Genomic DNA, 134,786 nt, shown 5'->3' with positions numbered 1-134,786 from the left:
CCGCTTTTGCACGGTCTGTCCTAAGGGAGCGTTTGCAAAGCTGAGCTCTGCTTAGGTGCTTCCAGGTGTGGTGAGAAGGGTGCTGGAAGGACCCTGCAAAATATTAGAAGTGGATGGAAGGGATCTTCTTTTGAAGGTCAAAAGTTGAATCTCATCCAGCATAAGTCAGTTGCTGATGTCTCACAACTGTAAAGCTGTCATACATTTTCTTCGGTTTGTCCAGAAATGGCGCTGCACGCCAAGCTGCAGCATAAAGTGAACTTCAAAGCTCAGTCCTAAGCTTTTGAAAATAGGTGTGTGTAATGGAAGCATCAGCACAGCACAACAGTTGTGTCCCAGCACCCATGGTTGATACTGTGATATTGGAAGAGCCTGGAGGTGGGTGGAAGAGTGTTCTGGGGGCAATAGGGAATGGTGAAGCTGGGAGAGGTTTTCTGCAAATACATATTTGGCTTTTCAGATGCTGTAAGATGGTAAGATTTGACCAGTGGTATATTTGAATGTGGATTTTGAATATAAACATGTGGATTTCCTTTTCTGAGTAGGTAAAGGAAGAATGCAAGTCTGGTTTTGTATTTAACTAATTGTGGCTGAAAGAGTAAGTTAATAACACCGCTGTCAAGCAGGCATAGTAGGACCGTGATTTGTGCAAACTTTTGTTATCCTTTTGTTCCTTTCTTTGGATCCAATGGGCAAAAAGGCCAGTGGCAAAGCATTCTGCCACTCCACGGGGGCAATTGGTGCTGTGGCTAGAAGAAGTTAGCAGGAATACATGGGGGTGATGCTATTCAAGGTTAAGAATAACAGTCTAAATGCTAGGATGGCATAGAGCACCCAGCAGAAATATTGCACAAACTGCTCTTTCTCTATGACTTTGGAAGACTTGAGACCATGTTTCAAAATCAAATGCTGCTTCAGATTTGTGATTTTTATTAGGTTAGAATTTTGGGGCTTTTTCCATGCACTGCTGAATTGCCACTCTACCTCAGAAATCTGGCAGAGTAGAAGCACACAGCCTACACCTGTATCTGATGTGCAGGAGCTGATCTGAGACGTAGATTTGATCCTCCAGCAAACCTCTCTCCAGGTTGAGTGCAAGGCAGGAGCTGAGTGAAACAAATCCCTCTCAGCACAGCGGTGCCACTAGTGAGCGGAGTAATATTTAGTTACTGTGCCAGTTTTCCAGTTTACCAGGCCATGACAATACAGGAGACCTTAGATAACCTCAGGGCTCACAGGAGCATTGTCAGGTAGCAAAGGCTAATTGCATCTCCCAGTTTTGAAGTCATGGTCATCTCCAGTGTGGGTTCAGGAAAAAAACAGAGGCTGGTACAGTCTGTGGCAGATGAAAGAGCGACAGTCCAGGGTATGGCTTCCCAGGGCACATGGGAATTTCTCTTCTAGGAGCCTCCGGTCTAGTTTTTGTGGTGGTAAGCTCAAGGAGGAGAAATCAACTCCAGTCATTAGTCTCTGATTCCCCAAAGAAAAGATTTTCAAGATCATGCTGGAGAATTGTGCTAGAAGCAGTGGCAATGTGGTACCTACACCTCAGTGAAGGGCTGTGAGTCTTTTCCATTTTCACTTTATCCGTTTGTTTCTATTTGAACAAACCATAGGCCGTATTTGGTGTATTTCCGAAGGTCAATCTGTGTAGGGTATTTCGGCACTAACCATATTTTCTGAGTGTCTTGGAAAATTATTGTCTTTATCCTTTTGATCCACAGTGGAGGTAACAAAGTGCTGTTATCCCCATTTCATACACTGGGAAGGGATACAGCAAGTGGGTAAGCGATATTCCCAATGTCACACAGGAAGGTTGTGAAAAAACACTGATTATAATTTAGCCAAGTGTATTAATCCTTGAAATTTCTTTACTGCTCTTAAGATCAGTCCTGGATTTTAGAAGGCAAAACAAGTACCGTGGAAAATTTTAGTTATATGGAGTTGTCTCCCCTTATCTTTTCCCTAAAACTGCAAATTTTTCAAGTAACCACCTAAACATGAATGGCATTTTAGCCTTCAGCAGATCGTTTATGTTCTTTTGGAACAAAGATTAATTCCTAGTCTTAGCTATTTAGTTGCATAACACCTGCAGAATTGGCGTGGCTGTAAGTAGCTTTATGTTTGGAAAAGGTGATCCTGTAGCAGTAAGAGCAGATAAGCACATGGATGGGTGGGTGAAGTCACATCTCCCAAATTTAGCTGTTTGCAAGAATATGATTACATTCTCTCCCAAAATATGTAGTGCTTTTAGCCCACCTGAAAAGTCATCAAACCTGTGTTCATGTATGTAGTCTAAGTTGTGTTTTCCTTTGTTTTTCCACAGTGCTTAGAAACCCAGAACGTGAAGCGATGCCTTACTGTTCAGCAACCAAAACCAACACAGACTGAAAGGGCAGTTCTCACCCAGCTCACCAAGTAGCTGGTTTTGTCTGGTGTGTCCATCAACAAGAAAGCTTCTCCAGCTATTAGACAGAGGTACTTGCCTCTCAGCTGGGAGATCTGGTGCTTTCCCTTCATCTCCTCCCAGTCCCTCCCTTACCTGAACAGCACACGTTGTTAAAGCTTTTGACAATGTCTTCTGGGGAGCATCTTAAGGAAACGAGAGCAAACAGGGACATAATCCAACCTCCTGTGTCCAAGTGCTTTATGGAGGACCATGAGCTGCTGAGCCTTGCTCTAAACTTTGATACTGGGAGAAGGCTCTTGAGGTTGAGCCTACCTTGTAGGTGTCAGCTTCATTCTTGCTCCAGACCTAGTTTCTGCTCTGAGTATTAGGGCAAGTCCTGGCCTGTCTGTTGAAATAACTGAGGCTTAGCAATGCCAAGTCCGTCCCCTCTGGCTTCAGGCCGGAGGCTGAAATACACTGGCAGGTGAGCGCATCAGGGTGCAAAGAAGCCTCCACAGTGCCAGTCTTCTGACGTGAAGAGACGCTCGGTGTCAGCAGCAGCTCTGGAGGCTGATGTTTGAGCGGGGAGAGGGAAGTGGAGCCAGTTTCTCAGTCATAGCTAGCTGGTGGGCATTTCTGCCAAATCTCCCTTGGACAAATTTGTGCTAGTCCTGTCAGCACTTGCTGTGGGAAAAACCTTTCTTCCTCCACTACTAAGGACAGAAAGCTGGCAAGGAGAGCCCAGCAGCAACTTTCTTCCAAGGAGGCTGGAGGGATGCAGGGGAGATGTGAGGGTGCAGGGGAGGGAGAGCAGCATCCTCCTGCCCGCCTCCCCACAGGGGGCTGAGCTCTGGGCTGGTTCTCACCAGACCCAGGCACGACAGTACTGATAGAGGACAGTGTTGCTCCTTGAAGCAGGAAAACACAGCTCTTCACAGTGGGGTTTCTTGTCAGAAACTCTGCTGTGAAAACTCCCTGGAGTCTTGATGTAATTGTAGCTTTCCAGCAGGTTTTGCCCCGAAGAACATTATTTGGCCCATCAGCATTGGCTGGAAACTGAGCTTTCTAGTGACTCCACAATCCAGCCCTTGTCAGTCACACCACTTGGGTCCATGCATGGGACTCTTTGTGATAAACCTCATTGGAATTTGGAAACTGTTCAGCAAATTTGACCTCTACTTTGTCTTATAAATATCACAGTGTCAAGCAGCATCGCGCATGTCTTATCACTCCAAAACTGGGAGAAGGAGATGGAATTATTATGTGGTCAGCTCTGATTTTCCAAAACAATATCTTTTGAGTCAAAGGAAAAAGCTTTTTGCTTCTTGGAAAGAAAAGAGAATGTCCTCTTTTTGCCTGGGGGAAGGGGGCTCCTCTCAAACTTACTCTGATCCCTCCTGAGCATGTACTGGTCACCCCAAAGGAGCCCAAAGCATTTTCATCTTTCACAGGTAGAGCACCATGGCAGCCAGCTCCTGTGACGAAGGCGAGATGAAAGCCAGCCCCTCTCTCTGTTCTCACCACGGGAAAGGGAACGGAGGCGTCGGCAAAACCTCGGCCAAGAACAGCTCTGACCAGAGTTAAGAGCTTCTAACTTCTCTGCAAAATAGATAGAAAAGCGCAAAACAGATAGCAAAGCTTACACTGGAGCAATCCAGTGCAAACAGGGGAAAAAGCCTTTAGCGCCTGGTTGGCATCTTTTAAGAAAGCTGCTGCTTCGTGGAAGGTCAGGCGCTTCTTTTCCTTAAGAAATGTATGTGGTTCGGCAGTGCCCCCTCCCCAGCCCCTCCCTTGCAGCGCTGCCCGTGCTGTGCCCGTGCTGTGCCCGTGCTGTGCCCATGCTGTGCCCGTGCTGTGCCCGTGCTGTGCCCGTGCTGTGCCAGGCAGCAGAGAAGGACGCAGCAGCATCTCCGCCTCAGGAGCCCCACACAGCTGGCGGCCCGGCTTGCTGCCGAATCGCTGTGTGGCCCAGCCTAATTGCTTAAAGCTTTCCTTTTCCCCTCACCACGAAGGCTGGAGTGTAGTATTTATCTGCTCTGCAGAACTTTTATGAGAATTGGTACAGTTCTGTAGAATTCCTGAATAACAGGGATCACAATAGCTGCAGTGCAGCCAGGCTTCGCAAACCCCAGCGCCTGCGCTGTTTGCCTTATTTACACACCGTGTCTGCAGGCAGGAACCGTGCTCCTCTGCCTCCCACTGATCCCAGCAGCAAGTGCCCCAGCCTGCTCAACATCCAGCTGAGGTGCAACTTCAGCCTCCGCCTCCCTCCTTCTGTGTCAGCCCCAGGCTCAGAAGGGAGCCCGGACACCACTGGAAGGCAGCTGAATGTAGCTCTCTAAACCACTCAGAAACTTTGCACTACTTTATATTCCCCTGGAAATAAAAAGGAGGCACTGAGAATTTCCCTTGGGAAATTATCCACATGGAAAACCTCCTCACTTTCCTGCCGGACAGCGAGCTGGGAGAAGTCATTTGAAACAGGACGGGGAATCCCCACAGGGGGTAGATGCCCCATCCCTGGAGACATTCAAGACCAGGCTGGACGGGGCTCTGAGCAACCTAATCTAGTTGAAGATGTCCCTGCTCATTGCAGCACGGTTGGACTAGATGACCTTCAAACATCCCTTCCAACCCAAACTATTCTATGATTCCCCAAAACCTCCCTCCAGGTTTTGGCCAGCCCTGATGTACTGTGAAGCCAGCAGTGTCACGTCATATCATTCAAGATTCCTCTTACAGGCAACATTTAAGATGAAATAGTAATAGCAATGACTAATAGTAACTACAATAATAATATTGTGTTTACCTCACAGTGTTAATGTTCAGCTGAACAGTAGATGCTGCAATTGAAAACAACCAAAAAATGCTTTGTATGCAGAGGAAACCTTATGCAAGAGGTGGATGAATGCAAGATAAACTGTGGGAGCCTCTTGCTGAGGGGGCCTAGGCTGCAGTGCTCAGTGCCTGGGCAGTTGCTAGCTTTTCCTTCTTCCCTCCCCTCCAGTGTGTGCCAGTCATTTCAGTTTAGATGAAACAGTCTTTCAGAAAAAAATAGCAGCAAAGCCAAACCCAAGTATCCATTGTTTCCTCCAGCCTGTCCCTCCAAAAGCAGTTTGCTTTAGTCTGGTGAGTCAAAAGGTATTGCTCCCTTACTCATTATTCCCATTTGCATTTCTCAAGAGGAGACCTGGCAGAGAAATCGTGTGGACAAGCCCTGAAGATTGCACTGGGACTTCATTGCTCATTCTCAGGGAAGCGACGCATTAGCTCTTTGGGCTTCAGGCATGGAGACTGCTTAAATGGTTGTTGTTATTTGCTCAGGGCCAAGAGATCCCGTTGAAGGTGCCACCCTAAAGGGAACCACAATCTGAAATAACCAAGTGGAGCAAAACCAGACTGGCACACACTGCAATGGCAAGTTCCCACCACAGCACTGCGGTTAGGCAGTTAGCATGTGTTATGTTTCTGCATTGTATAGGAACATAAGCAGGTATATGTGTACAGCTTCAAAACACTAGCTATGGCCCTCTGCAGTTCCACAGAGGTTTTAGACACGTAAGACAGAAGGGTTTTGTTTCTATGAAGTTTGAAAGAAGTTTGGAGACCAGAGCAGAGAAACAAAAAAAAAAGAGGTGAGATGGATGATGAGGCATAAGGAGCAGAATCCAGTACAAGGAGAGATGTGGAAAGATACTCCCTGTGCAGGTATGAAGCAGCTGGATATCCATAAGGGAGCTGGCAGAAAGGCCAGTCACAGCCTCTCGGGCTCCACTCTGCCTGCCCTTGGTGCGTTCACTTTGTGAAAAGCCCACACCTGATAAAAATGAGCACACAACAACAGGGAAAGGATTCGGCCCAAGTCCTGACATAGTGATGGGTCCAGGTGAAACTGCTTCATAACCCTGGAAGTCATTGGCTTTCAGGTGCTGGAGCCAGTCTGAGGGGAGATGGGTAGAGACGGGATCCTTTCTTCCTTTTGGTTCCCATCAGTGAAAGCCACTGCTGGTGCAAATTAACTACTGCTGCACATTTAGAAAATGAAGCAAGGCTGCCTATAATAGTTTCAAGCTTTCTTCTAGCAACTGGCCAATATCAGCTTTGTTTAAATGTTTTCTTCACCTCTTACTCTCAACTTTGTGCCCTCTGCTTCTCAAAAAAAAAATAAAAATAAAGAAAGTGCTAAAGTCCAGGGAAGCTCTGAGCTGACTCACTTGTCTCAGAGGAAGGGATTTTACCCCAGCTGCTGCAATCCCCTGTTCCCACACCTCGTGGGTCTCTGCATTTCTGTGCAGAGCCTGTGCTCCACAAAAATGCACTGCAAGCTTTCAAAGAATGCATCTGTTTATATTACCTCTCCCTGGTCCAACATCCTGTTTGGGGAAAAATAGCTTCTATAATGAGAAGCGGAGGAAAGCGAACAAACGATTCTCCATGCGAGAGCTGAAGGTCTTCCTTTTCCCCTTAGCGGCGTCTCTGGTTTGGGGGTGGAATTTTTTATTTTGTTTTTTCCTCTTCCCCCGAATTACTGTGCAGAAAACAGCGGACAAACCGGGCCCCGGAGGGCTCCTTTGGGGCCGTTCCCCCGGGGCCGGGGGCGGGCGGGCACTAGAGGGAGCCGCCGCCACCGCCGTGATCTCCCGCCCGGGCAGGGACAGCAGCAACGGGGCTGGCCCCCGCTAGCAAAGCAACCCCAGACACTCGGATCTGGCTCCGTGGTTTCCCTTCGGATTAGCAATCGCCCCGCCCCGCCTTGCTTCGCGCCCTCCCGTCTGCATCTGCCGGGCCCCGGTACCTGCGGGGCCTCGGGCAGCCCGGGGCAGCCGGCGAGGAGGAGGAGGAGCAGGACCAGCTTTTGGCTGAAGTGAACTGCCTGAGAGAGCCCGGACAGAGCCAGGGCTGCCAAACAAACGGTTCTGAGAGGCAGCGAGCATCCAGGCACCCAGAAAAGCAAGAGGTTCCAGGCGGGAGATGATGTGAAATGCGGCAGGATTTCGAAGAGGAAAACCAGGGAGTGGCTGCGTCTCTGGAGATCACAGCAAGAACAGGCTCGCTCGAGGAGGGAGGAAGAGAGAGGAAGTGTCTTGCTGCGTACTGAAATGATAATATACAGCTAACTTTCAAGAGCCAAGCAAAGAAACGAAGTGTGTGAGAAGTCCTTTCCAGGCTGGGGCTTCAACAGTCTTTGATGAACAAATGTAAAACCTGCAAAACCATATTCCCATGGACTTTTGGCAGTGAAAAGAACAAATTAAACTTCTGCACAGATGGTACATTTCTTCTGGTGACAACAAAGCCCAGGAAAGATGGATAGCCTAAACCTTATCGCTTTCTCTCAATACCATTGACTGTTAGAACCCCAGCTTTGCAGGGTACATTTAGAAGCATGTGACTTGCCCAGTCTCACACTTCAGGGACAGGAGCCTAGGTCTCCTCCTAGCACCTCACTTTAAATAGGAGTCTTCCCTCCTATACCTTCGCCCCTTCCCATTACCAGCAGCACCATACAGAGTAGTGTGGGCAATTATCATTAGGTGAACTCACCCATGGTTCCTTGTTCACTTTTTTGGTCCAGACAGAACATAGATCCTGGGGCACAGGCACAGAGAGAGATTAGGTGGTTTAAATCTTATGCCTCGGGCCCCTCTCCAAGGAAAAGCTGTTGCTAACTTACAGCTGTCTCATGCTCTCTATGGAATGAGAGGGAAGTCCATTCAGTCTGGTGAAAATAAACCCACTATCATAGCTGGCATTCTCGTTGGTAGTCTCAGTGCAGAGGCCAAGGATTTGAGGGCTGTGACACATGAGGCAGCTCACTCCTAAAGAGCTTGATCTGGGTTGAAGCGTGTCATCAGAAAAGCATGAGGAGCCTTGTGCTCCTGCTGTCAATACAGTACTTGCCCTCTTCACACAGACTGGCTTTCCTTTTCTGTCCTGCCAGTCTGGCACAGGCGCAGGGACCTTCTACTGTACATTCACTTTAAAGGAGAAGGACACCCAGTTTCCTCTCACTAAGCTCAAGGACTCAGCCATCAATCCTGCAGCTACCCTTTTGCCATCACCATTTGCCCCTCTCCTGAAGGTTGTGTTCTATCCTTCTATCCTGTCTACTAACTGGCAGGCACCCTGTCACCTCCTCTGTCTGTTTACCCTCCCGTCTTGCTCCTCCTGAGCCTGAAGCTGAGTGCCCAGGCAGTACCCGGGTACAGTGACACACAGCTGGGCACATTCTCAAATGGATGAGCAGTGAGAAATGGGCACAGACATCATTGTGCTGATGGGCCCATGAGGAGGATTTGGGAGTCCCTGAAGACATGACTGCCCCACACTGCACCCCAGGGAAAGCCCAGGGTTCTGGGCAACAGCCACAATTTTTTGGCTCCTGATGGCAGCCGTGAAAGGACTTGAGAAACTCCCCTTGAGTTTGCTAGTGCTGCAACATCAGACATTTGAGCATCCTCTAGCAGTTGCACTTCCTTGAAGAACAGTGCTTCTGTTTTGTGAAGCACTATTGACTGCAGGGCCACAAAAATAATGCTCACATGTTTTATTTGTCGCTCTTTACATCACTTAAAATGAAGCTACTATGAGACATTGCGAAGAGGGATGTCAAATAGAGGAATTAAACTTCGTCAAACAATTGTTCAACTCACTGACTCGCCACAGGCACAGCTCTAAGAGTAAAGCAGTTGTCAGGAGCTCTTCCAGGAGCACAGCAGTGATGTGGCTGTGTACATGCTCTGCCGCTGTCAGCCTTCCCCTCCAGTTTAGGATCAAGAGCAAGTCTAAGGCTGTGCAAGATGTTATCTCAGCAAAAAGTGTTGACTGTAATAAGGCTATTTATCATACGATACGAGAAAGCAGAAACTTTCATTATAGAGGCCTAGAGGTTTTTATATTTGTTGTTTAATCAACAGGTCTGAGAGTTTATATAGACTCATCCTAAGGCATGAAATCTCTGTTGAAGTGGATTTCATAATCTTCCCAGATTAATTCATTTAATACGGTAAGCATAAGAGTAGGATGCAGTAAATGGGCCAGAAAGACTATGTAAGATAAGAAAGTACAGTGAGCAAGACAGACAGGGGATACATCACCAACAGAAATCAGAACACAAAGAAAAGCCTTCTAGAAGAGCTGTCATACGTCAAAACTGATTTGCCACCCTTATATCGCCACTGTAGTGACCTCACAACGCACAAGCTTTTCCTCATTGACCCTAATCCAACAGCCACTGCCCCTGTGGGTGAAATTAAGGAGGCAAATCACCCTGGGAATGACCTGCAGGCTTTTCAATTGAAAGAACAATCAATTAAAAAAAAAAGTTAAAAATAAAAAGTCTGCTTTGAGTCTCCAAGCTTTCCTAGGCAATTCTGGGTGGCCTGGTTTGATCTCTTCTCCCTGCATTCACTGACATAGGTGTTTTCTTGATACAACTTCCACACTCTCACTGCGAGTCCTCCTCAGAGCTAAATGTGCTATGTGCTCATTCTCCAACTTGAAAAAAAGAAATAAGAACATGGAAAAATGTAAGCAAGGGGGGCTCCAGTGAGTGCTCCAGTGAGGCCATGTGGACAGCTCAGCAGCCCCTGCAGCGGCCAGCTCCTGCACACCTTCCTCTGAAGGCTGTGGGAAGGGTTGTAAATTATATGGTGCCAAGAAAACGGGAGGCCTGCAGCTGTTTTGGGTCCTGAGGTGAGGAAGTTAAAGAATAAAAGAATTAGAGGCAGCTCTTTCACGTACGTGATTAGTGCAATGGAATGTCAGATTCGGCAAAGAAAGTTTTCTTATCAAGCTGCAGATTTATTAAATGCGTTCCAGACTTGTATTGCTTCATTCAAGTTTAACAGAGCTGTAATACTTAATATGCCCTTTAGCAATTTAATACTCTCTTGTACAAATCATTGGAAAATTTAAAATAGAAAAATATGTCCAGGCTTAACTGTAAGAAGAAGGGGAACTCTGTACAAAAACAGAGGAGAAAGAATGCATGGGTAAAGCTGAATATTACTGAATATCTTACCACATGTATTATTCTGCAGAGTTATTAGTATGTGCGCTCTCATCTGCAAGCTAAAGGAGGAACTAGCAGTAATAAATTGCAGAGCAACAGTTTTCAGCATCAGGGCTCGAGACTGGCATCACATCATGCCCACTCCTCAGGAAACACGTTTTATACATTTTTTTGCCTTCAGAGAGCACAAATGTGTGTTTCTTCTTTAAGGAAATGAAAATCAGTTGTTGGTGCTGCTTATAACAAACAGGAAATATTGCTGTCAGGCATCATACAATTGCTTGCACAATAAAGAGAGATGTAAACATTGAACTGGTACATCATTGAGACAATAAAGACAATCTTTGTTGGAGACAGAGAGAAGAGAAGCCTGTAAAATGCAAGGCTGCTGCATAATTACATGTGAACATAAACACATTCATACAAACATATTTCTGCATAAATGTTTTGGGTCTCATACCCTGTGTAAGAAAAGTTGCTTTGAGGCTCTATGTGCCCAAGGTATGCAGGAGTCTGTCCCACTTGGGATGTAAGAGGGTGTTATCTAATATTTGGCAGGCATGTGGAAAAGAAGGGAAGGGCTTTATTTTGCAGTAGTTAATTAGACTGCTTGACTTTTTGTTTTTGTGGTTTTTTGGATTTGGTTGGTTTTGGTGTCGGGGTTTTTTTGTGTGCTTTTGTTTGTCTGTTTGTTGTTTTTGTTTTGTTTGGGGGTTTTTTAGGAGTAGAGGCTCTTAAAGCAGCCTGCCCAACAGATTAGCTGCATTATATTAATAAAAGCATGCTCCTGAATCTGTAACTGCACTGCACAGGGTCGGACCAGAAGATGTGATGGTGCCTGTTGAATGCTACAGTTCATTCCCAGGGATAGAATCAAGGTGCAGGAAAGGGACAGTTACAGACGTGATGAGTGCATCCATCACGATCTAGGTGCAACTGGTACAAAACTGTATATAGGACAACACTGTATCCTGGCCACCTCTAATGACACTGAATCATTCTGTCAGTCTGTTGCTGCTGACCCAGACTGACTGCCAGGAGCCAGCGTGAGTCAATGATGCCCACAGATCACAGGGCCTTACATAGGCTGGGAAGAGCCATCTCTCCCAGGGGACAAATATACTCGGAACATAAAGGACAGCGCGATTAAAGATTTGCCAAAACTCACAAACTGAGTTAAGCAACAGCTGGGACCAGAATCTCCCCTCTCCTGCCACAGTCACACACTACCAGGCCCTGAGACATTTTTAACAATTATTGTTGCCTTCCACTGGCCACCTCAGACTAACTCTTTCCATACTATTTAAGGGCTGCAGGACTGGAAGTGACCTCCTGAATCACCAATCCCAGTCCCTTCTAATTGGAGGCAACCGCATCATATGAGCCTAGTCAGAAATGCCTCAAAGTGAGCGAGGTGGTGGGATGTGATGAGTTCATCCTTCCAAATCCCAGAAGCAACACCCAAGCAGTTGTGGCAGTGATTGTCTCTTGCTCAGACATTAAGGGAAGACTACGGTTGCCTGTTAACAAAAGGAATTTGTGCTGAAAGGTGTTTTGTTTTGCTTGTCATTTTCCTGACTTGGTTGCAGAAATGCAAGTGAGGTGGGATCTGGGTAGAGCAGCCACTCATCTCTCCCACCACGCTAAGCAGCAAGAGCACTGAGTGCTAAAAAGCAACTTGCCAGCATCTGAGACCTCAGGGAGTCCTGTTGAAGCAGGAGCTAGTACAATATATTGAGTATCAGAAAGATCTGGTGTATGGTAATGGGGCCTAATTTAGGCATGAATGTGTTAGCAATGTCTGCCTTTGAAAAGCACATATTTCATGGCCTCTGGGATACACAGAATTTATTTCCTGAGCAGGGGGAGAGGGCTTTGATTCTCCTCCATTAGCCTGTACCTCCCACTTCACTGCATGGCAGCCTCACTCTGTGCCTGCAGGAATGACAGGAGGGAGGACTTGGTCAGTTGGTGGTTCTGTCTCTGCTGGGTGCAGGTCTCAAACAGGATTTTTTTTTCTTTCTTGTCATCTGATCCACTTGGTGGAAGGCATGTGCTGTTGCATCAGCTCTCTTGTTCACTGGGGAAAACACCCTCCAGAGCATTTCTCCTACCAGCCCTTTCAGAGGCCATGAGCTAGGGAGCAGCATGGGAGCTGCACAATGTGCTTGAGGTGGGGATACGTGACCAGAAGAAAGAGGTGTGTGAGCAGAATTGCTTGGATTTTGAAGGTGGGTTAGAGACACAACTAAAACAAGAGGTATAGGGCTGTCACACCAGCCTCTCTACAGACCTTAGAGGCAGCTGGGGGCCTAGGTCACCTGGGTGCTGTTTAAAAAGTTCTCTTGGGTGTAGGCAATATATAAGGGAGTCTGAATATGGGCCAGAAGCGGGGGGGTGAGGGGAAAGGAAAGGAAAGGAAAGGAAAGGAAAGGAAAGGAAAGGAAAGGAAAGGAAAGGAAAGGAAAGGAAAGGAAAGGAAAGGAAAGGAAAGGAAAGGAAAGGAAAGGAAAGGAAAGGAAAGGAAAGGAAAGGAAAGGAAAGGAAAGGAAAGGAAAGGAAAGGAAAGGAAAGGAAAGGAAAGGAAAGGAAAGGAAAGGAAAGGAAAGGAAAAAAGGGAAAAGACTTTGGAAAGAAGGGTGTGGACGCTTGCAGCAGCTACAAAGCCAGAGCTCCTACCAAGTGTCAGATTCACCTGGGCAGAGTGAGGCCCAACAGCATCTTCCACAACAGCATGGCAGAAACAAGCAGCAGGAATTCAGGACTTCAGCCCTCCACAGAAACAATCCTCCTGCGAGGGTGTCCAAAGAAGCTGCCGAAGGACAATGGCAAACAGCTATGTGCTAAAGAACTAAAGCCTCTTAAATATCAAATAGTGGTTTATCTTGCTCCAAAATGCAGGAATGAAACTGAGTTTTGTGTCACCACTGAATTTTGACAAGCTACCAATAAAATCTACTTTGGAGAAGCTGGCATGGTTTCCATAGTTGATATCCAAAAGCTACATAGAATTATCTGCAACAACAAAGTGAGGGTGACAAGCAAAATAGATTCTGTTGTTGGGAGCAGAAAAGGGGGATCACATAGCTCAGATGGACTGAGGCAGATGATCCAAGTAGCTCAAAGGTTTTTGTAAGTCCCATTTTCAGCAAATACCTACCAGAAGAATGTATTTAAGCTGTTTTGTCAGGAAGAAGGAGGCAGATTACCTGCATTCATTGCATGGATCTTATTCATGTAGCATTAACAAGCAGCTAGTATCACTGTAGCTCAAGTACAGGTTATTTTACTCACATTTAATATTTTTAAATTAAAAGTAACACTCTTGTGAGTCCTGCTATTTAGGTTACTATAAATTAGCGTGGGCTAGGAGTCAAGATGTAGAATTTATGTACAGAAAAAGTAGTGTCAACGCTTGCAGGAAAAATGTGCAGTCCTAATGGCTCAAGAGGTCAATCATTCATAGAATCATAGAATCATCGAATGCTAGGGATTAGAAGGGACCTCAAAAGATCATCTAGTCCAATCCCCCTGCCGAAGCAGGAACGCCTAGGTGAGGTTACACAGGAACATGTCCAGGCGGGTTTTGAATGTCTCCAGAGTAGGAGACTCCACAACCCCCCTGGGCAGCCTGTTCCAGTGCTCTGTCACCCTCACTGAGAGGAAGTTTCTTCTCAAGTTTAAGTGGAACCTCTTATGTTCCAGTTTAAACCCATTACCCCTTGTCCACCATTGGTTGTCACTGAGAAGAGCCTGGCTCCATCTTCATGACACTCACCTTTTGTATATTTGTAAACATTAATGTTTACATTATGTAAACATAATGTTTACATACTCAGTCTCCTCTTCTCCAAGGTAAAGAGCCCCAGCTGCCTCAGCCTTTCCTCATAAGGGAGATGTTCCATTCCCTTAATCATCTTGGTTGCCCTATGCTGGACTCTCTCCAGCAGTTCCCTGTCATTCACGGCAAGTGGGACATAACTGATAAGTACAAGAGAAATTCAGCACATTCCCAGGCAGTTAAAGGTCTTCAGCAATTGCACTGTGCACCTAACAGTGGTACCACAACTACAACACAGAAATAGCCAATGACAGGAAAACTGGTCTTGAACAGTAAGTTAGTCACAGTCAAGTCTTTCTTTATTTTTTAACATTTTAAGTCTAAGCATAATGAAAGGGTGTTTCTTCAGTTTAGTGTTTTATATGAGAACTAATGCTGTTTTATCAGCCGTTTGTGGATACATGGACATGTGAGCGCGTGAATGTGTCCACTGAACAAAAAGGTTTCACCTGGACAGTCCATCTTTCAAGGTTGCTTTGAGGTTAGACTGTGTACCCCAGTTGGATATGAGATGCTGTACCCATGCCTTTGCCTCTAGGAACATGACACCTTTCTGTTCAGGTGCTGCATGTCGGTACTTCCCCATGATAGCTCAGCAAAAAGTTACAGCTGGCACTGACAAATTCATCAGTAGGTGTAAATGCAAAGGAGGTGGAGGCTCTATTGGCATGGTTATCCACTGATCTCCACCCTTGGATTTTGCTGATAAGGGCAAGACTTTGCCCTTCAGACTAGAATGCTCCCCAGTCCCCTGAGTGGAGTGCAGGCAAATCCACTTGGATTGTTGGACCGTGTCATGTGTTGCTCAAAAGCCTTTCACGTCTCTTGTAACAAAGTGGTGCTTAAGACAGGTAGCAAAAAAAAAATTAGAGAAGAGCAAAGAATTACGTGTGCAAGGTCTGCTGTTAGTAGCTTGGAGGTGACCGTAATACCAACAGGACTTGAGAGCTTCTGCTTTTTACAAAGAGAGTTGATTTCTGGGACTCTTTTTGATGAGCATTCAGATCCATCACAAACCATCCAGACAGATGCATTTGCTACTGAAACATCTTGAAAGAAGATGGGAGGAAAGCTGAGGAGGATGAAGATGGCAGATTGCTTATCTGATCTTGCCTCAATACAGTGTATTTTTTCTCTGTTGAAAATGAAAGCATATCACTTCTGAATGCCAGAACATTACAGCCAGTGAAATGGTAACTACTGTGATGAAGACCAACACTAGAAACATACAGTATGACCCAGAGGAAGGAGCTAATGCTGCCAGAACAGCCACCTGTGTGAAAGGCATACATCAGCTTTAACTAGCTCAGGGTTAGCAGGCTGAAACCCTGCCTATCATCTGCCTATTTCTACTCCAAGTTACCTTGCACAGCAGAGCAGCAAGGGGAAGACTGTGTTTCTGACTAAGCAGAGTGAAAACAACAGAGCATTTCACTGGCAGTGTAGAGATGCTGGTTCCAGTAGCTCCCTCCCTGCTCTGCAAATTCATTTTGAACCCACAGGAAGCTTAATAAGTGACATGGAGAGTTGAAGCATGATTCAAAAGTGAAAGGAAACATGCACAGTAAGTACCCTCCCTATGAATATTGCCTGACTTTTATCCTTATCCCATCACTGCTAGAGCTACTCTGAGTGCTGACTCTTCTTTCTTTCAAATGATTAAACCCTGTTGGGGATTGGGGGAGGAGAGGGTGGTTCAAACCACAGAGAAAGATGTGAGGCTAGAGGTCAGACAAACCAAACTGATGTTTCAACACCCAGTTCATACTGGGCTATGCTCAGTTGGACTCTGTGTTCACTGGATATTTATAAAGAATTGCCTCAGTCTTAGTCTTGTGTGCACACACACGCACAGCCCAGTGAGGCAGATCAGTCTCATTAGCCCTGTTTCGTACTGGGTTTCAGAGTCAAGGTGCGATGCCAGGCTCAGACGAGGGCAGCAAGAGGGGCCCCTGAATTAACACCCCAACTCATGGCACAGCATTCTCCAACTTGTCAGTGGTTGCTGGGACCATTGTGGAAGGTGACAGCAAGGTTATGATGGGCAAACATGCAATCAGATGAAAGATTCTTGTTTCCTTAATTCACGGTCAGCCCTCCAATGATCACTGGAAACAGGAGGGGATAAATAGAGATGCAGAAACCAAAGTATTTGCAATTTTGTGCTGAAGTAAGTTTGTAGCTTTGTGGTTTATTTTCAAGGATAGGTGTTACACTCACCGTGTTAAGCACAAAGTATCTCTAGGTTTGAGTCTGTCCTGTGGGATTAGAGTCATTGGATTTGGAGACAACCAGGCTGTTATTTGGGGAGGACAAAGAGGTGGCTCTGTCTGAATGGCACATTAAATCTTGCCAACTCTTTAGAGACCTTTCTCTAGAAGTGGAGAGCCAGAGTCCAGTACGAGTACAACCACAGCTTTAGAAAGGAAAGAAGTAGAGGTAGGTTCTGATTTTTGGCAGCATAAACCCACCTCTTTCAGGGATGCAGCAGCCTCAGACCTCACACCAGTGAGACTGAGCCTGGAATGTGTTTTTCGTTTCTTACTGAAACCAAATTTGGGCCATATTAACAAATATCTAAGGAGATGCATATGTATGTATGTCTTTAATTACTGGAGCACTATGGCCTAGAACACCAACGTGCTCAAGCACCCTGCTCCCTTAATCATTTAAAGTGCTGTGCATGCTGCTTGGATACCTCCTAACACTGTTTGCTAGATCAGATATCAAATAGGAATGCTAAACTTTGAAAGCGGGGCAGCGGTATGCCTTGGTAATTGCCCTTCTTTCTGAACAATGGAAGCCTGCTGGATAGGACAATGATTTATTAGCATTACCTCTCCTGCCTTCCCCCTTCTCCATATGCCATTCCAAGCAATTCAATCAGTAATTTTTTATCGCTATATTTTATCGTGGCATACTTATCCTAGAGGACTAACAAATCTGTGCCCCTAGGAAATTTGTATTCTCACAGTTGTTATTGGAATCCAAAATATTTTTCTACCATTGTTGTGTGGACATTTTTCTCATTCTTAGAGCCACAATGTTTTGTATTGCTGCTCTGGCTCCTATCCCCTTTACTTCCATCAATAATAAGAAATTGCTAGAAGTTAGAAGTAGTCCTGTGGCTGGGATGTGGCTTCTGAGCTCTTCGTTGCTGTGACCATTAGGACATCTTACATGTGCCAGTAAATCCAGATGTGATAGAGCAGGATTTGGACTGGAGCTGCCCACAAACGTTAACCAAATTGCAGGAGCTACTACAACAGAGGGCTGCTCCCTACCCCACAGACATCACTGCTTACGTTTCATTTCTAGCTAGTCTAGGAAATTCATCATCTTTCATCTGGTCTTTGACTTTACGTTTGCTGAGTTGCTAAAATAGTATCAGGAAAAAAAATCTCAGTGTGCACAATGATCGAAAGTCCACTGGAGCCCATGGCTGCACGTGACCTGCTCAACCTCCACTGCTGCTGCCACATGCTGCTGATTGACGCTCCAGACCAGCAGGCACTTGCCATCTCCTCAAAGCTATTGTCTCTGAATCTGGAAATAATAGCCCAGCAGGACTTCTTGGGCATGCTTGCAAGACTGAGTGACAGATCTGCTTCTAAGAATCATGAAAATTGCTGCTCTTTGTAACAGGGCAATTTTAGCCCCTTCTGCACTGCCAATGGAACTTAAAAGGCCTCATTCACACAACTGCCACTCTTCTCAAGACACTGTAATAAAACCTCCCAAACTGGAATGGAAGCAATTGACATTTGCCAAGTTCATGTGTAAATGATAGTTTTTTGTAGTGAGCCAAATAAGCCACCGGAGCAAGCTATCCAAAGAAATTTTTCAGAAATAGCTGAGTCCTGATGGAATAAGTCAAAACTAACCACCTCTTTCAACTTCAAAATCTATGAAGCTATGGTGAAACATGGCAAAGCACTCAACTCTTCTTTTACTACAAACACAATATGAAAGATACACAAGATAGACAACTACAGTCAGTCTTACTGTTAGTATATGCCAAGTCAATCTCTAATCTCTTTAAAGCTTTCCCCTTGTTGCTCCCCTTATAGATATCATGACTGCACTAACCTTGAAAAGAGGTATTTTTTTAGGGGTTGGTTGGTTGTTTCAAAGCGATGGCTGACCTGTGGGAAGCAAACTGTGTCAGAACCAACCTCTATGCTGAATAGATATATCTTTAATAACTTACTGAAAATGTGACCGATGTGCTCCAAATGGATCCTATGAAAGTTGTTACCAAGAGAAACTCATTTTATGTTTTGCAATGCAGTGAGCAATACATAAACTTTTCATGCATGGTCTGCTAATGAGTCAGTATTTTATCTTTAAAGGGGAGACGAACATATTTTTCACTTCTTTGCAGAGTGTCTTCCCCTCCCTGTGGATGATAGCTTGCAGGTAAACCACATTCTCATACAAATGGCTGAATTTGGCTCATGAGCCAGGGGTTTGATAGATGCTTTGGGATTCAGCCACAGCAGACGTGGGAGGACACTGATGTGATGCCTGTGGTGCAGTCTCTCCACAAACAGCAGCCTCTGGGTCACATCCACATGCCCGCTGCTTGACTGCCTCTGCAAGCACAGCCAGGGCTCTCCAGCTCACCCGCATGAGATGGAAGTAAAGAAATCTGATACTGAAAGTGGTCACGTTGCCTCCCTTTGCAGCCAGTCTAGATATAGCCATGTGCCTGTCATCATGTTCCTTCTTTCCATGCTTATCTTATTATTGTTTACATTGATGGACTGGCCAAAATAAAGCACCAAGCAAAGGTATGCCTGCTCATTTTTCTCCCTCCCTATTCAATGGGCCAAATTCTGCCCATAGTTCAGCAAGGAGAGGTGTCCTCACTGGGGTCTTTCCAGGACCACACTGTGCCTGGGGTCCAGCTCAGAGAGCAGCTTCTCACAAAATGAGGAAAGTGGTTGTTCCCACACCAGCTTTGCTTTGGGCTGCAATGAGAAAAATGTATCTGCACAGGCTAGAAACATTAACAGTACCAGTCTTTCCAGTGTCGTTCAAGCTTCCCGTGCCTTCATAAATATTTTTCAAAAGCAGGTTGTGTCAATGGAAAACGGCTCCTTTGTATGAGGAGGCCTGATCTCAGTTGTTTTCATGGAGCTAGGCATTCAGTCCAGTCACCTGTGCAGAGAAAAGCAGCAGAAAATACGGTTTTACGTCAAAAAGCTATTTCCTGGTAAAAATGGCATCTTCCTTGGCAAAAGCTTCTTAAAACAAACAAAAAAGGCACAATAGACAAGTTTCTCAATTCCAGCCTTGTTATAGACCAAATCTGCCAGACAGCAAGCACTGTTGGTCACACAGTAAGTGACTTTCCCTTCCTGCCTTATTCCTGCTCTGAGATTCTGCACACACTCTATGTATGTTTACGGATACAGCTCTGTGATTACTTTGGAAGTGCAAAATACTTGGCGTAAAGGATTGCGACCGAGTTTCCTTGGCTCCAACAAGTCGCCTCAGTACCTTCAGTTTTGGATAACCCAGAACAAAATTTATACTTCAAAATACCGTTCAGTTTTTCAGCAATAAAACAGTGGTCTCAGAAGTGCTCTCTGGTGCTGCCTGACTATCCAACTTCATACCTTCAGGGTTTAGGAATGAGACTGATGGAAGAATGCAAATGCACATCTGAAATTAGCATTTGGGAGGGTTTCCTGGCTTTGATTCCTGCTTTGTGGAGTCCTGTCGACCAGCCAGTTGTCTGGGCATGAGTGTCTGAGTGGTCTTGCCTGGCCATTTCAGTGTGATCCATTAGCCAGTAAGTGGGATACAATTTGCTCCTTTGGAGATGACCTTGTGCTGGGATTTAAGGTTATTTGTTGCTTTGGGTTTACTACAGGCTCTTTACTCTCAGCTACCTTGTACCTGAAATGTACATTTTGTACTGTCTCCCTTCTCCTTTCTACTACCCACACGCTCCTGCTTCTTCTGGCTCCAGCTAAACCTGCATCAGCCGACTCAAACTTCTGCTTGTCGCTGAGCTTGGGGCTGCTCAGGACTTCTGCAAGAGCTCCACACTACGTGTGCAGGGCATTGGTGAATGAAGAGTTTTGTATTGGCACATTAATTACCAAGTGGCCTGGTGCAGTACAGGAAATACAAGTCCTTTTCTTATATAAACACTTTGAGTTTGGGTTGGCTGAATACCTGGATACAAATTCTCTATGGGTTGAGATCCCTTAGGTTTATTTATCCAGTTATGTTCCTGTTTTTTAATTTAACAACTCCCCAGCTATCATCACTGTGGTAGAAAAAATATTGATATGCAAGGTACAGGAGATAATTTTATGTTCAATTTCAACAGAAACTAAGAAATCTATTCAGCCAGAAGTGTCACTGAACAGGTCTGTCTATTCACACACAAAAATGGAAGAACTATATTCTCTATTTCTTCTGCTTTCCAGAATAGGAACTTAAAACTCAGACAAAGGTAAACAGCAACTGTTTTTTAAAGCTCTCTCCTTTCTGATAAGAATATTTTGTTACAGGAAAAATGAAACCAAAAACCCAACACATAGGGAAACTGGAGGATTTATAATCAGAATACTGCTTCCTACATAGTGTCTAATTGCAACAGTATCAGAGATTTGTACACTGGAAGAAATACTGTCAACACTGAAAACAGTCTGAGCAATACTGCTTTGAGATTTTAATAACATGGAGTGTCAAATAAACAGGGTTTAGGGTAAACACAAGTATTTGTTAATTATGTCTCATTAAGCAGAAAAGAGACAGAGGCATTCCAGAGATAAAAATAAAGTATATGGGTTAAAACAGTAGAAATAAATTCGGATTGAGAAGTGTGTCCATGAAGTTAACTATTTGTCTGCCTCTCAGCCGGCCTTACTTTGTCTCTCTGCTTCTACCCTTCCTTCCATTTTGCTCTTGTTTCTAGCACAAAGCTGCAGATTGAGACTTTGGGAGGGCTGGGAAGGAGCAGATATGACTAACCGCTTTATTTAAAAAAAAGGATCTGAAGAGGTAAGATCCCCTTACAAGATAATCCTTGTCTGAAAAGTGTTTCTAACAAAAGGGTATTGTGTCCACAGAGGTAAATCTTTTGGTTTTCTTTATACTAGATAAAGATAATTAGTCACTGGACTGAAACTTGATAGTAGCCTGCCTGTAGCAGCGTGACAGTCAGTAAGGGCAAATGGAAGACGCTGCTGATGAGTCGTAGACATATTTAAAGAAAAAAATTGTTTCCTGGAACTGAGAGGAGTTGGGAGAAAAAAAGAGTAGATAAAAGAAGAATGATTAACTTAGAGACAAGTGTATTTGACAGTCATATAAAACTGATTTAGTAATTTGGTAAAACTGAAGAGAAAAAGAAAGCTTGAGTTAAAAGGAAGTAAACTAGGACCAAAATCAGATCTAAACTGATCCACACAGTTGCAACACTCACTCTCAGTTAAATTTTCAAAATTTAGTGAAATTCAGAGCACGTCATACAAGAGCCTGAATCCTCTGTTGAAAGGGATACGTTCTTCTATAGAATGACCCAGATGCCAAAACTTCAGATTGTATGAATATTTTAGCGTGTCTCAGAAAATTGTCTCCAGTCTTCAGGAGCAATATTCAAGTGAAACGAACTATGCATTAAAAAGAGAGAAAAGCTTGGAGCTTTAGGAGCATGGAAGATGTAAAAAGCAGCTGAAGACAGGTAAGAATAGGGCAGCTGTATTTCTCTGATAAGCAAAAATATGACTACTTTGGTGCAAGGAATGTTACAAAAGGGAAATAGCACCTTGATAAAGATGATAAAAGGATCAATGGTCATGTAAAAAAGATAGAGTTATTCTGTTCTTATCTGTGTTTGGAAGCCAGAATGCTAATGCACATAAGTGCCTTCTTTCACAAAAGAGGACTATATTAAACCACACCGACTCAGAATGAATATTTCGAAAATCAGCAGACCTAGAAAACTTGCAGTCAAGAGACCTACAGAGATGATGGAGAAGCTCCTGGCCTAGAAATACTCATTTTTAGTGAATCTTGAAACACCAGAAGGACACTAGAACAATGCAGAGTGTTCAGCCAACATCACAGTAGGTTACCAGCACACTTGACAGCACTGCGCTCAGTTTCCCTGACAAGGGAGGGATCCTAGGCAGCAGAAAAATGAATTGTTAATGAAATTAGATGGGAACATAGTCACTAGAAGTTTGCACCAGTTTACAACATAGCATTCCTGTAAGAAACTGATGATATGCAACGTCTGTGTGATTTCTTCCAAAGGGATTAACACAGGGCTTGAAGCCACTCCAAAGAGCTCATTAGCTGGTTCCCTTCAGATGGGCATCCACATGCAGCAGGTTATTCAATGCTGCTTAGATATGACCAGGCTGAACCAACAAGCAGTTAGATTGTAGTTTGACTACAACGTCTCAGGCATCAGTTGAGGGTCACAGGTAAGACCGAGGCAAACTCAGTCTTACCACATTGTCAAAGAACTGTTCAAGTGAGAGACAGTGACTGATCTCTGCTGTAAAAGAGGTGAAAATGTCAGAAAGGTACTTGATTTAACCTTTCAAAGCCAAGCCGGGCAATCAGTATGACTCAGAGCATGTGGGCAAGAGGCACAAGCAAAGCACCGAAGGGAGTGGGATCTCACTAGTAGCTGGAATGCAGGTCAGCTTCTGAGAGCAAATGAAAAGAAAAAAATCCCAGAATAAGAAACAGAAAATTTTACTACCCAAATCCAGTTTGAGCAGGCACGTACTTTTATCCCTGTGTACAGTATTAGGGAGATGGTTTCAATGCCCACAGTTTTAGAAGGTTGTTGAAATATTGGAAAGGGTGCAGAAAACAGCCACAAAAACTATGCAAGGTCTAGAGAAAAAGGCCATAGCGAAGACTTGGAGAACTCAGTCTGTTGAGTTTAATAAAGACTTGTAAAAGATGAGAAATGACTCAATTACGGAGGATGTTTCCCTCCTGGGGGAACATGTCATGGACTAAAGAGCTCTTAATCTAGGAGAGAAATGTGCAACAAAAGTCAATAGCTCAAAGCAGAAGCCTGGCAATTTCAAATGAGAAAACAATCAGAAATGTTTAACAGTGAGCATAAGCCTTAAAACAAATTGCCAAAGAAAGTGATCAGTTCTTCGTGTCAACCTATGGTCACATCAAAGTTCCAGGCCTTTCTAAATGACCAGCTTCTGTTAGGCAATCCACTGGGCTCCTTGTGAGAATAAGTGTCCAAAACCTAATGGCCGTTCCCAAGGACTGAAACTTACCTAGCTTAGAGAGGCTTAGGCCAGATGAGTTATTGACCTCTCTAACCCTCATTCTGTGGGTCTAAGAGGCTGGTACATGTGAGCTTAAATTTTAAAATTCTTATTTACCAGCCTTATTTGTCATCTCTCTTGTAAACAAAGACTTCCTGCAGCTTTTGCCTGTCTGTACTTGCGCCATCCCTGGAGACATCCAAGGTCAGGCTGGACAGGGCTCTGAGCAACCTGACCTAGCTGAAGATGTCCCTGCTCATTGCAGGGGGGGTGGACTAAATGACCTTTGAAGGTCCCTTCCAACCTAAACTGTTCTATGACTCTGTGGGTGGGCAAAAAACTGTCTCTGCATCTCTGGAGATGCAAACTCTCTGCTGAGTGACTGTCTCCTCATAGCTAAGTACCCTGCAATAGCAGGGGCTTTTCTTTTCTCAGACTTAACCATTTTCCTTGAAAAGGGGTAGTTCCTCTCTATGTGTCTCTCTTTTTCTCTCCTTCTCTCTTTCTCCATCTCAAGCCACAATTGCCAAGTCTCCTGGAAAATATTTTCTAGCTTCTGGAATGGATTATTATTCCTGCTCGGTGCAGATCTTCTGTGCTGTATTTCTCTGGATGGTTTTCAGAGCCTCTTGGGGCCCACTACTTCCCATGGTCTGGCAAAATCCCTGACCACCACTTGGGACCTTGATTTGTTTATTTTAGAATTTATAGTGAAAAAAAAAAAAAAAAAAGAAACCAATTGATGCCAACCATTGGAACAGAACACAAATTTAATATAGACCAAACACATTTCTGTGCACTAAAGAAAGATGTAGAATAAAGGCTTCACCCAACGTCAAATTAAATAAAGGCCAGAGTTAGAAGTTTTGTCTTGCAACACATTCTACAACTGTCCAAACTGCATGGCAAGAAGCAATAAATACTAGAGCCAAGGGCTTGGGGGTATGTGTCCTCCTGCCTGATCCCAGCAGCTAAGGCCCAGAGATGGACAGCAGGAGCATTCTGGTTCATTTCAACTATTGTGAAAATTTAACACCCTCAGGGCAGATACCAGCTCTTGTTGGGGAGTACTGGGCTGACGAGGCACTCAGCTCTAGGAAAGCTAGCGTCTTAAATAAGCACACGTGGCACAGCCCTCAAAGTAGCACCTGCCTCTCACCTAGGGCCCTACTTTTCTGATACTCTGGTTTTTTACTTCTCTCCTGCTCCGTGCAGGAGGTGGGCTGTCGGACTGTCTTACTCCGTTGTCTTTAACTTGATTTTTGCACCTCTCTCCACAGTCTTCCCAATTTGGGACATTTCTCTGCTTTGTTAAAAAACAGGAGGCAAAGTAATTGTGTCACTGAGGCATCTGGGAAAAGCTATCCTACATTCATGGTGGCGTGCACACCCAGGTTGAAAATGGCTGTTTTCCTCAACTGCCTTTCCTAAGTCCCTGGTGTTGCTGTTCACCCCAGTAGGGTTCCTGGGTTTCCAGCTCTTAGTTCCATGGCTCAGACAGTGCCAAAGCCATTGTTTTTTGTGCTGGAGATATGTGGTTTCTGTGCCAGAATTTTAAGTAAGCCATGAAAAAAATATTAACATTTTTGTGTAGACTTACGCAACTTTTTCCATGAAGACCCTAAAAAATGGCAAAAGTCTTGCCTTCTCATTAGCCATAGCAAAGTGTATGGTAAATGTGTCTTCTTAAAGGAGCAAAAGTTTGTCCAGAAAGAGCATATTTGCAGACCAGAGATGTTCTGAAGGACATCACGCATGCACCTCCCACCCAAAGACCTCTGCAGAGACCTAGCTAAGGAGACGGATATGAAATCTGCTTTCCAGGCAAACTTCGGTCTACAAGCACAGCTTCTACTGCTCTTGAGCAGTCACAAAGCATGGCTACAATGTCAATTAGGTTGGGGGAAAAGTCCTGCAAAAGGACCAAGTGACCCCTGTGTCTCAATGTGGCACCACTTTTTACCAGTAGTTATCTCTTCCATCCTGAGCAAGAACAGTTGTCATCGCCAGCCGTGCATGCAAACTCTGCGGCCTGCTGCTCTTCTCCACTGCCTCCCACCAACTGCCCCAGCAATGCTCCCCATGCTCTCCTACCAGGAAACACTATTGTACATGAGATCCCAAACACTTTATGAAGTGCTTTCAGCCTTTGCATGCGTATCAGCATTTTGTAAAACACACAGAGATGGAAACACAGATGCCAAATGCTTCAAGCACTGAGACTGATTAGTGGTTCAAGGTTTGTCCTGAGGAAATGCTTGCTTTTATAAAATTGTGGGTTGCTCTCACTTGTGTTTGAGCAGTCTTCATTGCTCAGGAGCTCAGAGGTGTCCTGTGAAATCTGCATGGACCACCATGTGTTTTTGAGGTTGATGGGTGGACATACACCCATTACAGAGACTAGCTGTACAGATGCTCAACAATTAAGCCATTAGTGGACTCCTACACACTTGTAAGGTACACAGGGCTCATGGAGTGCCTGCCAAGTTCCTCAAGTAGTAACAGTTCATGACACTCTTGAGATATCTGCCAGATGCCGACACAGTGTTCTGAAGTTCCTATTTCAGGACATAATTTTAAAAATACTTCTAGCTCGGGATTTAGATGCCAAAAAGCATTTGTGTATGAATTGTAATGCAAACCATAAACCCAACAGGAAACATCAGAGACTTCTCCTTTTGCAGATCCAATGTGACTAAGGAGTGTTAGGAAAATGTTCCTTTATTGGCAAGAAAACAAATACATTTTACTGTCCCATATGTGCAAAATGAAACAACTAATTAACATATATCTGGCAAAGAAAGAGTATTTTTACCTTCCAGCATTGCCCACACATCCCAAATAATCTATTGATTGCAACATTTATGAGTATTTCACAGGGGGGCAGATGGTGAATGCTCTGCTAAGCACCAAGTTTGGCGGACAAGGAGGCACTGCAGTTTTAGTATAATAACTGAATCAGCAATTCAGCTCAGCCTGAATTTGCTCATGTTTCTGGAGAACACATTGGGAAAGCTCAGTGGCCTAGCAAAAGCTTTAACATAGCCGCTTTCCTATCATCAGCTGGCTGGCATAAGCGCCCTCAAAGTACTAATACAATTCTTACCCTTTCAGTAGATATCAAGCAGTAGAAAAGCAATCCCAAGAAGAGACATTTGTTTGCTTTGCCTCATATAATATCTACATTTATAGATTTAAGTTCAATAAAGAAGGAGTAACTGCATGTGTATGTTGTGTGTGTTTTCAGCACATTGGCCGTTCGATACTGACTTTTGCTTTGTTTTTCTCAATTAAGATTCTGGTGGGTATGAGGAAGTGTTAAAGCAAACAAGTCATTAGGCCCATTTTTCCCAATATGTTTTTACAGGGGAAATGCAAGGACAGCAATAAGAGCGTGAACAACAGAATGCAGCTCCCATCCCTGCAGCAAGCTGTCCTCGGTGCGTGGTTTTAGCTGAGCCACACCAGCCTCTGGGCCAGAATAAAGTATGTATGTTATTTCTGGGATATTGTCAGTAGGTCTTTGTAACTGCTGAGTAGATTCAGATATCTTCTTTATCAAGTCAATGTATGTCAGTCCTCTGAGTGCAGTAATAAGCATTAATGGCCTTGATCAGCCTCAGCTAGGGCTTCCACCCACACCCATGAGCCCAGAATCCTCATTTAAGCCCAGCCTAGGGCTGTGAGTCCTTGGCTGAGCTGTGTTGGAGTACTGATGCTCTCCAGCTTGTCTATGTCTTTGTTTTGCTATAGGCCTTGTTGACCCAGACCTCAACCTGCGGATTGACATCCTGGCTAGACCTCAGCACAGCTTTGTTGTTGTGGACCTCCCCAGCCATCAATAAACTTGATCTTAACCCTAACCTACGGATTGAATTTCCAGCTTGACCTCAGACCTGTCTCATGGCCATGGTATTGTCTTTTGGTCTGGACTCTTGGCTGGTTCTGACCATCATCTCCAGGTATGTCCTTCTCACCTCATTCAGATACTGTGGAAGTACTTGGGAAGGCCACTGTTTTGGGCATCTCTCTCTTTCCCCCTTCTTCTTCCCTTGTGGTTTTCTAAGAAATTAACTTTAAGAGGCTGCTACTCTCTCAAACAAGATTTAAACTGGCTAGGGTGTTCAAGAGTACTTGGGGAAGGGGCTGAGAGGCAGATGGGCTCTGTGTAAGCCTTTGTTTCTCTGAGCTCTTGCACTATTAAGGGAGATTAAAGTGCTCCGGGAGTGGAGTCATTTTACCTCCTTCGTTGTTTAGTTCAAATTCATCCAACAAACACTGTAATGATGTATTAAGTGTATTTAAAATATTTTAAAACCACAGGTTTTTACTTTCTGTTTTCAGAACTGCTGTGCAAGATCAGCATTTTACACTGGGTTGTGATAAGAAGGAGCTTCTAAATAGCTATTAAGCTGCATGAGCATATGAGGAACTGCTCATCATTAACTTAGAGGGGATTTTTGCGATTTTGAAAGACTAGCAAGTGTAGTTAAAATCTGTCCCTCTCTTTTTCTTTTTTTGCTGTTTCTACAACAGCCTGAAGTGTAACCAGATAGTGTTTTTGAGACCTCTGTCAGCAAGCAGAGTATAGTGTGCAGGCACCAATCCTAGTATTATGGGAGCTTAGAGGCCTTTGAGTGCGGAACAAATTGGTTTTAAAAGCAATAGCAATTGCTAAAAGGATCACATTACATTAATAGATTTGAAAGCTTAAACTATAAGCAATGCAGCAGATGAGAGTCGATGATATAGATGAAGTACTTTGTGAGGTGCTGGGAGCAAGACAGGTCCTGATTATGGCATTGACAGGAGTGGGTTGTGGGGGTAGCTGACACCTCATTAAAGTCAGGGCTTTCAATCTATCGACCACTACCATGGGACTTGAAAGGGGTGCAGGAGCAGCACTATCAGTCGCAGGCTGGATGAGGGAACAAGAAGAGTCTATATCTGTATAGTCAGTAGCACTCTGCACTGACTCACCTAAATGCTGCTGTGATAAACATAATACTAATTAACTCTAAAAGGAAAAGAAAAAAAAAAAAAAAAAGATAGGACCCCTGAGTAGAGGGAACTTTAAAGAGATCTGCATAACCCTGACAAAAGAAACCAAGGCCCAGATCCCCAAAGCTGTTGAGATGTGTGTCAAATGGCTGAATAACTTTTAAGATCTCAGCCGCAGTCTGAAGAGACAGAAAAAGAACTGGCGGTCTACTTAGCTGCTGCTTGACAGGCTGCTTTTCATCCATTTTGAGAGGAAGCCTGAAAGGCTGAGCTGTCAATATTTTTCAGGATGTCCATGCTATTGGGAATTTCTTGTGCTTTTATTTGCTGTATCACAATATTCTCATTTACACATGGTATACACATCAGAAGTAACTTGAAATGCTAGATGTTTCTTTGCTTGGCTGCCTAAATACAGCAACACCTTGTCTGGCAGACTAAAGAAAAGATTAAAAGTTTTTTGGATGTAACTCCTTGCCATGATCAAATCAAGACCTTGATTTCCTCAAACACAAACTCCTCATTATGACCACACTCTAGCAGCAATGGTTTATGTCTCTAAAATAGAATAGTTATTATTAGCTAAAGCCAAAACATATTCAGTCAATCAGATTCTTGTTTGGGGATGTTATGGATGGTATGTAAAATGAAGTACTAATAATTGACAAAATAGCACAGCAATGAACTTCTATTCATAAGTTCATGCTTGCTGGTTTCTGAACTATTGTTAATGGCCATTTCTTTCTGGATGTCAAGAAGGCAGGGATGGAAAGGAAGAAAAACAAGAACTGGTAAACTAAATTTTAGTGAGCATACATATACAAGCATACATGCATGTACGTACATTATCACATGTGTTTTGTTATGGGTTGTTTGTTTTGGTTTTTTTTAACAAGTGAGATAATGCCCTGTCCATTCTAAGCATTGCTTTTCTGCTGTCCTATCTGTACAAAGGGTTCTTACAGCGTTTATAAAAAGATACAGAAGATGAAGAGTGTATAAGACCCAAGAAAATTGTACAAATCATGTGGACGCATACTGTGTGGGCAGTGTGTGCTGCCCCTTTGTGCCCTATCCACTGCCTTTAATAGTTTACAAACATCCTACTGGCCCTCAAATGGCTGTGAGGATGGTTTTGAAAACGTCAGCCAAAGATAAGCAATACAAAGGTGTCCACAGGCTGGCGGAGCAAGATCTTCAAAGATCTGAACTTTTGCTATTCATCTTAATGGCATGTTATTGCTTAAGTCATGCAGCAACGTACAGTTTAGTAAAGTTAACTATTTCATTGCTGGGTAAAACTTGCAAGGAAAAACTAGTATGATGAGTAACAGGAAGATGTCCACCAGTCTCTCTCACTGGCATCTCATTTTGGCTTCACTCTGAGCTTCATATTTGTATTATAAAGATTTGTTTGGAAACTATTTGCTCTTAAATAAGCTGATATTCTGACTGTTCTGCTGTTTACCTGACAAACTGCATTTACATCACAATTTGACACTACCGTGACCATTAAATGATTAAGTTCCCAAGGAGAGAAAGGAAAGCAAATATCAGGGTGATAATCCTGGACTATGGGAGAGCAGATTCCATTGCTTCAGGATACTGTGGGAGGCTGCCACAGAGCAGCAGAAGGATGTTCTTTTGATCTTCAAGAGCTTCCTTGGAGTACCAGAATGGCCCATTCCGATGGGCAAGGGAATGAGCAGTCCTGAGAGGGGACTGGCTTGGGAACAGGGAACTCCTGACTGAAATAAACTGCATCCTTTAAGGGTTTCTGAATTTAACAGGATGAAGCTTTGAGAAACCTGAAAGTTATCTCTCCTTCACACAACAGAGGTTGGGTGGTCCAGAGGTCCCTTCCAACCTACATTATTCTGGGTTTTACGTTTATGCTATGCCTTAATGGGTGTGTATTAAAAAGGTAAATTATTTTCAGTTAACAAATGAAAGACTCCTGACCATTGTTTGAACTGAATATGCTGCTGCCAATTAAAAATGAGAAGTCTGTCTCATATTTCTGTGGTTCTTCCTATAGTGTTGTGTCTCTGTAATTCTGCAAGTTTTGGGGCAGATTCTGTCTCTGTTCCACTAGAGGAAACAAATGTCTCTTCTCTAATTTAAAATAACACCCAGATCTTTGAAGGCAGGACATAGGTATCTGTCACACTATTGCAAGGCATCTTGAGAAAGCATGGCATTTCAATATGCTTATTTCTTGTTCCTGCTGAAATGGGTGTGTTCTTCACAACCTAAGGTGGTGTGATGGGGCTCCAAGTTGACTAGAACATTGAGGCAGACCTGCCAAGCTCTTTTTTTTTTCTTAAGTTGGGCACTCCCAAGACTGTAAAAGAGCTTTTAAACTTGAACATGAGTTTTGTTTTAATAGGAATTAGATCTTGTATCTTTTAAAACAGACTGACACAAAGCAGAAATGAAAGCGTTTGGAAACTGAATTCCTTCTTGCCCACTATGTCCTTGTAGGATTATACAGTATCTAAAAAACTCACCTGAAAAATGAAAGGGGCTGATAAGAGGGGAACTATCCAGCAAGGGCAGGGGGCAGGTTGGAGGATATAAACTGTCGAAGGAAGTTTATTTTAAGACCAACTTGGCGCTGTACATGTGTGGTGAAAGAACACCACGTCAAGAGAAGTCTCTGGCTGAGTTTCTAGGGTTGATTTCTTCATTGGTTTGTGTTGTGTTCTTTTTTTTCTCTTCAGCTTTAATGCTTAATACCATATAAATTGCACATGGCATGATGGAAGAACTGGCCCATAGAAGAGATTTTGGTGGTTGTCATAGAAGGACAGAATAATGAAAATCTTCAGAAACAGCTACAGGAGAGAAGGTAAGAAAATCTATAAGACATAGAGAAGCCTCAAACAGTGGCAGAAAGAGAAACTGAAATGGAGGAATGATTTTACCATATGATAAGAAGTTGTTTTGTAGTAACATTTTAAAAACCGTAAGAAGTTTCAATCTACATTGTACATAGACTCTTCAAGAAAGGTAAACTGCATGTAGGAAAGAAATTATTTGGTAAAAATTTGTTAACATAAGAAAGTAGTTTTGCTCATAGGTGCTTTTTCTTTTTAATGGAAAACTGCAAGAGGCACACAGATGCTTCTCAAAGACTTAATTCATTCAGTTTAATGCCATGGAATGCCACTGTTTGTCACAAGGATGTTCTAACACCTAGTTTTGGCTCTTACCTATTTTTAAGCTGGCATTACGAAACTAAACAATCAAAGACTCTAACAGTACCTATTTAAAGCAATGGTTACTAGATGGGCAGGGAGAGAAAACTATACAAATACCTTTCTCTTCTCCCACTTTTAAAAGGACTGTGTGCATAGAAAATGGTGCAGATACCGTGGCCACTCCACTCCAAGCCACAGACAGCTGTGCAAAGGAGAGCCCAGGGCCATCCCCAAGTCCACCAGCAATTACAGATCTGCGTCTGCAGAGCTCACCAGAAGAGGTGCCACACCACCAGTGGCTGTGGTGGCAAGACAAAGACCTGGTCAGGCCAGGGAGATGCTGGGTTCCTGATGGTTCATACTGGGTGGAAGGCCTGGGTGTGAAGGGAGAGCACAGTACCCAGCTGCCAGTCACAGTGGCAGCCTGGAGTCCCAGAAAGGGCAGGTATGCATGTGGGGAGCTCACAGAGCTATTCCTTAATGAGTCTGCAGATGCCGGTCTTTAGATTGGCATGAGTCAACCATTTGGTTTTTAATCTCTTCCCCTGCATGCATAGTGACTATTCATGAGAGGATTACTATGAAGTGCGCGGAAACTAAACGGCATGTTTAGGATCTCATGGCTACATGAATGAAAGTCACAGGCAAGCTTGGATAGCACAAGCAAGATGCAGCTTTGTTCGCATTTTCCAAAAAGAAACTTAAAAGACCAAATACTCAGTGTCACACTCTTACTCGCATTTATCCACACTCATAATGTAGCATCAGCACTAAAAATTTAATTGGTTTTGACAGTATGTAAGCGAAATACCTCACATGGGTGGCACTTCTTCAGGATTGCCTTGTTCTTATGGCTCAAGAAGTCAAGCAATGGGAGCAGGTGATCACATCAGCTGAGAAAGTAGAAGAGCCAGTATCTTCTGCAGATCTCATTTTTTAAAATGTTCTCAACAAGCATATGCCTGCCTGAATTTACCCTGTAAGACAATATAATACTCAGCTGTGTAACTACAGAGTTACTGCTTGCCAAGACTCCTGTAAAGCTGAAGTTTTATGTAGATCCAGGTACTTAAGGCTCACCCTCGTCTTCGGGGCACATTTTGCAATGCTTCACAGTTGAAGTTACACACATATGCTCAGCAAAACAAGATCTCTTCCACTGGGATGAGGGGAACGGGTGCATGGCAGCTAACTACCAGTCTAAAGACAGAGGAAAATGAGTCACAGTCATTAAATAGGTCGCTTCCACTTTTTGCAGAAGTCCTCTTCTAGTAGTCAGGTTAGCCTCTAAAATAAGGAACTGTCTGGGCTCAAGTTTCCTTCTGTGTTTGCTGTTTCTGCTCCAGATAAGTGGGGAAAAATAAGGGAAAAAATCCTGCATAAAAATTGGTGGGTTTAGCTGATGAATGTATGATTGTGGATTCTAGTGAAATTATTCTAACTCCCACCGATTGAACATGTGGGTTAGTTTTGTTTCATGCATCTACATAGCTTCTTTAAAAAACAACCAACCAACCAACCCTCTATAGCAGCTGCATTGGCTTCTGCTATTATTTGCTTCCCTTACCAAAAAAAAAACCACCAAACCCAAAACCTAAGCAGTTCAGTAAAAGATGAAAACCCTTTATTTATTTTTATTTCAAATCACGTCTTTGAAATGTGAGTTTCTGCTGGAAGAAGGAACACAAGCTTATCTGTAGTGAGTGGGAGGTTGTAGTATTAGATCTTCTTTCAGGAAGCCTCTTTGACCTCAAACAGAGGGTCAAAGCATTTTGGTCATCAAACTCTTCAAACAAGGCATTTCACAGCATCTGAAGATGTAGAGATAACAATGTTTTTTCAGGAAATTTCTCAGAAGAGGGAAGGGTGGTGGTGTTGTTTTGCTGTAGCAGATAGACTGCTGTCTGGAGACACTGTCCTTGCTGGAAAATTGATTATGGTTTAGTTTTGAAAGGGGGTGTTTCCTCTGCTTTTAGTTACCATATTAGGTGTTCATAAGAATAAAACCCCTCATTTCTCATGTTCCAGCTACTTCCCCGAGAGAGCTCTGTGTCACGATTTACTGAATGTGAAATAAGCTGCTGCTTCTTTTTTTCCCTCCCCCTCGAGGAAACAGTTGCTTTAGGACTGATTCTAGTAACCTGATACCACTTGATGTATTTTTGCTGGAATATAGAGCCTACATAAATTGCACCATAAGCACATTTCTTTATAATGGAAGGATCGGGAAGCTGCAGTTTGGCAGGCCATTTCATTGGTGTGCTTTTTTTAAGGTGGATTTTCCAGATGCATTTTTAACAGATGATACTGGAGATTTTTGCAAAAGGTATTAGGAATATGCAGTTGTCACTGTTTGTACAGAGCATCCCACCTGTAGGCAAAATAATACGTATTTGGAAAAGATCCTGCCTGACAGATATGGCTCTATAAGCTAAAAGGAAAACTGCTGTTATTTGTCCTTCCAAATGTGCCTAGTTATTTATTAGCAGTGTTACATAAGCCCAGAGAATCCTGCTGAAACTGAGTACAATCTTTGCACAATCTCAAATAGAGATGAAAACTTAGTCTCCACTTCCACAAAAAAATACACAGAGCAGTAAAATATGTATGCATTTTAGTAAACCAAAACATCCTTCCTTTCTGACTGGGACACAGTTGTCGATACAGGGACTTATTTAGATGCAGGATGGACAGATGTGACACTGCAGCATGGTGTGATGCAGGCAGGGGCTCTTCCAGTGCTGATGCTGAAGGCCAGAGCTTCCAGCAGGAGAGTTTCCTCCCAGCTGAGAAAAAGTTCTTATAGATTATGGCTAGAGAGCAATCAAGCAAACCATCTGGATCTGCTGCCTGCAGAGTGCATCTGGGGACTTTGCTTCCATTTGAGCGTGTTGTTCCTCCTCAATAAAATGAGCCTGTGCTCCAGAAATTTTTCTTTTAAATTGTTGCATTGGAAGTAATGTTTATTAAAGGAGCCAGAGAGAGACTGAAGTCCTTTGGCCATCCCCAGGCCATATATAGCAAGTGACGCTGTGAGAGAAGCTTCACTGGGCTGCCCTTCCAGCAGATATTTGGACCTTGCAGGGCTTCAGCTCAAGGGAAAAGGAGAAATAAATCTTCAAGGCACCTTTATTTCCTTTTTTCCCTGGGGACACTGTCAACAATGGTGCCAGGTGAACTGGACAGGTGCCCATAACACTAATGCCACAGCTGCTAACCAGATTCACCCAGGTGACAAGGCAGTGTGTCAGTGCAGCAGATCTGGCCACAGGTCCCCAAGGCCACGGGCTGTTCCTCAACTGGTGGGAGCCTTCCTATCCTCCTGCTGTCCCCAGGCACTCGGCCACCAGTACCTCCCGCACTGCAAGGGGCTGGTACTGCATGAACACTGCAGCAGCACGTCCTTTGCCTTGGGCCTTTCCAAGGCGCCATGCTGCTGATGCCTTTGCTAGGATCTCCTGACAGCTCTGAGAAAAACAATTCTTCATAAGGTCAAGACTTATTCCTGCTATCATCAGGAGCTACCTTCCCTTCCTGCATTCAAACAACAGAGTGGGAAACCCTGGTCAGCAACTTCAACACAAGAAGCACTTTTCAGAGATTTTAAAACTTGTGTTGTGTGCCCGGCACAGGCTGATGCTCTGGGGAATGCTCCAAACTATTCAGACCGTGCAACCTCTGAATAAGAGAGCTCCATTACAACCCATTAAAGGTCCCAGACCATTCAGATTTGATCACGTTGTCATTACAATATTATCTGTCCCCAAGATGCTGCACAGTAGTGTGCCTTCTGCCAGCTTGTCATCTCGCTGCGGTGCATGAACGCATGGTGCCTCTGTCTGAGCTGTTTGTCAGGCTGTGCTGCAGGGGAATTTCTCCTGATAAGGTAAACCCTCATGCTCTGCCCAGAAATGGAGCCCAGCCCTCCAGAAGGAAGGAAAGAAGGAGATTCCCACTTTATTCCTTCCACTGGAAAGAATGCTGCCCAGTGATCAGATTGAAGTAAACAGGAGATAGGAGGCTGGAATGCAATTGTTGCCTTATCAGCTCCTGGGCCCTGCCTTGGGAACCCTTTTGTCATTTGTCATTTTGTAGCATTTATTATGGGCTTACCAAGCATCAGAAAAGCTTCTGGGCTTTAGGCCTGTGCTGCTAAATTACTCGTGTGTTGATGAATGAGCACTTTAAACTTACAGCACATTGCTTCATCCATCTCCAAAACTCTTTAACAGGAATTTTACTGGGCTCCCTGGAAACTCAATGTTCATAAATTGCTTTGAGAGCCTTTCATCAAAGGCCGTAAAGGCACAAAACATATCTTCTTGTCATGTACAAACAGTGTAATAACCATAACTCCAGGTTATAATTCTACAGCCAAGTACTAGAGAGCAGCTCAAATTCACACTGCTCAGGGTTTGTCTGCCCTGGAGCGAGGTGGCTGCATCCATGATATGCTGCTACCTTTGGCCCAGGTTTCCTCTAGGTCCCGTGTAGCATAATTGTGGCCATGAAACTCTCTTTTCTTTTATGTATAACTTTTTTGAGTTCAAAGTCTCTGCTATAACCTGATCTCCTGACAAATTACTCAATGAGAAAGTCTTTCAAACACTGTCTCAGAGGCGCTTGTTCAAAGAAATGGTTACAAGAAACTAAACCATGCATCATCAGATAATAATTATTATAATTAGGTCCTATCCCTTAGGCTCATGCTTTAACTGTTCAAAAATGAGGGTATAGCCTTAAAAAGCCCTTTTTTAAATATATGTTTAGTATATGTGGCAGCGTGGTTTCCCTAGGCAAAAGACCATATCTGCTGCTTGCTAACTGCTAAGGAGGAGCTGGTCTGTGCCTGCGGGAGGGATTTCCCCAAAACTCGGCACCCAGGGATCCCAGCCCTCAGACACTGACACTTTGCATATACCTCCAGCCCTGGTGGTTGCTGCCAGTCGTCTTAGCTTGCATTTATCCATAGCCACTAGTTCTGGGATTACTTTTTAAAATATTTTGTTGGTATTTTCATAACGTGTAACAAAGAAAGGGGGTGATTTTTTGAAACACGTTTTCCAGATCATGTTCATTTGTCTCCCAAATTCTTAAGTGATGGCAGCTGAGATCACACTTCTTTTCTCACAGATGCCTACAAGGGCTAAAAAACAGACGTAAGGCAAGAGGTGTAGAGTAAGGGTGAAACGTGTCATTTCACTGTAGCTGTGCAGAAAACAGTCAGGTGCTGCAAACAGGTATTAGGGAAGCAGCACAGCTCTAAAGGGGCATGTGTTGAAAGAGCCAGGGAGGTAACACACCCACTGCAGAGGTATGAACTTATGTCAGAGAAGTCCTTCAGCCACAGGAACTCCCAAAGATCCAGTAGATTTGAAGATTTGTCACGTTTGTGTTCTAATAAAAGTGGGGAAATTAACTGGGAAGTAGTTCACTTAACTGGATTTTATTCTTTACTAGAATTTTACTCCTAGTTTTGATTGAGTTTTTGTTTTTACTGCCTTGATGTCCTCCTGTTACAAATTTAATGTTTCCTTTTTCGCTTTAGTAACCTTTTTTTGTTGGTGTGCAGGAATATGAATAAGAGTTAAGTTATCCCATAGGGACACACAAAGGAAAGACAAGGACAGAATAAAACTAGAAAGAGTGCTTTGGTAGAAAACATGGTATATCTTAAAATGTATAAGTGGCAACAGGAAAATTGGTCATGTGGGATTTTTCTGGAGAAGACCTTTCAAAGAAGGCTTAGAGACAAGCTGAAGTAGTCACCTAGAGGTGCTTTGAGATTTATGTGCTGATTGCAGCCTAGTGTGAAAGCATTCAAACAGTGTGAAGTCCATGCACAGGATCACAGAATGTTGGGGATTGGAAGGGACCTCAAAAGATCATCTAGTCCAGTCCCCCTGCTGGAGCAGGAACACCCAGATGAGGTTACACAGGAATGTGTCCAGGCGGGTTTTGAATGTCTCCAGAGAAGGAGACTCCACAACCTCCCTGGGCAGCCTGTTCCAGTGCTCTGTCACCCTCACTGGGAAGAAGTTTCTTCTCAAGTTTAAGTGGAACCTTTTGTGTTCCAGCTTGATCCCATTACCCCTTGTCCTACCATTGGTTGTCACCGAGAACAGCCTGGCTCCATCCTCATGGCACTCACCCTTTATATATCTGTAAACATTAATGAGGTCACCCCTCAGTCTCCTCTTCTCCAAGCTAAAGAGCCCCAGCTCCCTCAGCCTTTTCTCATAAGGGAGATGCTCCACTCCCTTAATCATCTTCATTGCCCTACTAGTTCAACTGGTCAGTTCCCAAGGAATAAATTATTACTGTTCTTGTTTGACATCACATGTAACAGGAATCCAACACTAACGTTTTAAAAATATGGAATAAAAAAGAGTTTAGCATTATATAGATCTCATAGCTCTAAGATGGTGCTAAAATACGTTATTTGGCTATGATAACATGTCCAAGTCTTACCTGTTTCAGATGGAACATGGTTATGGAAAACTAACTGACAAATGTTAATCAGAATGTACTAGACATTTTCCATCCTATCAATAAAACATCAGTAAAGATATTCAAACAACAGGTTACTTTCCAGACAGAATAAACAGCAAAGTATTCATGGTAGAATTTGTACTATATTGTGCAGTCTATGCTGCTGCGAAACATAGCAATTCCTTCTGATTTGTGGATGTCAGTGAGAGATCAGCATAGCTTTATTAGCAAAGGGAGAGTACATTGTTCAAATAGAGTTAGATATAAGTAAAAGACATGATGCATACATGCATACATCATAAATGCATGTAATATTTGTTCTTTCCTATTCTATGCATTCAGAATTAACTCTTTCACATACAGGGTGCAAAGATGTGAGAAGATGGGGTAATGTGGCAGATGATATTCAGTGATGAGAAATACAAACCAGGGGACACAGGGAACAAGAAAAATTAGCTACCGCTGCAGAATGGGTACTAAATTACTTACTACTCCTTGGGAAGGGGACCTTGGAATGACTGTGGCTAATTCTCTGAAAACAGTTGCATTAGACTCAGAAAGAGTGAAAAAAGTCTCTAAGAAAGGAAAGGAGAGTTAAACAGGAAACGTCATTGTTTCACCATGGAAATTTATCATCTACCTAAACTGCGGTTATTGCAGGCAGTTCTGTTCCCCTGTCTCAGAAAGAGCTGGTCAAATGAGAGAAGAGTCAAGAAAGAGAGAAGAGATGCTCAGTGGTGTGGAATGTGAGGGGCAACTAAAGAGTTTGCCATTTTTAGCTTGAAAACAGAGATAACAGTGAGGAGATGTGACAGCTGTAAAACAAAGAAGGCAGGGAAAAGGTACACAGGAAGCACTTTTTCATTACATCTTATATCAGAAAAGCTAGGTGTCATCTGAATGATCAGGCAATGGGTTTAAGTCAATACACACAGAGAAAAACTGTGCTGTGGAATTCATCCTGCAGGATGACATGGCAGCCAAAAGAATAAATTAATTTGTAAGAAAATATTAGGCAATTTATAAGGAATAGCTCAATCAAGACCTATTAATGCAACAATCTAGATGCCATCTCTGGCTCCAGAAATCCTCTATGTGATGATGGCTGGAAGCTGGAAATGTATATCAGAAAAAGGATCACCCTGTCCATACTGCTTCTGCTCCATCTCTAAGCATCCGCTATGGTCCATGATAGGAAATAGGATACTGGATCAGACCGACTGGTACAGATATTCATACTGTCCAAGGCAGCACTGATTATGTGAGCTAAGTAACACCCAACAATTGCCAACAGAAAGTGAACACCACTTATAAGAACTAAGTTTGCCAAAGAATCAGCCAGCCTTAACGTTGCATTATGTTGACCAGAAGTGTCAGCAATAATAGAATTAAACACAGAAGCCCAGGTCATGTTTTTTAGAGCCTTTACAAATAATAGTAACCTCATTCAATCAACAGAAGAGTGATTCATTGGATACCTGTTTTCCTTACCAGGTTCTTTCTTTCCTTCGGGGTTGCAGAACAAGTATAAGAAACTAATCATCAGGGTCTTTAATTTACACCAAAATTACAATGACATTATTTACAACAAGGAAAAGTTATAGCTCCACTCAAGGTGGAAACGTGAAACTTTTTAAAGCCGTTGACCTATTGCACTCGAGGAGTGAAAGCCCCACTCCAGCAGGCCGAGGCCCTCACAGGGGCCTGCTGCAAGAAAGCTCCTCAGCAAAGGAGGCTGAGGCACTTCCAGAATCAGGGTGAAAAAATAGTAGGTTTTGTTTCAGTATATCAAAGCATTTCCTACTTCCATTTCGAGAATAGATGAACTTTTGACAAATAACAAGCCATTCAGGTCCTGCATACCCCTTGATAGCCATGGAGCGAGTACTTAGCAGGGACTGTCTGTCCAGATACTTTGCCTCAGAGCAAGGGCAGCAAATGTCAGCACCTGAGGGGGTCATGACATTTTTGTAAGGCTGTGAAACAGTTAAATACATGAAGGTATTTGTATGTATTTATACACATAGAAGAATACATGCACACACACTTATGTGTTCTATATATTCAAACAGACTGCAATTTTGGAGCAGAAATTGTGCAACTGGATCTGTGCGATAGTATGCAAAATTATTCATTTTCTATGTTTCTTCAGCATTTCCATAATTTTTATTAAACATTTTTAATGAGTTCTCTCTGAACTCCTATCAAATGTTAGCATTTGCCTACAAGGGTTTGTTTCAGTAAATGAACATAACTGCGGAGTAAATTTGACTATGGTGTTGTAGAAACTTTTGTGTTTCTGTTGGTGAGTTTTCACTCTGGGGAAAAAAAAAAAAAAAGAGGCATTTTCTGTTGGAAAAGATTTCTCATATACAAATTTTTTACTAACTTTAATAAAAAGTCAAAGAAAGGAAAACATTCCTGTCTCTTGGCTCTTGCCAGCTGCTGCTGCTGCTATTTGTTTTTAGTTTGTTCCTTTATTTTTATTATTACCGACCATTTATTAGCACTGTAGTGGTGCCCAGAGCCTCCCCAGGACAATCATAACTACACTTTGCAGCATGATTTAGAAACAGACAAGTTGATACCAGTTCTCTCACCAAGACCTTGCACTCCCAGCACACAGTCAATGGACCTAAAGCCGGGGAGAGCAACACAATAAAATTGTTCTGAGCTTTGGGGTATGTATTGTGAGCAAACACAAGTGGGGGGATTTAGAACAACCGCAGGCAAAAACAGTTGGGGGGGGCTCAGATCTGCATGCTGTGGGCACTGGTATATCCATCTTTCTAAGAAGAGGAAGGGGCATTCCTCAGCCAAAAGAAAGGCTTTTGTTCATCCTCCCGGAGTGGCCAGTAACTGGATTCTGGAGAAGGCTTATCCAGCACCTTCAGACTGTGATGGCATGTCACCCCCACTCCAGGTACATGGCCCTGGGATGGCAGGACAAGGTACAGCCACTGGGATGGGAGCCTGGGTGTGTTTCTTCCGTATTGAAGGCTTCAGCAGGGGTCACCGAAGGGGGAGCACGGGGCCCTTGGTATGAGAAAGGATTTGTGAAGACAAGAGCTCATCTAGGTTTGAAGCCTAAACAAAACAAAACAAAATGAAACAAAAAAGAGAGGAGTTAGATAACGAGTTACAGCAGTGGACAAGGTTTGAAGAGTTTAGGAGGGCTTTGAGAAGGAGAGGAAGTGTGTGATCTTGTACTATTTTGAGAGCATGGAGGGTTTGAGAGAGGATTGATGGTGGAAGGAGGGAAGACATCATGTCCACTGAGGCTGGGAGAAGGGATTTCCTTGCCTACTCACTACTTCTGTGTGAGAAGGTCTAGTCACTTGGAGGGAAAATAATCTCAGATAGTACACCAGAAATTAAATTTGTGGTTTTTTTATAAATACACTGAAGTTGGAAGGAAGGTATTAAGAGGCTGCAGACACCTTCTATTAGAAGACAGTAGCTAAAAAGTGTTATAAACTTGTCGAGTGGAAGGAATGCAGGTAGAAATGTTCAGGACTGAGTAGCACAGAGGGGATCAGTGGCTTTGCAGCAAAAGAAGCTCTGGGCAGGACTGGGAGGGCTCAGCTGGTAACACCTGAACCAACAACAAGGCAAAAAAGTCAGAAGTAATCCTGGAGTAGGAGAAAATGCAGGAGTAAAGAAAATAAGGCTGTAGGGCACTGGAGTGAGACATGCCTGTCGGGATGTGGCAGGAAATAGAGCTCACTAAGCCCATCCGTCTCCCGCTATTAATAAAAGTAATTCCCCTGAAGCTAATGGAGTTGGTTTGACATTCATTACGTGAGGACAGTGAGGGGATGAAAGAAGATGATGATGATGCAAAAGAGAGCTCTGGAACATAACTCATCCCTAAACCTGCCAGATAATGTTTGGCTTGGTCCGGGCCATGCAGTCAAGGATACCAACAGCAGGAGAATAACTCCGCTACTGCCTTGGTGGTGAGGCTGAAGGCACTAAAGTGAGTTATTAACTGTAGTTTTATGTCAACAATGGCATAACATTGATCCTGCAAAGAGCTAAACTGATAATAACTGGTAAGAACTGTTTGTGGCTTGTTCAATGTAAATTAAGCCAACAATGAATAAAATATAATCAGATATGCAACAAATGCTAATTAACAAATTAGAGACAGTGAGACAATCATTGGCAAGCATGATTAGAAATGCTTAAATACTCTATTAGTTGCAGAGCAGATGTAAATTAAGTTAAATGGACAGTTTTGGTGACAGAGAAGATAAATTTAAAAAGTAGTAAAATTCACAAGCAAAACATATTCTGCAGTGGACTCAGAGGATAATACAGGCACTAGTATTGAGTTGCCATATATCAGATGTTTTGTTTATAATATCACCATGATTTCTGCCTCTTTATGATTAAAATGAAAAATAAAACATCCATGTTCAGTCCATGTAAGAAATCATATCCGCAAAACTCACTAAGACAAGACTGAAAGAGCACAGAAAGTTATCATTCTTTTTCATTCAATAATCTGGAGACACCTGCCTTGGGAAGGTATTAAATACATTATCTGCAACAACTATTTATACTGTATTAAGGATGAAATCCAAGTAAGCACAACCACTTACTGCAAGCAAGGGTAAACTGGTAAAATTTGCTTACAGTGTTTATATTAGCCTCATACCATGAAAAACACAATTTGTTGGAATAGATTTTTTTATGGTATGTTTCTTTTGGCTGTTACAAGTTGTCCTGTAACTTCGATCATGCAGATAAAGAAAAAAAGATTCTACCTGAAGTATTGCTGTTGTCACACAGTATTTGTGTTGCTGATAAACAGGAAAAAGTTTGCTCAGCCTCTTGTTGTAAGGCCATCGTGAAGCAACAAGTGGTTTCTAAAACGGAACTACGTTGCTGTAGCCTGTATTTTAAGGCTAAAATCTGAAAAATGAGGTGTGAGATAGAAGTCCTCGTGTTCACTGTCTTATCCCTTTCTGGCAGAACCAAGCCTCTGTGTGGGAGCTACAATGCTGAAGTCTGGAGATTCATACTTATCCCTCTCTGCTGGCTGCGTAGAGCTGTACCCTCTCACTATCTAAGTCAGGTTTTCATGTGACCCTTGCAAATCTATTGTCTTTCTGCTTTTCCCAAATCCAAATATTTAATTCCTAGATTATACACTCAAGGGGCATCACTCAGGGTCTTTTATAAAAACTCAAGTGAGAAAGGAGAAAGAGTTCTCTTCCTTCCGTATGACATGGCATATTCATTTTCCAGAATAATTTCTTTCTGTGTATAATTTGGTTCAAAAGAAAAAAAAAAAAAATCTTCTGAAGACAAAATGAGTGAAGGTTCCTAGTTTGAAAAATGCATTTTGTATTCTGTATTTTTGGAAGAGATTTTTATTGTGCTTCTTTCTGTTTGATTGTTTTGCTTTTGTTAGTGGAGAAGAATTCAATGGAATGAAATTAAGCCTATGAACTAGAACCAGTAATCACATTAAACATGGGAGAATTGAACTAGCAATTTCCCCCAGCTGTAGGCAGTTTGTGAACTGCCAGGCAGTAAATCCATTGCCATCTACCACAGAAAGAACTGTTGCCTGGTTTCCCTTCCCTCTGCTTTGGGATTTGCTTTGCATTCGGTAGATCGCTTCAAATCCTTGCCCACATTCAGTACGAAGGCTGCAGTCCAAGAGCAGCTGAGAGTTTCCTCCTTTGCAATCACTGAGCAGGGCCAGGCCTTTGAGTATTAAATATGCTTCAGGGGACAGGCACAAAGAAGTGATCAGGTGCTGGGGAGCCTCCTGTGCTGCAGAACTCAGAAAATAGGTCAGCTGTCCTTCAGCTGCTTTGCAAAAAAAAAAAGGGGGGGGGGGGAAGGAACAAACTTGTTTTTCTTTACTTCCTATCAACATTGTTCCAAACCCGAGGTGGGGGGGAGGGGAAATATCCATCTCCTACAAACTGCACAAGGGCTGATGTTCGGATTATCGGTTGTTCGACCTTTCTTCTGCTGCGAGTTCCCGGCTCCTGGGGCTGCAAGGGGCTCCATGCGCCGGGGCAGTGCCGGGGCAGTGCCGGGGCAGCGGGTACGCTCCCAGGCAGATCCCTCCTGCCAGGTCCTGCCAGCACCTCGCTGTCGGGACACCGCTGCGCTCTGCTCCTGCCGCCTTCCCAAGCAGAATCACAGCCCTGTAGAAAGAGCTCCTTTCTCTACACTGGCTTTAATTTCCTCACTAATCCTGCAAACAGGCGGGTTCTTTTCTTTTTTCTTTTCCTTCTTTTCTTTTCTTTTCTTTTCTTTTCTTTTCTTTTCTTTTCTTTTCTTTTCTTTTCTTTTCTTTTCTTTTCTTTTCTTTTCTTTTTTCTTTTATTTTCTTCTTTCTTTTCTTTTCTTTTCTTTTCTTTTCTTTTCTTTTCTTTTCTTTTCTTTTCTTTTCTTTTCTTTTCTTCTTTCTTTTCTTTTCTTTTCTTTTCTTTTCTTTTCTTTTCTTTTCTTTTCTTTTCTTTTCTTTTCTTTTTTCTTTTATTTTCTTCTTTCTTTTCTTTTCTTTTCTTTTCTTTTCTTTTCTTTTCTTTTCTTTTCTTTTCTTTTCTTTTCTTTTCTTTTCTTCTTTCTTTTCTTTTCTTTTCTTTTCTTTTCTTTTCTTTTCTTTTCTTTTCTTTTCTTTTCTTTTCTTTTCTTTTCTTTTCTTTTCTTTTCTTTTCTTTTCTTTTCTTTTCTTTTCTTCTTTTCTTTCTTTTCTTTTCTTATCTTTTTTCCTTTTTTTCTTTTTTCTTTTCTTTTTCCTCTCCTCTCCTCTCCTCTCCTCTCCCTCTTTCCCCCCCCCACCCCGTATAAAGAAAAACCTCTCTCTGAAAAAGAGGGCTTGTACTTGGCATGTAGCATAGTAACATGAGCATAATAAACAAGAGTGGCTGTCCCCATAAATAATAAAAGGAATGTTTCTCCTCACATGGCAGCTTTTCAGAGGAGAAAAGGCAGGGAATAGGTAGTCCTGTTCTAATGCGCAAGCCACAAGCTCTAATCCCTGTTTCTGTTGTTTTCTTTGGCAAGCCACCAGCCAGTGGAGCGGGGGTACCTCTCTGTTCTGCATTCCCTCGTAACTTTTATTTTGTTTCTTATCTCCTGTGCCTTGTGCCTGCTGGAAGCTAGAAGGCTGCTTAAAACCATAGTTATATTTCTTCCCTCTGTCTGTGTGATGTTCTACATTCTCAGGATGATGGAGCTGCGCTCTGCTGGTGATGAACTTGGACTCATAGTACCAGCTCGGACGTGAAAACAGACCATTCTCAGCTTCACATCGTGCAGATTTATGTTGCTGCAGCAAAGGTGATGAGCTTTTGATATAAGTGAATAACTGTATCATTGGAAAATGTTTCTGATGTTGTTTCAGCTGCTTACGTAAAAATGTTAAGCTTTCTCACCATTACGGACATGATTTACTGGCATGTCAAAATTTCCCTTTTCTGGCCACTCAGTTCAAACTTTGAATTTATTGTAGTTGGCGTCAGTCTTCAGAGCCATGTGTGAGCTACTGCAGTAGCTGAAAACGCATGCAAATTATCCTTTTATTCTGGCTGAGATTACAACATTAAAACAACAACAACAGAGAAAGGCCTGTGCAGAGAGTATCATAAATAATTTAGCTTAAGTGAATGCTGAAATTAGTCAAGGCACTGCATTGCTTGGCTCCAAGAAGTCTGTTTGCAGCCAGATATGTAGAGTACCCTCTGGCCAAAGCTTAGCCTTTCAAAAATGGAAAGCAGGGAAAACAATATGATCTTATTTTAAAGAAGCACGTTGGAATGATCTGCAGGGTTAAATATACCTAGACAGTCCTCCGTGTCATAGCTCCAGTGATCTCGAGAGAAAACAGACTGTTTATAAAGAGCCATGAGCTGGGGAAGGAGATAATGAAATGTGCTTGTGTATTATTGGCAAGTGCTCTGAATGGCACAGGCCAGCTAAGTGCATACAGTATTATCTTGCATAATTATTGGGTCACTGTACTGTAAATGAAGTGGTTACTATACTTAGCCATACTACTGCACTCACTGCCTGATTAAGGACTAGATCCACCTCTCACTCACACCAGGCTGTATTTACGCCGTGTTCAAAGGACTGAACTGAGGCCTGGCAGTTCTTCTCGGGGCGGCCTTCATTTCTGAATATCTGAGATGAATGTGGTGACAAAATAGTGACGGGCATTTGTAATCATAGCAGTAGGGATGCTCTGGCTGCAGAGATGTCTGGGGAGCCCCTGGGGTTTGGGAGCTGGTTGTGGCCAGGCACTGCGCAGCCTTTCCCAAGGAGTCCAGGGCTTGAAGACACAGCGAGACCGCAGGTGGGCAAAACCAAAGAGATGACTTGGAGGATTTCAGAGAGAGCAAGAACTGATGTGAACTACAGACTAGACTATTTCACAGCTACTGCTTAGTCTGCACAGATCAGAAACCCCAGAAAATCTCAGCTGGGGAGCAAGTGTGTGTTTTACACACATTCGTTTAAATGTTGGTAGCACGTGCAGTTAGAGTTTGGGGAGAAACTTCTGCCAGCAAAGTACAGGAGATCAGGGAGCAGGCCGTTTGGGCACTCACAGATTTAAAGACAACTCTGACAGGCAAAAACTGCATTCTGTGGAAGGAGAAAATCTGAAGGGGTGTTTTACTATGGGCACTTTCAGAACCAGCCTCCTTAGCACATTTAAGAGTCCCAAACTGACTGTGCGGTTGAATTAGTCATGGAGAATGGGGGAGACCCCCAAGATAGCCCAAGGCAGTTAGTTAAGCAACAAAATGTGTGTGTGCGCACGTACCCTCATGCAAAACCACACAGCTACTGCGAGTTTAGCAGGCTATTTGTAGTGACACAGGACTGCACTAAGGTCAAGAAGAGAGACTGTGAAAACAGGGGGTGAGAGGAGGAAAATAAGCCCAGTTTGTAGACTGAGATGAGACAGAAACAAAGGCCAGGAACTGAGATACAGAAATGGGAAGCGGAAAATGCAGCAGCAAGAAATGAAGTTGTGAATAGAAGACAAACAGAAAGAGAATGGAAAATGAAAATAACTTGAATATTTTTGTTGGTTAAAGGAAGAATAAAAAGCTTGAGCCTTGGGAAATATACCAGGTGAGAGAATAGAAAACTTATGTAAATAAATTAGTGGGAGAAATCACTGAACAACACTAAGACGGCAAAGGAGATGAGAAATCTGTCCCCAGATGCTAGTGGCAGTATTTTCTCTTAGCTGACGGGTGAAAAAATGGGTTTATTTTTATATCCTTATTGCTTTAACCATGCTACCACTTTTTCCAAATGGTTGTTTCACTATGGCAGGCCCTTACCAGTTCTTACTCTGCAAAGTTTGCAGTATAAGAGTAAATATAGAGATAAGTGTAGGTTTTATCTATATACCTGTATCACCTGATGTATTGCTAATGTTTTTCAAGTCCCACAGAAACGGTCTGAGTTTCTAGACCATAAAGTCAACTTGGAAAGGTTCCTGATAACTGGGGCTTCTTTCAGTTCTGGTTTCATGGGAAAATGTAAAGACAAACCCTAAATGCTAAGGGATTCCACTGCATTCAGCCATCCTCCCAAAGGCAGTCACAGAGTGTATTGCATTGCCTGAGTGCTGTAAGAGAGAATTTCCTCTGCCAGCCACTCCTGCCCTCTCAGTGATGTCCCCCATCCAAACAGGTGGACATGAGGAGGGAATGGTACTGCTCTCCTTGGAGAAAGAGGAGATGCTGAATATGCTTTAGGTAGCAAAGGATGTACAACACCTCTTCACATCTAATGCATCCCTAATGCCACTTTCATAGAGGCAGGAAAAGGCAAAAGCAGTCCCCTTTTATCAGTTCCACGTGAAACATGAAATTCTGGGTCAGATTCTTCTAACCATGTGTGTTTTAAGCTCTATCGAAATATCTCTTCCAAAGATTTAATTCTGTTTGTAAACAATGTTTTTTTCCAAAGGAGCTGGATCCAAGGGACTATTGAAAAAAAGAAGCCAAGATCTGACATATAACCTGAGAAAAACTTAATTAAGATATTCAGCCTTCATATCGCCTGAAGAGGAGCAGTGGAAATAGAGACTGAACCCATTCACCTCTCTTCTCACACAAGCTGGGACAGGGCTCACGGCAGGAGAAGCAGTGGGCACACACAGGGGGAAGTGGTCTTTAGCGGCTTTTGCTGCGGGTGCAGAGCACGCTGCAACTCACCCCCTACCACAGGACTTGGACTTGCTATGAACCTTGTGTACAGATACAGTGTTGTGAAATACTGTGGTAAGGGTGCTTCTATCTCCTTCCTTCTTGCCCCCTTTTTTTTTTTAAGCTGAAGACTGCTGGTGTGGACCTTGGGAGCCCAAAAGTATGTAATTTTTATCCAACAAAAATGAATCTTCCAGTTATATTGAACCAGTCCACTTACGGTAACTGGCAGGTGGTTTTAATTCCTTGGATGTTTTTATGTGCTTCAGAGATGGCTAGTTATGAAAAAGGTAGCTTGATTTTTGAGACTGAGAGGTGCAGCTTTGTAACATTTTAAGTGAAGTCTGAAGTACATTAGCATTTCCAAAGCAACTCTTTCATGAGAGCTGTTTGCTTTTTCCACTTTTAAAGACACAAAGCCTGCTTTAGCTATTTAAGATGAGGAAAAAAACTTACCTTATTGCACAAGACTATTTGCCTCATCAAATCGTGTTCACCCCACGAAACTTGCTACAAGTCAGAAAATTACAAGAACATGAACTTGGTGTTTCTCATCAGCAATCTTCATGTCTTTCCTTATGGAGGGGTCCAGATAAACAGGAGCCTCTCGTGAACATTAAGGTGAGGTCTAAACAGGTGTTTCAACAGTAGAAATAATTTTTGGACATTTTTGATCTTCAGTAATCTCCCACATAAAACAAGTTGCCATATCTCAATAACATTTTTTTTCTGAATCCTTACAAGGTTTGTTTTGGTTTGGTTTGGGTTGTTTCAAGGAAATTAAATTATGCCTGCAATTTAAACCTGCAGTGTGTGCATGCAAGGTAGAAGTAGGCTGCTTGGCAGGAAAAAGTTATACGTTCAGTAACCTTTGTATATTTATTTGTTCAGCATGCCAGCTCTTGTGCTATTTGCTGGGAAGGAATGCCTGCACAAAAAGCTGTGAGGTGTCTCAAATAAAAAATCCTAGAATGTTTTGAAAGCCTCCCCCTTAACTTCTGATGGAGGGAATCTGTAGAGGTTTTGGCACATAATAAATCTGTGCTTACTGGGAAAAAACAAAAACAAAAACAAAAACAAACAAACATAAAAACCCCACCACAACAAAAACAGACAAACAAACAAAACCAGCTCCACTTGGATTCTGGGTTTATGTCTATGAAAGCAAGAAAGTATATGCCAGCCGCAGTTTATAGAATGTCAAGTGCTAACAAATCACAATAGATCCAAAACAAAAGAAGACTTTAACTACATTCTGGGTCAAAACATGTACAGTATTGAAGTCTAAAAATACTATGCAATTCGATCTTAAGAGAATGAGAAGCTCCAAGCTTATTCCACATTGTTCCAACTCTTCTCCTAGAAACTTGAACATAAACTTTGTGTTTAAATATAAACTCACCTCTGGATTTGGCCTATTCTCCTTATTTATTTTATTTGCCATGCTCGTGAAAAGGTCATGCGCACAAAAAGAATGCCCTTCTCCTAAACTTTTTAAGCTACTGATGGAGTTGTTCATGCAGAGCACTTAGTTTCTTTGTGCCTCTAGAAATGGAAAGCAAACTCTCTTTCTAGTTTCTCAGTCTCTTTTTTCACACTGTGGCATTTCTTTTTTTCTCTCTTAAATGCTCATTCTGGCCTTCGGTTCCGGACGCACACTCAGTAGGGGATATAGATACCTATCACAGTTTAGAAGTAACTTTGGCACAAAACTCTTGTTCTAACAAGATAAAAATCTTTCTTTATGAAGTCCTTCCTAATATCAATAGAATAAGCTGTGATTTCTTTACGTATTACTTGTTTTAATCCTATTTGCCCGTCCTTTGTATGCTTCCTGAGAACTGCGGCAGAAGGACTTTGGGAATAGAAGATTGTTTTTCAGTACCTGAGGAGCCCTAGGAATTTCTATTTTTTTAGTACACACTTGAAGTTCTGCTACCACCTGCCCAGGACAGCTGCCATTGATGCAGCTGAGCATCTCCACTGCTGCTTCCACCTAACCCAAACCTGAATTCACCTGCTAGGTGGCCCTGGTCATCTGAAGGCCTTGTTTCCATAAGGATAGGCTGAATTCAGCACCAGTGCCATGGTCGACTTTCCTTGTGGATCTTCTGGTCTGTGGCCAGGAATGTGTCTAGTAGAGAAGTCAGCTAAAACTGACCTCTACCAGGAATGAAAGAATGTGAAAAGTCTCCATCAGTGCAACAGCCCCAGATATGTTTCTCCTGTATGTTAGAACATCTCTGCCCTGTCAATGCTGCATTTAAATCCTTCTGACTCTCATCTCCTGTCCTAACATGGCCAGACAACTGGGAAAAGAAGGGAATCATAAAGCCAATAGTATTTTAGGGAATGGTGTGAAGGAAATACCTCACTGATTCACTGAATTGGCTTCCCAGAGCATTATAGAGAAGGAGCAAGTACTACCAGTGACCTCCCTCTAGCAAGGTGAAGAGCTAGCAAGCTCTTTCTCTCTTAATTTCTCTTTATACACAAATCGTTTTGGAGCAGATGGAGCTATTTGCAGGTGGTAAGTTGGGCTGTGTTGTATTTTGTGAGGAAACATCCAGAAAGCTGATTCTGCACACAGCAGCAGGAACCGAGCATGTGGTAGGGGGTGGGGCTGGGGGGCAAATTGGAGATGAGCATAAAGGTAGCAACAAAAACTGCCAGATTTAGAAGTTTGGAAATTTCACTGATAACCAGAGCTTTACAAAACTGGTTAAACAGACAACCTATGAGCTGCTTTCTTCTGCTCTAGTGGAATACAGAGGCTTATTCTGTACTTGCTGGCTTTTTTTTTTTTTTTTTAATGTGGATGAGGCAAAGGAAATCCTCAAACGAAGAGCAGGATTGAATCTTTAAAGCATGCTACAACCTTTTGGTTATTCCTCCACTTTATCACTGCAAACTCAAATAATATTTGCTGGCAATTTAGAGACTCCACAGTTGCTCTACTCTCAGCACTGCCTGATAACAGGAGATTTGTGAAAATGTCTCTCTCCAAAAGAGAAGGGGGTGGACAGAAACAAACTTCTCACAGTGACTCAGAATTATCTCACTGGTAAGTTTAGAGAGAAAAAACTTTTTAAAATCTCCTGCTGCCTTTGGAACAAATGGTGGGGGGATGGAAAACAGTACTCATTGCCATTGTAAAGTATTAGTTTTTAAACAGAAAGAAAGAGGTATTTAAAGTGGGGGGATGGTACAGCACGGGAATCATGTGTTTTTTGTAGGAACACTTAACTTTCTACCAGTGGTTCTAGAATTTCCATTAGACAGAAAAACAAATAACAAGGCTGCCAACCACAGAGATGAAAGAAGAAGCCAATGGAGAGGAACAGATTTTTACAAATACTACAGTGATGACAAAATACCAAGACTCATTGACAGCATTTTCAAAGCTTAAAATTATAGTTAATGATACAGTAGTGGCTCTTTGACATTCTAAAACACCATGGTACATGGATGTCTCACTGTATTTGCGGTTTCCTTCTTCTCTAGAGAACAACGAACTTAGACTGATCCTGCTGTTAGGTGATAACAGCCAGTGTAAAACAAGTACCGTCTCAGGCTATAGCATAAATTGGATCAGGCGCTCCTCTGTACACTTTGTTATCAGCCTGCTGGGAGCAAATATAGCACCATAGGATCAAGAGTTGTTAGTTCAAGTCAGGACTTGGGTGACTGAGCAGGTGGAAGTTTTACATGTCAGATGGAGGAAGCTTAATGTGATATTGAGTAGCAGCTACATAAACTCTGCTAGGGTGTTACTGCTCCTTTACCAAGAGGCAAGCTGCAGAGGCTAGGGAGTTTGAACTGGATAGAAGAGTCAGGTAGTCCACAGCCATAAAGCTTCTCTTTAATTTCTGTTGGACTCAGGTTTTATCAGCAAATGGTTGATAAAGATTAATTGTCAGCACTGAAGTGCTTTGGTTTGGTTTAAAGTGGAATTCAGATGCCTAACTGCAGCCATGCAGCCTGCAAAACACTGAGCCTGGTTCCTTACCTGCCTCTCCATCCGAAGGCACACCAATTCACACCACAGCGGCAGGTTTTGCTCTCCCACACTGTCAGTAGGCGCTGAAATGTGAATGAGACACAGGATTTCTCATTTGCTCATGGTGATTTTGTTGTGAATCTCATTTTGGAGCACTCATGCCTCCTGCACCACCTCTGAGTGAAATGCACTGACAGCATGGGGACAACACCTCAGGTATCACTTCTGCCTAAAACTGTGGCACTGGGCTGTAAACACATGCTCTTTCTTCCTCCTTCCACTTTTGACCCCAAACCCTTCTTTTTCAATTTGAACTATGCAGTAACTCAGGCTAACAGATGGGATGCAGGAGGCCCTACATGAGAATTACCTGGGGTGGGGTGGGTGTGCAGACCATGCATGTAGGAGAGACTTCAACAAGAAAGTTGATGAGGATGCCAAATCCTAGTTGTCTCCTTTCTGCTGAGTGCTGTAGGCTACCATGCAAAATGTAGCTGGTGAGAATCGAGAAGTAAAGATGTTGAATAAATAGCTGAGTCTTGGTCAGATAGTGAGGAAAGGACATAAATAGCAAGTAATGTGCCTATGGATGACGGAAGACTACAACATAAGCAGTTAGATCTAGTGATCATATCTCAACCCAATGCAAGGCTTGTAAATATTGAAGGAAATATTACTGAAGATATTGAGAAAAATTAAAAATAAGATAAAACACAACATATCCTTTAGGACTAGATTAACATATCCTTTAGGACTAGATTATGCCACACTGATGAGGTATGAGCCTTTACCAACTGATCATCTTGCTGACAATGTGTCATGGTTTAACCTCAGCCAGCAACTAAGGACCACACAGCCACTCGCTTACTCCTCCTCAGTGGGATGGGGAGAGAATTGGAAGAGTTAAAGTGAGAAAACTCATGGGTTGAGATAAAGACAGTTCAACAGGTAAAGCAAAAGCCTTCAGGAAAGCTGAGCTCTGTCACACTAACAGTTACAATGCCATCACTCTTAAATGTCTCCTCCTTCCCTCTTCTTCCCCCAGATTTTATTGCTGAGCATGATAATATATGGTATGGATTTTCCCTTTGATCTGTTGAGGTCAGCTGCCCTGGCTGTGTCCCCTCTGGTCCCTTCTTGTGCACTCCCATATCACTCGCTGGTGGGGTGGTGTGAGAAACAGAAAAGGCCATGACTCTGTATTAGACCTGCTCAGGAATAACTAAAACGTCCCTGTGCTATCAACACTGTTTCCAGCACAAATCCAAAGCACCACCCCATACTAGCCACTCTGAAGAAAATTGGCTCTACCCCAGCCAAAACCAGCACACAAGGAAAGCATTGTATCTAGTCTATCTGGATGTCAAAGAAACACACCACGGACAGCAAAAGTTAACGCAGCACAGATTCAAATTAGTAGCAGAAAAGGAAAGGTGGCCAAGGGACCAGCTAAAGAAGAGACAAAACAAATAAGTGAACAAAAAAACCACCACCAACAACAACAACAAGAAAGCAAAATAAAACAAAAAAACTAACAGCAAGAACAACAAACAACCCCAAAACAAAGCAAACAACAACAACCTGAAAAACAAGAGGAGATAGGGCAGATGTCACTGGGGAACAGAAAGGAGATATTTAAGGTTAAAGTCAATACTGGCACAAAGTAGTGTAAACTGCCCTAACTAAATTTACACTGAAAACTTAAGAAGAGGAGAGAGCTCTGGGAACAGCCACCCAGTCAGTATAATGGAAACACTGTTTTAAGACAGAACTTTGCAAACAATTTTAAGCTTGATAAATTATAGACTGCACAGCTGACTCCGATAACAGGCACCTGGGTTTGATGAGCCAGGAGATCCTTTCCAGTCCTTTGTATGTAAATTGGAATACAGGAGTTGGAGTACTTGTGGACCAGTCTTCTTACTGATAATGCAAGAGATTATAATTTTGAATACTAAAAAGCATTAAAGAATAAAGTTACTTGTTCCTTTATCACCTGATAGTCTGAGGGAAGAGGTAAAGAAGAGAGGTGTAGACTTCTGTGAACTGTAAAACTCCTTAAAAATTTAGATTTATTTTTTTAATTTATATTGAACAACAATTTTTTTTGCATGTGCCTAACATGGTAGTATTTTGCATTGATATAGGAGTTGTTCACAACAGTAAAAATTGAGAAAAGCTAGCAGAAATATTTGCACCTTAATTACAAACCTTTATTTTATAACTAGAATCATGTATAGTAGAAATAAGCCTGGGGAGGAACTTAGAGAAGTAATTCAAGCCATCCCCTGTGGGATGAACTATACCCTACAGCAGATGACAGATGTTTATACGTTAACCTGTTTGTAGAGATCTCGAAAGATGGAACTGTGTGAACTCCCCTTGCTATTGCAATGCTTTTGTTGCACTCACTGTTTAGAAAGGTTCACTTAAGGTCTAGCCACAAACCTTGAAGCAATTTAAACCCTTTTTTTCGTAAGTGACTGTTCCGTGTTTGAAGATTGTTATTTTATCTGCCTTCAAGCTTTTCTTCTCTTGATCAAACAGCACCAGTTCTTTCAATCTTTTCCTCATAGGTTGCATTTTTCTGACTTCTAATCCTTCATTGTTGCTCTTCTCCGGTTTCAATAAAACTGATCTAAAGCCATACTGAACTCTGAACGTCAGTGCTGAGTGGCATGAGATTACTTTCTGCATCTTGCTGACTTTGCTCTTGTTTATAAAGCCTAATATGACATTATTTACTTGGAAGTTCTTCCTGTTTTAAAAAAGGATCATTTCATGAAGGTGAGAACACGTGTCCGCCAGGCACTTTCAAAAAAAAGAACTGAAACAAACTAATGTGAACTGGGTCTTGGTAGAAACGTTTTTAATAAGCTGTGAATAAGAAAATTTAAAACTGTGCAATCAAAAGGCATAGGTTTTGAGTTTTAAAGGAAACACAGAATCACAAATAACAAGGAGAGTAACCTGTTCATAAATTTAAATCTAAGAATTGTAGAACTTTGCCAGAGCACACTGGTAGAAATGAACCAGTAAACATCAGGAGATGTTTTGTTTTAAGCATGTTGGAAACTAAAGGAATTCTAATATTAGTTGGAATTTTATCTAATACAAGGCAGAAATGTTATGTTGAAAGTATCAAGGAAGAGAAAAAATATTCATACGATGGAACTTTTCTGTATTTTGAAATAATTCAGTGATGCATTTGATCTATTTCCCAGCTTTTGCTATTGTTGGGCTGAGACGTTTCTATGTTTTCAGGTCATTTGGTGTTGGATGCATGCCAAATGCCAACAGCTCCGTGCTCCCTGTGTGCCTGCATTCAGCCTGGGTTTCCTTAGTGCGTGCCAAGGAATCTGTTCTGCCCTAGGGGGAAGGACCCATCTCCTGCCCAGGTAATCCTGCTGGTCTCTGTTCTTTGGAGAGGTTTTGCTATGTGAGATTTGTTTGATACAAATCTGTTTGTTGCTCTGCTGTCCTATATGCTTGCCTTTAATTGTGACATTTGTAATGTCTCCAGTGTTAGGCGGATGGCACCGTATTTATTTTTTTCTGTTAGCACAGAAGGAAATAAATATTTTACAGTTGAGCATTTTCCTACAGAATTAAAATGTTGGGAATTGTCATGCTCAACAGATGTCCTTACTGACAGTGTTTCAGGCATTACTCCTGACAGGAACCTCTTGCTCACTTGTTCTTCTTTGTCTTTCCCATAAAAATAATACAAGAGCATTACCTCCCCTCCGCCCTTTACTTTGCCAGGGTAGCAATACAAACAGTTCTTGCACATGCAAACAACTGCCCTGCATTATGTGATGTGATTAAAAGACAAATCATCCTGCTTGCAGTATCTGTTGATCACACACTCTTAAGCAGAATTTCTTTAAGGCACATGTTGCCACCATGGCCCAGGTACTGTGTGCTGAGTGGTGACATGAGAGAACACCGCTCATGCAATCACCTTGATCACTAAGGGCTCTGCCTCCAGACAGGCTGCAGAACCAGCTGGGGCTGTACCTACGTGCCACAAACGGCTGTCTGGTACCTTCTGCAGCCTGGTGTTCCTCTCGCAACTTCTGCACAGGTTGTTGTGAGCCAGATGGGAAAGTTTCTGCATACACAGAGAGATTTGACGTAGCGCACATCGCTTCCAGTATGATGCTCTGAACAATTTTGCTTAACGCTACCTGGAGTTGCACCACAAACACAGGAGCTCACTACAGGCTATACTAGTCAGCTCCACAAGGTCAATGACCCAAAGCCTTCAGATTTACATTTGAAATGCTCTCCTAGCTAGTACTAAACTGGGAATTAATGCTCACAGGACCACAGACTTCGTGGAGTTTAAAATGTTTATTATTTGTACCAAAACCACAGTAATGAGACCTTTTAAAATACATAACTGATTTGTTAAACAAGTTATTTTTAACTACTGATCTTTTCCTTAAGTAGAAATATTAAAAGCTGTATTAATTTAATGCTTGGCCAGGTAACCAGAACAGAAAGTATCTCTGCTAGCTACATTACAGCGACACTGGAGCTGTGCTCAGCAAAAGGTTTTAAGTGTGTATTTGAACGCTCTGATTATCTGATCTGCATATTTAAAGGCAGGGCAGAAGACGTAAGCTGATATGGATACTGCAACTCTCCTATATTTCAATAGCTATTTTCAGCCTAATTTCAGTGCCTTAAGTGGTATCACCACAATACTGCTAAAATTACTTCCCAAAGTAATATGCATATTTTTGCTTAAAAGTTGGGTCAAATTATTTCTGTTTCAAAATTACCCACTTTTTATTGTTTCTCTATCATAAGATGGTTAGAGCAATTTCTAGGAATTGTTACAGATCTATATGAATAAAAGGCAGTGTTGGCCCCAAGATATCCATGGAAGAGTTCTTCATTTTAGTGAGACAACTGCAATATGAAACACCTTATAAGAAATGTAGGTGTACTATCTGCAAGCCAACTCCTTTATTGCAACACGTTGTCTTTTAATGTTGTACACTGTTATTTGATTGCATCATTTATGACAGCATGTCCTTTAATTTCAGCTGAAAATTACACACTGTACTGCAACTTTTTCCCCTCCCTTTTACATTTCTATTTGATTCCATTCTGAAACGATACCAGGTACTGTTTTTTCGTCACTACATTGCTTCAAGGGTGACTACTTATATGTAATTTTCCTATATAACTCATTGTAGCTCTAAAAGAAACAGAAAGTGCTTGTAGTTATATTGCCCAGTTACACAGCCACGTGGTCTATGTAATTCTTTTTTTGAAGCTGTATTATGTAAGCTGCAAACTACAAATTTACTTATGCTGCAGGTATGATAAATAAAGGCTGTAAATTAAAGTACATGGAATTGTGACTCAAAATGAATGGCTTGTACATCCTTAAACTAAAAGTTGGATACACTAAATTAGTGATTTATCACAGATGAGCAGCCAAAAGGAAACCGGTTATTGAAGGCATCTTGACTTACATACTTTAAAAATCACCTCTGCCCTCCGCTTGTGCAGAGTGCTGTGTTACTTGTTCTTTACACGGGTACCTCACGAGTCTCAGATGCACCAGCATACCAATGTGTCTTTATTGTTTTCCACATCTATTATAGTTAGGAAAACTATAATCAGAATAATAACCAAAACCTGACTTTCTTTTCTGGGTCCTTTGTTGTATGTTATTTTGAGGTTTTTTCTCTCCTATGTAAACTGATGGGTAGAAGCTAGTTTAGAATATGAAGTACTGATTTGCAACCCCAAAATTCCTAAGAGCACTAATCATTCTTGAAACACACTTACTACTTGAATATCTATTGCCTTGGGAATGCACAGGTGCTTTTGTAATTTAATATATGCATTGCCTTTGTAGATCTTCATTGTTTGGAACAAAAATTTGTGCAAAATACTGTTGCAAGATTTCTGAATAGAAATATTACTCCTAAAAATAAAACTGAAACTCTCTAAATTGAAAACAAAGTCGGTTTATGCTATTGGGCATCAGGTATTTACAAGTGAGCTTACAAATGGCTTATTATACAACAAATAGTTACTAACAGTAGTATGAATCTACTGGTTTTCTCAGGGTGATGGTGTCACTAAAATAAATACTCACTGACAATTATTTTAATTGGTAACAGTTCAATGCATATATAAATTTCAGATGACTACCAGGTATTGGATTTTGGTAGATAGGAAATTGAACTGGCTGAGACCTCAGTGGTTCATTGAACTTGGTTACATGAAGCTGCAATAATAGGTTTTTATTCCATTTTGAAACTGTTTTCACTCCCCGTTGCTGTTGGAAGACTATTTCAGAATGTCATTTCTGTGATTAGAAACTTGTTTCTAATTTGTACTTTAACTGCAGCCTGTTACCCAGCACTGGGACTGATTCTGACAAAGATTAACTGAAACGGGTAGGAGTTTTGCTTGGAGAAGGGCTGATGATTAAGCTTTAAAATATGTGGTACATTAGGAAAAAGCTCTCAAACTGGAGACCTCAACCTGATGGGATTTTTTTTTTATGGTTCCATTACTGCAGCTATTTAAAAACACAGCACTGAGTTAACTGTTGGTGAATCTGAACTGTCATCCTGGCCATCTCTGAAACTGTTCCCTGGGTTCCGAGCTCTGCCTGGCAACGGGTGGCGAGCACAAGCACCTGCAGGCTGTGTGCTTGGCAAGCTTGTCCCCTTCAGAAAACGGGCAACAAGGAGAGGGCTGCTAAAGATGGGAGAAAAAACTAACTGGAAAAGGAATGATCATGTCTTCTGAATGGAGGACTTTCATTTGGAAAACATAGAAAATACAATGCACATACGTTGCTTGGTGATTCAGGTGTGAAGTAATGCTAAAGCAATAAGTGAAGCGGTTGTTGCGAAACAGTTTCACACATTTTCTCTGTAAGGCTACTAGTGAGAGGACTGCCCATTGGTACAGCTCCACTGCTACTGGGAAGAGCCCAAGTGCAATTGTGGAGCAAGCTGCTGCGACCACTGCTGTCTCCATATACAAGACAGATCTGTTCTGAACAGGGCCAGATAGCACTGCACTTAAAACACCAAAGGAGCTATATCTACACTAGAGTTCATACTTTGCTGCACTGTTGTTAGCAACAGAAAGTTTTTGCTGGAAAAAATAAAATGAACATAGACACAGTCTAGTAGAATTGTATCCATTCTGCTTTTGCAAATGATGTCAGTTGTCTTTAAAGACTAGACTACAATACCAAATATTTAGAGAGGTTCTTAGCCTTAAAAATAAATACACGTCAGTGCACATGCATAGAAGATAATTAGTTAACTGGCCTTTATTTATATTTATATAAGCAATTATATGATTTGTTGTGTAAATCATTTGAATAAGCAAATTCAGGTGCATGTGTGTAATGAAACTCAGTGTTTAAAAAGCATGGCCTCCTGTCTGTCCCCTTCTCCAGGGAATACAATGGTACCTCTGCAACAGTGGGAAAAAATGCCTTTGAAGCTTGTGCTTGCAAAACATTTTTTTTCCTTGATGGGTAGTTTAATTTGCTTTCAGGGATGCAAGGATGCAAAAAATGTTCTTCATCAAATTAAGAAAAGTGAAGGTGCTTCTGGAGCAGACTAATTAGATAGCTATCTCAAATAAATGTTTTGTTTAACGCCTGATTTCTTCTTTAAATACATAAATACCAGCTAGTGTTTTAAAGCTTCTGTAGCTGTGAATGGCTCTGCTGTCCCTCACTGCAAGCTACGTTTTTATTACTTCTTCCCAAGAAATTTATTTTGCTGACATGGGCCCTAATCCAGTGAAGTGTTAAAACATATGCTTAATTTTAAGCGTGTGAATAAAGCCAACAGAACTGTTCCTATGCCTAATTTAAGCACAAACTTGTGTATGGCTTAGCTGGAGCTATAGTTTCTGAGTTTTCTTGAAGATTGTGTGTATTTTGCAGAATTGGCACCCTCCTCACGGAAGAATAGACTTTCCTGAGTTTTTAAGGTTTGTTGTTATTTATCCAAAAATCTTGAGAAGAAAAATATACCAACAAGTAAACACTAACATTTTTGAACATTAATGCATTTCTTTAAATATGTACATTATGCAACCCCCAACAAACTTCCCACCGTTTCATTTTCCACCTCTACATGACATTGTAGTAGCTGAAAATGGCCGAGATACTAGCTGATTGTTTTCATGAATCACCTCCTTATTTTCTGTACTGGTTTTCCTAGCTGTATTGAGCTTGCATTTCAGTTTGGTGACGGGATGACGAACTGATGTGTTAGAAGTTCAATATTTCTTTAAATTTTGCTCTGTGATACTGAAACATTTTTAAACTATGGGTATACAGAAGTGGTCTTTTCCCACAGATAAGTAAAAGCTTGAGAGGTGAGAGCTCAATTTGGAACTTGAAAGTCACAGAGGTAGAACAGGAACTTGGTGATTTTGATGCAGTAGCTAGAGGATAGTTGGTTTCATAGTGAAATGTATTCCTGCAATTTTCATTCCTGCTGGCAACCTCAGACAGACCTAGGGCAGGGTGGACCTGGAAGCTGAGCTGCCTCTCCTTACAAGGGCTTGCATGAGATCCAGGAGGAAACAAACCGGTACAGTGTGTATATAAGCTTACATGACTGATTCTCTTTTGTTACACTGGTGGGTTTTCTACAGAAATGGAGAATTTGGTACTGCTTTTCACCAAAATCGAATGTTTTTCATGTACACACACACACACACACACACACACACATATATATATAAACATTAGAAAGCTCAGTTGTATATTTGAAAAAAATGGGGTGGCTTAAAGGCTTTGTGTGTTTCATTTGTACCATGCAAGTTGTCAGGCACCACGGCTGAAGAAAGAATGTGGAGAATCTGCACTAAGGTTTAATTTTACTTAATAGCAGGCACAGGATTTGTTCAGAGTTTTATTATTGGGTGAGGAGTTAAGGTAATTACAGCAGTGGGGCAGAAGGCCAGAAGATGATGGAGAAATCTAAAACCATGAACCATTTAGGTTTAGAGAGTACTTTGGGTCATTTTTAAAATATACTAGCCACCTACCAATAACCCCCTTGGCATTTGGGGGAATTTAAATACGCTATAATTATTACACCTTGTGAGTTACCATATATTAATATAATCAGATTAAGTATATAGCAGTTTGCACTCAGTCTCACATTTACAAAGTGTGTAAAGGAAAGGGATTTGGCTGAAGTCAATGAGACAGAAGAGGTTAAAATCAGTAGCTGGAAAATGAAAGAGCTGTAAGACGTTCTGCAAGGGTTTTTACTATGAAAACATTCATGCCTGATTTGAATCTGGAACAGGAAAGTCATTTGTTTGGACTTCAAGGTAGGTTTCCTGTCTCAAATCAGCAAGTTATACCTGTCCAGAAAAACACTTAAGCCCATTCTTTGCCTCAGATTCCAACGTGGCATAAAGTTTAAGCAAGTGGTTGAAAGGTACCCTGAATAATGATGGGCTTTAGCAGAAGACAAACTGTTTTGCTGAATCGAGACCCTAATGACATGCAGTGAATAAGTACCAGTATTACATAATTCTCAAGAAAGGCAGAAATTTATTTTTATGATTACTTTCTACTGAATTTCCCACAAAGCATAGGAACAGTGGATTTGGGAAGAAACATAACCAGTATTTCTTTGGAATTATCTTTGAGCCTCAAATCGTCTTGGCTTTCTATATTTTATGTCACTGAGTAATAAAATATTTTCATAAAAGAGGCATATGGTAGCATTAAATAATACTAAATTTGTCTCCCTAGTAGGTATTGACTCAGCTGTACGTCATGTGAACATCTATAAACTTTTATTCATACGTTTTTAATTCTGTTACTCAGAGCACTGAAATATCTGTGAATTGTTGATACTATCAACAATGTACTTTTTCTGACTCAGTCAAAAGATTGATTTAATATAGCAGTCTTTCCCAGTTTTAAAATCATTATTTAAAAAACTTCAGAATTGCTTTGGCTAGGCTGAGATCTTTTCCTTCAAGGTGTAAACATTCTTGTAAGACATTCATGATCAATATCATCTTTTTGTTGTGTTAATAAATAGCCTACAGTAACACTCCACTGTAACAGAGCTCACTATGCTTTTAAAATTGAAATGCCAGGGTTGGCTGTTTCTTTCAATGGATTTCCCTTATGCAAAGGCCTTACCCAAATCCTGCAAGGCTGCTGGAACTCATGAACCAGTAAGGCACCTCTTAATCGTATCGTTATCTCAAATGTCATGTTTGCTCTCTATGCCTAAATAGATGAGCTGTTAGAAAGTGAAAAAGCTGGCACTATCTTGAAGAAAGGAAGGAAGCAACCTGGAAAACCAGGGAAGCCCCAACAGTGATAGCAAAGCTGTTTGTGTACTGTGGACTGAAAAGGAAAACATCAGGGCACAACAGCTTTTCATAACTGCACACGTGCAATCTAAGGAACCACAGTTCACTATACTCTTTAAATTATTTGACCTGAAACCCGTTTCTTTACCAAAACATTTTCTTCTACTTGAATGATTGCACTTATTTGTTATTTTAGGATTGTTCATAAATTCTGAGCTCCTAGAACTGATGTTTCTGATTAAAGAATAGTGGTTTGGGTTTGTTTTTAAAAACAGCCATAGAATTACACTGACATTTAAAAGGAGGAAAAGAGAGTAAACTAGAATTTTGACACTACAGTTTCTGACACATTCCTCCAAATAAACATTAATAGCTGGACTACTCCTATGCTGGAAACAAAAATGGGCTTTTAAAAGCTATTACATAGTATAAGGACTATAGGAGGGCGAGGGAGACAAGTGCTCTGAACCTTCACTTGAGCAAAGCTGTAGTGCGTATTGATCTCAGCTTTGGCTGTATGCTGAGGCTCTGCAGTTGAATTTTCTTCCAAATCTAGCAATATCCACTTGTTTACAACAGGCTGGGCAAATTATTGCACTGTGACACACAACTGATAACTTCTGGACAGGACAGAAAAAGTACAATACATGAGTCTTGTGAAATAAGGTGAAGTTCCATATTTCCTTGTCACGTTATTAATTCAAATTCTAATATTTTATTTATTTATTTATTACAGGAGAAGCTGTGGATGTAACCTCAGACTGGGAGCTTCCAAGGACTGTCCTTTGGCTAGTGAATGCTACCTCTATTTTTGTCAGCCTGAAGACTGAGAGACATTTTGCCTAAAAGAACGAAAAAGAAATGGCCAGATGAATGTTCAAGGGAAAAGTGGTGTTTTTAAAGCTGCCAATACCACTGTTTTCCACCGTGGAAAACTAAGTTTAAACTCAATTTCAGAAATAATTATGCCAGTTGTTGTGGATTGTTTTTAACTGGCTTTGTTCTCTTACCTTTTCTAAAAAGCATTCTCAGAGAATTTTAGCATTAGAAACGTCAATACCAAGCTGACAGCATTGACTGCACTTTGCAGAAACACTTTTCCTGTACAATATGTTTAGAATAATTCCCCAATCTTATTTATAATTCCACTTTCTATCAGTGAAGAACGTAAACAGTTTGATGAAGGTTTTAAAAACATGAACTCATGCCTTGTATGGCCAAAAAAAATGGTAATATCTAAAATCCACAGGGAAAGAAGTAAGGCTTTGAACAGACTGGAGTGCTGAGCAGGCAGGTCCCTGTGCCTCACTGGTGACTGAAGCCTTGATTTGCATCATGGTAAGAGTTACAACCACATTGTACTATTAGATACGTCCTCTTAAGTTCTTGTTACAAATGCACAGGAAAAAAGAGTTTTGTTCTGAATCTTGGTACACAATGATTTTCTTAAATACATTGTTTTTTGATTTTGGAAAGGTGTTAAAAAATGATTCACAAGTAGTGCTATAGAGGAGAAGAGCAGCTTTACCAATGGGCTCATACACAGACACAGTGTGGGGAGTCTGGGAGGGGAGGGGAGGGGAGGGGAGGGGAGGGGAGGGGAAGGAGGGTGCAGCTCACTCACATGGTCCCAGTGCTCAAGCATTGCAGTAAATAGTGCTGATGGAGCAGCGAGAGACAGTCTTGCACTTTCCTGTGGCAAATCCCTGTTTTAGCAACTGTAGGCAAAAGGGTCAAATATTTAACTTGGTATTAAACTTAGCAAAATAAACTCAGTTTCTAGTGCACAAAACGTAGTCATGTAAGTATACTGTCCTATCTGTCTGAAAGGTCAGGTATGGCTTAGCAAAGTTTGGAACAGTTGTGCTGGAGGAGTTGAACAGCAGTGTGCTTGAGTGGATGAGCAGGCGTATCATCAACTGTCTACAGCGTGGGTCACAAAAGAGAAAGGTTTGATCAATGCATCTAAGCAATTACAGTGGAACAACCCCGGTACAGCTCTCTGTGACCCAATTTTTCCATTGCGTCTTCTTTCTAGATGCCCCATTGCCCATTTTTGTAAGGGACTATAATCTGTTTCTGGCTGAGTTTAGGAAAATACTATTTTATTTACAATTAACAAAAAAATCTTGTCAGATTTTCAGCCCTGTATAGCCTTGAATCAATACAGGCTAAGTAATACACTTTGGACATGTGTTTCATGTGCCATGCTGCTGATGTACAAAAAAACTGCAGACTGCTGTAGCTTATGAAAACAACTGATTATTACTGGAAGGTATATACACACCTATATTTCCACATTTTATGGAGGGAAAAACCTATCTTCCTTTTTCTCTTTTTTCTTTCTTTATTTTTTTTTTCTCCTCCCAGCATAAGAACCCACTGTTAGACCTGGTGGTGTCATGTTCTCTCTCTCTCTGCCAACTCCAGGCAAAGCCAGTCTGCGCAGTTGCTTACCCTGGGATTCTCACTGTTTGACAATTTTAACTAAATGCAGTTGAAAGAGCTTTTTTCACTTGTTAACACTTTCATTTGGAAGACATATTCTCAGTCATTTCTGAAAATATCCATTGTTGCAATGCCAATGTCAACTTTATTTCTTGTAACAGAACACTTAGCCTGAATTGTCACAAATAAATTAGTTCTTGACTAGCACATCTTAGTTTTTTTATTAGTTTATGTCATTTTATCTCATGATTGTCAATTGGCCAGTCTGACAGCTGGTGAACAAAGTGTGGCCTTCTCTCATCACACCATTGCAATGGATTATGCAGCTTTAAGGTCTGAGATGACTATGGCCTGGCAGTTTTGTAGTTCCTTTCAGACACTGGAGCACGCTGGAAATCACTGGTGCCTCTGGGAGTTAAGGTGGAGAAGAAAAAATCTCTGTTGATTTCTGCACAGGATCACTGTTGTATGGGGAAATCTGAAAGCCCCACCACATCCCTTTCCTCGCCAGGCCCCCTTCTAGGTTGCGGGGTTTCAAGCTGTTATCCTTCCACTGCAGCTGATAACGATTACTTTTAAACTATTTCTGTTTCTGACTGTATTTTGTGAAGTAGGATTACCCAAGAACGGATGGATAGATTGTCCATTGTTAGTGCAAGCAGCACCTGCTCACTGCAGCATCCAGGAGATGCAGGAAGAAAGGAAATACAGGAAAAGAAAAAGTGGTGTAAGGTATCACACTCCCAAAAACCAACTGACTTACTAGATGATTTTACAAATTCAGCTGAAAGTTGCCTTTTCATTGAAGGTGCAGCTTTATGAATTATGAAATAAAAAGGCTGACTTGAACGTCCCAGTAAAATCAAGGATGCCTGTCTTCATGTCTGAAAAGGACAGGTCTGCACCTTAATGAGTCATGGGGGCTCCTGCGCCCAGGGATGGCAAGGCTGCCCTCCCGCCGATCAGGGCCCGGCGGGTGCTGCATAGCAGCTCGGGGCTCCCTTCGGCAGGTCTTGACGGTTGCCGAGCTGAGGGGCAAGAGCGCTCCACCAGCCAGAACTCTGGCCCCTTCCCTCCCATCGGCATGTTGGAGTCAGGCTGAGATATACCTCAGAGGGACGATGGAAACCACAAACTGTGTACAAAGCATGAAAAAATTTAGAGATAGCACCATTTCTGACAGAAAGCGTTTGTTCCCTTTCAGAACAACTCTTTCAGATATAGGGGTGGGTTTTTTTAAGACTAGTAGAGCCATTCCTAGTTTCTTTTTCCCCAGCAGATGCTACGCAGCTTGTGGCTGCCCTTCCTCCCTCAGCTCTCTTAAACCCTGCTCCGTTTCCCGCCAGCCTCCCCTTTCCCAGGCGGGCGGCCACCTACCCACCCCCGACACCGCCTCCCTTCCCTGGCGCCGCGCCCGCCGAGTAGTGGCCACAGCAGGAGGGGGAGGGGGCCGGCAGCCGCCGGGGCAAGCAGAGGCGAGGGAAGGGAGGGCCGCTGCGCAGAGTGGCAGCGCGGGGCCGGGTCTCGCTGGCGGCCCCGCAGCCCGAGGGGCGGGAAGGGTCCCCCGTCACCCACGCGGTGGCCGGTACCCCACGCGCTCCGCGCGCGTGCCGCAGGGGACGGGGCGGGCGGCGCGGGACGCCGACCCTCGCGTGGCGGCGAAGCGCGCCGCAGCCCCCTCCCCCCCCCACGCCCCACCCTGGAGGCGGTGCCGGCGGAGACCCCGCCCCTCCCCCAACCGCCCCGCGCCCATTGGCGCGTGCTGCATCCCGTTAGCACTCGGGGCTCGGTCTCGCGATGCTGGGCCGCCGCCGCCGCCATATTGTGACACTATTTTGATTTGGAGCGCAGCGAGCGGGGGGAGGGGGGGGCCGGGAGCGACGCGCAGCCGGAGCGGTTCCAGCTGAGGACGGGAGCGGCGCCGCAGGCACCCACCCACCTACCTACCCACCCAGCCCCGGCCTCGCCGCTTCTCCCGCCCCCGGCGGCAGCACGGACCCCCCCTCCCTTCCTCCTCCTCCTTCTCCTCCCCCCCCCGGATCGGAACGGCGGCGGCGGGAGGCTGCGGAGCGGGTCGGCGGGGTCCCCCCTGCCGGGCGGAGGCGGCGCTGGTGGCGGCGGTAGTGGCGGCGGCTGCCGTGGTGGGGGAGGCGGCGGAGGAGGAGGAGGAGGCGGAGGAGGAGGAGGAGAAGCAGCAGCAGCACGGTAAGGCTGACCCCGCCGAGGCGGGCCTGGTGGCTCCCCGGGCTGGTTTCCTGGCGGGACGGGTCCCATCGCCGGGGGGCTGCAGGGAGAAGCGCGGGGGGCTGGCCCGGCTCGGTCCGCAGGCCTCAGAGGGGCCGGGAGCCCGAGGCGCTGCCGTAGCCCTGCTCGTCGCCCTGGGCTCTGCCAGGGCGAGGGCAGGGGAGGCCTGCGCGCCGGGAGGGAGCAGCCCCCGACACCCCACTCATCCCGGTGTGGTGGGGCGCGGTGGGGGTGGGAGTCAGCCTCCCCGGCGGGGTGGGGAAGGGAGGGCAGGGACAGGACGGGAAGCCGCTGCGCAGCGGGGCGTCCGGCGAGAGATGGAAACTTATTTTCCTTCGCCAGCCGCTGAAGCTTCTCCCGCGCGGGGAGGGATCCGGGCCCGCGTGTCCGCGGGTGCGTGGCGGCGGCCCCGGCCCCGGCCCCGGCCTGCCCCGCGGCGGGGGCTGCGGCGGCCCGGGGAGCAGCGGAAGCAGCCTGGCCGCGGGCTCGGCTCGCCGGGGGCGGGGGCCTGGCCTGGCGCCCAGCAGGTGACAGGTGTGAGTGCGCCGGGTGAGACACCGCCATTTGGGGATGAGTAACAGGGTGTCAGAGGTGCGGTGTTTTGGTGCCTGGTGCCTTTGCGGGGGCTGGCTCGGCTCGATTCCATGTAGAATGTATTCGGGACGTTAGTTTCCATTATTCAAGTCAGTTTAGTTGTTGGGCAGAAATTCTTGAAATGGTTCTGATAAGGGGGATTTCAAAGAGAGGAGGTTCATATGGTTTCTTTTTTACTTTTTCTGTTTTGTCCCTCTGAGAGACCTGGGAATGCTATGCAGAGGTGTGTAGTACTTTGTCTCATTCATTGAAAGGCTTGTATTAAAAGCCTGAATGCTCAGTTCTGTTAGATGTAACAAGGCCTTCAGGGCAGGGACCTTGTGTTCTCTGGTAACTCAGCAGACCCTGGTTTCTGCCAGTAGGTGTTTCTGTATTAGTCATAGTAAGTACATACTTGAAAAAGGAATTCTGAAGGAATACTTCTTAGCAAGGAGGAGGTTTCAGGTGTGGTTTTCTAGTCATAATAACTTTGGGGTATTTGATATAGACTGAATAAAGCTGTTCCTGAAGTTCGGCTGTAGAATGCTGAAAATGCTGTTGCATATAATTTTCAGTGCTCTGACTTATGTAGATGTTTAAGACGTACATTAAATACAGAGTGATTATCATATATTGCTCAAATTGTTTCATATCAGAACTTTAGCCACCAAAATGGTACTGCACATGTATTACAGTAAGAAGGGCTGTGTAGTAATAGCACTATATTCATGGTTGGCCGCAATTTGCTGAAATCAGGAATAATTTTCAGCTTCACTAGTGATTTACCAGATAACCAGGCATTTGCATTTTGTACACATTTTTCAATTATTTGTTCTTTATCTATGTTATTGTAATTAGGTTTTCTCAAACCTCAGAATTCTGATATCTGCTTTCAGCAGGAGGGAAGTCCCACTGACAAATTAGGAGACACATGTCATCAGCTTCAGTAAGTTCTGCTCTTCAATTTAGACCAAAGTTTCAGTCACTTGTGGCTGTTATCCATATGTTAAACTCATGGATGCTCATCTGTAGGTGATACCTTGGCCTGCACTGCTGCAGAACGGATGCTGAGCTGGCACTCTATTTCTTTTAAAAACTGAGAAAACCTATGTGTATTTTTTCATGTTGCTTCACAGGAGAGCCAGCAAAGGGGAGGAAGGCTGTTGGAGGAGATACTTGGTTTAGGTCATCCCAGTTTTGTTTCTGAGAGATGTATGATAAAGCATCATCCCTATGATTACATGTGAAGGCAGTGCCATTTTCTTGCTATGCTGCCCTTGCTTATGCCAGCTTTCAAAGACTTTGTGAAGCATAAACCCTTTTCTCTCTCAACATCAAGAGAAGTCAAAGGGTTCTTTTCATTTAAATTTGCTGATTTAAAAACAGACTTCTTGAAAATGGGCATTCTTCTCATGACAGTGTCTTGGTAGAAACTTCTCTTTTCCAGCAGTGATGGGATGGAAGAAGATAGTGGTTGTTCTCACCATGGCATTGCTTTGAAGGTTGAGGTCCTGTGTTGTTTTGCAGTGGTCTTTGGCTTTATAGATAACTGATATGCTTTTCAAGACTTGTAGCATTAAACCTGTCATCTGTTGAGGAGATTATTCTCAGTAATTTTTTTATTTATTTATTTATTTATTTATTTATTTATTTTTGCTAGGGAGGTTAATGACCTTTTGGCAAACTACTTCTTCATAAGAGTGCACTTTCAAACTCTTCATTCTATTCCAAGTGCTGCCTCCTTATGATCTCCATGGCTGGAAACACTGAAAGAAATAAGTTGGTCAGATGTGACCTCAGATTTATTAAATGACGGTAAATTTAGGACTGAGGGATCAGGCTGATCCTTTCTGAACTGCTGCAAGTGGAATGCTGAAAAATGTTGCTGTTGGTGCTTTTACAGGAAATAGAACAAAAATTCCAGTGATTCAGAACTGGAGTTTTTTTTTAAAGCTATACTCAAAACTCAAATATTTAAATGATTGAAATGAAAGTTAACTTTTTTCCCCACTAATGTATACAATGATTCAAGCTGGGTTTTTTTCTCTGTAATTGCATAGTAGGTTATCTCAACTGGAAAAGTATATGCTTTTTATTTCAAACAGGAGAAAGGCTGGTGGATGTTCTAAACCATCTTGAGCCTTGCTTAGCAAACTCATCTGGATTGGATTCCACGTGTTTAAATGCAACTGTGAGAGCAAGAAAGCTGTCACATTCACAGTTGGATAATATTTTTATAAACTCTTAATTGTAGGCAGAGGTTCCAGTACAACAGTTGTTTCAGTTTCACCTGCTCTTGAGAATGCTTACCAAAAATCACTGTCGTAATATTAATGCTGTCACTGACAGAAGTTTTTGTAGACCTTTTTCCTCATTATAGTAAAATTATTTTAATTGAACTGATCAGCAAGCTCAACTCTCATGCAAGAAAGTATTCCTGGTAGTATGCAGGTGTTTGCTGAGTTCTTTCTAGCTTTATGTTATGCTTTCTTTGGATTTTGTTATTCCTTAATTGGTAGTAGTCTGGTTTCTAGTGAAACCAAGTGAAGTAGCTTGACATAATTGAAGTTGAAAGAGCTGTGTTGTTTGTATCTGGTATGCTAATGTTCTTCAAACATTTCTGTTGTTGAGTGAACAGCATCACTTATGATGTTCTTGTTGCCATAGGTGCAGTTAAGGTGTAGTGAAATCATTAATATATTTTAAATGTGTTAGGGTTTTTTTTGGTGGCAAGAAGTTAGGCATAAGTTATGGTAGTGTGCTATTAATAAATAAATATGTTTAAGTTAGTATCTGGCCACATAATTTTACAAGGAAATATTATGTTGTTTAAAATATGCATTATATTCTTAGAAAAATGCTACATGTAATAAATTTTTGTAGCAATATGGAGAATGTATAGCTCTTTCCTATTCTGAGCACAGATGAAGATCAAAGTTCACTGTCTGTAATGATGAATGGTTTAAAACTCATTCACATCTTGGTTGCACTATCAGCAGGTTTTAATTTTTCCATTATTCAAAAATAAGTGTTTCAGAATGGATGCAAATATTGTTTTCTCTTTAGTAGTTAGAAAAGCATTAACTAAGGAGCACGCAGTGGTAGGAAAAAAACCTCATACATTTATGTAGGTTTCATATACAAGTTTTTAAAAATCTAAAAACAAAAAAACTGTACACCTCTTGTCAAGATATTATTAGGCTTGCCAGAATTTACATAAAATGGGACAAAGCCATTATATCCACTCACTACTTAGATGATTTTCTTAAGTGGGATAAACACTCAAATACTACATATCTAAAGCTTTTTCAAGAATTAATCAAATGTGGTGCTATGTGCTGCTGGCTGGTTGGTCTACTGAGGCTGCCAGTGGGGAAAGCAGAGTGCCACCTGCTTTTCCCCTCATTGAAGGCACAAATTAGAGTTTCTTTTTTTTACAAAGCTGCCAGTTCTCACAAATTTTGAGACTTTTACACCTACTTTAAAATGGTTGAAGGATGCAAATACTTATTAAAAGGACAAAGAGGACATGTAAATGCAGTTTCTTAAAGAAACCGTAGTTAATTGGATATGCTAGAATTTTTTTTTGCAATTTAGTTCGGAATCAACTGTTCTCACATGGATAAGATGTTGAGATGCATCTGTTTTCTGTGTATCTTTTTTGAAGTAATAGGGTTGCTGTTGGATTTTATATCTGTGTCGTATATAAACAGTCTTTTATTCCCCTTTTTAAAAGACACAAATCTTGAGCAATTTTGTTTTGTTTAATCCTCTATATCAATAACTTGAGCTCATCAGCTAATATCAGCAAAGAAATTAGCCAAGGGTCAAAGTCTGAAAGATTTTACGTTTTAATAATATGTAACAAGCTTTATTAAAATTGATGGCTTCATTGAGCAAGATCCTCTCTTTAGGGGAAAGCTTTGCATTAATTTAGCAGTTACCTGTATTTAGCCTACCAGTTGGCTGGCAAACAGTTGTCTGCTGGGTAAGAACTGGATATGAAGTGCGGTACTCTTTTCTTCAGGCAGTCAGAGGACATGAGAGGTTAAGTGTATTGTGGCTAGTGCTGGGAAGAGAAGAGGGGTAAGATAATAGGCATCTGGGATAGAGGTGGAATGTGACTACTTGGAACACTGGGGCATGGCTGAGGCAGAGTGCAAATCTATGGGAAATGGGGCTTTGTTAGTTCTGCTATTTATAGAACGATGCCTTTAAGAGGAAGGTTAGCAGCAGATGCCCGTTTTGGTTTACTAAACAAAAATCATGTTACAATAGGTTCTTAAGGAGATGAAGGTTGTGGGGGAAAAAAAAAAAAAGGTGAGATGTAAGATAGCTGAACAGCCTGCTGGGCTGCTAAGATTGTGTTGTATCACTGGCATTCTTTTGACTCCTCTGACAGGACCTCTTAGGGTGAGGTGGCCATTAGATGTTTGGTGCTACTGTTGCTTACACACACACACACACACGCAGTCTCTGCTGCTGTGCCTGCATGTGTGCTTGTGTGAGCCTGATTGCCCTGACACCTAGACTGATGCAGTGCACATAGCAGCACGTGACAAGAATGCTTGCAAGTAATGGAGGAGTCACTTAAGCTGTGTAAGAAATAAATGTTATTCTCAAAATACTTTCTCTAAAGCATTATTTTATTATTATATTGTATCTAGTTAATGGTTTCTGCACCTGAAGTGACTTAGGTGTTTGTCTCATGCTAATAGTATAATTTAGTCATGTCTTTGTGTGCTGTCACGTGCAATGTTATATTTAATTATTTCCAGGTCTAATAGACTTATCTGTGAAGATGAGCCATCATAGTATGAAATTGTTTTAATAAGCCTGAAATTATTTGCTTTTTATTAAAGATTTATCACAGACTAAAGATTTTGCGTAGTTAGTTGAATCTTGATGTAAGTATTTGTCTGGCATACCTCTGTTTTGTAGATAATGCTGGTAGAAATGGATAAGAAATCACTGGCAGATGTGAAATACTCCTAACAGCAAACTCTTAATTTTGTCTATATTGATCAAGAAGATGTTTTGCTATTGTCAGATATTTTCATAGGTGACTTCTCTAAAGATCAAGTATATGTTTAGGGAGCATTTCTTAGGAAAATTCTTAGAGGCTGTCAAAGCTAGGGCTTTAGAATGCGTTTTTCGAAGGAAATTGCATTGTATGTGTGTAAAAATACCTTTTGTTGATCCATCTGTTTATCAATATGTTCTCAGAATATTTTTTTTAGTTAGTTTAACCTGCTGTAAAAACAAGATACAGTAAGTTTCAGAATCTAGCCAACCCACAAGACATTAGTACTTGTTACTGATCTGATGCCTCAGAAGCTGTGACTAATATGTACATCCAGATAAATAATCTGTTTCCTGAGGTGGGGGTATTGATTTCTACTTCATAATGAAGGTTAGAAATGCAGACAAGTATTTTTGCACATGAGTCCTAAGCCAGATTTTCCCAGGTGGAAAAGGTTGTGAACATGTAATCTCATCCTTTGTCAATTCATGTTGTGTTTACACCCTTAAGAAAAGTCTCTACCTCCTGTGCCCATGTTGTGCTATGTATCTGTTTTTACAGTGCTCTCCTGTCTTTTTTAGCATTTTTTTTCTGTTTGTTTTTTCTTGAGTCTTTAAAAATCTGGTCCACGTGGAATTAATCTCCTCCAACCACCTTTTTACTGATATCCTATTGTATTTGTAGGTGAGCTAGAAAAGGAGATCTGTTCATTCATATCCTATCTTCACACAGAATCACAGAATGTTAGGGATTGGAAGGGACCTCGAAAGATCATCTAGTCCAGTCCTCCTGCCGGAGCAGGAACAGCTAGATGGGGTTACACAGGAAGGTGTCCAGGCCCTTGCCTAGGCAAGATATGATCTATACAATTGAAACCTTAGTGCCCTCTTGTTTATACTTCTCTGGCATTCTTTTTGTTCTAGTCTTTCTTCTTGGAAAATTTTCTTCCTTCTTAAGAGACCAGTTCAGCACTTGTCTTTCTTTTTCATTCTATTTCCTCTTCAGAGTACCAGTTGCTAGGTTTGCTCCTGCTCCATTTAGGTTTCCCGGAGAGAATGAGAGAAAAATAGAGTATCGTGGGTTCTGTACTTGGATTTCCTTCTATTCATTCAACTGGTTCAAACTGCTACTTTCCATTTGTTGGACAAACATTTGATTTTTGAAGGGGAATGGTACATTATCTTTCTCAGACAGCCTTCTTTAACAGATTTGAGCCTGGGAATGGGGAATCTCCAGAGCTTTAGCATAAGTATGCTTAAAAAGGCATTTTAGGTTGATAAGTACAAAACAGTATGTTTCACATTGTTTTATGAAGTTGATTCGGTTAAAAATTTTGGTGTCTTATTGCTTTTTTAAAAAATACTGATCTGTCTTTGGTAAGTGGGAATAAGATTTTATATTTTATTTATCCTTTGGTGTTGTCTGGAGAGCTTGACTTGGATCAGGCCCTTTTGTGCAAGGCACTTTATAAATATTTATTAAATAGGTCAGTCCCAGAAGAGTTGGCAGTACCATGAATAATAAATCTTGTTTACCAAGATGCATATATTGGATTAGAAAAGACATTTTGCAAAGTATTTGTCTTACCTTTCATCTATTATGCCTGTTTTTCAGCCATTTTAAACTGTGCCAATCTAAAGAAAAAAAAAAAAAAACAAAACAAAACACCAAAACCCCAACAACAACAAAAAAAAAACAAAACCAAAAAACTGTCTTTAATAGCTGCAATTCATTTAACTGTTTTGATCTTAAAATTTGTGTGAATGATTCATACAAGAATTATAAAATTACTTGAGTTAGATCATCATCAGTTTGTATTCATTGGTAGCTACTTAGGGTATGGGTAGGTGTATCAAAGCTGGGAATCCTGCTGAAGGTTGTGACAGTGGATCAAATCTATGATGTTTATAGTCAGGACTTCAGTCAGAATGAGTACATTTTTTTGTAAAATGGATTCAATACAAGGAGAAATTTGTCAACTAGCAAACTTTTAAGTAGTATGATTTTGTTGTGTATCTGAGTTAGGACTTAGCAATGTGTAAAAGGGGTTGCTGAATAATTGGTTCTTGCTCCTCCACAAGAAGCATATTTTGATCTTCCCTTCCCAGGCCTAAAGAAGTACAACACTTTTTGGATTACTGTTCCACAGTATCTGGTGAAGAAGGATAAAATAAATTGTAAGCAGTGGGAGAGAACGGTCATTCAGATTGTGGAAATTTCTGTTCTCTCCATCCTCTTGTTTCTAGTAGGGGGTATGGTAAGCAGTAAGGTTCAGAGAAAATACCCATCATTTGTTTCTTTTTTCCCCTGCCTGGGGTTGAAAACCCCTGGGGTTTCCAGACTGAAAGGAAAATATCGATTCTCCCAGCAGTGCTTTCATACGCATATTGCCAAGGAGAAAAAAAAAAATCAGTATGATAATCTGTTATCTTTACGCTTCTGGTGATGTAGGCTTTGTCAAAGCTGTGAGTGGTACCAACATGACTGCGTTGTTTTGGGTGCATGAAAATCTTGTCCTTCCATAATGTAGCTGTATGCATGCAGAGGTTGCTAGTGCAGCTGTGGTTATACATGCAAAATGGTGTTATCTTCCTGAAAGATCTTCCACCTTAGCTTGGCTGAGTAGTTTTCATTTATTGATATAAAATATGCCTGTGCTGCCATGAAAGGAATGCTTTAACCTCTTCTGTCAGTATTTCTATGTAAATCAAATACTCTTAGAGTAGTATAACAAAACAGTTTTGAGAGAGCAGATTTAAAGAAAAAAAAAAAAAGGAATGCAAGCATTTCTGAGCATCAGGGGCCAGTCTGATAGTTTGCTGTGACTGAACAGGGAAGATTTTGTTTTCACTGACAAAAGCAGCTGGTCTCTGTTGCTCGTCTCATCTGTCTGTAAGCCAGATCTGTGTATGTACTAGGAGTTAGAAAACTAACCAGAAAAAGTTGATTGCTGTTTAACTGCCTTAGGTGATCTCTCAGAGTGAGACCAGTGCCTTGATGCTGAGGAGCTGTTAGATCAGTTCACTAGTTTCCTATAACTTAACATTGAGCGGATGTTTTGGACTGCAGCAGTGACAGTATATGGATTTGCCATCCTTTCCCCTTAGTTCACTCATGTGGTTTATAATATGATCTCACAAATAGGTTTTTCTGCACAACTGAGGTGTGGCAAAGAAGTAGAAGAAGAGAGAAGAGTTTATGAAGCTGGTATTGTTGATGAAGAAAGCCTCTTGTGAAACCGTAGATCTAAGAGCGGGGCTACAATAGACAAGCAGGAAGAAGTCATTTCTGCCCATCTGTGGTGCACTGCAGCTGTTTAGAGGGTCACCAACTGAATCTCCAAAATAATACAAACGGCAGCTAGCCCTTCAAAAAATAGGACAGGAACTAGTTGAAGTGACTTCTTCTCAGCAGTGGATACTGCCACTGCGTGACATCTTCATGAGTGGCCTACCTGGGTTAACAATGGTAACAGGAACCTTCCTCCTGTCTCATGGAGGTAATCAAGGAGTCTTAAATGCTTTCAGCAGGCATGTTTTAATCAGTGAGCTTTAAGTGATGATTCCTCTAGGAATCCTAGCAGTTGTCTCTTTGTCAGTAAGAATGACTAGGTTTTCCTAAGGTGTTTAGTCTTTGAATGCTGTAGTCCAGTTTTGCAATGGAATAGAAAGTTTGTGTCTTGTTGAAACTAGTGAAAGTGGGGCTAATATATAAGCATAACTGCAATGAGGTATCCAAACTATGGAAAGAGAGAAAGATTAAGAGAATAATTTAGAAAAGACATGCAGCACTTGTCGACATTTGAGGGAAGACATGGTTAAAATGGGATAGCAAAACAGATGTTTTGTAGAGATATTCCTGTTTTATCAGGGTACTACAGGGGAGTATTATTTGAGCTGGCCTAGAGTTAGAGACTTTTGTAACTTTTAATGGTTATGAGAGGAAACTGGTAAATTAATTAAATTATTATGTGCTATTCAGCCATATTAGTGAATATAAAGTTTAGTTTAAAGATGAGCAAATTAAAATTCATGTGCAGGTGTCCTATTTCTTTAAATTGTAGATTTTGCATGGATTGTGGAACATAACAGTAGCTGCCAGCCTGGCCTGCACGTTCAGATTTCAGGTTGGCACACACTAACAACTTTTCCAATCTAAAGCTTATTCTAAGTGTCCATCTGTGTACAAAATGCGATACAAAACACAAGTGTTGAAGCCTTATTGATGTGCTGAAGTTTGACACTACTTCTTTCTTGTTTCTTGGTTGTGATTATTATATTGGTTTTGCTTAATTTTTTTGTTGTGGATTTTAGTTCCAAGTAAATCCCTTGTGACAGAGAGTATCTTAAAGTCGAAGTACCACCTAATGGTGTTAACAGAGTTGATGGAGCTACAGGCTTCCTTCCTGCTGAAACTGGCCAAAAGAACAGGCCAAACTGTAGCTTGTGTTTCTTCAGTGTAGAGCCAATGGCAACTCTCCGGAATGTTTTTTCCACTCCCCATCAAAGAGTAGGGAAATTCTTGCCAACGCAAAGGAGATCTTGAGACTTGCAACTTGACTCAACATAATATAGTTCATACTGAAAAAAATACTTTAGCTAGAGAAATATCCAGTTTTATACTAGCATGAGATTTTGTTAAATAAAAAAGTTTTCATTTGCTTTGAAGTTTTTATGAGACTTAGAGAAAAATAGTATTTCAGCTTTGTCTGTATGACTTCAGGCTGCTGCCTGTTTGTGATAAGGGCAAGTCATCACCTTATGCTGTCATGTCAATGAATGTTGCAGAATGCCTGCAATGACTGCTCAAACTGTTGAAATTCACTGATTTTAAAAGCACTGTCTCATTTTACATCTTGCTGTTGCAGTACAGCTTATTGGGCTTCTGTACCTTTGTTTTCTGATGTACATTCATTGACTAGGATTTTAAATTGATTTAAGAGAAACCTAGCAGTGCAACTTTGTTTGCCTTCTGAACTTAAGAATTTGTCACTACTTCGTCATCCTTTCTAAACCTATTGTGAGAATGAAACTATATGTAAGTGGGAGGAATAATACTTTGCTATTAATTTATGGGGGGAAAAAAAGTGCATTTATGACAAAATTAGAGCACAAGTGGTTTTTTGTACCTTTGTTCATGCCAGCTCCTGTGAAAAGTCCACATCTGCATTTTTAAATTATGCCTGACTGTAACCCGCAGCTTAGTATTTTTGCAGGACAAGCATTAGAAAATTATAATAGGTGCAAGACTGAATCCTTCAGAAATATGAAGCTGAGTATAATAGTTACGGATCCTCTGCCACTTATCTACATGACATTGTTCATCTTATCTTTCCAAAGTTGCTCTACTTCTATTAACAGGCCTCTTATCTTTGAAAATGTAAGAAATGTATTAGTACGCCTAAGTTGTGAAGAGCTATCCAGACTAGCAGAGTTACTTTTCATCTATGGAGCTCTTAATATCTTTTTTTTATAAAATGGGATCTCTGCACTCTCTTTAGTTTTCTGAAAACACCTGATATCTGGCTATATCTGTGGTTAGAAGAGTAAACTTAAACACTAAGGCTTAACTGTTTTTACTTCTATGTACTTTTTGTATTTTCAGTGTTCAACCTCAGTTGTAAAGAGAAAGATAAAACACAGCTAATTTCTTAGTTAAAGGCTATAAGGTAGTATAATATCCAGAAAACACAGAGGAAGGTCAAATTCTGAGTACGAAGATAAGTGTTTAATAAAGGGTAGTTATCTCATTTTTAGAATGACTGGCAAGTTAATAAAAAAGCTTCTTGTTTTATTAATTAGTGAAACAATAGCTTATTTTTTACTTCTGGCATGTGTTATTATGTCCAAAATATTGGCTGTCTTATAATTAAAACTGTTTGTTAGATTTCATAGTTTAATAATACATGTATCTCATTTTCAGAGAGAACCATTTTCTATTTTTCCTGCTAGATGACAGTGTAATCTTGCTTTCTAGCTTTTTAAACAATGGTGTATTTCTGTACTTACCCTCTGCCTTCACCCCATCCATAGTTTGTAAGAAAAGACCTTGGAATAGAGATAAGACAGGGACAGAATCTTAGTTCCAATTTTCTGGATCTTTTTGTTTGGATTTTAGTCTTCTGTAGATCTTGCTTCTGTAGTAGAAATCTCTTTTTTTTTTTTTTTTTTTTCCAAGCAGTGTGACAAAGTGGAGGACCTTACAAGGTTAAAAGCTCTTTACTCATGTTGTGCTATGAGGTGTCTATTCTTTTTCAGCTTCCCTCTATCACTTTCCTCATCTGCCTGTTTCAGAGCAGGTTATTTTTAATTTTTTCCTTTTGACTATCTAGCTGCCTTGTTAGTCTATACCTGATGTCAAAACCTTTGTAAGGAGATATTGTTTAAGGTAGAAAAGGTAGATGGTAGGTTAATTTGTAAAATTATTAGTGACCATCTTTTAAAGGTTATAACAGCAGGAAAGAATATGTATTGGGAAGCCTTGAATACTGGAGGAATTTCTGCTCTTCCCAGCTTTCCTCTTCCCCTTCCCTTGTTACTTTCCTCTCCCTGAACCCTGTGTGGAGTAAAGTGCAGGAAAAAAGATTAGTGTTAGGCCCTTATGGAGCAAGAAGTGCAGTGATCGTATCTTTCTTTGACTTACAGAAGGCTGGAGAACAAGTTGCATTCTTCTTTTATAGGACCTTCTGCCAGTGTAGTTTCACAGGTAAAGATAACCGCACTTTGTATTTAAGTTGAGCTCTGTTAGCCTAAAACTATGGCAGGCCAGCTTCTTCTTAATATGTGCAGCCTTCCTATCCAAGGGCCTCTGTTCCCCTGCAAGAGAAGAGGATAGGTAGAAAAGGGGACTTCTGTGGCCATTTGTTTCTTTGTGATACTGCATTAGATAGCTGAATGTCTTTCTTCCACACCTCTTGATGGTAGCCTCCTTCTTGGACATGCAGTACCAATCCTGCCAACGTCTTCTGCTCTCACTTCAGGTGCCCTTTTTTAGCACAGTTGTTTACAATTAGCTGCTCACAACTCAAGGAAGTGGTGTGCTGTTATTAACCCTTTTTGTGTTGCTTCTGTAGAACTTGTATCTTCCTTCCTCTTACCTACTGGCCTACATTGTTGTTTGTAACAGCTGCCAGAGACAGCTTTGTATAGTTGGGCTAGATGTTTAACTTCCTAAATATTTACTCTAGTGCTAAGGTAATGTAAAATCAGAAAAGTCTCTTTTAGTGTTGAGCACAGCCTTCATTTTTTCTCCTCCTCCTCCAAGACTGATCTTGGGAAAATGTAAGGGTATGATTTGTAAACCAGTGTTAAGCTGGCTCCACTTCTTTCTCTGTGTTCATACTGGTATTCATCTGACTAAAAGCTAAACTAGCAGAAAATTAACAGTACCTTTTTTTTTTTTTTTTTTTTTTTAATTTCTCCTGGTTTTGTTCCATGAACTGTCTTGCTGCACGATCAGATGAGTGCTGGCATTGTCTTAGATCACAGGAGGGAGAGGGGGAATGCATGCCTGGGAGCAGGCAGAATGACAGTAGCAGTATTGAATTGTTTTGAAACTGCATTTTAAGGAGTGGCTGAAATACCCAACCTTACTGTCATTGAAACATTATGAGTAAACAAGTCAAGTCCCTGACAAAGATGAAAAAGGAATTTATATTTTTGCCAGAGTCAGCTTTCACTTTTACCAGTGACACCTCTGTTGTGTGTGACACTAGCCTTTTTGCCCCTTGAATAGGAGAGAATAGTATGAGGGTTACTGGGAAATGAAATCTCAAAGTTCGTGAAATAGACTGAGATTATTCTCATGGTGAGTCACCCAAGGTAAATGAGAAGAGAGTAGAAGTTGCCCTATTGTTGCTCATTTAATGATTAGAGAACAGGAGGGAAGTTGGAGCTCATGGTACTTGACTGCTTGGTGATCTGACTCCATGCCCACTGGTCCAGTTGCTTCAGACCTTTCACTCTGCTTGCATCTGTTTCTGTGGGAAATAGGACATGGGACTTTCCCATTCATACCTACCTGCCTGATAGTGGTCATGCATTTTATCTTTTTTACGAATTGGTGGTGAAAGTGTTTTGAAAAGGGTTAATGTACTTTCAAGGAGCATGTAGATTTTTTTTTTTTCTTTGCTCATTAGCCTCCTTCCGTCTACTCACCCCTCAGCTGATCAAATTGCTAAGGAATGGGAGTTGACCATAAGAGACTTCACCATTTTGGTGGCTGCAGGACAAGGTGTCACTTGTCATGCCTGAGGAGAGTGAGAGAGTTGCATTTGATACTACCTTGAATCTTGTCCTACTGTGCTAGTTGCAAGTGTAATTGGAAAAGTTTTTAAGTGTGGTAAAATGAGAAAAGGATAGTTTGATTTTGATTATAAGTCATTTTTTTCAGGATATTTTGGGTAAAATAAAGTACAGCAATGCACAAAACTGTTCTGATTGATCTTTGTATATATCTTTCAATCATACATTTGTTTATGACACTATATCTTTAAGCCTGCTATTCTCAAAAGGTGACCTCTTTGAATGAACTCTTGCATGTACATTTTCCCCAGATCCTTAAAGTAACCAAAAATGTTTGCCCCCATCGGAACAACTCCACTTTTACTTCACTGAAGAGAAACCTATGGCTGATTGCTTTAGCCAGTCATTTTCTAGCTCAAAAATACCTTTAAACTTCAGAAAGCAATAATTTTCTGTGACTTATACTTTTCAGTTTGATATGGATTTAGGCTGTGACACGTATAATAATTTTTACCTGGTATGCTTTAGTTGATATGTGAAATGTTTTAATATGCTGATAATGTTTATTTTCTGGATTGAAGTAATATGAGCATATCAAAGTGGTATTGTTTGTAATGAAACGTTTTAATTGAAGCTCTTCTTGAGCAGAAAGAAATATGCAGAGGCATAAGGCAGAGACTGCTGTATTTGAAAAGCTGGATTTGATGGATAGGCCACTCAGTAGATAAGGAGTTGGCTGGATGGTTGCACTCAAAGAGCTACAGTTGATAGTTCAATGTCCAAGCAGAGACCAGTGATGAGTGGCATCCCTCAGGGGCTGGTGTTGGGACTGGCACTGTTTAACATCTTTGTTGGTGATGCAGACAGTGGGATTGAGTGCACCCTCAGCAAACCTGCTGACAACAGTAAGCTGTGTGGTACGGTCAACATGCTGGAGTCAAGGTATGTCACCCAAAGGGACCTTGACAGGCAGGCCTATGCAAGCCTCACCAAGTTCAACAAGTCCAAGTGCAAGGTCCTTCATGGGGGTCAGGGCAATCCCAAGCACAAATGCAGGGTGGGCAGAGAATGAATTGAGAGCAGCCCTGAAGGGAAGGACTTGGGGGTTTGGTTGATAAAAAGCTCAACATGGCCCAGCAATCACAGAATGTTAGGGATTGGAAGGGACCTCAAAAGATTATCTAGTCCAATCCCCCTGCTGGAGCAGGAACACTTAGATGAGGCTACACAAGAATGTGTCCAGGCGGGTTTTGAATGTCTCCAGAGAAGGAGACTCCACTGCCCCCTTGGGCAGCCTGTTCCAGTGTTCTGTTACCCTTGCTGAGAAGAAGTTTCTTCTCAAATTTAAGTGGAACCTCTTGTGTTCCAGTTTGAACCCATTACCCCTTGTCTGGTTGTCACCAGAAGAGCCTGGCTCCATCCTCATGACACTCACCCCTTATATATTTGTAAACATTAATGAGGTCCCCCCTTAATCTCCTCTTCTCCAGGCTAAAGAGCTCCAGCTTCCTCAGCCTTTCCTCATAAGGGAGATGCTCCACTCCCTTAATCATCTGTGTCACCCTGCACTGGACTCTCTCCAGCGGTTCCCTGTCCTTCTTGAACTGAGGGGCCCAGAACTGGACACAATATTCCAGGTGTGGTCTCACCAGGGCAGAGTAGAGGGGAAGGAGAACCTCTCTGGACCTACTAACCACCCCCCTTCTAATACACCCCAGGATGCCATTGGCCTTCCCGGCCACAAGGGCACAGTGCTGGCTCATGGTCATCCTGCTGTCCACCAGGACCCCAAGGTCCCTTCCCCCTATGCTGCTCTTTATTAAGTCATTCCTCAATTTATACTGGAACCTGGGATTGTTCCTACCCAGATGCCAGACTCTACACTTGTCCTTGTCATATTTCATTAAATTTTTCCCCGCCCAACTCTCCAGCCTGTCCAGGTCCCGCTGGATGGCAGCACAGCCTTCTGGCATGTCAGCCACTCCTCCCAGCTTAGTGTCATCAGCAAACTTGCTGACAGTCTATTCCCTCATCCAAATCATTGATGAATATATTGAATAATGCTGATGTGGGCTTGCATCCAAGAAAGCCACATTTTAAAAACAAACATAACAAACAAACTTTGGTGTTTTCTAGATTAATCTTTTTCTTGAGAACCAAAGGATTTTTTTTCCTTTTTTTTAATAGTTGGAGTGGATGAACTCTGGATGATGTGGAAATGAAAGGGGAAAATAAGACAGAAATAAGGACAGGGCTGCAAGAGTAAGACGAGTTCCTTTCCTTTCGAGTCTCTGTCAGACAAAACTGCCAGAATGTGTAGAAAAGCATTATCCCTGAATGTGAAACTGAGAGTCTGTGCTGAGTTTACAACTGTTCAGAGAATCCTAACCTTCTAGACTAGTTTTACTCTTTTGCCTTCCATGCTGTTAGGAAGAGACCGTGTAGAGCCTGGTATCTTCCCAGACACCTTAGAATTTTCCCAAAGTTAGCCATTAACTTTTAATCTGCTCCATTCAAGGGTATAAATGCTACTTGTTTTGAATGAAATAAAGTGAGAGAAAAAGAAATTATACTGATAAGAATTCCTTTCTTCTTTATTGTCTGAAGCCTTTCAAAAAAGCGGAGCTCATTTTTATGTGGCCATGGCAGTATCTTTTTTTTATTAGCGGTTCTTTTAAAACTGGACTTGCAAACTTTTCTAGTCAGCTTCATGCTGCTGATGACTATAATGGAAGTAAAATTACATTTGTTATGAAGTTAAAATTGTAAAACTATACAATTTGTGTATTCTGAAGGGTTTTCACGACTAACAAGTAAAATATGGATCTGAGCAGAAGTGTTACCATTGCATATCTGGTGCCAAGCTTGAAATTTTTATTTTTGTGAATTACCAGGTACTTGTACAGCTCAGTTAACTTGATAAGCTTTGTTCTTGCTTCATGATGTAGACAACAGTTTTTTGGGTTTTCTTGGTGGGTTTGGGGTTTTGTGGTGGTTTTTTTTTGGGTTTTGTGTGTGTAGTGTTTTGTTGTTGTTGTTGTTTCGTTGGTTGGTATTTTGTCTTTTTTTCCCGTGTTGGGATAGAACTGTGGATATGTTCATGGAATCTCTAGCACTTGGACTGACTTTGGTCTCTTTGCCTTAGTTTACTTGCAACTTCAGACGAGTTAATTAAAATTTTAAGATGATTAGGGGAAAGATTAATTGGTGTTTAGAATTAGAACTTTCTGTTCTCTTACCAGACTGGTGGATACCAGCCCAGTTGCTAACAAAAGACTATTAATAGTTTGTCTTAACTCTTTCGAGATACATTGAAAACTTGGAATCAGATATATATGATCTTCATAGTAATTCAGTATTTCAGACTGTATTTTAATCACAAAATGATATGAGACCAAGAATTATAGAAGGTACCTAAAGTCAACTAGGTGTTTATTTTTAGAGGCTCACGTGTGTTCAAGTGTGTATGTGAAAGTGGTAGGCTCGAGAAACCAACTTGTTATGGATTCTGTAAGCAATATTGGTATGGTTAGATATTTGATAGCAGTAGCAATGGTTACTTTAGTTACAACTAGCAACATGTTATTTGGCTGTTAGCTCTAGAGCTCAACAGGCATTCTGCTTTTTTAAAAAATTGGAAATACAGTGCAAATTTAGCAGTTCCCTCCTCTTAACATGGGAAATATATTCCCAGCTGTACTCTTCCCCTGTGTGTGGGTTCGTATTGGCACTTCTTAGGTCCATCTTCTAACCAGCTCTGTCTGCCAGAGACTAATCCAGGCTCACCCTCCAAAAAATCACTTTCCATTATACCAGTGGATGGAATTGCCTCTTGGAAGTGTACAGTGAGCAGAGGCACCAGAGAGAAGGTGTCATGGTGGAGGGAGGGAGGGCAAGATCTCTCCTGGGAGGTGGCAGGAGCTACTTGTTGAAATGGGTTGAACTGGAGGTATGAGGGGACAGAAAAATGAGGACAGATAGATGATAAACAGATGGAGAAACTTCATTTAAGAAAGCTTGCTAGCTTTTAATGATCTTCTGTTAACCTTTTCATGGCCTTTTAGATATGTTTATCCAGTTCCTTTGGACTGAAAAATTTGATGAGTAAGGCAGTTTGCTGAAATTGCTAATTGTCCTATTGCTGCTGAAAGTTGAAGTCTTTTCAAGGAGTTATAGTGTAGCCCTTACAAAAACAGGGTAACTAGTATTGTGAGATGTTGTATTTTTTTAGTCGACTAGTTACTTCATCACAGCATGGTGTCATCGTTTAACCCCAGCTGGCATCCAGGCACCACATAGCTTCTCACTCTTTGCCCTGCTTTAGTGGGAGTGAGGAGAGAATTGAAAAAAACTCATGAGTTGAGATAAAGACGGTTTAATAGAACAGCAAAGGAAGAGAGAATAATTATAAAAAGATATACAAAACAAGTGATGTTCAATGCAGTTGCTCACCACCTCCTAACTGATGCCCAGCCTGTCCCCAAGCAGTGATTCTACCCACTGGCTTCCCCTAAGTTTATGTACTGAGCATGACATCATACAGTATGGAATATCCCTTTGGTCTGTTGGGTCAACTGTTTTGGCTGAGTCTCCTCTCAACCTTTAGTGCTCTCCCTGCCTTCTCGTTGGCAGGGCAGTAGAAGCTGAAAAGTCCTTGACCGCTTAGGAACAACTGAGACATCAGTGTATTATCAACATTATTCTTATTCTGAATCCAAAACACAGCACCATACCGGCTACGAGGAAAAACATTAACTCTGTCCTAGCCAAAACCAGGACACACAGAAAATGTGCATACATATAAAGGTGCTGTAAACAGATGTTACTATCCTAGCTTACAGTTTCTTTTCCCCTCCTTTTGCATTGCCCAGGATTTGTTCAGAGAACAAATGCAGTAGAATATTAACTGTTTACGTGGAGGGCGGAGATCCAATATGAGGTTTTGTGTGTGAACTAGTGAAGGAGACAGTAAATGACAGAATACACTTGTTCCATACAAACAGGGAATGATGGAGGGGGGGAGCAGTTTGCAACTTCTATTAAAAAAAAATAGTTTGTAAGAGAATTTCTTATAGCTCCTGCATAGTATTTTGTGCAAAGTGTGTGCAAACCTCTTGTGCTTTTTACGCACTTGTAAGGTAGTATTCTTCTATTTTATTCTGCACTATTTAGGTAATGCACTTAATCAGGGAGTGCCAAAACATTTAAAGACCAAGGGTGTCATTTCATGAGCATTTCTTTCTGTGTCAGCACTGGCATGAGCTGCCCTGACCTTATCTTCTTCTTCCTGCCTTGCCCCTGAGTTGCACTAGTATAACTAGTTAACGTTCCAGGTGGCTATGCAGCAAAGCAGATTGTGGAATTTACCATCAGAAAAAATATTATTTTTAACCTGGACTGATTCCATGACTGGCCTCACTGCTCAGCTGCATAAACAGTTGTGCCAGCACAGCTGAGTGATGAGGACTGCTTAAGCTGGTACTACAGTGGAAAAAGTGTTGTGAAACTGTAGCTTATGTTTTCTAGGTGTTTTGCTGATACAATTGTACTGTACTGGCAAAATATTCCTCATACAGATGCAGCTTTCATCAGTACAGTTTATTCTGATCGTGGAATGGAGAAAGGATAATTGTGAGTTTTGCTCTGATGCTTCTGTGTTGTCAAAATATATAATATATATGTAAGTCTGTCAATTCTGTATAAAAATAATTAATCTTTACATTAAAAATGGATTTGAACTACTATGGATCATTAGAAATAGGAAGAGCTATAAAATCAAGGCATCTATTTATTTGTGCTGTCTGCTTGGAATAAGTGAAATGTTAAGATAGTTCCTTCCCTCTTTAACCACATCAGTATTCCTTCAGATGATGAAAGATTAATAGGGACCTTTATTTTTTGAAGGTGAGAGGAAGTCTTACAAGAAGTGAAATTCACGATTGTAGATACAATAAGAAGCTAAAAGCTCTGAGTGGAGTTTTAAGATTTCAGTAGATAATATGGGATTTCTTATGAATTATTTTTTTGTCATACACACGTTGGAAGGTGGTTATATGGCTATTGAGTCCATTTGGGAAAGAAAACACCAAAATGTTTTGATTCTTTGTCTAGAAACTTGGGCCCTCCTATTACATATCAAATTTCCTACCCCCAGGCAATCAGATTCTTTAGTTTCTTTTCTGATCTGGTCGTTCTATAATATCATTTTAGCTGTCAGTTCGAGATCTTAGTCTTAAGCTATAAATGGGCAAAAAAAGGGCAAGTATTCTCCTTTACTTAGAATTGTTAAAGAACTTGAATTTTATTATGCTTTGCTTTTAAAATTTGTGAGTCTCCATATTGCTACCTACACTATACAGTGAAGAACAATTTAAAACTATTGTTAACATTTCTTTGTATTTGGGTATCATTCAGCTAAAGTGGGCTTCCTTCAACCATATTTGACTAATAGTGTAGTTATAGTACTAAAAAAAATGTGACTGTATTTCATATTTTTTATTCTCTTTAAGTTGGTAAATATCTAAAATCACAAGTGACTATAAAACAATTTCACTGATTTTGTTTGGTAATTAGTGTTTGGAATGCCTTCTGCCCAGTTTAAATTCCAAGTATTAGTTTGGAATGGGCATTGCAATACAGGGACAATGAGAAATCCTAGGTTTTGAAAGACTAGTCTAGTGCTCTAAACACTGTTATCAAATGCTACTTGTCATGTAATGTTAGTGCCAAACAATTGCAAATCAATTGAGAAATGTAACTTAATGTTACAGTAGAAATTTGCTCTGTATATTCCTTTAAGAATTCACCATCCCTATGGCAACAACTGGAAAGAGCTTTTTATAATTATGCAGAGTTTAAGGTTTCATTAAAATAGGGGGGGAGGAGGGAGTTCCTAAACTTTTACATTTTGTGGCTTGGAAGGGAAACACATCTGTTCTTTGTAGACAGGTTTTTTCCTGACTCTTTGTAGCTTTCTTAAGCACAGAAGAGAAATTTGAATATGTGGATATTTATCTGCACAAGAGTGAAATTGCTAAAATCACTAATACTTGCAAAAATTGTCTAATAGTTCAGAAGCTATAAAGAAAACTCTTCCAAAATTTCTTCTAAAGTTGGAAGAAGGCATATAAGCAACTTATTTCACCATAACAGTAGTTTCTCTTGCTCTTAAATCTATAGGAAATATATTTCTAACTTCCAGTGCTGTTTTATAAGATAGTTTCATTTATAGAATTTTAAGTTATGAGAACTGTCTGTTGTGTTTTTTACAATATAAACCAAGATACTTTTCAAAAAATGCGAGTTACATTTATTGTTGTAGAGTTGAAGTAATTTGTTGTTAGATTAGCTTTTACTATGAAACATTATAGTGGAGATATTTTAATCAACTATTATACATATTATTTTTACTGTTAACCCAGGCACATTTCATAATTCTTCATTTTAAATTCATATATCTGAAATGGCAGTGTTTGCTGTAAATTTTGCTGTTCTAGAGTACATTGCTTCGTTTTGTTCCCGAAAGATACTGGTCTGTAGCTTGCATCTCAAGTTGGTAGTGTTGGTATTGACATCTAGTTTGGATTTGGCTGGAGCAATCAATCCTGTTAGGACTCTCTGATGATAAAAAGGATTTAGTTTACTGTAGCTGAAACAATGAAGCAAGTATGAATATTTCAGAACATGTTTTCACATAGTGAAATGGAATAGCTGTAAGTTTATTAGATTATAATTACTTATGATAACGTGTGTTACCTTATGAGAAATTCAGTGAATTCTGTGAAAGACTTGCTTTGCATTTTACCTCTTTCCTTGGATGCTGTCCCATGGCCAGCGTCACTAATCCTCTGTTAACAGGACTAAAATTAGTCATGTGTTTTAAATCTATATAGTTCCCATTGACATAAAAGGGCACAGTATGGTCAAAATTCATGCTTCAATGTATTGAAAATTTGTCCAGATGTGATTAGTTACTGATTGTTACACACCAATCAACCAAGCTGCTGTATCTATCCCCTGTGGATCCCAATGAAATGTTTTAGATGTCTTGGTCAGTGTCATTAATACTATTACATAATAACAGGAGATAAGAGGCCTCATCATCTGCAGACTTGTTCAGATTCCAGGGATGCCTGGAATTTTATACTGTTTGATTCCCTCAGTGGCCCAGTCACTAAAACTGCTCCTGTAGTACCATGACAGTGTCAGAATGAGGATGTGACATTTACAGTGAGAGATTACTGACTTCTTTACAGCTTTAACATAGCTTTAAGGGTAAGGTAGAAGGACATTTAAGCTCAAAGGAGTTGTAGTCTTCCAATGTAATTTTGTAGGCTGTTGTCTTTGCTTCTGTTCTGAGGACTTCTAATGTAGTGGCCAAAAGTGATTGCGTGTCTGTATGTCTTGATACTATTCAACAGGCTTTCTTGGAAGATCTGTAGGATAAGAGGAAGCCACAGTATTTTGAAATGTTTTTAATTGGGTTTTTTTCCACATAAGGAATTAACTATACCACCTCGTTTAAAATAACCATTCGTTTGCAACATGGTAGTAACTTTTATTTCATGGAAAGTGTAGCAGTTTCCATTCCTTATTGGAAAGATGCTGTTCTCCAAGGCTGGAGGTGTGGGGGAAGTGAAGCTTAAAAGTCTGAAACCATTTGTTTTTGATCTGGTGTTGTGGGGTTGGTTTTTTTTTTGGTTGGCGGGTTTTGTTTGTGTTTATTTGGGTTTTTGTTGTTTGTTGTTGGGTTTTGGTTTGGGGTTTTTTTGTTTTGTTTTCCCCCTTAGTTTCATAATGACTGTTGCCAGTAACAACTCATAGTAGCCCTTTTTGATATCTGTATGCTTTTTCACTTCCAGGGTTTACTGTTTTCTTAACCGATAGATGGCCATCCTGCATCCGTCCACAAAAGCAGAGCAAGATCTGGCAGCAGATGTGACATGGAAAGATGTCAATTTTTTCTGAACTTCAGTATATGATATTGAAAAAGGTTTTCCACTGTCTATATTGGCATCTAAGATTTTCCTACTGTGAAAATATTGCTAGCAGTGGCTTTGATTTTTGGCATTAAGAAGTTTGGCATTTAAAATTTGAATTTCAAATCTTTAAATGGCTTCTCTGTGATGTCTAGAGAGGACATTTGTCTGGGCTAGAAGGAAATAAGTCTTGCTTAAATTGAACTAAATTCCACTGAAATATGTGAACATCTAGTTAGTGAAGAGAGCCCTGAAGATCTCTGGAAGAAAGAGCTGAGGTTCACGTAAGCTGCTGATTAAAGCTCTGTATAGAGCCCAACAGTAGCAAATAAATACTTGGCACAGAGGTTTGAATTTAATTTGGGCTTAGTGTCACACAATGTGTTGAGGCTTATAATTTTTAATATAGCTCTTCCTTATAGCATATTCAGCCCCATAACTTTGATTTTTCTCTGCATATTTCTCTCTACTTCTGTTTCTAAAGTGGACAGCTGTCAAACTGCATGCTTTTCTCCACATTCTGCAAGTTGTGTGTGTGTTCACGAAATAATCAGAAGTATGTTGAAATGTTGAAAGTACTACGCATTTAAAAGTAGAGAAAAAGTATTTCTATACTATATTTCTTCAGATACCTTTTTTTTACTTCATTTAGAATAAAATTGTGGATGCAAAAGCACTGTAAAGCTTCAAGTTCATTAACTTTAAGAAAAGTGTATTTCAAAGAGCAGCTGTGAATCTGTATGGGCTTCAATGTACTTCTCAGTGTGTCAGTCTTCTCAAAGCGTAGGCAAAAGGGCTTTTTCAGACTGAATGCAAGAGCAGGCATAGCCAGCATGTGATTATTCCTTCTATTCAGCGCTCGTGAGGATGTGTCTGACAGACATGTTGAGCCTGCCGTTGCAAGAGGTGCTGACAAACTGGAGCAAGTTCAGCTGAGGGCTGGTTAAGATGGTTAGCGATGTATGTGGAGAAGCTGAGGAAACTCAGCATCTTTAATGTGGGCAAGTGAGGGCTAAAGATGGACTTAGTATAGTTTTCAGTTGTTTTTAATGGCAATTACAGTCGAGGTGGTGAGCAAAATGACAAGAGATAAGGAATAAATTGAAACGGGGAAATCCCGATTAGATATAAGGAAAAAGTTTTTAGTGGGGGCGATTAAACACTGGAGGATGTTTTCCAGAAACCTAGTGGAATCTCCATCACTGGGGATTTTTAGAGTTTGGCATGCACCTGGTTTGAACCTGAAATTAGTCCTGCTTTGAATAGGTGTTTGGAGCTGTTGACCTTCAGAAGTGCCCCCTTTTTCAGTGATTCTGTGAAAGCAGAGCTGTTTTTTATTGCAGAGTATTCCAGAATTGTAAGTACAAGTTTAGAAAACATTATAGATCAGTACTGTTTTATTTGGGATGCTCTTGGAAGTGGTTTGAGACAGAGGAGTTTTACATTATATAATTCTAGTCTGAGTCCACATAAATCAACACTAGTGCTTCCTAGATAGATGTTTTTACATGTTTCTTAGCAGTGTTTTTGATTTGTTGTGGGGTTTTGGCAGTCACTGCTTTTATGCACCTATTCTAGTTGTAGAATCGCTTTAATATGCAATGCCATGGAGAGATAATCAGAGTGGAATATACAACTGATGCAGTCATACTGCTGATCTGATGCTGGCTGCTAAAATAATATAATGCATGGCTCATAACTCACTACGCAAATTCAGTTTCTGGTCTAGCCACGCTTACAGGGTCTGTAATTCAGATTCTTAATTACAGTTCTTGAAAAGCGGGTGTAATTTGTGTCAGCCTCTTTCATTGTTCCTCTCATTGTAGTCATGAAATATTTGATTTCAGGGAATTCAATTCCAGACATTTTGCATGGTAGGATCTTCAGCGTGCCCTGGTATCTGCTGGATGTGATATGGGGGAATGTCCCTAAGGCAGTTTGAGCTTATGCAGCACCTCATTGGTGCTGAAGCGTAAAATTTGACGCAGAGACCAAATGGGCAAATATCATGGCCAGAGCAAAGAAGATGGCAGAACTGCAATGTCTGGGAGAAGAGCAGAGGGAGAAGTAAAGATACGTTCTCTTACTGAAACTTTCAGTCTTCTCAGCTTTCTCATGTAGTTTCACCCTAAATATCTAAGCGCTTCGTTAGTAAAGGAGCATGCAAGGTTGATTGTCACTGCCAGATAATGAACTTGTAGTACAAATCTTGCATGTCATAGATGCCTCAGGTCTTCTCATAGAGGAAGATTTATGGAACAGTCCTATCCTCACAGTGTGTGAAAATAGAGAGAGTGCATTTGTTGAGTATTCCTCATAAGCAGGCTGGAAATTGAGGCTAAAAAAACCCAAAATAGACTCAGTGGTCCTGTCCTGGCTAAGGTACTTGTGCTACAGCAGACAGCTGACAGATCTAATAACATTAATGCTGGAGCTTCATTGTTTGCATCTGCAACAACAAGTAGCCTTTGCACATGGTTTGAAAAAGTTCATAGAGATTTGAGGCATATGTATTCAGAGAGGTTCTTTTGTACTCCTCCATATGCAAAATAGGCTTGATTGTTAATTCTGAAATTACTTTGCAAAGCTGAAAATCAGAAAACTCTCAAGTGCCTGACTAGCCAGCTTTCTTTTGTATTGAAGCCAGTAGAATTTAGCTAAAATATTTTGAAGTAGTGTTTTCTTTGGCAGGGGGAAGGAATAATTAACAAAAAGCCTTAAATATTTGGTAAAACATGAAATTACTATTAGTATGTTCAAATAAATGTTACTTAATTAACAAAGAACAGGAAGGTTACAGATATTCAGAAAGAGTGTGACTGTACCTGTGGAGTCCTTAATCTGAATGAGTACAATTCTCTTTTTAGCAACTAATTTTTTTTTTTTTTTTTCATTTTCCATGCGTAACTTTTTTTGCCTTAAATCATTCTCTTAGTTTGGTGGTCTGAATTGTAAGAAAAGTTCTCCTTTTGATACATTATGCCTGGACTGATGATTTAAATTACTTGATTATTTTTAGATTATTTTAATTGAACTGATTGAAATTATTTGTTCTTTAAATATGGATATATAAAATAAGTTACTTGCATACAGAGGAGGGAACTCAGATCACTTTCTGAAAGGAGTATGTGGAAAGTAAAGGGAATACTTGGAGTTACTCTTAAACTTTTTGGATTCCTTGTGGCTTTTTGTGACACATGCATTCACTACTTGGTGAATGCCAGAGAAAGTGTAATTTGATCGTTGAGCCACATTTGGTAAATACTAGTTTTGTGGGGACAGCCTGTTCTGTCCATAGGGGAAAAGCTCACTGCCAAAATTTAAAAGCTTTTTCTTTTATTTAGTTCTGTGTTCTTTTGCTCTAGACTACTGAAATACAAATACGTGTTACTTGTGACACTAACAACATCTGTATTTGCTTTAGTTGTTGTATTTGGAAAACAAGTTTTCAAACTATACTGTTGAAATCTGACTGAATAGTTACTTAGAGAAAATATTTTGATAAAAGATTTTGCAAAATTTTCTCTAAGGCGATCAGTGAAACATTAAAATCTGATGTGATGCCCATAGCCTACTGCTTCTTGGCAACTGTTTGAATACTTTCTCAATTCTGGTATATATGAAATACAACTATTTGTGTTCTGTTGTTTGATGCTTTCTTTAATAGTCCAAAGCTATTACTAGTTTGTAAATGGTGTATTTTTAAAACTATGAGTCAGTCTTCCACACATCATTTATACTGCGGGTAAGGATGAAAACACTAGCTGAAAGCTCCTTAAGTGTTAAATTTGTGTTCCGTCCATTTGGATTGTAAACGAGAATGAAGTACCTGTCTTGCTAGACATACTTCTAAAAAGCATTCCCAAAGCTTATTTCTTTGGCACTACATAATATTTTTTTCCCCTAGGGAAGAACATCAGGGAAGAAAGCAAGTGTTAGCATTCTGTGAAATAGTTTTTCATCTTCAGCTCTTAGTTCTGAGAATGATTTTAGCTGACACAGCATCTGTCAGCTTCTGTTGCTCCAGTTGGCAACAAGTGTTTGATTGGCAGAGTAATGAACAAGGCTGGGAAACTGATTTAGGTTAAAATTAATCTAGCATGAAAAAATGGAATTACTAAATAGACAAAGATGTATTCTGAGTAAGTAATCTAATTTTTTTCATACAAGTGCTTGCTTAAGGGAGAAAGTGGAAGTGCCAGCCCAGGTACTAATGCAGAGAAAAGCAGGATCTTATCCTTGAGAGCACGTGGACCTCAGACTGCCTTAAATGCCTTTTGTCCTAATCATCGTACCATGCGTGGTATAAATCAACTTAAACTACACATATGAACTATTTGATACTAGTATTTCATAAGAATATTTTGATACACAAGGAGTGATATTTCCACAGTGTAATCTTAATTGCCTGGTTAATTAATGTTACTGAGTTACAAATACAAGTCAATAGCTTAAACTTCATTTCTGTCTTCATTGTAATGTAAGTGAAAGGATTTGGTTTGTGGTAATGAAGGCTTAAACTGTGGATGCAAATTCAGTGGCTTGAAAAGCAAATGCTTGTGTGGTGAGGACCATACATGACTACTAGGAGGAAGTTGTGTGGTGTCATGACTGTACATGGAAACAGGAAGAAGGAAAACAGCTTGTTCCTTCTTTCTCTAGTGCATTGTGCTGACAGTCTGTACACACAGCTATGGGTTGGTGACGATCCATTTTAATACTTTGAGCAATGGCCTTCACGTAAATGGGATCACACGTTTCACCATCAGAGCGTCAAATTGAACTACACTTCTGTGTGGCATATAACGTGCATTTTCACATAGAGCTAACTGAACATTTGTACTGTGGAGGAAAGAACAATGAAGGTGATATGTGATGAATTTGTTTTGCTCTTAAATAATACAGTTTATAATTTGTAATAACTTCTGGACTTGCTACAAATACTGTTACTCAAGCTATCCTTGCTGTCTTTTTCCTTTTCTCTAAGCAGATAACCCCTCTACTGCCAGTGGTACTGCTCTGGAATTTTCACTTCCAACACTTTCCTTTTGAGTGGTGTTTTGTATAAACCAGACATTCTCAAAGTAGTCTGGGAATCACAGTGAAATGCTACATGAATGTGGCTCCAGCAAGCTGAATGAGAGAGTTTGTGTGCTCTGTATACCAGCACTGACAGTTCCTGGTTGTGTGACTGCTATAGCCCTTGCTATAAATTTGTGCAAAATGTTAGTATTCTTCTCTAAGTGCCTGCTTAGCATATGGGGAATCAGAGATTTTGACCCTATGACCTGGAAAAATTCTTGTTATTTCACAATTTATAATTGCTGCTATGTTCTAAATGAGACCAGCAAAGAGACTGTCTTGATAAGACTGGAAGACACGAGAGTTCAGAAGTGTTGAGTTTTGCCTAGTGAAATACAAAAGAAAGATGATGAATGAGTTGGAGTATGATAAGAAGAGAGAAACTGTGTCTTTGGTTACGTTCCAGTTTGTTAATATCTGAGTGTGCAGTTCTATTCCTAGCATTACTGTGGAGTTACTGCAATATGCTAGGTAGGATTTGAGTGATGTGAGTGCGAATACACATTGTATGGCTTAGTTGTGATGTTAGTAATTTTTTTACTCTTCTTAACTTCCCAGTGCTTGATGGTTTGGTTTGTTTTTTCAAAAGTGATGTTATTTTATGTGGATGCGTGAAGTCTTCACTGAGTTAAGTTGCCATTAATGTAGTCTGCTCTGTAGTGTATGTATCAACTGTTGAACGCTACATACCAATTTAAGATACAAATTAAGAATAATTTTAAAATATATCTTTAAAGTTGGTACTATTTCTGGAATTTGGCTGTCATGATATGACTGAATCACCCTTGAATTCATAAATAATAAAAAGTATCACAAGTAGGTTTAGTTTACCTTTGTACATTCATGCTTTTTTGAGGCCTTTTATTCAGTTATTGCGTTGGTCTGACTTTTCATCTATAGAATATGATAAACTGTATATAACATGGCTGTGAGGTCAAAGACCCAGCAGGAGTGTTCTTCATAGCAATTTTCTTGTTCATAGTAGCTTTATTGTAGCAGGAAATTAGAATTCTAAAGACTTTTTTGGTTATTGTTGTGATCATAGCTATTGTCAGAAGATGAGTTTTTAATTTTTGTAATGAAAATTCCTCAAGGTAGAGACCTATCTTGCTTGCCTTGTGAAATGTTATTGCATCTCCTTGGCTAAGTTAGGAACTTAATAAAATAAGTTTCCTTCCAAATTGTATGGCTTTGGGAGATTTTGGCACTGTTCCATGGCAACTGCATTTAAAAGCATTAGAGTGAGTGTTGCTCTTGCTGCAGTAGAAACAACCCTTGGAGCAATAGAGTAAATGAAGGATGGAGAGATCTCTGACTGGTTGACTCTATTCTGGGAACATTACAAAGAAAGTTAACAAGTAAAAAATGGAGGCCGACTTAATTAAATCAGGGGAAATAATTAGAAAAACTTCCTCATAAAATCAGGAAACAGTCTGTACCTTGTGTGCCTAAGAAAGAGATGCAAATTTTTTTTCCATAAATTAATTTTTGGTCAAAGCAGCAAGAAAAGTCATTAGAAATACTTGGGGTAACCTTTTTATTTGTTTGTTTCAGAAAGTCTCACTGTTGATACACCAGGTGTGCTATAACCGCATTTTAAACAAATATTATAAGCAAGCCATTTATTTCCTCTAAGGAAAAAGGTACCTCACAGATTAGAAAAGGGCATACAGCATATAATGTAAGAAAACAATTGACATACCTTGTTACTGCCGGGATTATTGTGAATATGTTTGGTTTTTTTTTTAATGTAATTGTATGCATACAACCTGCTTTACAGCCTGACTTCAGCAACATCATCTAATTGTAGGGCAAAAATATCTTAAGGCATTATTTAGTGCATTGGATTTTGATGCCGTTAAAAGAATTGCAGCTATCTTTGGTTTGGACATCACTGATTCACAGAATGTTTTGGGTCTGAAGGGCTGACAAGATCTAGGTAAAGCCACCTAGTTCAAGCCCCCTGCTGTGAGCAGGACTTCTTTCACATGATCAAGTTGCTCAAAGCCCCATCCAACCTGTACACTTCCAATGGGGGCCATCTGCAACTTCTCTCGGCAACCTGTTCGAGTGTCTCGCCACTCCCATCATAAAGAGCTTTTTCCTTATGTCCAATCTAATGTACACTCTTTTACTTAAAAAACGTTACCCTTCTTCAGAGTTATTTGTCTGTAGCTATGGGCAATTATCGAGATACTTTGATTCTGGAATGTTGTCCCTAAAAAGTGACCTGTCCCTTCATCTCTGATTAGCTTCATTTCTGATCTGCAGTTGTAGGATAATGAAGCCTCTTAGCATTTTTTAGCAGTACTTGCTTTAGTATGGGTCTGAAGCACAGAAAGAAGTCTCTGAAATACCAGTCTAGTCATAAGCAAAACCACTAAAGATTGGGTTACATAATGGAAGCTTTGAGATGTATAATGCCATTGCTGGCTTCTGTGTTGAACTGCTGAAGTTCAGATATTTGCTTGGGTAGGGAGGCTTTCCCAAGCTCCCAGCTGTGAACTGACTAACCCAAAACATGTATCAGAAATGGAACTACTTGACAAGCAGCTAAAACATGGCACAACAGTGCTTGTCTTGTTTATGCTCTCATATGAATTGTGAAAACATATGATAATGCTGTCAGTGGGAGCATACTAAAAGGAGTTCACTCTCAGATTTTCCTCTGTCGAAGTGTGACAACAGGATGATTTTACATCCAGCAATTGTAGTTCGTTATAAATGAGAGCAAAAGCTTTATATTTCGTACATGTAACTTAGTTGCTCTTTCATCTTTGAATTTGCAATGTAGGAAAAACAATATTCCACTTTCAGTTTTGAAATAGAAGAATTTTTTCATGCATAAATCTGACAGTTATTTCAGTTTCAAACCAGTTGTGTTTGAAGTTCCTCTCTGATAGTCTTACCACTGAGGTGGGTTGTAGTAACAGCACTTTTATTTAGTTCTGAATTGAAGTGATGACACTTCTGGCTGTTTTAGAATGAGAGCTAAGATACACGAAGTAACAACAAGCAATGCATAACTTTCGTTTGTGAGAAACTGTAGGAATATTGGACTAAAGAGCTATCTCTACAATGCTTGTGTGTTAAGGCATAAACACATTGTTTGGCAGAAGCTGTTGATTACTCAGTGTATGAAACCCAGCAATTGTTAAGTATTTCAGTGTGGATTTGCTTCTCTTTGCTCTTTTAAAAATTCAATTTCAAACCGTTTCCATCTAAATTTATTTCTCTAAAGTTGTACTTCCTGTCTTCTAAAAATAAATTGTCTGTGTATAATTTTGAACAGAGCTTTATAGTGAGGAAGCTGGAGATATACCTGGTCATGTAATCTTCTAAGACCAAAAACCATCCTGCTCTTCATATGTGTCACCTTTTATATGGTGATATCCCTTGGTGGCTCTTCAGATAGTCGTCATGTACGTCAGTGTTTTCTGAAAGGTTTGATACCTAGTTTGTGTGCTGTCTTGTTTTGGTTTTAAACTGGGAAATCACTGTCAAAGTACTGCAAAATATCTGGGGTTATGACTTCCTAGAAATCATTATTCCTGTTTCATCAGATGTTTGCTTCATTTAGCTGACAATTTCTAAACGAAATATGGGTTTAGTAAGCGTAAGCTGAATCTTACCTGGATTCAGTGAAACTACCGTGGGACTAGAGACTCCAGAGTTCAGACTGACAGTTCTGGAGCAGCCAGTCATGGTGGACTCTGGTTTTCAGTGGTGGAACCAGAAGCTTGAAAGCCTCTGCAGCTTCAGGTCTAATCAGAGTGTGGTTTCATACTATTGAGAGGGTGTTTGGAGCCAAGAGGTTTTTGAGATGGGCTTCTGTGTATTTAGGCTGCAGGGTCTGGCCCTTTGGCCCAGACTCAGCTGTTGCAGAGGTTCCTGAAACTATTGAATGAACTTGTCATTCATGTCCATTTTATTGCTGCTGTTGGCAGTAGGTTACTGGCAAGTTCCCTGATCATCTACAGCTTTTTAGGGGGCACCTTGTTCTAGGAAGAGTTTGATCTAATTTGGACTGAAGTCAGATATAAAACCTGGAACTTTACAAACTGCTCTGGAGCCAGCTCTTTTTAGAATTGTTCTGTGTGTAGAATAGTGATTAAAATTAATGAAAGCAGAGGGATAGAAATAAACAAACTGAGACTTTTAAGTGCTTGTTACCCTGCTTGTTACTGTGGTCACGACCAGCATGCACAACACTTTTCTAGCTTTAAAGTATTACATTAAGGACTTTTTTGACTATGACTCTCTGTTGCAGCTTTTACCAAGCTATCTCCTACTCAACAAAATAGAAAGTAATGAAACATTGGAACACATTGTAGACTTTCACAGACAATGATGTTCATGGAACTAAATATGGAGAAGAAAAAACATAGGTGGGAGCAAGGGGGAGGAATAGGTGATTAAAGTTCCAGTATGCAGTCTTGTAGTGTGTGGTAGGCCTGGTGATGCTTACAGGTACTGTTATCATAACTCTCATTACAATTCAGAAGGTGGATCCTGGATTCATTGCAGTTACCTGAAACTATTTGCTCAGTGTTCAGCAGCAGCCAGAAGAGGCTGCAGCGGTGTTGGGTATCATCAGAAGGATACTGAGGATATGCGAAAAAACTGTCTTTTTGTTTATCCATAAAGCCCTCGTGAGCCCTCCTGAGTACTGGGTGCTACTGTCCACGTATTTCAGGAAGGATATAGTGGTATTACAGAAAGTAGCAGGAAGATTTTTTTTTTTTTTTTTTTTTTACTATTCATCAAGGTGAGAGCTCTTGCCTTTTAAGGAGGCACTTGGAAGACTGAAGCTTATCATTCTGGAGAGGTGGAGGTTATAGGAAGATTTATGACTGAAGCTTGCAAATCTTGAAGGCAGTTAATCCAGAACTGTTACAAAGTTCTGCAACTTCAGAACTATGTTGCACTCAAAGCCTCTAGGACAACTGGACAGAAAGAGTCTGAGGAAGATCTTTAGTTGATTTTATTGTTATTATTTTTAGATGCACAAAGTAGTAAACTTCTGGAATCCTTTGCCACAAGGTATTTTGGAGGCAGTTTTGCAGGTTAAGAAAAGGAATTTGATTAATACATTGTCAACAGGTCTGTAAAGAGAAGAGACAGGGATCTACTCTCCAATTTCCTTAATCACAGTTGTGTATACTGAGAGAAGGAGAGGAACATACTACAAAATGGCTCAGGCTTAGGTGTTCTTCCTGAATATCACTTTTTTTGTTGCCCCTCTTGAAGACAATACTGAGCTAAAATAACTGTTTGTTTGACTTAGTGGGATATTTCCTATGTTCTTGTATTAGTGTGAATTGTGATTAGAGAATCTGTAAGAGACTATACATCTAGTTCGATTTAAACTGGTTGTTTAAAATCATCACTTCATTTTGAAAGCCTTTGAATTTTTTTGTATTTGTCAATAATGAATCAAAATCAGATTTTAAAGGAAACCTAGTCAAGTGAGTTGAAAAGAGAAAAATGACAGGCTTTATTAAGCATATATTGCTTATGTATAGATTATGTTGGTTTTTTGATAAAGGTTTGTCCTATAGGTAAGTGTTTTCCTGCTTCTTTCTCCAATTGGCATTGTCTAAGTTTTTTTCCTCCTCTTCCTCCAAATCTCAGAACAGTGGCACTAGAAATAATGCATATTCTTCAAAATAGCTATACCTAAATTCAGCAGTAGACTCCAGGGGCTTCATAGAGGATTATTTTATGAAAGTTATGTTGCAGCCGTAGTAGAAACTTGAGGGTGCAAAAGGGAAAAAAAAAAAAAAGTGGAATGTGCTCTGCTGCTTTCTCATGTTGTTAATCTGTGGAAGAAACCTGATACAATTGCAGTTGGGGATGTGATGGTTAATACTTGCTACTTGAACTTCCACTGAATTAATGATGGATTTTTCATGCGTTGGGAAGTTGACAAATGGAAGCAAATGTGTAGATGTATAGAAAAGAAGAGAATAAATCTGCTTAAAGGTGGAGAAAATTGATTACCTGAGTAAAATTGGCATGAAGGATGCTAAGACTGGAATCTTAATACAGGCAGAATTTAGATTTACTATGGAGTTCATTAATATAATTAATGGGTTGTGTAATGCCTGCTTTGTCTGCTTCATTTCCATATGACATCCTACAGTTGCCATGAAACAGGTGCTGCTAGACACATGCCAAGCGTATGGTTGCTTCTGAGGTGGAGAAAATGCTTTATCAAGATACATTTATAAGATTTTGAGTCTTTGAAGTTTCTGAGTTTCGTTAAGGACTGTATTTAAGATACACATGGCATTCAATCATCTTGATTTTTATCTTCACATATATTCTGTGTGCAACTTAATGGGTAGAGCCTCTATTTTCATATTAATGTGAATACCTAACAAATCATTAGTTCTTTTTTACCAATTAATTGCACTTTCACTGGATTTATTAGGGAGTAAAAATGAAGAAAAATAGTATGCTTAGATTTTCTCCTTGTGACCTTTTCAACTTGGTGAGAGAAATTTGATTCTGGGAAGGACTGATATGTTCTCTTCTTAACCCAAAGGCTAACTTGTGATGCAAAGCTTTTAGCAGTTTTGGAAGAACTGTGTGGACGGGAGGGCACATGAGAAGTATTGGTCTTAAACAGTTGGGTCTGCCCTTGAGGAATAATCATAGAAAGAATTAAAAATGCCTTCTCAGACATCTTAGAGATGCTATTCTTTCCTCACCTCTACTTTATATTAAGCAAAATAGAATTGAATTTTTACAAATTTCAAAGCGTTCAGATCCAGATTTCTGTTGTTAATGTGTTATGCAGGGAATACTGGTCAAATTTCAAACTCTCAACTTTAGCAATAGCTTGAGATGAGTGTGATAATGGTTGTCATAGGTTTTTCTGTAATGAAACCATACTCCTGAGGAATATAGTGATCTGAGAAACATATTTTTAAGGTGCTCATGCATGAGGTTTGCTAACATATTGCTGAGCTATGAAGATGTCAGCTCTGCTTTGGTACAATCTACAGAAAGGCCCACAGTATAGGAAGGTGACCTTGTTTTTTATTAATCTCTAGGGGATTAAAAAAAACAAAAACAAAAACAAAAACAAAAAAAAACCACAAACCGAATTTATGTAAAATCCATTAATAGAATCCCTTAATGTGCACATTAGCATGGCTGACCTAGCAAGAATTAAAATAATTCACTGTTACAAAAAAAAAAAAAAATTTTTTTTTTACTATGTGCAAAATGAAAAAAAGTACAACCCCAGCTAACTAACTTTCCTTGAAAAAGTAATTGTATAAGTGCTCGTAGTTTCCAAGGAAATACCTGACAGATTAAACATCTTTAAATGTTTAATATGTGTGTACTTCTGCTATTGGACCCATTATAGTAGATTGTTATTCAGGCCAGGAGTTAAAAAGACTTTATGAAATGTGTTAAATGAAAGTTTTTTCTGGAAATGAATATTTGCAATGAATTTGGAAGAAGAAAAAATACTAACTTGTGCTTCAAGGTATGAGTTGCTTCCATGTGTGGTCACTTAAAATAGGTTTTCAATAGGAACAGATTATTTCTTGGAACTGTTGCAGAGTTTACCATCTTCCTCTGATTGTGCTCATCATTATTTGACACAAGTCTTTTGGTCTAATCCATTCCAGTAGTGTGTTTGAGGGATAAATAACTCGTAGTCATACTTATTTATAGTTCTGATTTTTTTCAGATTTATATTCTCATATTCTTGTTTGGATTCAGAAGAGTGCAGAGTAGAGAACAGGTAAATAGCTAAACAGAAGTATCACTTTTAGGAGGTTAAGGATGAGGCCAGAAACTGATTTTGATGAGCTTAATTTATTTATATGTTTATGTGTATATCATTTAACTTCTTAATCTCTTTTGCAGAAAGAATATGGCACTCTGTGATAGAATGTTCTTGTTTCTGTATATTCTCCCTTACACAATTACTCTAAATTCTAATTTTAATTAAAAAGCATGTGGTAGGCAGGCTATATTTGATTTCATGTAAGCATTCAGAAAAACGTGTATTAGTTAGATAGGGGAGGAAAGGCTATTTAATTACTTCTTGCTGTTTAATTTCTAAATGTGTTTTGTACTGTGGCTTCCCAGAGAATCGTAGAGTTTTGATTGTATTGTTCTTGAGGTGTTGGTTTTGGGGTTTGTGTTCGGTTTGGTTTTCCCCTGTTGACAAGTTGTCAGCTTTATAGTTAAGGCTGTGAGGCTGTGCAGTCCTTCCTGGAGCTAGAAACTTATTTCTTTAAGGAAAGTTGGCCTTACGTGCAATGGAATCTTTGTTTTTTTGTGTTTTAGTTTGTTTTTTTTCTTTCCTCTATTTGCTAGGCACATGTAGTGGGAGTTCCTAGACTCACCTTTTAACAAGGAATTGCAGGGATGGGTGAAGAAGGAAAGGATGGACTAATAGGTCTGGAAATCTGCGTGTTAAGAGGTTGGAGAGGCAGTTTGCAGGAGGAGAATATGGCACTTATAGTCTGGGGGTTTTTTGTTTGTTTTGGTTGTGTTTTGTTTTCCTAAGCAATAAGGATAAAAAATATACCTCACCCTAATTCTAGGTGAGGGTGTTGACATGTAGCAAGGAAGTATAAATGTGCAATGCTTGTTACTGCCAGAGGGTGAGATCCTGCTTAGGAGGGGTGTTCGCTGGATAGAGATTCATAAGCTTATAATGTGATTGCCAGTCTTAAGTATAGACCAGAGACCTTATTATATTACTGAAAGAGAGCTGAAAGAAATGCTAGCGATATCTGTATGAGCCATGCTTTATAGTTTGAGCTGTTCAGTGCTCAAGAAAGCATGGAGTGAGGAGGAGAGAAGACTGTTTTCCTTTTTTTGGGTGTTCCAGTGGATAGAATAGTTTGGGAGGACTGCGGAACTGCTCAAGTCCTGCTGAAGGAAATTGAGATAAGTGTAGTGGGGGTCAGAGTTGGGTTGTTCGTGGTTTGTAAATTTTTTTTTTTTTTCAGTAATCTTTATAATTGTTTATCTGTTTTTGCTGTCTTTCTGCACCTCTTGGATCCATCAAAAGAAATATCAGGAGTCCCTTGGCAATGATCTCAACAGGTGCTTCAGCAGCCTCTACTGGTCTCATATTGCAACTTGTTGCATCTAGTTTGCTGTCATTGCAGCAGTCTTCTTAGCATATCTCCAATGTGCACCGTTAATTCTACAAGGAAATGTACTCTACATTCACAGCACTCTCTTAATAAATATTGACAGCCAGTTTTCTAAAATAAACTTTTAGATGGATTGCTTTTATAGCATTTTTAGCCATGTGAGTAACGCAATTCAGGGCAGTTCATCTTCTATAAGAGTCCAGTAAAACACAGTTCAGATTTGATCAGTTTAAAACTACAGAAAAACATGAGTCATTTACTTATTAGATGTAGCTGAAGGATAAAGGCAGCTGTAAAGATTTCAGTCATTTGATTTTGGGGGAAGGCAAAGGGCATGCTGTTCACTGTTGCAGTGTTCTGCATGTTTCCAAAAGCTGTTTCTAGAGTGGTGACTGACGATAAATGGGATTTCAGTCATTACGAGTGCATCGTAAGTTCAACTGGAGTTGTTCAATACAGCAGTTATGTTAATATTCACACAACTATCTTTGATATTTCTTATGGTATGGACTGTATGTGAAGTTGCAGTAAGAAACATAATAAGAAGTGAAGATAGCTGCTGACATTCTGTAATGTTTTGTTGAGATTTTGGTAGGTGTAATTATGTCATAAAGTCAGTTTTGGCAGAATTTACTCTGAAGAGCACTCTCATTATAAGCATTTTGTGAAAAGTCAACGTGATGTTAAGTTTAAGGTTTGTACTGAATTGTCTTTGATCTGTTGAAAGTTTGCTCTATCAGAAGAAAGGAGATTTAAAAATTTATTTCTTAACTGGCTATTGGTCCAGACTTACAACGGCTTAACATTTGGCATCTGAATAATATATCGCATTAAGTCATCTTTGAGTTTTTTAATAAACAAGATAAGCAGTTTATTTTTTTGTCTCCTACTCATGGTTCTGAGTAGCCTTTGGGAGATGACGCATTGTTTACTTTCGTATCGATAGTTTTCACAGAATAAAGCTTCAACAGGAGCTCTCCATCCATGTTCCATCATGTTACAATTGCCAGGCCTTTTAAGTTATCTGGGGATCTTGCCAGTAGTCTTTGAAAGAACACAGCTAATTAATTATTCCATTTACTTAGTATTTCTGGCATACACGAGCAGTAGGATCTTTGTTGTGCGTGTCTCTTTTCAACAGTTTAAAGTCACACGGAAGGGTTTTTTGAAACAGCTTGAAAGGGGTATGTGTAAGGATTAGTAAATGGACATTACTACAAAAATAACTTCATATTGTACTGCACTCCAGTATTTAAAAGTTTTCCTTTGTAAGTAAATCCTTCTTTTAATGGGTTAAGGAAGAGTTTTTCTCAGAGTCACCATTGCTGGATGTAATTCCTGCTGATAATTAATTTCTTGAACAGATTTTTTTCAGTTTACTTCTGTAATGCTGCACTGCCATTATTTTATGCCTGAGTCTGAATGAAGCCAAATCTTGCTGCCAGCAGTTTCCTTTACCTCGTGTTGGTACCCTTTTTTTCTATGCTGTGCTACTGGCCATCTTGGCTGCTCACTCTTGCTTTTGTGCCTTTTATTTTCCACTGGTGTATATATAACTTTCTAACAATAATCTGGATGTCCTGCTGCCAGATTCCGAGTTCCATGGCGGACAACAGCAGTACGTTTCCATTCCTTAGGCTTGCATCTGTCAGAATAACTTTTAGGTTCTTTCAGCTTTCCTCTGGTGAGATGAGATGGATGTCGAGTCCTTTTTATAGTTCCTTTGCAACATCAAGAGTTGGGAGAAAAACTGTTCATCTGTCTGTACTAAAGAGACCTCATGAGGCTTCCTGTTCTGCCTCTTGGGACTTCCTTAAGGCTTATTAATAATCTCTAAATATCTTTGAGCTCTGCAGTAGATTTTTCTTTAAGTGATGTTTGCAGTGAGACCTTAATGTTTGTATGACACAAGTACGTTTTTCATATGCTATATTGGCAGTGAAGCCATAGAAGCTACTTATTGTAATTGGAACTGAAGAAAAAAAAAAAACAACACCTTTTTGTGATTGTGGTGGGTGGATATACTGCCTTCAGGAGTTTTGAGTGTGTTTTTCTGTGAATGAAAATAGTGGGAGCAGAGGCTATTGCATTTCTTTTCTCCCATACTGCAGTAAATATAATGATGTTCTGCCACGTTGACACATTTGATGCTTGTGTAAAAAAAATTGTTAGTAACTTCAGTAAAATGATAGAGTTAACTCTGCCTCTTCCTTCACTAACTGCATGCATTTTCTTGGTGCTAGGCCACCAAAGCTTTAAAGTACAGTAGTAAAATAAGCCATTGCCTAAGTATTGCATGCTGCTAACAGTTAACTGTGTTTTGCAAACATGGGGTAATATTCCGTATGTCACTTTATGGATTATGAAGGTGCAGAAAAGCTTCTTTGCAACCCTTATTTGAATTTTAAGGTAATTCTTATAACACTTTGCTGTTTTGGAGTAGTAAATGGCAGTTGTGGTCATTCTGCATTTTATCAAGACACGTAAAAATGAGTTAGAATACGAAATATTTTATTGAAATTAAGTACTGGGGTGACAATGTGGAATGATCTTCTGGTTGTTTTTCATTAAAAGAGTGGATACGTTAGTCTTTCTCCATGCAGTTTTTGCTGTAAAAGCTGTGAAAGTGCTGTTTTGCTGATTTTGATTACAAATCAAAAGATGGAAATTTATATAAAGAGAAAATACAAACTTTTTGCTACTGTACAGGTAATTTGAGATGGAGAGTATAGAATTTACTATTTTGCTAATGATATTTCTTGTGATATAGGTTGCTTTAATGTAGGTTAGAGAAATGGGAAAAAAAAAGAGGTATTGGGAGGATCGAGGGGAGGTTAACTGTTTAGTAGTAAGTTTAATGGGCTACTCAGTATGAGAGGAGTGGAAAAATGTCATTTCATACTGAACTAAGGCAAACCAGTTTCCTTATTAATAGAATCCTCTGTTTTTCTGGACTTGCTGTCTTCATGCCAGCTTTGAATTTTAGTTTGAGAAGCATTGTGGTACAGTTATCATTTATAAATAATTTAATTCTTTAGTTGCTTAATTTTGTGTGTGTGTGGTGTTTGGTTGTTTTGGTTTTTTTTTTGTTCCTGCTGAACAGTATTTTTCTTAATAGTTGTTTAAAAGAAGGTGTTGAGATCAATAGTGTTTTGTCACTGCTCAGATTTGTCTAGCATTCCTATACTACAGAAGAAATAACAGGGGTGTGTTTTTAGTGAGGCATGGATTCATTCATTTTTAAAGTTGCACCACCACTGCCACGGAGTTGACTTTTTCAGCGTTTAAGAATATAAGATTTTGGAGCAGTGTCAACCCAGCTCGTGTTTTCTGTCAGAGTACATGTATTTCCACAGTTGGGAGCAGGATCTGCAGTCATGGCTGCTCCAAGCCAGGGACAGGTGGCTGCTGAAGGCAGGTGGAAGAGAGCATTTGCTGCCTCAAAGCTTTATGAATTGGTTGCTTTAAACATGAGTAAATGTAAACACGCTTTAGCATAGTTTTAATAGTACATGTACATACATACTGAACATTGTGCTAGACCAATGCACGGGAGGGGAGAGGAACTCTTTAGTACTTTGTGTTTGAAGTCTTGTTTCAGGGTTTCATTTTAACTCTTGCAATTCTTATCCCTTATTTTAACCACACTAATGTTATATTTAATTGAGCTTTTCTCTGCAATAAAGTAAAAGCCTGACACTTTTTTCTGGTAGAAAATTAATTTGTGATTATATCAGAGCATTTATGAGACTAAAATAATGAGCAGATGTTTCCTGGAATATTCTTGGGACTTTGTCTTCACTGTTTTGTTGGCTAACAAGTTGGTTTTTTCCTATGTGTAGTGCATATAGATGAAATCTTCAAAGTAACATATATTTCAGGTTGTTTTGATTTTTTTATTTTTTTCCCTTCTTTCTTCAGAGCTGTTCTTAAATTGTTGGCAGAAAGTTGAACTGGTTAATGTGTTGCTTTTCAGATCATGTTCAGCTGTCAATGGAGGTTGGCTGCTTCAGGCCAATTAGCAGTTGACTGGTAATTGTATCACTTCAGGCCAGAGAAGATGTAGGAGTTGAAAAAGTCTTATAATAGACTGGTTCATTACTTCAGTCCTGCAATAGTGTTACACCTGTCTTGTCAAGCCTGCTGAAAGTCACCTGCTTTGTGCTTTCCCATCAATTCTTTGCAGTTTTTCTCCATCTTTTCGGTCTTGAGAGAAGTTATAGTGTTGCACTACGTTATATCTGAATCACAAGTGGTGTTAATGCACTAGAAGATTGCGATTAATGGTTCCCAGTTAACTTGCTGCTAGTCCCCTTTTAGCACACAGAAGTACAGGCACATAAGCACATAGGCTCACTTACAAAGTGAGTGTCCCAGTGGGATTGTTGGGAGAGAACTCTGGCTGATGGGATCCAGGGAGCAGCACGTACAGGTGCCTGGTGGCACTGGAGGCAGTTCTCTGCTGCAGGTAGCTGTGAGTCAGCACCTGGGATAATAGTGCGTGTTGAGTATGAGCCAAAGCAAAAAGAAAAGCAGGTAAAGAAGGGAAGGAGAAATCTAATAAATTGGTGGAGGTGTTTGAATAAGATTTGCTAACTTTGCTAACAAGAGGTAAATGAATGTTGGAGTTCACTACTCTGTGTTTTCTCAAAACTATATGGGCACATTTATTTGTAATATACATGATGAAGATACCGTTCCATTGCTTAACATATATGTGCGTTCTTCCAAATTTAATTGGTTTAAATTCTTCTTGGTGAAAGCCTGTGGATATCATATGGCCAGGGCAGATAATTTTTATCAATGTGTTGATTGGGTGATTGTGATATAATCTTCGTAACTCCTCTAATTTCCTTCAAAGGAGAAACGGACTTAGTTGAAGGAATGTGAGTTGTCGTAGGGCTATTTCTCAGAATATTGAAGTATGTTGGGTGAAAAACAAGTAGACTTGCTAGTAAATCGTTAAGCTTAGAAGCACTGAACTTCTAGCCACAACATTCTGATAGTAAACCATAACAGTGATGATGAAGGTAACAGTGTAGGTATACTCAAAAGCTGAATGAACACCATCTTCTGATTTTTTATGTAGACTTCTTTATGTTTGTGTTTTAAATAAGTAAAAAATGCTATTCTTAAAACCATGGATTTTAATACTTTGAATCAAGTATTTTTTTTAATTCATAATATATTTTTATAATGTCAATATAAAAACTAAGCAAGAAACTGGTCAGGAGATGTGTCTATTAATGGCCAGTTTTCAAGGTTTTGAGTGCATGAAGGATGAATAGTTAGCCAGAGATGTTGCATGGGAAAACACTGATATAAAATACAGACTTACATTTCATAACTGGAAAGGGGGTTTGTGTGTGTGCATTTCCTTTTTTGGCATCGTTTTTTGTTGCATTTTGTTGCATCAGAAGTGTCTGCCTTCAATGTCTTAAGGTTTTCTTTCCTTTTCCAGAAAATGCTGGGACAGAAGAGATGAGTACTCCCTTTATTAAGGCCTAAAACTGCCTGTTGAAAAACAATCCTGACCAGGCAATATACGAATGGCCCAAGGAAGCCAGCAAATTGATATTCAGGTTTTACATGACCTGCGACAGAAATTTCCCGAGGTACCTGAAGGTGTTGTATCCAGATGCATGTTACAGGTCAGTGTTCTGTTAATGACTGTATGAGTAAGCAATGATGCTTATTTAAAGTGTTAAATGTGGATGTCTCATTTGAAAACAGATTTTTCTTTCTATTTGCCTTTTTGTGTGAGATAGATATAAACAGCCAATTTCTTTATGTTGTGCAGCTGGTTAAGTGTTAAACTGGCCTTCCTTTTTCCATCTCTAATCAGGGGTGGCCCAAGGTGAACAAGCCTGTAAATCAGTGTGTGCATGGAGACTACCATCTCAGCAATCAGTATGTTCATGCCTTTTGGCCATCTCAAGAGCCAGAAGTAACTGTGACAAAAGGAGGGATGCAAAGCCAACTTGAGTCGAGCAGGGACATTTTTTAGGGCAGTGCTACGCAAATGCAGCTTTGTTTTGTTTTGAGGGGCAGGGCAGGTCCCGAAGCAACTTTGCTACCTTATCTCCATCAGGCAGTTGCCTGTGTGCAGGTTGCCCCCACTGTTTTCCAGTCCAGCTCCCTTGACTGCAGAGGCAGCGCTGGTGGCCTTATGTATCTTCTGCAGCGGGGAGCATAGATGTGCAACACAGGCACACCTAAGCTCTGCTGCCAAATGGACTTGCTTTGGTTTATTGTAGCTTTGGATTCCACACTTATATACCCATATTTTGTATTAATTTCTGCTCTATAACATCACACTAGTTACTTCAGCAGATAAATTATTATGCCACTCCAAAGCCCAGCATGGGAACACCTGGATACCTAGAGTTAAGAAATGCTCGTAGACATACTTAACTATGTTGCTTAAACATGTTTGCTTTGCATTTTCCAGTGATCCCAAAGCATCCATACTGATTGAATGTTTTTCATTATCTAAGGTATTCAACCTTTGAGTACTCTGGATAATAAGAGAAGATGGTCTGAATATTTATATTGCTCATCAGTAAACACAACTTGACTGGAAAAGATGGGTCATGAGTTCCCAGAAGCTAGCTATCTCTCCAGTATGGCTAGGACATCTATGGTTATGATGCAATTGCGAGAAAAAGAATGTTGATTGTCTTGCTTTTTGTATGTATTTTTATATATAAAATACATATATATGTGTCCTTATATATGTATATGTAGTCACACACACATGCATCCAAACACACTGTTTGTGTTGTGACTATGCCAATTTAATGTTTGTATTTTCAAGACTTTTTCATGACTCTCCATTCATAGTAGACTAAGAAGCTGTGAAAACTGCAGTTCTTTGAGAGAATTGTTTTTGATTGGAAGAGGGCAAAATTCTGCTCAGGACTTTAAGTTTCAAGTGTTTTCCAACCCTTTCTCTCTAATTGTTTAGCCGAAGAGGAAGCTGAACCAGACAATAAATTGCCTGTATTTGTTCTCAGGATTGTACACCACCATTTTTATGTTAGTTCTCTGTAGGACTAGTCTTATACTATAAGTACAGGTTTTTTTCTTCAAACATGAGAACTGCTTGTTGAGCAAGGTTAATGAACCTGATAGAGTACATCCATCAGTAATGACTTTTTGAATGTAATTCTTGATAAATTTAAAAGCTAGTGCTTGGTTCTTGAGAGATACTTAACAGTCTTTGTAACATTGAATGTAGTGAATTTGGGTTTTTTATGAAAAGGAGCCTTATAACTGTGAAGAAAAGATTGTGCAAATGCCATATTTTGACAGGAATGTGGGGGAAGGGTTTAGATTTGGGGGAGTGTTTTAGCTAAGCTTTCATAAGAGAATTTTTCAAAAATTCCATAGGGTGACTAATGTTCTATATGCGTGCTATTGTTACACTAGAAAGGTACCTTTTCTGTTGTTCACTGAGAGCTTCTAAGGCTCATTAATAAAATATGTCATGTTGGTGGTTCTTTGAAATTTCATAAGCTCTGGTTTCTCTGAATCAGGTAGCTTCTAGCTATGCCACTCAGCACAAATTTTGTACTTGGACTGGTCATAAAGATTGAAAAGCAGAATCTGACAGTACTTTTGCATGTGTTTGCAATACTGCTGGAACACTGTCTGAATCCTGAGTTCTGCCTTCTCGTAGTTGAGCATAGTGGAAGGAACTTCTGATAAATGCAGTGAATATGCTTTAGGTCAGCGAGGGGTACTTAAGGACGTTATGAGGTATAAGAAATGCTGCATTTGACTTGCCCCACAGTACCTGATATGCAAACATCATGTGTCAGGATGAAGTTCTTTTTATACCAGGAAGCATAAGAGATCCCAGGAGAGAACCTGACAGTTTAAGCAATTTTGAGTGATACTGACCAAAGGCTTTTATAACAAGAAGAGTTACTCCAGATCACAGCAAATTGTGCAGGAAAACTATACAGATACTTCAGTCCTCTTGCTTGAACTTTTTCAGCCAAACACTTTGAGCTTCTTTTTAAAGGAAAGATTATAGCATTATATGCTTATAATTAAAAACTTAAGGATAAACAGAGTGTGCAAATATCTTGAGGTGAGTAGTCTGCTGTTTAAATATCTGAACAATATTTAGTATACTAAAAGCCGAGGACCACCAAAAATCTAATAAGATGAAATTTAAACCTGAGTAATCTAGGGAATAAAAAGTTTTATTTCTTTCTTGGGCTGACAGCATTGAATGTTCCTGAAAAGTTTTGCATCTCACTGTTCTTCCCAACAAGTCTCCTGCATTCAGCTCACCCTTTCTCCTAATTTAAAGGAGTGACTGCAGCGTCCCCAGTCTGTGGACATTGTCCCGTTTTGCTCTTTTTTGTGTCTGGAGCGTTCTGTAACCACCTGCTCCTCGAGTCTACGTCCTCTCCTTGCTTCCTCATTTCCCTCCAACATTCTTATTCTTTCTTTTTTTTTCTTTCTCTTTCAGGGTGCCAACATTTTAAACTCAATTGGGACATGGGCAGAGCTAAGATGAGGGGTATTGTTTTGCTGGAATATGCTCATTTCTGCCATCAACCGGTTCTCTGATCTATAAAGAGCTAGAAGCGGTTGAAACTCTGCCTCTGCCAGCCAGAAGATGCCAGGGGTTCCATGTGCCCTGTTTCCCCTTTCAGTTCTCCAATTTGCTCATTGACGTCACTGAAATTTTGGAATTGATTGGATGCAGTCTTAAAAAAGAAAAAAATTGTCCAAAGAAATGCATTCAAGTTGAATGTAAGGGCCTTGCAAGCTTGGCCTGTTCCTTTTTGGTTTGGTATTTTTGGCATTTCTGTTAATAATTTTAATTCACTTAAGTTCATGCAAAATCTGCCTTTAAGATCTTTCTAGCTTGTTTTTCTGTGGCATCCTATCTTTTTCCCTTTTCTGGCTCCTTTTTCACCTTTGCAACAAACACAAGCCTATTTTTCTTATCCTTTCTTACCCTCTGTTCTGTTCTATGTGTGATTCCTTTCTTCACTACTAACTTCATTTGATTACTTTGTCCTTTGGTGCTTATTCCAAACTAGAGCAAATATGTATACCATTGATTTGACCCACTTTTCTACCTCTCAAGACTTTTCTGCAACAATTCTTATATACAGTTGGCTAGTTAGATGGCCTTTAGGGAATCCTGTTGTTTTAGAAGGCTTTGTGGCTGGGTTTTTTGTGTGATTTGTGGTGGTTGGTGGTTTTTTTTGTTTGTTTGTTTTGGTTTGGTTTTTTTTGGTTTTTTGTTTTGGTTTTTTTTTAAGACTTCAGAGCTAAATCTGGCCTGTATCAATGCACAGTTTTGGTTTTGTGGGTGAAGTTGAGATTTATCTTCCTTCACCTGCTTCTGTCATGTCTGTCCTTTTTTATTTCTTCTTTTTTTTTTTTTTGGTAAATCTGTAAGGTAAACACAGTCTTGGTACGTCTACACAACACTCTATGACCTAATACTCTTCACCAGTTTAACAAAAATAACTTGATACAAAGCATGTAGCATGGATCAATTTGTCTTGCTTGTGTTATTCTTTAACCGATAATGTTACTACTTGGCATATGCAAATCTTTCCTTGATCATATGCATTTTTTCTAGTAAATGTTTCTGTGTGCTGGATGAATTTGACACCTATTTAGTTTTAATAATATCTGGGCCTCAACAGATGCTCTTCTGGCTGAAAGTATTAACTTCTATTTGGGCTGGGGGGCAGTTCTATAAAAAGAGTAATATGAACAGAACACAGTATTAAGAAATTATGCCACTGTTGCATGTTTACTCTTTTCTAAAAATCCTTGTGTAGGAACTAAATTGAAAAGATCCAAGTACATTATTACTAAATGTAGAAAAAGAGAAGAGGGATTAGAAGTTTGCTTCTGAAATGTCCTTAAAAAGCAAATTAGCTAGATTGTGGGTTTTGTTTCAAGTCATCCTATTACAGCTTTTATAAAGTAACTTATACAAATATATGTATTTAACAGCTTTGCGAGCAGTGGTTTAAAATGAAATTTCAAATGTCCCCTGGGTTTTCCATTAATAGTTTAATCTTGCAAAAGAGTAGTTATGCTTTATACATATACTGAATTTTTAACATTTCCTTTAAAGTCATGTACAGCTCCTTGCATCAGCATGTTTCTTTTCTAAATAAGATTCACTTTCCATTTTCAGCAAGAGATAATGCATAACTGGTTTTGAAGTATTTGGGAAAACATTTAAAATAAACATGTATTTTGATTTTTGGTTTTAAGTCATTGATTAGTAATACACGTGTGCTGTGAGTCAGTTTCTTCTGTCATCTTCCCCCTCAAGCCAGAGACTTGGTCATTACTGAAGGTTGTCTGGAAATTGAGAAGGAATAGTGAAAGTATTCATCCAAAGTGTATCGTATTGTGTGGTGTTAGCTTGTCAAGGTCACATATCTCCCTGTCACTGCTTCAGCAGCAGTGCCAACCTCTGCCCTTGGTGCCAGTGACCAAGTTGGTGTTCTCAAAGTAGTGAAGTTTCACATGCAAGCCCCTTGTGCATGTGTAGTAGCTATGCGAGCCAGCCACCTAAAGCTTTCTGTTTGATGCTAGCTACATTGACAATTTTTGAACGGTGATTGGATGCATATATATCTGTGACAATATTTTATCAGTAATGTCAAACTTTCATCTGTCTTTTTTAGAATAACAATAATTTGGATGCCTGTTGTGCAGTTCTCTCTCAGGAGAGCACAAAGTATCTCTACGGTGAAGGAGACCTAGGTTTTTCGGATGACTCTGGGATTCCTGGACTACGAAATCACATGACATCTCTTAATTTGGATTTACAGTCACAGAACGTGTATCACCATGGAAGAGAAGGAAGTAGAATGAATGGAAGTAGGACTCTAGCTCACAGCGTTAGTGATGGACACCTTCAAACCAGTCAGTCCAACAATGAACTGTTTCAGCAGGAACCGCAGACAGCACCTGCACAGGTTCCACAAGGATTTAATGTCTTTGGGATGGGTAATACAGTTAGTACTTCTAATCCAGGGCAGCACCTTGGATTTCACCTGGGCAGCAAAGGAGTATCTAACTTGTCTCAACAAACGCCCAGATTCAACCCCATTATGGTAACTTTAGCCCCAAATATTCAGCCTGGTCGCAACACCCCTACGTCTTTGCACATACATGGTGTACCTCCTCCTGTACTTAACAGTCCACAGGGAAATTCTATCTATATTAGGCCTTATATCACACCTCCTAGTGGTACCACTCGACAGACACAGCAGCAGCCAGGCTGGGCATCTCAGTTTAATCCCATGCACCCTCAGCAAGTCTACCAGCCTTCGCAGCCAAGTCCCTGGACTACTCTTCCTACATCCAGTACTACGCCACATACCTCATTGCAGCACTCAACGCAGCCAAATCAGCAAGGCCACCAGACTTCTCATGTCTATATGCCTATCAGTTCTCCTACTACTCCACAAGCACCTATGATTCATTCATCTGGTAGTTCACAATCCTCTGCGCATAGCCAATACAACATTCAGAATATATCCACAGGACCTCGCAAAAACCAAATTGAAATCAAACTTGAACCACCGCAAAGAAACAATTCTTCTAAGTTGCGTTCAACTGGCCCTCGCACTTCCACTACTCCCTCTTCCCTCAACAGCCAGACATTAAGTAGAAGTCAACCCACTGTTTACATATCGGCCAGTCCTCCAAATACTGATGACGTGATCACACGTGGTCAACCTAAGGTCTACATTTCAGCAAATGCCACAGCAGGAGATGATCAAGTTGTGCGGAACCAGCCCACGCTTTTCATATCAACAAATCCTGGAGTATCTACCACTTCTAGGAATATGTCTGGTCAAGTAAGCATGGGTCCTGCATTTATTCATCACCATCCACCCAAGAGTCGAGCAGTGGGCAACAGCACCACTGCAACCTCTCCTCGAGTGGTGGTTACGCAGCCTAACACAAAATATACTTTTAAAATTACAGTTTCTCCAAATAAGCCCCCTGCAGTTTCCCCAGGGGTAGTGTCCCCAACCTTTGAACCTACAAACCTTCTAAACCTTCCTGATCACTATGTTGAACCAGAGGGTATCCAGCATCTTACTGACCCTGTTTTAGCACATGTGGATAGGATCAGTGATGCACGGAAATTGAGTATGGGATCTGATGATGCTGCCTACACGCAAGGTAATATTCTTTGTATAAATAGTAGAGATTTCAACCAGATTGTCAAATCAGAATGTAGATTACAGAACAGGAAACAGTTGATAAACCTTTGTGATGTTAATACAGTACCTTCAACTTTAGTATACATGAACACTTGATAAATAAAAAAGCTTTATAAGCAAATCATTTCTTTTTATAGTGAAGACATGTAACTTAATACTCGGAGATAATTATTCTGTTTGTGTCAAGTAGATAACATTATCTGTTTAATGAAGTGGAGTCATAGCATCTTCATTTTTATGTTGTTCTGAAAGAAACATCTAAGCTTGTTCAGTTTGTCCTAACAATTTAAAGTTACAAGTCTACTAGCAGATTTTAATCAGTTGAGATACTGTTTCCATTGGATAAAGTTCTCATTTCTTTTTATTTCTGTGAGTGTTATTTAAGAAGCAAGAAAAGCAGACTTCAGAAGCAATTGCTGGGATGAATTGCTTTCTTCCATGTTTCTTCATGTGTGCCTGACAATAAAATGCTTAAAGTCTTGATACTTACTTCTGTTAGAGAATGTGAGAGGACCACCACAACAAAGAAAGCTGTTTTAAGGGATCAGTGGTGTAATGGGAGGGTGAAACTTAAAATATTTTATACAACACCACAACCTGCTAGTCTTTTTCTTCTGTTTTCATGGTTTTTTGCATGCTTTTATTGCCAACTTGATGGTTTATTAATCTTCCTGTGGACTTGTTGTACAAGAATTTTGTCTCTTTGACCTTATTAGTCCTCTTTGGACTTAACAAACAATTCCACATTTAAAAAAATGGCTTGTTCCATAGCCAGTCTAGAAGTTCTTCAGATTAATTTAGCCATTTTGTTTTGTATAAGCAAGTACAGTGATCGGAACACTGGGAGCCTGGTCTGCATCTGGACTACTATAGTAATGAAGTAAACCAGAAACTGATTATAGCTTGTGCACTACTTCTGGGTGTAATTATATCTTCAAGAGAACAATCCATGCTAGCTTAAGTGTCTATAAGTTAGGTGTCAAAACCGAAAAACTAACATCCTAGACCATCTTTTCCAATTAATGAAAAGTTAACTTAAGAAACTGGTTCATCTGCAGATAAGCAAAAGTAATTGCTCTCCAGATGTGGTATTCCCTTTCCTTACTCTGAAGGGAGACTTGTCTGACTGTTTTAGTCCTACAAGACTTTAGATACTCAGAAATTAAGCAATCAGAATTTTGTCCTTAGGCTGTAAATACTGTTTGAGATCATGAACTTGCTTCCCAAGCATTCTGCATTTTAGGGACACTCTTACCCAAAAGGTACCTTTCTCCTGTTCTGCCTTTCTGATGGAATTGACCTCTGTCAGGTATAGCTCATCACCTCCTGTACTCCTGGTAGCGGTGGCTGCTGTAACCTGACTTCCTGCACAATCTCCAGCATCCAGTTTATCAAGCTATCAAGCTGAGACAAGCTTGTGACACCCCGTTCTGCTATGCAGCCTGGAGTTCAAAAGCATTGACTGGCTCCTACCTGCTCTGGAGCCCAGTTCTTCCTGAAGACAAGACAACGCAGTTTTTAGATGAAGTCTAGATGAAGATGAAATATAGATGCATGATGTGGGTTGGTGCAGCTTTTGGCTTTCTGATGACTTTAGGGAAATGCTGTCCTGCTGTGTCCTTCACTAGTTCATGTAAACTCGTGATTATGAAGTTCTTTATATTCAGAAGTGTTTACAATTTCTGGCATGTGTTCCTCCATTTCTGCGGTAAGAAGTGCAGTATTTTTAATTTTTATGATTTGATCTTGGGAAAGTTTAAAAGTCTGTGATGGGCTTACTTCTGCAACCTTGATATCTGGTAGTCTTAATTATTGCTTTTAAATTTGAATCTTTTACTTAGATTTGGCTTATTTCTATTACATACTGAAAGTGTGATTTGAGTAACTTCATGCTTTTTTTGTGAAGCCATGTTCTAAGCTGCTTACAATTTAGCGAGACTCTGCAAAAAAGCTTCCATGCTAGTTGTTCATGTTATTTTCATTTTAGCCTCAGAACAGATGGGTAGTTTCTCTGGCGACGATTAGAGAAAAATGAATTTTCATCAGCTTTTCCAATTTTCTCCAGAATGCTCCTTACCTTGGCAAGGAGAACTGAAACTGGCTTGGGGTAGAAGGAATGTGAAAGGTGGAGTTGCTTTCTTGACAAAGGAGAGTTCCTTCACTTTGTTCCAGTGAAATACATTCATATGCATGGTCCAACCCAGGAGAATAGAAGGTGTGTTGGACCTATCTGCAAGTGCTGCTCCCTGCCATATATTTGGCTCTGTATATCAGGCCTCTTTTAAGTGAAGCTCTTTTTTTAAAAAAATAAAGGAGTATTGGAAAGGGTGAATTAAAAAAAATCCATGTGAACTGTTGAAATTACATATTCAATGACTGAATTTTGTGCAGCTTCAGATACAGAGTTTGAAAATGTGCGCAAACATAAGTGTGTCCTGAGAATTTTGCTAACCTACTGCCACAGAATAATTGCATTGCCAGAATTCCCCTTTCCTCCGTATTTGGCAAACTAAGAAATTTCAAAAATTCATAGATCAGTAGAATAGGGTGAAACAGTAGTGTTCCTAGATTAGTTTTTTTCTTGGAAACACTTACAGTAATAAAAGACACTATAAACCAATAATTTTTAAAAAATTCAGATTCACAGAGGCTTTTAGAAAACAATTATGCATACATTTTCTTATTTACAAGTATACTCAGTGCCTGTTTGAGTAGGTCTCTAGGAAAAGTGGACTTTTGTACTCTAGACTTTCACATTCCCTGTGATTATAATGATTTACAGGTTTTTTTGTAGAAAATGTGCATTTTAATGTCAAAGGAAACAGTGAACATGCAGAAGCTGAAACAGTTGTGTGTGCACAATACCCTGTTTGCACGTGGTTAAAACATTGAAATCTATTCTGGTTGTGGTAAAAAATGATGAGTCAAGGAGGCAGCCTTTGTTCTCCTTTTGCTAGGATGATTACAGTAAATAGATTGATTACAGTAAATAGCTTCTTTTTAAGGATGTCTGAGGCTTTCTGGCTTGTACTCCAGGTTAAGCAAATTTGGGTGTGCCTGTGCTGCCTGCATAGGTGGAATCCCCTTCCTGCAAGAAGCAGAGAATTACCAAAAAGGCCATGAAAATTCTCCTTGTGCACAACGTAAGCTACATCTAGTAGCCGAATTGCATTAGATTCAGAGATGCACTGAAATTTTTCTTAATGTTTTCAGTTGCTTTGATTGACACTAGAGGGAGCTGAATACTTCAATTGCAGTTTTACATAAATAAATACTGCCATGGGTTATGGGGGGTTTTTGTCTTCCCCACCACATTTTTCCTACAGCTGCCAAATTGGCGTTTAAGCAAAATTACCAAATTGCTTGTGAATGCTACCATTTAAATCAATGTCTTGCCAGTCCCTTATCCAAGTTATTTTTAATAGTATAAGTTTAGCATAGTGATATCAAGTGACTCTTCTTCTTTAATCGTACTGGTAATTTTGTAATTATTGTATTTAAAAATCTGTTGGGATTTGAAACTGTGAAATGGTAAAGTAGTCACAAAGCTGCTAGGAGAATAAATTGGACCATGTCTAGATAGTGATGTGAAAACGAAAAACATGTGATAGTACTGTGGGCATCCATCAGTGCCTTCTGCTCCCTGTTCAGTTCTATGACCACTTAATTTCTCTCTCACAGAAGTGAGAGAGCTCGCCATGTGTCCTGGAGATGCTCTAGTAGTGCTCTCCCTCACCGTGTCCAGTGAGCTGGCTGCTCAGCAGCCTGCATCCGTAGTTTGACAGGGCTGTCTTTTGAGACTACTTACTTGATGATTCCGAGTCTTTAGCAAAAATCTTTATCTTGCAATTTCAGTTACTGTGTTTTTATATTGCACATCAGCACAGCTGCAACTCTTAACTCTAGTGTGACTAGTGGCTATCCCAAGTAAAGGTGCTTATTTATGCAAGTGTCTCTAAATTGAACAAAACCAAACAGAAGCTCAAGCAGCTTTGTTGTTTTGTTGTCCCAGAAAGTGGGATTGTTGTCCCATGTGCAGATACCAATTCACACACAGGGTTGAGGTATTTGCTTTATCTATGATTCTGCCCAGAAAAGGGTGCTGAGCAATCCTTTGCAAAGCTAGCACACCAGAGGCAGGCTGAGTTACATATTTATACATTTTAGCTTTTAGCCACTCCTGACAACTTATTTATACATACTTGAAGTTCCTTGGTCTAAACTTTGCTGGCTTCCGTGTAGAAGTACAGACCACCTTTATTCTTCTATGCATGCTCAGTGAATAGTGGACTTTTCCAAGTATGGGGTGTGTATTGAGTCTGAGGTTGTGGTCTTCCCCTGCTGCCTTTACTTTTCACCTAGTTCCTATACCCTTTGTTTAGGTTGATCTTGGTAATCATCCATCCTTTGGCCACTGAAGCTTTGAATTCCTCATTTATCTTTTTTTATCCTTTGGGGAGAGTTAAATTTCAACCAAAGGTTCAACCAAGTGAGCATCTCCACATAATACAAATCCTAAGGTCTAGACAATAAATCATTACATTTCCAGTCACATAGTCACAAAAACAATTCAAATTACTTATTCAGCTGCCCTGTCCCCAAAAATACAGCAGTGTCTTATATTAATTTTTGCTCCAAAACTTATACTTTTTACATGTATATCTGCCTGGACACTATTTAAATTGACTTTTTAAATGAACTGTAATTAGGGCTTATATTTCAAGCATTCTGAAAAATCATGCTAGAGCTTATTTTCGGGGTAGGTCTTATTTTCAGGAGAACAGGGTATGTCAACATTCAAGATCTGAGACATGATTTTCAGTAGCTTCTGAACACGTGTGACTCAGAAACCCAGGCTGAATCCCAGTAAAGCCTTGCAGTATCACTGTACAAAAATAGTTTGGCATAGTTCCTCCTTTTGAAGAAACTCTGGAAGACACAATATGATGTGTGAATGAAAGAACAAGCAGGAATTGCAGCAGATGGTAGTTCTACTTGCTGAAGATGTGGAAAGTTGATTCTTTTTGATGTGCCTTTTTTTCTTCTGCTACTCAGAAAACCTCCTCAACCAAATTTGAGTGCTTTTAATGTTGGGGTACCTGAAGAAATCATGATGAGTTAAACATTGTGTTCCAACCAGAGTTTTGCTTAAACACTTTGTGAACCAAAATTAACCTTTTAAAATATTTTGTTATTGCTATTTTTTTATTATTTCCACAGTGCTGTGAACATGTGCATAGTCTGTGAAACTGAAACCAGCGTATATGATTCAGCAGTTTAATGGATGGATGAATGAATGGCTGTGCAGAAGTTTAAATGATTGTTTGGTTTATTTAATGAAATACTTTTTTTTATATAAGGTGATTATTGCTTTGAGCAGTGTTGTCTGCTCATTGGTATAGTAACGGTATATACCTACCTTTAACAGTATACCTACCTTTAATGAAATAGACTCCTTAAATTGTATTAATTTGATTGCATCTTCTGTTACTTCTCTACAGCTTTAAAAAGCTGTGGTTTAAAATGCTGACTTCATAGTTTATAAATTAGGTCTCCTGGTGCTATTTTCTTTACAAGTAGTAAACAGTGATAAAAATTAGAAGCTGAGCTAGTGGGTTTGCACCATAGTTTAGGGATAAAATGGCATACAGTCCAGCTTCTGTGATAAATATAAATAATGTTTGCCAGCAGTATTGCTTGTAGTACTTGGTTTCGGTTTCATTTGATGTCTCCTGCTATGACCAGAACACTGTTCCGATCCAAATAGCAATAAAAATCAAAATCCTGATGCTTATCTAGCATATATAAGGTGATCTGTATTGCAGCCATCTCACTGAAATCCTCTTCATGCTGCCTGTTCTACAACGGTTGGGCTGCATACAATGCAAGGAAATGTTTGTTGTTAATTTCTGGGAGTCATTGTTGTAGATTGGTTGGGTTCTTGAAAAATGCTTTCACGGATTACAGCTAAATTTTGCATGGTCATCTGTTATGTTGTATGACTTTCTCATTGTACTTGCTTGTTGTCTGTAACTGATTTGTGTTGTTATCAGGAATACAACGCTTTGTCTTATGGCAGAGATTTTCTTATGAGGAAAATGGAAAAGCAGTCTGTAGCATTGGTTTTGTCTGTGTTTTCCCAAAAGAAAACTCACTTTCATCTTTATCTGATGTTGCCATGTCGAGGATAATAAAGTAGATAAAATGGGACTTTATGTATTGCAGCTCTGCTGGTACACCAGAAGTCCAGGATGGAGCGACTTCAACGAGAACTTGAGGTTCAAAAGAAAAAGTTGGATAAACTAAAATCAGAGGTCAATGAAATGGAGAATAATCTAACACGAAGGCGCCTGAAAAGATCGAATTCTGTTTCCCAAATTCCATCAGTAAGTTGAAATGTCTGTAGGCTATAAAGCTAAACCACAAGTGTGGTCTGTCACAATAAACTGAAAGGAACAATTACTCATATATTGACAATATACTAGTGGCAGGCAGTAAAGGTAGAATTAAACTGGTAAACAGTATAGTTTAAAGACTAAATATGTGCTGTTTAACCACAACCTTTCAGTTTGTTAACTGCTTTGTGAAGTGTTGCTTTTAAAGGCAGCCACAAAACTTGACCTGGTAGTCCTTCAAGATGTTCTTAAAGGCATGATCACCTAACGTTTCAGACTACAACTTAACACTCAGACTGCTTTCCACACAAAATATTTTTTAGTCTTCATGCAAATATCAATCTCAAAGAAACTGATTAATGCACCAGATTTCAGTGCCAGAAGATCAGCTGTTGGTCAACCATAGATCTGGTGTCCTGACCACAGTCTGGAGTTGTTCAGTCAACCCTGAAGTCTGGTCAGAGAGGGAAGAATTCAGTGGGTCTGAAAGCTTTTTGTAAGATTATGCTTGGGTTAGAAGAAAGGTCGCTGTAAGGGAAGATGCTTTTATCTTCATTTCTAAAATAAATAAATGCTGTCTATCTCTGCATGAATGATAACTGATAATAAAATGGGAAAACTTAGTCTAACAGGCAGATTTAATTTTTTCAGCTGGAAGAAATGCAACAGTTAAGAAGTTGTAACAGACAGCTGCAGATAGACATAGATTGCCTTACTAAAGAGATTGACCTTTTTCAAGCAAGAGGTACAGTATGTCTTTGTACATCAGCAACTCTAAATGTCTGATTTTTAAAATTTTTTTCTCACTGTCTGCATGTGTCAAAAGCTCTGTGTTATACATGATGGGTAATATGCACTTTGCAAAATCATCACATTAGTTTGAGTGAAACCATGGAAGTAATTGTCTTCTAAGCCTGTTGTTGTTGCCTTTATGATTTTCCTAATCCCAATGTCATTTCTATCTCATACTTAGTTCAGAAGAGAGAAACTTGTGATGCCATTTACTTAATAAATGCTGGGGAGGTGGGAGAGGTTGTGGATATCTGGTTGAATATCAAAAAAGGGAGAGAAGTTTTCTAAATGGTACTGCCACGTGGATGTGTCCATCTCTCTCTCTTCTGCTTGTATTCAGCCTCCCAAGTTAGCAAATACAAAGTACAGTTGGAACTTCCAGTATGCTCTCCTCCTTCCACTTCCCTTGTCTGCAGGGACACAGCCTTGGGTCACGAGGTGAAATTATGAGACAGCTGAGCCAATTCAGGAGCTGCCAACAGGAGGTCCCTTGCTCCTCCTGCTTCCCTCTCTTGCTGCTTACTGTGCTCTGGCTCTGTATTGGCTTTTTAGACACTTTGCAGAACAGATTCTGCTCACTAACCAAGCAAAAAAATGTTGCGTTGCTGGAAGAGCTTGCTACAGCTGATGTGAGGGAGAGGCCTGGGAAGGGAGAACTGAGATAGCGAGAGGGAAGGGACCAACACTTTCCACTGTGAGCAGCAGCAAGCTGTTAGATCACTTCAGTCAAGTGGAGGATCTTCTTCAGACAATGTACCTGCAGATAAGGAGAATGTAGACAGGTGTGCTGAGTGTAATGCTGCACTAAAAATTTGACCTTAAATAGAATATTCAAGTTGCGTGTGATTTTATCTGTTACAGTATATTTGTGTTAGGAGTTCCTTTAAGTATTAAATCTAAGCATATATGATATTCTGTATAGTAGATATCACATCTCTTTCAGTATAGTTACAATTTAGAAAAAGTCTCGGGTAAAATTTACTAATAAAATGCTATTAAATATTTAAGAGTGGCAGAAAAAATATATTTAAGGAGTTGGACTGCTGGATTCTGTTTCTGACCTTACATTGCATATTCTGGGCAGTAAGTTTCTTTAAGTGTATCATTGATATCACTAATATCTCACTTGGGTCTCTATTGACACCTTGATATAAAGGGTGATAAGTGAATAACAGGGACTGTTTCAGAATTCCTGCCAAAAAAGTCCTGATATGCTTTCCTATCCAAGTTTATTTTTAAAACTGCGGCACTTTCTCTTTTTTATTTTTAGGACCACATTTTAATCCCAGCGCTATTCATAATTTTTACGATAATATTGGATTTCTTGGTCCGGTGCCACCAAAACCCAAAGGTACTGTATTGGTAAAATTTGGATTTAACACTAATATCTGGTTTGCATCTAATATCAGGTTCTGTGAATCTAGTTTAAATGTTGATTATGAAATAGATTACTTTAAAAGCATATAAACCTTTCATTTTATTTGTATTGGCAGTAAATACGCTTCCACTTGCTCTTTTCCTCTCTATTCGTACATTCAGGAAAGAGAAGCATATCAAATGGGGCATGTTTAAAGGTGGATAATATGTCAGGGGGTATGGAAGTAAATGGAAGCATTCATCTTTTTTTTAAATGAGCATGAGAGACACTGCTTAGTGATGATTGAAACTTGCGTAAATGACTTCATCATCATCCTTGCTGAAGAGTGGATTTATTTACACGTTACAGTAACTCAGTTTGGTTACACTGCCTGAACTTCCTGCCTACTCTAGGAATTTTGATAATTTACATAAAAGCGTTATTTAACTATTGTTAAATATATTTTTAGATAGTTGAAGAGGAAAGGAATGTTGCCCAATAGGCCAGTCAGTATTGCAGAATTTATTAGTTGGTCTTGATCATTCTGCTCGTCATTAAGTTTCTTACCCTAATGGAATGTCAGACAAAACAGAATAGTTACCTCTTGTGTGTTACATAAAGCAGAGGATGAAATTAACTTGTTTGCAACAGCATCATACTCTGAGCTGTAGTCAGACCACCAAATGAAACAGATAATCCACTAATGTTCTGTGCAGTCTTTCTCTCCAGGAAGTTCTTCACATATATGTGTGTGATTGGGCCTTGTAGTATACAGTAAATGTTGTTACAGAATCTCATTTTATGGATTTCTGATCATTCAGTACTTCAAAATGGTCTAGATAAACTGCATTTTTCTTGTCCTCTAAATAGTTTGTAACTCCTCCAAGCTGATAACAGTTGTTTATGCTTTAGAAGGGTTTTTTTTATCCTTCATTATCCAAGCTGTTAGTGAAAATACTGAGTTAAAGTTAAATCCATGTGCTGTCCTATTAGACACATTTTACAGCAGAACCATGAAGAGATTTTCTGAAGCTCTCTCAATTACTTACTTTCCTTTACAGCAAATAAAAAAAAACCTATCAAAGAAGAAAATTAAAATTAATTTTCTGTGATTAGTTTTTAATGTTTGCATTAACTCATCTTCTAGGAACTCACAAATTTAGATGTTTAATAATTTGGTACAACCTATCTTGAAAATGCAAAGTGAGCCCTGACTGGTTTGTAAATGTCTAAAGTACCTCTTATTCTCTCTTTCTTTTCTTCTTTTTTTAAAAACTATCACTGCTGTATCTTCATCCTTTATTTACTTTAATTTTTAGTTAATTTTATTTAAAGTTTCAATATAACTGTGATGTAGCTGTGACTTAAACCAGAATTACCACTGTTCACAAAAGAATGAAAAATAAGGTTTTTTGCTGTTGTGGTCAGTAGCATTGTGCTTCCTGAAGCTGTCACTGTCGTTTTGCAGCAGTTGTAGTGGGCTAATTGCTAATGGGGTGCTCTCTAGTTGAAATAATTGGCTAAAAGACTTTTCTGCAGTTGCCTAAACCAGGAACCCATAACTTCAGAAGTCGCTCTTCTCTCTTTTCATCTTTTTCTTCTCTTTTCATCTTTTCTCTTTCAAAATAGTTGAAGGTGGTTGTCTTATCACGTCACGCAAAAAGATACACTTGTGTGCTCTATCTGGCTGATTTGGTTTGAGGAAGAACTGATGTTACTCATCCTAGGGTCAGAATGTTAAATATGTCAAAAGGTTACAGAGTGCTTATTTTTTGTCATAATGAATTTTATACTGCTCTGTAGAACTCAGATTTCTAAATCTTATGCATGTTTGCTGTGCTGGTTGATTTCCAAATTATATCTCCTTTTCATGCAACAACTTTGAACTGAGAGCCAAAGGGAAGAAAGCAGAGTGGAGGGCTGGGAAACTTGCTTTTTGTAGTTTCACCTTGTGCCATTTGGCTGACTTACAACCAAGCTGTAGTCAAGGGGGTGGTAAAAAGCTGCCTCTGTCACTTGTAGTAACTGTGCTGTTCTCAGATAGTTCTCTGTTACTGAAAAAAAATAATCTCAAAATTCTTTCCATGCTGCTCTTGGTTAGTAACTACTTACCTTATCTCTTTCATGTCACAGATCAGAGGTCCATTGTGAAAACACCAAAGACTGTTCCAGACACAGATGAAGATGAGGGAGCTCAATGGAGTTGTACTGCCTGTACTTTTTTAAATCATCCGGCCTTAAATCGCTGTGAACAGTGTGAAATGCCCAGGCATTTCTGAGCCAACAGGCCGGGTACCTTTTGTAAAACTATAGCAAACATACAAGGAACTATCCAATCATTGGGGGGCAAAAAAAGCATTTATCTGTAGGATTTTGCAAAATTGAAGATGTGACGAGACGGTATTTTGCTAATGTCAAATGTCAGCCCACAGAGCTAGTAATACCTCAGTGTTGTGTCACAGGCAGTTGAACTCATCAGCTGAAAGGTAATCTGCTGAAAGACTCAGCTGTCAGCTGCCTTAACCATGTACAGTATTACCAGCATCCCAGTAACACACACCATGTTCAGTGCTTGGGTGTTGCCCATCTTCCTCTCTGCCCCGATGTCACTACTGAATTTTGACAGGGGAAAGGAATAGAGTGCTAGCGTTTTTGTTTTCAGAGCTTTCAGTGAAACACTACATGCACAGAGGAGATCTAAAAGGAACAAGGTTTGACTGTTTAAACTGTTTGCTGCCACGCAGTGCCTTCGATAAAGGGAAGAACTTCACAAATCAGTGGTACTCTTTGCCTTGTCTTCCCTGAAAACATCTCTGTGAAGCCAGAAATCAATACAATCCTGTCTAAAGATGAAAAGGAAAAACTGCATGCGTTGTCTGTACAATACACACAGTGAAATACCCCAGAGCTTTTCCTACTGTACATAGCTCTAGAGCCTGCTTTAAGTGATTTCTTTTCTTCACCTTTATTATTTTCTTGTACTTCTGTATGTATAGTGTAATAGTCTTTTTGTTAACTTTCTTTTTTTCCCTTTAAGTGATTAAGCACGATCATGTCCCTTTTTTTAAGCTTTTATCTGAGAGAAGCAATGCCTTAAAATAAGAGCATTAATAAGAAACTATGCACAAAATAGCTTTCCTCTGCTCATTCTGTACATTGCTCTTTTAAATGCTGATGATCTGTGAAGACCTGCAGATGCAGCATGGTAAAAATGCAGGAAAAGTTGGAAGAGTTATGCATATAGTTCACTCTGTACACTGAGTTTTACGGTGGGTGACACAAGGTAGCGTTTTGTCTGGCGTGAGGAAACTTTGTACTAAGAAACTTTCCACCCACCAACAGATCAGCATCCGATTTAAGCTTGCTTCATCTGCTGGGTATCTTGCAGACTCCTGAAGAGAGATTCATTGGGGAAATACATACAGTGCCAAAATCAACAGCAGCAGCATCGTACAGCTTTGTTCAAGGACTTTAAATGCTTTCCTGTTTTGGCAGCCAGTTTCTAAACCTGACTTTGCGGTGAAGTCTCATATTTATAGAAAACAAGGATAGCAATATTTAGGACAACTGAAATAAAGGCTGGAAAAGAGAAATCAAACAGACTTGAACACTGAAGCAACCTCAAGCATCTCTTTATTTTGATGATCTATGTTTTTTAAGGAAAATATTCACATGATCGGGGATGTATGTAACCGAGATCAAGAAAATGGAATTCCAGTACAGTATGCATGAAAGACGGCACGCAAAGAATTATGTAGCAGCACTTAGCGTGAGGCTGGAGGGAGTGCTAATCATGTAGCAAGAGAAAAAGTAACTGTCACCCACTGTAAACGTTTGCCAGTGGACACTTTTATTAGGAGTTTTACAAGTGATCTATGTGAATGCACAGAGGCCTTTGTTTTGAAGGCTATGCATTTTTTTTTTATGTGGGAAGAAAATGCCAGTCCCAGGTAATTAGGCAGTAGACCCAAAGCACTTGCATTCAATGCATTTTGTTTATAAAATGAGGCCTTGTTTTTCAGCTTCATCTGCAGTTCTATGTGAAGATTGACAAATCAGTTTTTACCTGTTTATTAATAAAACCTAATTTGGATATCTTGAGTTGATGGTTTTGTGATTTAGCTGGGTAAACTGTCTTTGTAACAGATAAGTTATTTATAAAAAATAAAAAAAATTATATTCTAATGTTTGGTTTTGTGATTTGTTTGCTTTTTCCGTGCTGTGGAGCAACAAAATACTCAATGGAACAATAAGCATTAAGAGTATTAAAAGTAGGCTAATTTCTTACGACCAGAGATTTTATTTAAGCCGTTGTTGTGTTGAATCTCATATCTTTTCTCCCATGCATTATTCTGTTAATGCTAAGTCAGTGAGTGTAAGGAATATATTCTGTGAAGTTGCACTGACAGTGTTGTGTCCTGACCTAAGAACCATTCAGTTATTCATAGAGTAAGCTAGACACAGGCCCTTTTTACGCTGTGCTTTTTTTAAAAATGTTTTTCTAATTCCAAATGGGAAACCACTCTGTCCAAGGTAATAGATGACATAGTTTGTTCATTGTTAGTAGAAGCACAGTTTAAGGATTAATATGGTTAAACTGTATTTTGGTGCTATGTGTATTATCATATGAGATGTGGGATGTTCTTGACATGTCTTTCTCTCTGGGTCACTCTGTCTGGACAGGCATTGGAGATGTGAGTTGGGCTTTCCTGAGGCACAGTGCTGCCGTGTAAAAGCCCTTCAGGAGTCATCTATATGCAGTTTATAACAACAGATCCAGGAAAAACAATCCTTAACACAGACTAACCAACTGGAGTGCCTTAATCTGTTGTATGAAAAATAGTGTTTGGAATGAGGAGGGCAGCTGTATTTAAAGAAAAAAACAAACAACAAATCAGCTATAGGATGGAAAAAGCATGGTTTTGGAAATAAGTAAAATGGAATTCTGCTCTAATCTTTTCCCTGCATTTATGTGTTTATTTTCTAGAGGAAAAAAAGTAGTATTTACATCCTGGCCCCAGCTAGCTTTGCAGAGCCATCAACACACTAGTGTGAGTGTGTGGGGAAGGATTTTCAATAACTGATCCTGGAATAGTGGGACAAGAGAAATGACATCTCCAGTGTTTTCTGTTCCACAGACTTTTATCTTCAGGCGTTTTATGTTCTTTTGCTATTTTAAGTCGTATACATCATTAGCTCTTCCTTCCAGTTGTTGCCAGTATGTTGGTGTATTGCTATTGTACATTTTTAAGAGTTTAAATTTTGAAGGATGAAGTTGAACTGAATTTCACTGCTGATTTTTTTCTTTTTCCCCTCAGAAGAGAAATATAAAATAAATGAAACATTTGCAATAAGGTTAAACTTTGTGTTGTGAACATCAGTAGTTTATCTTGGATGCCAATTTTTTACTTTTCTGTACTGTGTTTGCAAAGGAAAAAAAATGTTCCTTTAGCAGGAAGGGAGAAGTATACTTCTTGGCTTTTAGAGGTGCTCCTGTTTATTTTTTGTGAACAAGTGACGAATATTTCACGTATTCAAGCTTCAGAGTAGGGATACCTTTAGAAACACAGGCAGCAAGCTGAGGCAAAGAGCAGGTAACCAGGCTGTTGTGTCACATCAGCTCTATGGAACTCGTACACATTGCCACCTTTCGTGATAAATTAGAAAAACCTTTTGTCTTCTGCTGTCTCCAATCAGGAGAGCTATTCCGTTTTGCAGGAGTATGGTTATGTGTGGCACCCCTGAAATTCAGATTAATTGTGAAATTTGAAACCTTCAGTCTCAAGCTTATGATGGCTGTCAAAACTGCATGGTCCGTATATGTACCTGTATGTGTATTTGTTTTATTTGTGTGGGCTTAATCAGTTTTATGATCTTGAAATATCTACCTTCAGCATATGTGATAGATGCCCAGGGAGAATACTTTCGTTTTAAGGGAAATATCCGTAGCAGTACTGCATTTCTTCAATCAAATTCCTCTGCCTTGAATGTATGTTGCAGCCTGGACACGAACTGAAGAAGATTTAATTAAAGATGTTGAACAAGCACTGAAGAAAAACAAACAAAAAACGCAAGTATTTAAATCTACTGAGTATTTACTCTTTTCAATAATACTTCTTTGTTATTCTAAAATGACAGGATTGCTGCAAACAGTGGCAGAAACTTCAATACAGTTAATTAACAGCATCTGTAGTATAGCTTGATGCGTCGCTATAGCTGTAGCGTCAGGTTCCTTGATGAGCTTAAGTGCTATGCAAACAGCTTGGAATACTGATGAACATTGATGTGATCAGGCTAAATTTCAACTTTTTTCCTTTTTTATACAATTCTCAATAGCTTTGGGGTTATTTTTGTTTGTGCAGTTCTGTATCAGTGATATGCTTGCCTGCTGCAGTAGAGCTTCTTGAACAGTACCACCCTCAGAGGCAGTGCTGGTAGAACTTGTGGAAGTGCTGCTTCAGTTGGGCTTTGGTCATGGTGATTCCCAGCCGTGTGACTTGATCTAGTTATGCTTTCATCAAATATGCAGATATTTTTAATGTTTAAACAAAATGTAACAATCTCTGGCCAATACAATACTGCTGCAGACATGAGCTTAGCTGACTATTTCTACCAGTGTCCCATTCTCTTCACTGACCTAATTGGCATATAATCTGTGTGTAGTTACAGGGGACTTCGAGCCAAAATGTTTATCTACATGGATTCAAACTCTTATTTGCAGGTTTATTTAAAACAATAAAAAAACATATCATACTGCATGTGATTTTGTGGAAGAGTAGCAGAGCAATTTGGATACTACTCAAATGAGCAATTTGAAATGCTTGTATAAACCTAATTCCATTTTTTGTTATTGATGTGCAATATGTTATGCCTTTAAATTCTGTGATTGCATGCTGGTTTTCCACACCGTTTACAGGAGGTACAGTTTGATGTAGTTGATTTGGTAATGAATGGAGGAATGTGTATTAGGCATTTTTAATATGATTTTGTCTTAGTAGATATTCAGCAGACCACATCCAACCTGTGGCTGATAAGCTTTGCCTAAATTGAAGTTCCTGTTGCAAGTGATGGAGAATCAGGGCTGAGAAAAAGGGTGATGGAAACAGGAAATGGATTAAGCAATGTTGCATCCTTTGTCCTTCGTATGCAGAAGCAAACGATGGTGCTTTTCTTGCACCCCGCTGTAACACACCAGTAAAACTGGCAGACTTCAGACCTCAAGCTGAAAAGGCTGTAAATGTCAGAGACAGGAACTTGGAATGAGACACCCATAGCATGCCTGGCCGGGAGGGCTTGTGCACTTGGTCTGCAATGGTGGTGCCTTAGAAGTCTGTACAAGTAAATGGATTTGTCACATCATGTAGCTGGTCATCGGGGGGACTCAGTGGTTTTGTGGTGGTTGATGTGTTCCTATCCCATGGTTTCTTTGCAGACTTGTACAATACAATGTGAACTGAGGTCAGCTGAAGGACAGTGAGGCTGGGGAACGGCACCATCAGAGTTCATCTGCATTTTGGCAGGGAAGGATGGCTGGCTTGTCAGGCTCGCTTCCAAGGCAGCGGGAGGTATGCTTAGTGTAGGAGGTACCCCAAAACATTTCAACACACAATTCCTTTCCTGGGGCAAGAGAGATTGCAGGTGTCACCGCTGCTCATGTGACAGCCGCATCTCCATTGCATGCTGGTGTCTCATGTTTGGCACATCTGGTCGTGTGCCAAGGAAAGGTTCCCCAGGTCCTCCTGAGGAAAGGACAGCGGGAAGTGGTAACACGTCCGCTTGCCCACAGCAGAGTGGAGCCTGCAGGTGAAATGGATTCTGCTGCTACAGTTTCAGTGGTTGGACACTTATTCGTTAAAATAGACATCTTACAGTCTCAAAAGGAAGGCTGACATATCGGTTGCTCTTTGCTATCATGCTACAGTAATAAACCCTTAAAAATGTGGTGTTTTTCTAAATAAGTAGTAAGCCTAGAATTGAGCTCAAAGCAGCTTAGTGAATATTCATAGCTCTTCTGATGTGACAGGAAATACGCATATCAGATGAGCAGGTGAATGCTTGTTTGGAGTGAAAACTTGATTAGGAAGATTATCAGCCCAGATACTTCAAATAAAGGATTGATATTTTTAGTGGCTTTGTGTTAATCCAAGATTATAAGCGAAACAAATGTTTTTATTCATAGAATGTCTCTTATCAGCTGATACATTAAAAAAAAATATTTCATTTCAAAACACCACTCATGGTAGTGACTCCATACTTCATAGTTAGCTGTAAACTGTTAAGTTGGGGAGCACTTCTTTGGATACTTGTTATTTTTAATATTTGACATTTCCTATGTTGTATCCTGGGTAGAACATAACTGGACTAACGCATTTGTTTTTTACAAAATCTTTTCCTAATATGTGAAAGTCTCCAGCATTCACTTTCTTGGTCTTGCCTTTGTTGTTTTTGTTTTGTGTTAGTCAAGTTTCCAGAATGACTTACTTACTGCCTTCCAGTGTTTTAATGGAGACTTGCTGTCACCCAGCCTGGGGAGCTGCTGTTCAGAGGTGCACGCAGAAGATACCTGGGGGTGTTACGCCCCTCACAAGGCACTTGTCAGAAACTAAGTTTGTCTGGAGGGGACTTGTTAGTTGGAGAGGACAGGGAAATCAAATCAAGAAAGTTGTAAGAACCAGCTTCTTAATGCAGCAATTGAAGCAGCAGCAGCAGGTTCAGTGCTCCTTTCTCCTGGAAGATTTATGACAGCACTTTAGGGTATGTACACTTCCTTGTGTACAAGCTGCAAATACATCCTAACTGTAATAGATGTTTTCACACAGTCTTTATATTGCGATAGTATTTTTTCTATGTTAATGGGAGTGGAACAGGGCAGAGAAATAATCAAAGGATCACAGAAGATGCTAAAAAAAACTTGTGAAGATACCACAGGTGCAAAACCAGCACAGCAATCTGAGGCCAAGCATTTATCTCAGCAATACTATGTCACTAGCTCACTTTCCAAAAGATGCTCTGCTCTGGTGACGTGGCAGCTCTGCTCTGAGCAGCATGCAGAATGTAAATCCAAGATCTTGCTATTCCCTGTGCCTTCGTTCACCTCTCTCCCGATCCCTGCCTCTGTCTTTCTTTGTAGCTTTCCTTTTTCCCTTCTCTAGTTAGAGACTTGAACAACTACTCAAGACAAGTTTCCTGTGTTGTGTTGCAGCTGTCCGGTAGCTACAGTGAAAATTTAAGATTAAAACCAGGATGTCTTTTGTTTTCTTTCATGATCATTTTCCTTCCCTCTGTGTTTTTGGGCCAGAAATCAAATTTAAATATGACTCAAGGAAGTAAAGTACTGTCTTCCAACAGTACTGGTTTTTTGTCTGCTAGAATAATTTTTTGGTAGCCAAGCTACAGATTAAAATTACCATCATAGAGAGGAGATTGGATGCCATCCTGGGGTATCCAGCCAAAGTCTGAATGCAGTTCAATGCCATGTCACAGACTTGCAGGGTGGTTTGGA

General features: G+C 40.3%; 1 protein-coding gene and 1 long non-coding RNA gene across 7 annotated transcripts; both read left to right on the top strand.

Moving 5' to 3' along the window:
• Window positions 1–23,522: 23,522 nt before the first annotated feature.
• LOC110362788 (uncharacterized) lies at window positions 23,523–64,327 on the top strand. 3 transcript variants are annotated; one of them, XR_010471435.1, is made up of 5 exons: window positions 23,523–27,002; window positions 27,270–27,478; window positions 31,241–31,368; window positions 45,413–45,526; window positions 48,176–49,815. It is a non-coding gene; the product is annotated as an uncharacterized LOC110362788 (long non-coding RNA). The 3 variants fall into 3 exon arrangements; XR_002420421.2 differs by lacking the exons at window positions 23,523–27,002; window positions 27,270–27,478; window positions 31,241–31,368 and adding exons at window positions 55,679–55,812; window positions 63,510–64,327 and having other exon boundaries at window positions 45,023–45,526; window positions 48,176–48,489; XR_002420426.2 differs by lacking the exons at window positions 23,523–27,002; window positions 27,270–27,478; window positions 31,241–31,368 and having other exon boundaries at window positions 45,023–45,526.
• Window positions 64,328–67,025: 2,698 nt separating this feature from the next.
• Window positions 67,026–129,469, top strand: TAB2 (TGF-beta activated kinase 1 (MAP3K7) binding protein 2). Of its 4 annotated transcripts, XM_065057443.1 has the most exons (8): window positions 67,738–68,282; window positions 68,897–68,984; window positions 109,963–110,152; window positions 115,187–116,699; window positions 122,966–123,126; window positions 123,787–123,880; window positions 125,198–125,278; window positions 127,418–129,469. In XM_065057443.1, the coding sequence occupies exons 3-8, from the start codon at window positions 110,051–110,053 to the stop codon at window positions 127,561–127,563; spliced, it is 2,097 nt and encodes a 698-aa protein (XP_064913515.1). In that variant the 5' UTR covers window positions 67,738–68,282; window positions 68,897–68,984; window positions 109,963–110,050; the 3' UTR covers window positions 127,564–129,469. The 4 variants fall into 4 exon arrangements, with proteins under 4 accessions (XP_064913513.1, XP_064913515.1, XP_064913514.1 ...); XM_065057441.1 differs by lacking the exons at window positions 67,738–68,282; window positions 68,897–68,984 and adding an exon at window positions 67,026–67,426; XM_065057442.1 differs by having other exon boundaries at window positions 67,738–68,984.
• Window positions 129,470–134,786: the final 5,317 nt, after the last annotated feature.

Source organism: Columba livia, chromosome 3 (assembly GCF_036013475.1).
Source record: "Columba livia isolate bColLiv1 breed racing homer chromosome 3, bColLiv1.pat.W.v2, whole genome shotgun sequence".
In the NCBI taxonomy this organism is placed as follows: Eukaryota; Metazoa; Chordata; class Aves; order Columbiformes; family Columbidae; genus Columba; species Columba livia.
Note: the sequence above shows the minus strand (reverse complement) of the source record. Positions and strands in the feature narration are given on the sequence as shown.

Excerpts from the sequence above, each read along its gene's own strand:
- TAB2 (XM_065057441.1), top strand. The coding sequence starts at position 110,051 with ATGGCCCAAGGAAGCCAGCAAATTGATATTCAGGTTTTACATGACCTG. Across the intron at positions 116,700-122,965 it reads TGATGCTGCCTACACGCAAG|CTCTGCTGGTACACCAGAAG; the intron begins GTAATATTCTTT and ends TATGTATTGCAG. Across the intron at positions 123,127-123,786 it reads CTGTTTCCCAAATTCCATCA|CTGGAAGAAATGCAACAGTT; the intron begins GTAAGTTGAAAT and ends TAATTTTTTCAG.